This window comes from Marmota flaviventris, chromosome 18, assembly GCF_047511675.1.
Source record: "Marmota flaviventris isolate mMarFla1 chromosome 18, mMarFla1.hap1, whole genome shotgun sequence".
NCBI lineage: Eukaryota > Metazoa > Chordata > Mammalia > Rodentia > Sciuridae > Marmota > Marmota flaviventris.
The window spans coordinates 1527243-1637486 of record NC_092515.1 but is presented as its reverse complement, the minus strand read 5'-3'; the positions used below and the strand labels follow the sequence as shown (position 1 = coordinate 1637486).

The 110244-nt window shown below is 46.1% G+C and overlaps 3 protein-coding genes and 1 pseudogene across 8 annotated transcripts; 2 read left to right on the top strand and 2 right to left on the bottom strand.

The window, feature by feature from the left end:
- The first annotated feature begins 26957 nt into the window (after nt 1–26957).
- Znf667 (zinc finger protein 667) lies at nt 26958–48487 on the top strand. Of its 4 annotated transcripts, none has more exons than XM_071605139.1 (6): nt 26958–27169; nt 28078–28208; nt 30173–30264; nt 32008–32134; nt 34521–34613; nt 45428–48487. In XM_071605139.1, exons 3-6 carry the CDS (start codon nt 30232–30234, stop codon nt 47005–47007), a joined length of 1833 nt encoding a protein of 610 aa, XP_071461240.1. In that variant the 5' UTR covers nt 26958–27169; nt 28078–28208; nt 30173–30231; the 3' UTR covers nt 47008–48487. The 4 variants fall into 4 exon arrangements, with proteins under 4 accessions (XP_071461240.1, XP_071461239.1, XP_027776927.2 ...); XM_071605138.1 differs by having other exon boundaries at nt 26958–27313; XM_027921126.2 differs by lacking the exon at nt 26958–27169 and adding an exon at nt 27517–27616.
- Nucleotides 48488–59495: 11008 nt separating this feature from the next.
- Nucleotides 59496–60390, bottom strand: LOC114079776 (activating transcription factor 7-interacting protein 2 pseudogene; annotated as a pseudogene).
- Nucleotides 60391–64506: 4116 nt separating this feature from the next.
- Nucleotides 64507–81831, bottom strand: Znf583 (zinc finger protein 583). Of its 3 annotated transcripts, none has more exons than XM_034635283.2 (5): nt 81733–81831; nt 78895–78995; nt 76628–76754; nt 76110–76205; nt 64507–67539 (listed from the first exon to the last, which is right to left on the bottom strand). In XM_034635283.2, exons 2-5 carry the CDS (start codon nt 78901–78903, stop codon nt 66065–66067), a joined length of 1707 nt encoding a protein of 568 aa, XP_034491174.2. In that variant the 5' UTR covers nt 78904–78995; nt 81733–81831; the 3' UTR covers nt 64507–66064. The 3 variants fall into 3 exon arrangements, with proteins under 3 accessions (XP_034491174.2, XP_071461243.1, XP_071461244.1); XM_071605142.1 differs by having other exon boundaries at nt 76110–76184; XM_071605143.1 differs by lacking the exon at nt 64507–67539 and adding an exon at nt 73639–73848 and having other exon boundaries at nt 76110–76208.
- Nucleotides 81832–83792: 1961 nt separating this feature from the next.
- Znf582 (zinc finger protein 582) lies at nt 83793–94574 on the top strand. The gene is made up of 5 exons (XM_071605144.1): nt 83793–84150; nt 84720–84808; nt 85929–86055; nt 86809–86904; nt 92425–94574. Exons 2-5 carry the CDS (start codon nt 84800–84802, stop codon nt 93885–93887), a joined length of 1695 nt encoding a protein of 564 aa, XP_071461245.1. The 5' UTR covers nt 83793–84150; nt 84720–84799; the 3' UTR covers nt 93888–94574.
- The last annotated feature ends 15670 nt before the right edge of the window (nt 94575–110244 follow it).

Here is a 110244-nt window from a genome sequence, read left to right as displayed (position 1 = left end):
TCCCAGGCAGTGAGAGAGTGAGTGGTTTTCCTTTCCTACCTGGATGTGCTTGGGTCCCGGGAGGAAGGAAGGAGGGAAGAACTCCGGGGGCCGGACTCGGGCGTCCTGCAGAGGCTGCCCCCAGAGCTGGGAGGAGAGCCCGGAGTGTGTCCTGCAGCGTCCAGCTGCCGAGCTCCCAGAGGCCCCAGATGGGAAACACGGAAGGGGACCGAGCACATCCTTCTATTCCTAGGGAACAGAGGAGCGTGTGCCCTCCGCCGGCTTCCCCACCTGCCCCAGCGGGGACCCAAGGCTCCGGGGCTCCCTGATCTCTTTAGGAGGAGCCCGCAGGGAAGCAGGGCACCCGGGAACTCTCTCCTGGGGGGCCGGGCTGCACCCAGCAAGGCCTCCAGCCCCCTGGGGCACGGGGTGAGACCGGAGGGTGTCTCTGACTCTCTTCTCCTCTCTGCTCTGCACTTCACCGACCTTGCCGGACCCTCCCTCCCTGCCGCGCTCACGGCTCCACAGTACTGAAACGTAAGTTCACGTCTCTCCCTCTGCTTTGTCCACCTTCTTATCTCTGGCAGAGAAGTCTCTTAGCCCAGGGACTGGATAAATGACGATATGGCTTTCACCTTCCGAAAGGTGGGGCATCTTATCTGAGGGACCTCCTGGGACGAGGTCTGCAGAGGGCTGGTGGTGACCCTGAAACTGAGGGCTACCTAGGAGTCAGGTCTGTTTCTTCCCCGCCACTTCTTCCCCAAGCAGGCAGTATTTACCCACACTGTCGAAGGCACAGAGAGGTCCAGCAGCCAGACCAGGGTTGCACAGCTCCTGCCTGGCCCTGCCCCCTTCCTGCTTCTGCCCCGGGGCTGAGGGAGCCCTGGAAGGTGTAGTCTGTGTCCCGGCCTCTTTGCGGCAGGAACGTCCAGGGTCCCCATGCCCTCTGTGGCTCGTGTGACTTTTCCTGGTCCCCTGCGTGGCTGCACCACACCTTACTCACCCACTCACCCCCCTGAGAGACATCTGGGTCGCTTCTACCTCCCGGCCCACCTTCAAAGCTGTCTACACTCAGCCCAACACGCCATCTGGTCCGAGCCTCGAGCCACCTCCAAACCCCACCTTCATGCAGGAGGGGCTTCAGTCAAACCCAAGAGACCCCAGATGAAAAACAATGCTACACATCCCAGACCTGTCCCAAGTGCTGTGCTTGTCACCTCAAGAGGCCATCCTGTCCTACAAGTGAGGATGTTGCAGCAGAGAGGGAGAGTGACCTGCTCAGATCACACAGCAAGGTGCCGATGAGAGTCCAGGCAGCCTGGACCCTGCTCTCTGGTCGCTGTCTCTGCCCACCCGGCTCAATGTGCTCCTAACCGTGATCTGATAATGCTTGAAGCACCTCCTATTAGCAGGTCCCTGCCTGGTTCTTGCACTGGGAGGGTTGTTATCACCCTGTTGTTAAGGAGGGTGGAGTTCAGCGTGGGAACAGGAGGGTGTGGCCTCCTGGTGTAGCCCTGCTGCACACCCAGGGCTCTGAGGACTGGGAACTCACTCCACAGCCGAGGGCTCAGCCTCCTGGGGTCTGTGCTGCTGCCCTGCCCAGGTAGCTCCTGCCCCTGGGCCTGGGGGAGAAACAGGATCTGGCCCTTAGTGGAATGGTGGTCTGGGGGGAGGGTTTGCCGCTCTGAGGCGTCTGGATGCCTGGGGACATTTCTGCCAAACCCAGGACGTTGGCGGGAGGCAGATGGCACCTGGCTGAACCGGGCAGATGGCACCTGGCTGAACCGTGCTGAGCACCTTGTGTAGAGCGCCCACAGCCAGACTCCTCTGGCCGACTGCGACTAGTGTGGAGGCTGAAGCCGCCGAGCCTGAAGCACCGTGCCTGGGGTAGGGGCTGGCGAGGGCTGTCCCGGCCAGCGGGCGCTGCTGTCTGCCCATTTCCCTGGGGCCTGCCCACCTCACGCTGCAGACACTTGAGCAGACAGCACCCTCCAAACAGCAGAGCAGCCTGCGCAGCAACAGGGAAAGCAGACCCAGAAAGCCCCCAAGGCTCGCGGGAGACCCACGTGCGCCAGGCCGCAGCCCGTGGTCGCCTCTTACTGGAGGCCGGGTGGCAGTGGAGAGGCTGGGTGTTGAGGCCCTGGACGGGGCTGGGGCTCCGCTCTGGGATGTAAGTCAACAGCCGGGGCTTTTGTCTTCTCCCCGAGGAGCAGAGGCTCTTCTCTTGGACTCAGAGATACAGAGCAGAGGTCCTCAACAGTTTCTTCCGTAGAGCACCCGGGAGCAGACATCTTGGGCTCCCTGGTGACTGCTCAACGCTGGCGCAGCCTGCCAATTGGTCAAGGTGGACTGGCTGTGTCCACTGAGGCTTTTAAGCAAAGGGCCTCAAGTGCCGGTCTGCCGATGAAGGGACGGAGAAAGGAAGTCAGCCACACTGGGACGAGGCACGGCCCCCCCACCCGAGCCTTGAGCACACGCGCTCAGGTGGGGAAGCCAGGCTCAGGCCATCTGTGGGAGATGTCCAGAACAGGCAGACCAGAGACAGGAAGGCCAGGGAACGGGGGTGGCCAGCCTGGGCGGGATTTGGAGACCACAGCTAACCTCGGGATTCTCTTTGGGGTGGCGAAGATGTCTAAGGTGGCCCGTGTGAAGTCTGCACACACCTGTGAACGTGCTAAGCCGCTGACTGCGCGGCTGCGGTCCTGTGGTCCTGTTCAGATGGGGTTGTTATAGCAGCAGGTTCACAAGACCGTGCCACCCGCTGTGCACAGTGGGGAGGAGAGGGGTGCCCGCCAGGGCTTGCCCTCCGTGGCTGGCACCTCCCACCGGGTCTGACTGGGCTCTTCCTCCTCGTGGCCCACCTCTCGTGGACTCAACACTGTCCTGTGCCCCTGGACCACGCTGGCTTCTGGACCAAGGACAGAGATTCTGGGTGAGACTGTGGGAAGCTGGCCTTGGCCCTCCGATGTGCCAGGAGGAGCGGGTGGGCGGCCCTGACTGTGCTCCTGCTGGGGCCTCTGCAGTAGTCCCATGGGGGAGGTGGACAGTCACAGATCATCCAAGGACAGTATCAGCCGGTGTCCCGAGGGAGTGGGCGGAGAAGGGTGGTCGGGACGGAGAAAGTTCTGGAACCCAGCAGTCTCGTGGCCCGTGGGCGTGGTCTTGGTGACTCCCCCATCTGTCCTTGCCCTAGGCTTGCTGAGTCTTCAGGTGCTGAACGGTGAGTCGCCCCGTCTGGGTTTGCTCTGTGTTTGCTCCGGGCACAGAGGCACAGCACTCCCAGCTGCCCTGGGTGCAGCAGCCCGGAGGGCACGGAGGACCCTCTTGCCGCCCCCACAGCGGCAGCATGAACGCTCTCACCTTTCCAACCATCCCGCAGCCTTAGGAAGCTTAGCTACTCCACGCTGAGCCTCATGCCAGGTGCAGGGGCAGAGCAGGGAACAAACGGACAATCCCCAGCCAGAGAGGGTTGTCTAACCAACATGGTCTAACTGACCAACATGGTCTAACTGACCAACATGGTCTAACTGACTAACATGGTCTAACTGACATGGTCTAACTGACTAACATGGTCTAACTGACCAACATGGTCTAACTGACCAACATGGTCTAACTGACTAACATGGTCTAACTGACCAACATGGTCTAACTGACCAACATGGTCTAACTGACCAACATGGTCTAACTGACCAACATGGTCTAACTGACTAACATGGTCTAACTGACATGGTCTAACTGACTAACATGGTCTAACTGACTAACATGGTCTAACTGACTAACATGGTCTAACTGACATGGTCTAACTGACTAACATGGTCTAACTGACTAACATGGTCTAACTGACCAACATGGTCTAACTGACTAACATGGTCTAACTGACCAACATGGTCTAACTGACCAACATGGTCTAACTGACCAACATGGTCTAACTGACCAACATGGTCTAACTGACTAACATGGTCTAACTGACCAACATGGTCTAACTGACTAACATGGTCTAACTGACATGGTCTAACTGACTAACATGGTCTAACTGACTAACATGGTCTAACTGACTAACATGGTCTAACTGACTAACATGGTCTAACTGACATGGTCTAACTGACTAACATGGTCTAACTGACTAACATGGTCTAACTGACTAACATGGTCTAACTGACTAACATGGTCTAACTGACATGGTCTAACTGACTAACATGGTCTAACTGACTAACATGGTCTAACTGACTAACATGGTCTAACTGACATGGTCTAACTGACATAGTCTAACTGACTAACATGGTCTAACTGACATGGTCTAACTGACTAACATGGTCTAACTGACATGGTCTAACTGACTAACATGGTCTAACTGACTAACATGGTCTAACTGACTAACATGGTCTAACTGACATGGTCTAACTGACATAGTCTAACTGACTAACATGGTCTAACTGACATGGTCTAACTGACTAACATGGTCTAACTGACATGGTCTAACTGACATAGTCTAACTGACTAACATGGTCTAACTGACATGGTCTAACTGACTAACATGGTCTAACTGACTAACATGGTCTAACTGACATGGTCTAACTGACTAACATGCTCTAACTGACTAACATGGTCTAACTGACTAACATGGTCTAACTGACATGGTCTAACTGACATAGTCTAACTGACTAACATGGTCTAACTGACATGGTCTAACTGACCAACATGGTCTAACTGACATGGTCTAACTGATGTGGTCTAACTGACTAACATGGTCTAACTGACATGGTCTAACTGACATGGTCTAACTGACCAACATGGTCTAACTGACATGGTCTAACTGACTAACATGGTCTAACTGACTAACATGGTCTAACTGACTAACATGGTCTAACTGACATGGTCTAACTGACATGGTCTAACTGACTAACATGGTCTAACTGACTAACATGCTCTAACTGACTAACATGGTCTAACTGACTAACATGGTCTAACTGACATGGTCTAACTGACATGGTCTAACTGACCAACATGGTCTAACTGACTAACATGGTCTAACTGACTAACATGGTCTAACTGACATGGTCTAACTGACTAACATGGTCTAACTGACATGGTCTAACTAACATGGTCTAACTGACTAACATGGTCTAACTGACATGGTCTAACTGACTGACATGGTCTAACTAACATGGTCTAACTGACATGGTCTAACTGACTAACATGGTCTAACTAATATGGTCTAACTGACATGGTCTAACTGACTAACATGGTCTAACTGACTGACATGGCTAACTGACTAACATGGTCTAACTAACATGGTCTAACTGACATGGTCTAACTGACTAACATGGTCTAACTAATATGGTCTAACTGACATGGTCTAACTGACTAACATGGTCTAACTGACATGGTCTAACTGACTAACATGGTCTAACTGACATGGTCTAACTGACTAACATGGTCTAACTGACATGGTCTAGCTGACATGGTCTAACTGACTAACATGGTCTAACTGACTAACATGCTCTAACTGACTAACATGGTCTAACTGACTAACTAACTGACATGGTCTAACTGACCAACATGGTCTAGCTGACATGGTCTAACTGACTAACATGGTCTAACTGACTAACTAACTGACATGGTCTAACTGACATGGTCTAGCTGACATGGTCTAACTGACTAACATGGTCTAACTGACCAACATGGTCTAACTGACTAACATGGTCTAACTGACTAACTAACTGACATGGTCTAGCTGACATGGTCTAACTGACTAACATGCTCTAACTAACTAACATGGTCTAACTGACTAACTAACTAACATGGCTAGCTGACATTCCAGAGGACCCGCGTCCCCAGGAGGGCAGAGTAAGGCGGGGCGCACAGGCTTCACACAGGCCTCTGGAAGGTTGGGTTGGTGGGGAGGGACTACTAGCAAAGGGCCAGAGAACGGAGGGCGCAGGCCTGTGGGGTGTGTGGGGCGGAATCCCAGGTCGGGAGCCACATGGCAAAGGCCCTGAGGCAGGAGAGCGCCTGGCCGACAGCAAGGCCGCCACAGTGCCCTCACCTCACGGTCCCCTCACCCCACAGTCCCCAAACCCCACCGTCCCCCTCACCCCAGGGTCCCCTCACCCCACCGTCCCCCTCACCCCACAGTAACCCTCACCCCACGGTCCCCTCACCTCACAATCCCCCCTCACCCCACATTCCCCCTCACCCCACCGTCTCCCTCACCCCACGTTCCCCTCACCCCACAATAACCCTTACCCACGGTCCCCTCACCCCAAGGTCCCCTCACCCCACCGTCCCCCTCACCCCACAGTAACCCTCACCCCACGTTCCCCCTCACCCCAAGGTCCCCTCACCCCACGTTCCCCCTCACCCCACGGTCCCCTCACCTCACAATCCCCCCTCACCCCAGGGTCCCCTCACCCCAGGGTCCCCCTCACTGAGGGCTGGCGCTGTTCAGGGGTGATCTCCCTCTCCTCCCTTCCCCTCCTCCTTCTTCTTCCTCCGCAGAAGAAACCAGTGAGTGTAAGGAGGAAGGTGAGTGGCAGCCGGCACCCTGGGGGTGAGCGCCTTCCCTGGGGGTGTATGTGTGAGTGGGGGGTGAGTGTGTGAGTGGTGTGTGTGTGTGAGCGCCTTCCCTAGGGGGGTGAGTGTGTGAGTGCCTGGGGGGGGTGAGTATGTGAGTGCAGGGTGTGTGTGTGTGTGTGTGTGTGTGTGTGAACACCATCCCTGGGGGGTGAATGTGTGAGTGCGGGGGGGTGGGGGGTGGGGGGTGAGTGTGTGTGTGTTAGCGCCTTCCCTGGGGGGTATGTGAGTGCCTGGGGGGGTGAGTGTGTGAGTGCAGGCTGTGTGTGTGTGTGTGTGTGTGTGTGAGCGCCTTCCCTGGGGGTGAGTGCCTTCCCTGGGGGGTGACTGTCTTTCCTGGGGGGTGAGCACTTTCCCTGGGAGGTAAGTGTCTTTCCTGGGTGGGGGAGCGCCTTGGGGTGGGGGTGAGCGCCTTCCCTGGGAATGAGCACCTTCCCTGGGGGGTGACTGTCTTTCCTGGGGGGTGAGCACTTTCCCTGGGAGGTAAGTGTCTTTCCTGGGTGGGGTGAGCGCCTTGGGGTGGGGGTGAGCACCTTCCCTGGGTGGGGGAGCGCCTTCCCTGGGGGTTTAGCGCCTTCTCTGGGGGGTGAGCACTTTCCCTGGGGGGTGAGCGCCTTGGGGTGGGGGTGAGCACCTTCCCTGGGGGGTTAGCGCCTTCCCTGGGGGGTGAGCGCCTTGGGGTGGGGGTGAGCGGCTTCCCTGGGGGTGTCTTTCCTGGGGGGTGAGCACTTTCCCTGGGTGGGGGAGCACCTTCCCTGGGGGGTGAGCGCCTTGGGGTGGGGGTGAGCGCCTTCCCTGGGGGTGTCTTTCCTGGGGGGTGAGCACCTTCCCTGGGTGGGGGAGCGCCTTCCCTGGGGGGTTAGCGCCTTCTCTGGGGGGTGAGCACTTTCCCTGGGGGGTGAGCGCCTTCCCTGGGGGGTGAGCGCCTTGGGGTGGGGGTGAGCGCCTTCCCTGGGGGTGTCTTTCCTGGGGGGTGAGCACTTTCCCTGGGTGGGGGAGCGCCTTCCCTGGGGGGTGAGCATCTTGGGGTGGGGAGTCCGGGCAGCTGGAGGAAGGAGCCTGCATCTGGCAGCTCCTGTTCTGAGCCACTTGGTCCCATGGTCCGCATCGCTCGTGGCGGACAGTGGCACACCCGGGCACACCCAAGGTGCTTCTCCTGCTGACCACCGAGTCCCCTCTCTCTCGCTGGAGAAGTAGGGTTATGTGGATGGAAACTGAGGGAAAGTCAGAGGACAGCAGGTGGCGCCAGGTGACCCAGCCGACGGAGACAAGTGCTTTAACGCAGCCAGGGTTACTGAATTCACAAGAAATTCCTGAAAACGTCTCTTGGGGTTATGGTTCAGAGAGTATGGAATGAAATTAGGATCCAGACCCCCGCTGGGCTTGGAAGCAGCCAGGGGAATTAGTGAGCAGACCACAGGGGACCAAGGAGGGGCAGGGAGACCAGACCTGGGAAGGCAGGGCAGGCGGCCGGGGCAGTATGCAAGAGCGAATGAAGGAATATAAAGAGGGTCCCTTCCCAGAAGCCTCACGGGGCCCTTCAACTCTGAAGGCTAACATCTCCCACGGAATGTTCCAGAAAATTAAAATCGGTCACTTCCAACTCATTTTGAGGACAAAGCCACCTTGATAAAAGCTCTGAGAGAGTACCAGAGAGGAGACTTTCATTTAATCTTTCCCACAAACACAGATGAAAAATTCCAGACTAGAATTAACAAACCTAATCAGGCAAAATATTTTTTTTTTTTAAATTATGACCAAATTAAGTTTATCTCAACAATGCACAGATGGCTTAATATGTGAAGATTCTCATGTAATATCAGATTTATCATTTTAGTAGATACAGAAAAAGATGATAAAATTCAACAGTTATTCATGATAAAAAAAAAAAAAAAGTCTTGGCAAGCCAGGAATGGAAGGGAACATCCTTTTTTTAAAAAATGTCTTTATTAGCTGCTGATGGGCCTTTATTTATATAGTTACATGCGGTGCTGAGAATTAAACCCGGGGCCTCACACATGCCAGGTAAGAGCTCTGCCAAGAGCCCCAGCCCAGCCCCGGAAGGGGACATCTTGTGTGTTAAGGAGTCACCAGGAGCGTGTGACGCTGCAGCATCTAAGGTCCCTTCCCGAGATCCCAGGAGACATGTGTCCTTACCACTCCCACACTGGTGTTCTCCCAGGTGTGCGTCCCATCCAGTCACCTGGCAAGAGACAGGGGACAGAGGAACCAGGTGTGCAGAGAAAAAAGACCATGCCCCCTCCCCCCCAGGGCTGGGCTTGAGCCAGGGCCTCAGCACATGAGGCCAGGCTCCACCAGGAGGCACCTCCCCAGCCTCCTCATTTTACTTTGAGACAGGGCCTAGGTCGCTGAGGCTGGTCTCCAACTTGTGAGCCTCCTCCACCTTACAAGTAGCTGGGGTTACAGGCGTGCACCCCATGCTTGGCTGAAAACTCATTTCTTAACGTGAACCTAGAATCTGCCTTTGCATGGGAGGGCATACCTGCGGACAGGCTGCTGCTGGTGAAATTTTACAACAAAATGCCCTCCCATCCAGAACCTCTTTCCACAAAGGGAGAAGAGAGGGAACAGGTTTTTTTTTTTTTTACTGAAAAAGCATTGAGCCAGAATGCAGGGAGCGTTGACAGCCTGCAGACAGGGAGAGAAGGGACACAGCCCACAGCACAGCGGCCCTCAGGATGGAGCCAGAGGGCTAGAGGGCAGTGAGGAGCCACGTGGTCCCCACGGGAGGGCTATGTCCCCAGATCTGCATCACCCAGAGACGGGCTCAGGTCCTAGAGCTGGGGCAGGAGGCTTGAGATTCCCTACAACCTGCCCCCACTTCCAAGGGACCCAGTGACACTGTCCGAGAGGGAAGGGGCCCTCTTCCTGAGTTTCAGCAGGAGAACGCACACTCTGTGTGTGTTGGATGTGCATCTACCTGGCCAGCAGCAGTGGTCAGGGCTCCTACCTGGGGCTGCTTGGGCAGGCCTGCGGGCCTGAACCACGTGGGTTTCCCTGAATGGAACACTTGGGACACCGAGGGGAGGGAGAGAAGGCTGGGGGGGCAGGAGCACCGTGGTGGCCCCGAGGTCTGAACGAGGAAGCAGCAGGGCCAGGCGGGTGCCTCCCGGGAGGGACCTGAGGGTGCCACAGAGGCCCATGTGCGGATCCAGGCCAGTGGTGAGGGGCAGGGGTCTGATGAGGCCTGGGGACGGGGTCAGCCTGGGCCGGGTCTGGATGGGAGGCTGTGGGGACGGGGTGGAGCTCCCAAGGGCGAGGCTTTGTGGAACAGCCAGAGCCCCACCTGTCCCCTCAGTCAAGCCTGTCCTGGTGGCCAGCCTTCCCAAGAAGCTCCACGTGAAGAGGACCAACTGGAACTTCTTCAGGGGCGCCTACATGAGGCTGACCTTCCTCTTCTGTCCTACAACAGAGGGGAAGCGGGGACCGAGGGCCGCCCGGGAAGGGGCGGGCCTGCACCTCACCTGCTGCTTCTGTTTGCCTCTTCCTCTGACTGGCCCCGTCTCCCCAAGTGCTACTGCCACTACTGTAACCCAGAAGTGGACAACAGGTATGGCGGCCGGGAGGGTGGCGCAGCGCGGCGGTCTGCGGGCTCCAGTCACAGAATCACAGAATTGTGGGGGAGCCCCAAGTGACCGCCCTTCATGTTGAGTGGCCGCCAAGGTGGCCCACTAAGCCCACTGGGAGTGAAGCAGGCGTGCGGGGGGCGGGGGGCTCCTTGGGGAATGAACTCGACACCTTTTGTCTTGGGTTTTTAGAAATGTGAAAAGATACACAGAACACAGAACGTGCCCCGAGCGACATTCATCCCCACTACCTTCAGAAAAGGAGAACTACCATTTAGGAGTCCCTCCCCATGGCCCGGGCAGCCAGGAGTGCACTGTCTGTCTCTACTGGTCCACACATTCTGGACCTTTCCTGTAAGTGGACTCCCACTCTGTGTCGTGGCTGGCTTCATGCAGTTGGCCAAGCTCACCCAGGTCATGGTGTGTGTTGGCACACCATTCTTTTGTATGGCTGAATAGTATTCCATTGCGTGGATCTACCACACTCATTTATCCACTTAGAGTTGAAAGACATTAGGTCATTTCCACTTTTTTGATGGTTGAGGACAGTGCTTTCATGAACATTTGTGGACAAATTTTTGTTTGAACCTGTAAAACTCTTCTGAGTACACACCTAGGAATGGAATTGTGAGGTCAAGTGAAATTCTATGTCTAAGTTATTGGGGAACTTACCCAGTGAATTTTTATTGATCAGCTACTCTTTTTTTAAAAAATGTTTTATTTTTTAGTTGTAGTTGGACACCATACCCTTATTTTATTTATTTTTATGTGGTGCTGAGGATCGAACCCAGGCCTCACATGTGCCAGGCTAGCGCTCTACCATGAGCCCCAGCCCCAGCCCCGATCAGCTACCCTTTCATGGATGGATCCTGCACTCAGTGGTGAACAGGGTGGAGAAGAATCTTGAGTTCACAGGAAGGCATCTTGGTCCCTCGGACAGGCATGGTGTTCCTCCCTCTGCCTGCCTGGAACATTCCTCCTGAGCCTCAAGATTCACCTAGGCACCCCCTTGGGCTCAGGGGTGGACACCACTGTAGGGCAGCTGGCGGCGATGGAGGAATGATGCTCCCCACCCCCCTTGACCGTTCTTCGCAGCACGAGTCACACCTTTCTGTTTTGGTATGAGAGTGTCTGACCCTTTAGGCCAGAGGGGGACAACGTTCTTTGTGAAGGCCAGCCAGTCAAGTATTCTGGCTTGGCAAGCCATACTGTGTCCACTGCAGCCACAGCAACCACAGGCGGTACACAAACAGCTGGGCCCGGCTGTACCCATCTGCTGATGAACGCATGAACAGAATAGGGTACATGGGTACCCTGGAATACTAGTTAGCCATAAACAGGAACGCATCTCTGATACATGCCACCACATGGGTGAACCTTTGAAAAAGTTATTCTAAGTGAAAGAAGCCTGACACAAAAGACCACAGTGTACGATTCCATTTATATGAAATGTACAGAATAGACGAAGCCTGAGACAGAAAGCCAACTGCTAGTTGCCAGGGGCTGGGGCAGTAAGGGGTTCTTTTTTGGGGGGTGATGAAAATTTCTGCTATTAGTCATGATGGCATGAACATCATGAGGGTATGAACACAAGACCGAACTGCAGACTTTAAAATGGTTAAAAGGGGGAGTTTTACGTCAGGTGAATTTTGCCTCAATTATTAAAAACAGGACCTTTGTTAGAGGGGTGCAGGCGGGACCCGGCCCTCCACTCCAGAGCAGTGTGAGAGCCCCTTCTCTGGGCGATTCCTTTGGGAGCTGTGGCACCTGGGGCTCCAGGCCGCATGGGCCTGACCCTGGCTCTGTGTTGCAGTAATTCACTTGCAGGTCAGCATGGGAAAAGAAAGAAGAAGCAGAGCAAGCAAAGCAGCAGCAGAAAAAAAGTCCTTTATTGTGTACAGCAATCTTTTTATAGTCTTGTGAACAAAGAAGTCAGCCTTCCAACATCAATAAATCAGGCCTTTCAGCTAATTAAACATAGCATACAGAAGTTTTACTCTCTAATCAGAAGTGACCCGCTTCTCATGGCTAATCTATTCTCGGCCCGGAGTATGCTGAGCTCTGCTCTTTGTTAAGAACAGATAATAAAATTTTTCTCAGCGCCCTCCTAGCCCACTTGGCAGAACATCCCGTTTGCAGGCAAGTCCTCCCGAGGACAGCAGACACCTCGTTTTCAAGCAGGTCCGCTGTTACCTATCTATACCTTGACAGAATATCCTGTTTGCAGGCAGGCTCCGTCAAGGACAGTAATAGTAACGCAGTTACATCTGATTCTCTACAGCTCTGCAATGAGGGTGTAGAGTGGCTTCCGGGAGAAGTCCCTCTTCCTGGAACGGACCCTCTAGTGACAGGTGGGGACAAGCAAGCGCCCGAGTGCTCACAGGTGCTGTGACCCAGGCAGCCTTCTCCCCACTGTGGGCGACAAGAGCCCCCTGCTCTGAGCCCCTGCTGAGATGGGGAGGAGCCAGTGGGGGGGGACACCGTGGGCAGAACATAGTGAGGGGAGAGGGGCCCAGGAAGAAGGTGGCAGGGCTGAGCTGCGGAGGGCCATGCAGAGGTGCGTGGGCACCGTGGGTGGCCTGGCAGTGCACGAGGACGTGAAGACACGAGGGCACCCACAGACTGTTGCCCTCCCCTTTCTTCCCTTCCTCAGGAACGACCCCTGCTGTGCTTTCTAGTGCGCGTCCTTCTGCCCAACTCAACCTTCAGGGTCCTCCAACTCCCAGAGAATCCTCTGTCCCCTGGACGGCCAGCGTGGAGGGTGGCAGCAGCTCTGTCTGCCTCTTTGAGGCCGCGTTAGAGGATGGGCCCAGAGTAGCCGAGTGAACCTCTTGGGGGGTCTCCAGACGTTGTCGACCCCCCCCATTAAATGCACACTTGTTGAATGGCTAAGTGCTTGATTCTTCCACCCACCCAACGCAGAGCATTAACACAGGGGACAGGGGTAGGTCACCTATCATTTAATACAGGTACCAATCCTACCAGAAGGTTCTACGGAGCTTTAGCTGTACAGGTGGAGGGAGCCGGCTCAGAGGGTTCGATGCTGGCCCAAGGTCACACGGTGGCAGAGCTGGGACTGGCCTCGGCGGACCTTATTCCAGCATCCCTATTCTTTTGTGTAAAGACCTGGGGGCTGCCCCAGGAGCAGCTGTGTCCCCCGTCCAGCAGCATATTCTTGCCTGCATTTGGGGAGGCCCAGTGTCCTGGTTGAGCCGAGGCTCCGGACATGCTTTTCTTGGGCTCGATCCCAGTTCCACTTCTTATTGGATACAGCAATGTGGAGGAAGCTATTGTCTGTCTGTCTGTCTCTCTCTTTTGGTACAGGGAATGGAACCCAGGGGCGTTTAACCACCAAGCCACATCCCCAGCCAGCCCCACCCCTTTTTAATATTAATTTTTTTTAAATTTAGAGACAGGGTCTCGCCAAGTTACTTAGGGCCTTAAGTTGCTGAGGCTGGCTTTGAACTCGCCATCCTCCTGAGCTGCTGGGATTACAGGCGTGCACCACCGTGCCCCGCGGAAGTTATAACTTCTTAATGCCTTATTTTATCATCTGCAAACTAACAGCACAGAAGTCCTATCATAATAGAAGCAACATCTGGTTAGTTCATCAAGTTGGTTGAAATGGATAATGTAAACATATTTTAAGCATTTTGTTTTAAAATATGTAACTGTATGCCCACTTGCCAATCTTTTGATATAAGAATGAGGTGATCGCCGTGGCACACGCCTGTAACTAGGTGACCTCCCTAGTTTAAAGCAGCTGAGCAGGAGGCTGAGACAGGAGGACCTCGACTTCAAAGCCAGCCTCAGCAATGGCGAGGCCCTCAGCAACTCAGTGTGACCCTGTCTCTAAGTAAAATAAAAAATAGGGCTGGGGATGGGGTTCAGTGGTCTAGTGCCCCTGAGCTGAATATCCAGTACTGTAGTGGCACGCTCTTCTCCTCAGAAAACCTTACCTAAGCTTCTCCAGAAACCTTCACCATGATTGATTTTAGGACTATCAACAGCAGAGTCTCTACAAGAGTTCAATGTAGGTAAACTTCCTATTTTCCTGTTGCTCTATTACTTGGCCACTGGCCTGCAGCACTCCAGGTGCTGCTTCACAAACATTTATCCAGAAGTTTGTAAAAGTGTGTTTGCAAATGAAACGTGATTTTTAGGCCTCTGGCCTGGAGCTGGGCTTCACAGAGACGTCTACATTTTTAGGATAAGAGGAGTTACCAACTGGGCTCCATGGTAACAGCTGGCAGGGGGAGGAAAGAGGGGAGAAGAAGCTCCCCCCTTCTCAGGTGCTGTCCTTGGAGGGTTAACTTGCCCGGAACAGTGAAAGAAAAAGCTGCTTTTATGTGAACTTCTGCAGACTGTGAACTTCTGAGCCCCTCCCCTTACATGCCGGGTATTAAGTTCTGAAACTCCCTGAACTCGGGGTTCAGGGGATTGATTCCAGCAAAACCTGCACCTTCTGAAGCTGGCTGCAGCCAAATAAAACTGTTGCCTGCTTTCTTTTCTGTTCTGCCTCATCTGTCCCTACAACAGTACCAAAAAAGAAAGAAAGAAAGAAGAAAGAATGAGGTGATGTTTTGTGTTTATGAACCCATGCCCAGATTATCCCTTAAAAGGGAGCAGAAATATGGACACTTGCACTTGGTGCACTGAAACTTCTATACTCAAATGGAGAAAACTTTCATCCTTACGGCTGTCTCGCCAATCGAATCTAACTCAGGTGGCGAGGCAAATCGTACAGAGGCCAACGCACACCAGAGGTCACCACCAGCCCACCGTCCGACAGCACCCAAGAGGCCAGGGCGCCCGTTCCCCACGGACCCGCCTCCTCCCCCAGCGCACGCGCAGACGACCTGCATGTGACATCACCACGCCAGGGCGGAAAGTGTTACCGTGGTGACCGCGACGCTCTCAGAAAGCCGCAAGCGACCGTCCAGATAGCTGCCACCCGCGCCCGGCTCCCGCCTGTGCAGGGGCGGGGCCGCCGCTCGCGCCCCGCCTGCGGCCCCAGCCGACAGCGCGGAGAGGCTTGCCGTGCGAGCGTCCGCACCCGCCGCCCTGGGGGCTTCTGACCCACGAGCCCGCTGGCGGCCGGGCCTGCTCCCACACAATACCCAGAAGTCCCTGGGCCGCTCGCGCTGAGGATTGCCGTGGAGATGGCGAGACGCCGGAAGTCTGGGGAAAGAGGCGGGGCCAGGCCGGAGGCGGGACTTGGATTGGTGGAGAGGCCTCAGCTTCTGGAGCGGGCAGTGGCACCTGCGCATTGCGGGGACCCGCCGCCTTTCCGTGCCGCCTGCCGGATCGGAGAGCCTGGGTTGGCCCGCTGGGTCGCTGGCCGCGCCGGGCCTCGTTCCCGAGCGGAGAGGCCCCGCCGCGGCTTCCCGGGGTCCACGGTGTCTCCCCCCGCCTCTGTGACGCCACAGTCCCTGAGTGGGCTGAGCAAATCTGAAGCCGTTGTGAGCTCTGTGCCGCCCTGTACCCCTCTTTCTGGAAATGGTAGGCCTCTTCGTGCTCTCTGCGCCTCGGTTTCCCCTTTTGTGAAATGTTCCGCGGAGCTCAATCTCAGCGGCCTCGAGCAGGGTGCTTAGGCCCCGTGCCTCAGTTTCCCCATCTGTGAAATGAGGGTGATTGTGGAATTCGCCTCGGTAGGCTTGTTGCGAGGACTGAGGGTTCCTAAGCACAGTGGTCCTCATGTAGTGACTACTCCTGTCAGTGGCTTTGGTAACCGTCGCCCTCACTTGGGGCTGAGGATTTGGGCAAGCCACCCCTTCCCTTGGGATCTGGGAAGTTGATCTGCGAGCTGAGTATACTGGGTTTTGTGGCCGCTAAGCTTTCTTCTGAGCACGCAATGAATGGCTGTTTCCTCTCTGAGGGATGCTACAGGTTTCGTGCTAAGACACTGAGTTCCAGAAACCGCATATTGCCATGTCCAATGCTGTTTGACCCCTGTCAGTCCTCGCCTTTCAATGAGCCACGAGTTTCCTCGGGATTAAGTGATGGGAACTTGTAATTCTCGTTTCTGGTCCAGGCACTGCCCTGACTTTGCTTGAGGACCTTGGACAGGACACCACTGGGAACAACACAGGGTGCACCCCTAAACTTGGAGTTTCTTTCACTGAGGAAGCCCAGTTAGTAGTTCTAGGGCCTCCCTGCCCTCCCTCCACCTGGTGCCCTCATTGTGTTGCCCAGCATCTTGTTCCTGTCAATCTGAGGTCTGCCTGCCCCATTGCTTATAAATGCTTATCTTAAAAGTTGTGGGAAAGTTCAGGCCCTGTCCTGTTTCCCTTGTGGCATCTCTGAGCAGAAGGGACGAACTAAGCGCCCTGGCTGAGGCCCTGGAGGCAGAAGGCATGGGCCACCCTGCTGCATTTGTTCAGGGAATCTGCTCCCTTTCTAACTCTCCTCCAGTCTCTCTTGTTAGTGTGGGGGTGTGTGTCGGTAACAGCTCCAAAGTTCTCCAGTCTCTTTGGGATCCAGTTTCTCTATTATACGTCCTGTTATCACTGTCTTCTCTGTAAGTAACACTGGTGTTCCATACTATACTATAACATTTTATCTTTTAAACAAATTTGGTACATTCAGTGGTTCTTAAATTTGGCACATGTTGAAGCCACTTGAGAACTTGTAATTCTAGTTTCTGGCCAGGCACTGCCCTGACTTTGCTTGGGGACCTTGGACAAGACACCACTGGTAACAACACAGGGTGCACCCCTAAACTTGGAGTTTCTTTCCCTGAGAAAGCCCAGTTAGGCACTATGCTGGCAGGGCGAGTTGGTGGACACCTGTAATCCTAGGGGCTCTGGAGCCTGAGGCAGGAGGATTGCAAGCTCAAAGGCAGCCTCACCAAAAGCGAGGCACTAAGCAACTCAGACCCTGTCTCTAAATAAAATACAAAATAAGGCTGGGGATGTGGCTCAGTGTCAGTGTGCCCCTGAGTTCACTGTGCGGAACTCACCTCCAGAGGTTGGCTCAGATGTCTTGGTGAGAGCCTAGGGCAGTGTGATTCAAAGTTGCTCAGAGAACTCTAATGTGCAAAAGATGGAGGGGCACTGACTAGACGGCCTCCAAGTTCTGTGTGGCCCACTGTTCACCAGTTCTCTCATTCCCAAGCATGCAAAGGGTCTTTGCCTGTCCCCACCTTTTGCTGCCCTCCTCTGTTCACTGCCGGCCCATCACTGCCTCCTAAGCTAGCAGCTGGGAGAATCCATTCCCTACTTCCTCAGCTGCGGGAGCTCTGGCAGGCCTTCGCGCAGTCTTTCCTCCGTGGGCAAGCCAGCGGCCTGAGGTCGTCCTCTGTGACCCCAACACCGACTCCCACTTGAGGGCCCTATGTTATGGGCCCCCAGGTGATCCAAGGTGACCTCCCTAGTTTAAAGCAGCTGAGCAGCAGCTTTGATTCTGCTCAGCCCTGCTCACCCTGCTGGGGCACCTCACCTGTTCACAGCGGCTGCGGATTAGGACATGGACATATTCTTCAGGGTGGGAAGGGGTAGTGTTCTGATCACTGGGTCCCTAGGGTGAGTCATGTGACTTCTTCCAGTCTGTTTTACCAACTCAGAGATGGGTACAGTGATTCTTTCCACTCAGAGCTGCTGTCAGGTATAAAACAGGGTCCGTCTGTGGCACCCAGAAACCCTGAATGCTGGCTCCATCCCTCCTTGCTGTGTGAATTTTGACATATAGATGCCTCCGTAACTGTTACTTTGTCTGAACCTCAAAGCCACTCTGTTCCCCTGTTACAGATGGAGAACATGAGGCTTAAAGAAATGGATTCCCGGCCTCTGGGTTATGTGGCTTCTAAGAGGCAAGCCAGGACAGAAACCCAGGGTTCTTGGCATGAAACCCATGCTTACCCCTTCTGGTTCATTATCACCTCCAGAAACTGAAATAAGAAACTGCATTAAGGCCTCTGTCTATACAATGTCTTTGTGCCCATTGCCTTATCTGCACCTTTACTACGTATAGTGTCCCTAGCACTTGGCCCTGTCCCCAGCATGGCATGGGTGCTCTGAGTGATCATGCCCGACTGCCCCCAGTGCACAGTAGAGGAGATGATGGCCTGGTATGTCTCTGGGGAGAGTTCACAGGTTTCCACAGGATGTGCAGAAAGGGAAGACCCAGATTCAAAACAGCCCTAGTCCTGCCTAGGTCTTCCCAGAGACCAGCCCCATCATAGAGCCACTCATTACAGAAGTCACTAACCACCCTGGAGATCCCAAGGGTTTCAGGAGCTGTGTGCCCGAAAAGGAACCAAGACCAGCTGCACATTTTACCTTGTGCTTTTATGGGTGGCAGCCACCGTTGATGCCTGGATCTGCTTGAGGATCTCCAAATTGCCATAGAAGGCATCTGTTGAACGGGTCTGTCTAACTGGAGCTCACAAATCATCAAAGTAGGAAGAAAGTCATCTTTATGGTAAAGAAATTGGACTACCTTCAGGTTGGTTCTGAGTTTCCGCATGTTATCTTTAGAGGAGTAGGCCCAGTGAAGCTACCTCTTATTTAACTCAATGAGGTTTGAGTATTTTAATAATAGGAATTTTTGTTATCCACTGACCATGTAGTTAGGAAACACTATAGTACAGATGTGGGCGATCTCACATCACCCTGACCCGTGCTCCTTGGCTCCCTTTTCTACTGGCAAACACTGTACTAAATTGGTGTTTACTATTTCTGTGCCAGAGCTTATATTTTTATCACAGATATGTGTGTCTTGTTTTGCACATAGTTAAGTTTTAAATACATGGTGTCATACTATACATCTGCTAGAAGTTAGGCATTGCCATGAGACTCTCATGAGGGTACGTAAAGAAAAAATCAGGACATTTATTCAATTATTTCACCCTTTTAAATCTATTTTTTAGTTTTTTTTTTCTATGTATAAGATCTATTTGTATGGTGTGTTTGTAACTTTTCTAAGTTCTTAAGTACAGGTGTAGGTCATCTGACCTAGCCCTCCTCCCAAGGGGGCCATCTGTGGCCCAGCTGCGTCCACTCCAGGGACACTGTCCCAATGCTTGCTTTAGGCTGAGTCCTTGCTTCTGCTCCAGGGCTGGACTCTTCACCCACACGGAGACCCCACCCCAAGGCCTGCAGACAGAAAAGTTGAAAACAAATATACTACTTCTCAATAACTCTAAGTAGCTCTTGAATGCCTCGCATCGGGGTTTGCAACAACGGGGTATTCCAACGTGTCACGCCCTCCCAAGTACTGGTTGGCGTCTGTAAAGAGCCTCTGCTCCACGCGGGGCATATCCTGCTTTGTATCTCTATGTACTCATGGCTGCTTATGTGTTAAAACATGTTGAAGTCCATCCAGAGGGGTGCTTTATGCCCCGAAGGGCTGCCTTGCATCTGGACAGAGGGGTGCCGGTCGCACCTGGTCAGGGGAGCGCTTTACCTCGCTGTCACATGTGCAGCCGCTCCTGCCTTGGCACCTGAAGATCAGTCCTCTCACCGGGTTTGCACCGCTCTCCTTGGTGGGGAGTGGTGGCCGCAATCTTGGCTCCTGGGCCTCGGGAGCAGAGTTCACAGCACCCTGCAGTTCCTCCCCGTCCAGCCCCTGAGCCCACCTGCCGTGCAGCCCCCCAGGGCTGCTGTGCCCATACCTGCCTGCTGCCTGTCTGGTCAGTCCTGTGGGACTGTCTAAGGGTGAGGTCGGTGCGCTGACTGCAGAAGGAAGGTCCTGCTCTTGGTGTGGTCAGTTTCTTATAAGCGTAGATTTGTGTTTCTGCCGTTTTTGAATTTTATGGATTGTGCCTCGCTCCCTTTGTTTTTATTTTTCATTTGCCGTTTTTTGCAGGGCTGGGAATCTAAGCCAAGGCCTTGCACGTGCAAAGCACGTACCTGTCACTGAGCTATATCCACTATATCCCACTGCCCCTTCATTTTTATTTTGAGTATACACAATAACTGCATGATTCAAAAGTCAAATTTATTTAAAAAGGTGGGCAAGCGGAGGTTCATTCCGACCCCATTTCCATGGATCCATTGTACATGTAACCATCTTCATTTGTTTTTAGTGATTTTTCTGTGTTTCTTACAAAGGATGGAACAGTGCATGTGCCCATTTATGCTCTCCAGTTTGACTCAACAAATTTCCTGAAAATCATTTTCTTAACAGGTGCCAAGTTTATCCAGATCTTCTCCTGTGTGCGTGTGTTTGTGTGTTGCTCTGTGTCTTGGTTAATATTTAGTGATTATGGATTTTAAATTTTTATCATGGTACTGAGAATAAACTATTTTATGGTTCCTTAAATTTGAATTTTTATTACTGTTTGGGTATAGTCTCTTTTTGTTATTCATCTCGTATTCATGTTTTGCCTGTGAATTGCCTGCCTGTATCTCATGACCATTTTCTTCACATAGGTCATTTGTTTTATGTTTACTAATCAATAATGAGTAATTTCTATAATCAGTTTACACGTTCTCCATCACTGATAGGCGTCAGTCCCTCCTCCATCTGTTTTACTTTATCCCTACATCGCAGGCTTCTCTGATGTCGTCCCTAAAGACTACAGGGTGTTCCCTTCTGGATGAAAAAGTATCACTTGAGGACCAAGATGCAGCCCAGTAGCCCAGTGCAGAAGGCCACAAGAGAGAGGACTTTCAGGGTCCCCATGGCCCTGTCCTGGGTTCCGCGGTAACCTGAGAGGAATGCCACTCAGATGCTGTAGATACCAGCATGCTGAAGGCGGGGGGCCAGGCAGGTTCCTTGCCAAGAGAGCTCCAGTTCTGGTCCCCAGAACCAGCGGGCCAAATAGCCCAGGACACGATGGGAGGCTGACAAAACTCTGGCTGCACTAGACTATGATGTAAGCCAGGTGGGGACTGTGGTGTGGATCCTGTCGGGGAAGGGAGGAGAAATCCTCAGCCAGACCCCCCTCCCAGAAGATCGCCTGTGTGAAAGCAAAGGAGGACAGCACAGGGAGCTGTCCTAGGGCTTCCCACCTTCAGATCTTGCTTGCTGGCCTCGTAGCCTGGAAGACCATGACCACAGTGATGGTTTTGGCCAAAACAGAGGACATAGCCTCTGAACCCAGCTGCTAATTAGGTCTGTTGGAGGAGGCAGGTAGCCGGGGTAGGGCGGCTGATGCAGAGCCAGGGCAGAGGAAGCAGGGCGTGCGGAAGGTGAGAAGGGTGGCTCAGAGTCTGGTTGTCGGCTCTGAGCATGGCGGTGTTTCAGTGCCTGACAAACAACACCAGGACACAACTGCGAGGGCAGGACAGAGCCATTCGTGCCAGAGTCAGCCCAAGGGTTCATTGGGCTAAGAAGGACTCCTTTTGGATAGGCAGTATTCCCTCTTCCTTTTTGGATAGTGGCCTTCAGGCCACAGCCTGCATTGGGAACAGAAAGGGTGTCTTAGAAATAGGCACACTGGGTAAGAGCCCACTGCCCAGAGCCACCTCCACCACAGCCCTGCTTTGACTGCTCTCTTGGCTGTTTGGTTAAGAGAAAGCATCGTGTTTCAAGGAAAACAAACAGTTCACCAGCTGCACCAGTAATGCTGGGGACAAATCATCCTGGAAAAACCTCTATTGAAATGTATGAAATAACTGGATTTTTTCTCTCTGCCTCTGCCTGTGGACAAACACTTGGCTTTCAGATAGACAGATAGGCAAGCAGATCTAGATAGGTAGCTAGGCCAGTAGATTCACGCCCATCCTTGTAAACAGATGTATGAACTGACTAATGCAGAGGGAAAGCTTGAGAGGTCCTTGGTAGAATGACAGTTAACCCTGATGCTAGTGAGCACTGGCAGTTGCCACGTCACCTACCCACTCCTGGGGACTTCACACTGGTGTCATCTACTTATTCATTCTTTCATTTACTTTTCTACAAGTTTACATTGCAGCATGTTCCTGCCAGCTAAAGGAGCCTTCCTGGGCAGCCATGGTTTTTCCGGTCTCTACAGGGTGGCTACCCAGGGCCAGCTGTCCTCCAGAGGGACTTGCAGGCAGCCTATCTAAATCTTCTAAGTCTCTCTTGAGAGAGTGGCTTCTCCCCCATGTAATTCCAAGGCCTCATGCAGACATGACATGTTCACCTACACAGAGACCCAACCACGAGAATCCAGATTTGGAGGTAACAGATTGGAGGTGGCTAGACTGCACACAGACTGCACAGGCAGATTAAATCTCGGGGGCATGCTTCTCAGCCCCAGCCTTGGCCAAAAGGACAGATCTGTGTGCTCTCTACTCAGTCCTGGACCCTGACCCCCATCTGCAGAGAGGCAGGAACACAGTGTGCAACCCACCAGTTAGACGCTGGTGAGCTACTGCAGGGACAAGTGCAGTGGTGGCATCCGCTCAGGGCCTGTTCTGAGTGTAGGGCAAGGATGGTCTTGGCAACATGTTCAAGCCCCACCCCCAGGGCAGGCCGAGGACCACTCCGTGATGCCCAATAGTTCCTGCTTGGGTCAACCCCACTGGGGGAAGGAGGGCAAAGGAAGAAAGGGGATCTGTCTTTGAGGCACTGGGTCATCTCCCCAGGAGGTGGTTTTATTCCAGTGGCCCTTTAGCCAACCATGGACACCAAACCCACCAGCCCAGCCTGCAGCATCTTACTGGGCAAGATTACCAGTGGTCAAGGCCTCACAAAGAAAGTGAGAGTGAACCATCTGTCTGTGGCCTAAGCCAGTGGTACTCAGCAGGGGTAACTGTGCATTTCCAAGGGACATTTGGCACTGAAGCTTTTTATATTGTCATATTAGGTGAAGCTGCTCCTGGCACCCAGAGCCCAGAGATCTTAAACACCGTAATGTGCACAGGGAAAAAGAAAAAAAGACCCAGATTCAAAATCAATTCTGACCATTTCTAGCTGGCAACCTTGGGGGTATTACTTAAGTCCCTGTGCGTCAGTTTATACACCTGGAAAACGGAGATATTTGATGAAAAAACTCAGAAGAGGATTGAAAGAAGCAAGACCTTGAGGGCCATCTTAAATTTTTTTGTTGTTGTTCAGGGACACACAGCCCATCAGTTCTAGCATGCCGGTAGTTAATAAGAATAGTCAATGGTCAGCAATCAGAAGTGACACCCCTCGCCCCCTGGTTTTGTTCAAATGCAGAAACCACACCTGGAGATTAATGAGTAGAAATTTTAGCAGGCACCCTCAAGGCCTATGTCAAATGTAAAAGACCTGAGGCTCCCCAGTGGGAACTCCTCTAGCCAGCTCCTTTGACCCAGCAGGCAGGGAAATGGAAGGTAGAAGTGAACCCAAATAGGACTTATAGGAATGCTTGAAACTCAGGCTAAAGGACATAATAGTCTTGATACTTTTTCAATCCTTTTTAACATAGCTTTTGATCAGTGCTCAAACCCAAAACCTATATAGATCTGTAAGCCAGCACATCAAAATTGTGTCCTGCTTCCAGGGCCCTCCCACATCGCAGGGTTTCTCTCCTTACTTAAATCCTACTCTTACTCTGTTGGCTCTTCCCTTTCCTGATTGTCTGTGTATTTTATTCTTCAAGTCTGTGAGACAAGAACCAGGGAGGAAATTGGCCACGAGTTACTGGGGTTGCTGCAACACACTGCTGGCTTCATAGAGCAGGTGTTATGCCAGGTTCCTGGGACCCCACAGACCTCCAGGAGCCGAATCCGATGCAATCACACAAGAGTCTTTATTGCCAGCTCAAGCCTGGAATCACAACCGTTCCCGATGCAGCGGTCCCAGGGAGTGAGTCCCGGTCCTTTGTTCAGTGAGATTTTATAGGTTTTGGGGGGATACTGTATGCATCACAACATTACACAGCAAATCATTTCATACCGCTGGAAAATCAAACAACTACTCTTAACATTGATTAGCACATTCAATGGCAGGAACAAGATGGATAGGGGTGATTGGTTAGTACAAGAAGGGGATTCTTTTGAACTGATTGGTTTAGGTCACGAGGGGTGTACATGCTGAACTACATGGTCCCCAACTTGTTATCAATCACTGTAAACTACTGGGGGGTCACCTGGCATCACAGGTATTTTCCCTGTCTCATGCTGATTGGTGGTTGCTAGGGGGTTGCTATGGGTCCTCACCTAGCCTGACTGAGTCAGGGACACCTGGCGCCACAGACCTCTCCTGTTATTTACAGACAAACAACTCAGCAGGTTGGATATGTAATTAGGAGTGCTCTGTGGGTTTTTCCAAAGGACAAGGGTCACGCCCCCTTCCTTAGGACAGGCTTTAAGGTAGAAGCTGCTGTTATTCATTTATTCTTCAAAAAATGGAGTCACATCAGTTTCTCACAGGAAAATCCAGCTTTACTATCAGCAACCCTCACAAAGCTCCTGCTGAAGATCCCTCCTGCTGTGTGCAGCTGCTAACACTAACAGGGTATTTCAGTTGCAGAGATCAGCAGCTAGTGAAACTCCACTGGCCAACAGAAGTGAATATCCAGCATCTTAAAGCTCTGGTTTCAGTAGCAACACTAAAAGTCCCAAGAGTCATATATATTAGCTGCTCTTATTATCTTTTTTAAAATTATATTTTATTTTTTTAATATTTTTACTTTTTAATTATATTTTATTATCTTTTTATTATCACCACCAGGTTACACAAATGAGAAGCCAAAACTAGTCCCCCCGTATATAAATATATATAATTTTATATATATGTTGTAGTTGGATAGGATACCTTTATTTATTTTTATATGGTGCTGAGGATCAGACCCAGCGCCTCCCACACACTAGCAGGGAAGGCTGAGCCACAACCCCTGCCCCTCCCCGCATACATTGACTCTTAATACTGCTATGGAAATCAAGCCCAGCAAGAGACTAAGGGCTGGAGAACTCATGCTTAGTTACACAGAGGAGCTAGTGCTCTTAAGTTCTGGGCCTCAAGTTGAGGTTACATGGGGCTTTTATAGGAAACTTGACAATTTCCGTTAACCATTACAACATTGGTGGGTTTGAATTCTTGGCCTACATGACCAAAGACCACGCAGAGGGAATTTATGATAAGTGGTGTAGAAAAAAGACAGTTATCTGTCATCTGTGAGTGTTAGCCCAAAGTGGCCTTCACCACAGGCAGCAGTAATTCAAGGTAACTGAGTCTACCTCCTTAAGAGCTTTATTTCTAAGAAGTAAGTCTACCAGGTTATAGTTTAGATGGCAGTTAATTGGTCAAGCATTAAGTGATGTAGCCACATTCCTATAGAGCTCAAAAAGTCACAAAGTGTAAGAAACAAGACTGTTTGACAGGCACCTGTTCAATCTCTGGCTTTGAAAACCTGTCCCAGGGAAGTTCCTGCGCTGCATGGCCACCAGCCTCCTGGGAGTCATCCAGTGGATGGAGCTCTTGCCTGGTTTTGTGGCCGCCCTGGACTGCAGGTGTTGACCGCTGTGGCCTATATGCCCAGCCAAGCCAGTTTGAACCTGCACTACCTCAACCAGATCCTGAATGTCAAAAAGCAGAGTGTCTTATCTCATGCCTTTGAGGAACTCAGGATCATTGGGCAACCCATGCTCTCTAGACGAAACCGCCTACGAAAGACCAGCAGAGGAAACGCTGGACGCCTTGGCAGAGTTTTCTGAAGACCTTGCAGGCAAGCCCTGTACACTGGAGGACTATGTCTCTTTGGGAGTGGTGTCCTAACAGTTAAACTGGGTGGAGATCTAGGAACTTGTGTGACCAACAGGTAGACCCCAAACAAACTAATCTGGTTATCATCTCCTTCCACTGGACCCAAGCAGTGGACTGAGAAAACCCGGGTGTACTTCCACGATGGTGTGTCCCTCCACAACCCGCTGGCCGCAGAGCTAACTGAAGCCTTAAAAATAACTGGACTTACCATCCTTGGTCTATTCCAGAAAAGGCACTTAAATGGCTGCCTGCCCTCTCATAAAGACATTAACAGCTATCAGGCCAAGACCCCAGCTTCCTTCTGCAGCTGAGTGGGGGTTTTCTGTTTGTCTTCCATTCTTGCTTTTGAGGACAGCTCTGGAAAGAATGTGTCTGCCTGCAGGATTTGGTTTAATTTCTAGTTTATTTGGATTGTCTGATTTCCTGCTTCACGTGATACCCCTTATACCCGTACCTTAATAATGACTTTACAAAAAGAAAAATAAGGAAAAGTTCCCTGGGCGGGGGGTGGTGGTGGGGTGGGGTGGGGGGGTGGAGGAGAAAACCTGTCCGGGGACATTTACAATCTAATAGGTAGGGACCCATGGTTAATTTAGGTTCCCTAAAGAGAAGCTGTCAGAGGTGAGGGGGAAAAGACAACCCTTGCCTCAGGCATTGGTTCTTCATCATAATGTTCTTATAATTTCACGTAATAATCAGGTCTGGTTCCTCCAGCACCATACCTAGTTCCCAAAACTCACAGGGTCACGTGCCTGAGAATGCAAGCCCTGGGCTGTGCGCTCATCTGAACAACCACAAAAACTGCGTCTCAACACACCTGGTCGCAAAACGTGACTTTCCACGCATAAATCACGAAAACTGAGATCTAAAGAGACAGCCAATGAAGCATCTCAGGCTTTCTGTGTTGCAGCTGAAGAACTGAGTCCTGGTGCAAACGCAGGCAGACAAGTGCGGCCAGTGCCCCCGCAACACACGCACACTCTCCACCGGTGAGGACCCAAGCCAAAAGGGCCACACGTGACTCGATCTCTGTGGGGCGTGGAAGCTATCGCATAGCTCTGCGCTCGCGCAAAAACCGAATGGGTGCTGAGGAACCCGCGTCCAACAAAACCGGGACTTCTGCATGCGCGCGCAGCCACTCGTCACGCCAGCCCCACCGCCCGTCACCTCCCCCACCACGCCTGCCCCTCCCCGCTGCGCAGGCGCAGTTCACAGGAGCGCGGGCCCGGGGGCTTCTGGGAAGCATAGTCCGGGACCGCGCAGAGCAGCCTGGGCCTCCCCATCTGCGAGGGCGCGGTCTTGTCTCCTTGGCCCTCTCTCAGTCCGCTCTTGCCACACTGGACAGATGGGAATTCGCGCGGCTGGAGCCTCCTTAGCCCCGCGTCCTGGGCGAGGCCCTCCACAGTCGTGCCGCCCGGAGGCTTCTGAGAGTTACAGGCCGACAGGTCCGTGAGTAAAGCCGCCTCGAAGCCCACCAGCCAGGGGCGCGGCCTGAGGACGCCGGCCGGACGGCGAGCGGAGAGATGGCTTGGCGAGCACATCAGGGCGGGGCCTCAGCCCAGAGGCGCGTGCACGCGGCTTCCCGCCGGGTGAGGAGCGGGTTGGCTGGCGGCTTGGGCTCCGTTCACGTGAGCGCGCTGGCGTGGCTTCACGCTGAGGGGCGGGGCCGCGGGAGGCGTCGGGCGGAGGCCGTGGGTGGGGGCGGGCCTTCCCGCTCGGGGAAGCCCTGGGGGCGGGGCCGTGCGGGCCGGGGTCCCGGAGGCGATGCGCATGCGCGGGGGTTATTGCGCAGTTGTGGCGGTGGGCGCCACCAGGACGCTGGTGTGGAAGTGTCTGAGAGCTAGTGCCTCGGGTGATGGGCCTGGGACTGCGCCCGATTCTGCGACAGCGAGGTGCGTTGGGTCTAGGGTCACAGGATGATGCCACATCAAAGGTTGGTGGGTGCGAGATTCTCTGACCCGGGGTGATGGGCCCAGGATCGCTGGATTCTGCAGCAGTGCTGGGTGATGGGCCTGCGTGCTTTTCTGTTGCTCTGGTGTGTACACTTGATAATCTGATGTGGCTGTTTATCAAGTCCATGAGACCCCGCTGAGGACTGTCAGTGGTTTTACAAGTATGTGGCAGTGTGACTAGGTTTCTACCAGATCTTACTTAAAACTGTGGAATTGGAGGTCTTCCAGAGAATTGCACGACTGTGCAGTTGAGTTGGGCTACACTTGTAAACTGAGGCAGGAGCTAGTGTTTTGGTGCTCTTTCTGGCCCTTTGGAGTGGCCTAACAGGCTAGTCTCAGCCATCAGCAAGCATACTTCCCCCTGCATACCTGAAATTCTGAATTACATATTTTTTTTTCAGCGTCAAGCCACCGACAAAGCAAAAAGAAGTCCATTTGGGGGTTTCCTGAGTTGGAAGGAAACAATGGAAGGTTGTTATACTCGTTTCCTGTGGCTGCTGTAAAAAGTTGCCAATGGCTTCAAACTATACATGTAAGTATTCAATGTCTACTAATTGATCTTAGCTTTATTTGTTGCTGTTACTTTTTGCTACTGTTGTGTTCTACAGAGAGGAGTAAAGAGTTTGTTCCTCCTCTGATCTTCTCCAGGGGACAAGTTAGAGGGCTGTGGCCAGCAGAACTGTTTCTCTGTGATATGGTTTCAGCATAAAATGATTGAATTCTGCCTCTGGTTCAGCACCCAGAGGGTGGTTGGGCAGTTTCACTGGGTGTGTTTCTCAGGCCTTGGAAGCATGAACAGGAAATGCTCTGACTGGTGGCTTAGGTCAGAGGTAGAGCACTTGTCTAGCATGTGTGAGGCTCCCAACACCAGAAAAGTACAAAATCAGTAAGTGATCTGAAGAAAAAAGAGTGATGTTGGAACATAGGTTCTGTGGTTTGGAAGAGTACTGTCCTTTATAGGTGTAATAGAAGCATGTACAATGTAAACATTCCAGTAGCCTTGTTGAAAACAAGTGAAAAGAAGCAAACATGCCGTTAAAGTTCATTTTAATGACACGTTTTATTTAAGTCACTGTATCCCACACATTACCATTTAACCTGTAACAAATAGAAAAAAGTATGTGAAGTATTTCATATTCTTTTTTCATACTAATAAGTCTGTTTATTTCATAAAATTGACTGTTGGAAAAATAGAGCGATACACCAGATTGTTCTAAAAATGCTTTAAAGCTTATGGTAACTGGATTATCAGTTTTTCATTTTAATTTCATAATAGATTTTTATCTAGAGATTTTTGAATTTACTATTCAGTTGTTTCAGTAATGAATTAATTGGAATTCAAATATAGTTAATGCCTCGGTTGCATTGACCTTATTTCCATTGCTAATCATTTGTGGCTTGTGGCATTTATACTGGATGGCATACGTGTCGCTCACTTAGGCCTGACTCCTTTAGACTGGAGGGGGTATTTTGTGTTTTTCTCACTGTGATGCTGGAAGTTGAGCCTAGGGCCTTGTGCATGCCAGTCAAGCTCTACCGCTGAGCTACATCCTCAACTCAAGGAGGTGGTTTGACCATCTCCCCTGCATTCCTCCTACCCTAGTCCACACTGTTGTTCCCCCGCATAATGTTGTCCACCCTCCCCCATTGTATCACTATCTAACCAACTTCTGCTTCATCTCTTGCTTCCCTCATCCCCCAAACAAATTTATGGCCACCCCCCAACATTTTGTTAAATGTAAAGTTAGATTTTGTCGCTCCCTGCTCAGCCCCTCCCTTCTCTCCACTAATGGTATCTAGCACTTAGGATCAAATCCAAACTGCTCACCACCTTCTTGATGTTTCCCTCCTGCCCTCCTACCTCACTCTGCTTCAATATATGACCTCACTTCCTTATTCACCAAGCCAGGCCTGCTGTGTGGCCTTTACACCTGCTGTACATCTGCCCAGAAGCTCTCCTCTGTGACTTGGTAGCTCACATTCTTTCTGCATTCAGACCTCAGCTCACTGTCACCTTCTAGGAGAAGCCTTCCCTGACCACCACATCATTCTCTATTTCCGTACACTGGCCCTCTTCCCTTCATAGCAGTGACCTTGGCTGTCATTGTGCTCCATGTGGGTTGCTTTTCTCTGTTGCAAGTACAGGGGCATGGGAGCAGGTACTGTTTGTCCTAGCTTGTTGCTCTCCCCAGTGCCAGGGACAGTGCCTGGTACCTTTAGATGCTTAATACATGCGTGTCAAGTGGAAAATGAGATAATAGCACATTCCTCATTTGCCTCCCGATCAGGAGCCTGCCATGATCCTAAAAGTGGGCACTGTTGGCCATGGCCAACAGTCCCTCCCCTTGCCTGACTTTGGGAGAGGGCAGGCTTGCTGCAGATACCATGGCATCTGTGCAAACACTTGTATTTGCACGTCATGTCCAGGTGAGGGTCCAGGGGACTCTGGGACCACTCAAAAGGTCCACTTGACCCCATGACCTCTCTTCTCCCCAGCACTGCCTTCCCAGCACTCCGCCTCTCTCTGAACGTGGAGCCTGAAGGTAAGGGAAAGGATGCCTGCTGCACGGCGGAAATCCAAATCCAAGGTAAGTGGCAGTTCCTCTTTTCAGGAATAGTCCATTCTGTTTCGTAAGGTGTAGCCATTTGCTTTCCTTCCAGAGACTTCCTGCCTGTAGGAGACTCCTCATCTGTCCCTGGTGTTCTCCCAGTGATATTGGAGAATGAGAGGTGAGAGGCCCAGGAAGCGCCCAGGGCCCTGTGCCCATTCCTCAGTAGGCCCATGACTGACGGTTCAGCATCCCCAGGGGCTCTGCAGTGCTGGCAGAGTGCCTTCTCCTGAGGGGAGGACAAGAACCTGTGGTTTCTCTGGGTGGGGACAAGTGCCCACGTGAGACCTGCGGAGGCAGAGAAGATTCAACATGTGCTTCATATTCGTCCCATTGGTGGCTTTGTTTCTCCTTGTAAAACCCATATTAGCACACAGTAGAGTTCTCCAGCAAAGATCCAAGTCTGAGAGGAACCTGTGGGTGCTTTGCAGGCAGGGCCACACGGTGTACTAGCCTCCTGTGGTCAGCACTCCTCACCGTTGGACATTGGAACAGTCTTCAGGACGAGTGTGGAGCAGTTTTCTAAAACAAGCACATTTCTCTCTGTGTTGGGGACATTCATTCTTTCCTGCTTTCGTGACAAATTCAAACTTGGCCTCTCAGCATGTGTTTCTTATTGTGCAGTCTCATGGGTCAGGGTCCAGGCACAACATGGCTTAGTGGGGTTCTCTGCTTGGGTCTTCTAGAGCTGAGGTCAAGGTGTCAGCTGTATTCTGACATATGTATTCTGATATTCATGATGTTCTCTTGGCCCCCCTTTTCCATCTTTAAGCCAGCAATAACCAACAGCCAAGCCAGACTCCCTGTGTTAAGTGGTTAGTGTACCTGCAAGGAACTTTTTGTCATACATAACTTATTCACATGTTCTCTAACAGAGTCTGTGCTTAGGAGCTTGAATGGGGAGCCAAACTGCCAGGTCCTCCTGTTAAGTCAGCTGCCTTGCTGTGTGGCCTCAGATCCTTCACCTGCATAGTTACTGTGGTCCCGGGGGCAGGACCAGGACCTGTGGTTCACAGGAGCACTAGTGAGCCAGTTTAGGCAGGTGCTAAAGATGCCTTTCTTCGTGAATTCCCAGCATGTCTGAGTTGGTCCACTTTTTATTCAACATAATATTTTTTGGTTTATTTGGGTTTTTTCATACTGGAGATTGAATCCAGGGGCACTCTGCCACTGAACTACACCTCTGGTCCTTTTTATTTGATTTTAATTTTTAATTTGTTTGGGTACTGGGAATTGAACTCAGGGACACTCAACTACTGAGCCACATCTCTGTCCCTGTTGTGTATTTTATTTAGAGACAGGGTCTCACTAGCACCTTACTGTTGCTGAGGCTGGCTTTGAACTCTAGATCCTCTTGCCTCATCCTCCTGAGCCACTGGGATTACAGGTGTGTGCCTCCGTGCCCGGCTTTATTTTTTAAGTCAGGGTCTTGTTGAATTTGCCAGGCTGGCCTTGGACATGTGATCCTCCTGCCTTATCTTCTGGGATCGTAGGTGTGTGCCACCACACCTGGCATACTCTTTTAATAGTAGTTATATTAGATTGCACTGCATTTTATTTAATTTATGTAAAACACTTGCACCCTTTAGCCTCAGAACCCCCAGTGCTCCCAGCATGATTCCTGGTACCATGTGTTATCTGTGTTGGGATGAGGCTACCATTTTCTCCAGCTTTGTGGAAGCACAAGTTCATGGTGAATGGACATTCGATTTTTCATTTCAGGCACCAGTGACTTTTGGGGACTTGGCTATCTACTTCTCCCAGGAGGAGTGGGAATGGCTAAGCCCCATTCAGAAGGATTTGTATGAAGATGTCATGTTGGAAAACTACACGAACCTGGTCTCACTGGGTAAGGCCCTTCTCTCCATAATCCAGAACAAGCCTCTTAAGGGACATTTGTCAATTAGGGTCTAGTTAGCGAAATGGATGCTAATCCAGTTGTGGTACTTATTTGTTTGTGTTGGTTTTTTTCTTTTCTTTTTATTTTTTAACAGGTTTATTATATCATTCACTTAAAATATAGTTTGTCTATATGAACTACATAATTGAGTGTTTTTGTTGTATTAACAGAGTTGTACAGCCATCACAACCAATTTTTTTTTTCTTTCTCTCATTTCTTTATCTGTCTATCTATCTATCTATCTAGCTATTTATTCATTCATTGGTACTGGGGATTGAGCCCAGGGGCACTTAATTACTGAACTACATCCCCAGACTTTTTTTTTTTTTGCTAGTGGGGATTGAAGTCAGGGACACCTAACCACTGAGCCACATCCCCAGCCCTATTTTGTATTTTACTTAGAGACAGGGTCTCACTGAGTTGCTTAGTGCTTCACCATTGCTGAGGCTGGCTTTGAACTTGCAATCCTCCTGCCTTAGCCTCCCGAGCTACTTGGATTACAGGTGTGCACCACTGCACCTGGCATTTTTTTGTTTTGTTTTGTTTTAAAATTTTTTTGTAGTAGTAGATGGATAGAATGCCTTTATTTTATTCGTTTCATTTTTATGTGGTGCTAAGGATCGAACCCAGTGCCTCATACATGGAAGGCAAGTGCTTTGCCTTTTTTTTTTTTGGAGACAGGGTCTTGCTAATTTGCTTAGTGCCTCACTAAGTTGCTGATGCTTCCCATCCTCCTTCCTCACCTTCCTGAACTACTGGGATTACAGGCATATGCCACCTGCCTGGCCACACAGTGAATTTTAGAATGTTTTCATTGCCCCCCGAAGAAAACCAATACCCATTAGAATCACTCTTCTTTCCCTGCTCACCTGATTTACCAGGTTAGATGACTGCCACTCTTCCTCCTATCTCTATGAACTTGCCTGTTCTGGGGCTTGCATACAAATGGAATCTAAAGTATGTAGTCTCTTTGACTTAGCATAGTTTTTGAGGTGCGTCTATATTATAGCATGTATCAGAACCCCATTCCTGTTCATTGCCACGTAGTGTTTCATTGTGTGGATAGACCACATCTCGTTCGTTCGTTCACTCATGAGCTCCTGGGTGTTTGGGTCATTTCCACCCTGCTGTGAAACATTCATATGCTGTGAACATTCATATGCAAGCACAGGGGTTCATATTCTGAGGAGAAGGGGAGTTGCACTGCCTGTTTGGTTTTTACTTCTGAGGGAGCCAGAGGCGGCTAGTTCTGGGAGTGCAGGGACAAAAAGAAAACCAGAGATGGAAGTCAGCAGAGCCCCTTTGGTGGACACTGAGTGGAAGCAGCTGCTAAAGTCCAACCCTAGTGTGACAAAGCCGAGCATAGAAGGGTAGAGCTTGGAGCTGAGAGACAGTAGCCTACTAACCCGTCTTTGAGCATCTGACCTCCTTGTTCAGGAAAATAATTGGTTTTGTGGAGTTAGAATGGAGCACTCTATTGGCTATAACTGAGTGTGCATCCTCCTGGTATAAGACTTTAAAAACCAAACAATTTCTCCAACTGTCACTCACCACTCAGCACAGAACAGTCTGATGCCCCACGTGTTTGGAGTTTTCACCACACACCCCGCGATTCTCATGCCTGGCTGACAGTCCAGCTCTGGCACTACCTGGAGATGCCTCAAACCCACAGCCTGGGGGCTTCATCTCATAAGACTGCCTCATCTGGCAACTCAGGCCTCTGGGATTTCTGACCAACCCAACTGTAAATTTGGGGTTCCCGTGAGTCCCCCCCTCAGGTTTTACCCCAGAACTCAAGAAAGCACATTACTGAGGCTTTACCAGTTAAATATCAAGATATGTCAGGATGCAGATGAAGAGCAGGTGAAGAGATGCAGGGGGCAAGGTGAGGGGAAGAGGTGTGGAGCTTCTGCTCCCTCTCTGGTGGTCCACCTCCACAGGTAAGCAACAGGAAGCTCTCCCAACCTGTCTTTTTGGGCCTCGTCGAGGCTTCATATGTGGTCCTGATTGATGAGCTCATTGGCCATCAGTGATCTCTGTCCAGCCCCTGTCCTTCTCCAGAGTTCTGGGGTGAGATGAAAGTCCCATCCCTCTGATCACATACTGGGATCCTCTGACCCTTGTGGAGGCTCCCAGGAGTATGGCCACCAGTTATTTTCTAGGGTTGAGGGTTTATGTGTCTTACAAGTCACAGTATCACAGTGCCCATTCTCCAGCTGCCCTCCGTGTCCTGTGTGCCCCACTGGGCTGGTACACCCTCACCCCATTGACACAGGGCTTGGCTCTGACTGTGGTGCCGACAGTGAGGTCAGTTCCATGCTTGTCCTATGTGCAGGTCTTTCCTCTCGAAGGCCAAATGTCATTGCCTTACTGGAGAAAGGGAAAGCACCCTGGATGGTGGAGCCTCCAAGACGACGCCAGGGCCCAGGTGAGTGACCAAGGACAGGGCCTACTTCTTACAGTTCAAGCTACTGTACCAGATGCTGGGTGGTTCATGAACAACAAAAACTCATCTCTCACAGTTGGAAGTTCAAAATGAAGGCACTGGCAGGTGGTGCCTGGGGAAGGCCTGCTTCCTGGTCATACACGACCGCCTTCTGTGTCCTCTGCAGCTGGAGCAGAGAGGAAGCTTTCTGCTTTCTCTTTTAGTAGGACTCCACCTGATTACCTCCCAGAGGTGCCACCTCCGGATGACGTCCCCTTGGGGGAGAGGATTTAGACAGACAAGTCTGGGGCAGACCTGCGTTTGGTCTGCTGTCGGCATTTGCTCTGCTGTCATGTAGGCACATTCTGCATGAGAGCCAGGCAGTCCTGAGGGGCAAGCTCTTGAAGTCCCTGGAGTCCACTTCACATGTCCATACCCAGGCCTGTGCAGAGAGGCCAGCCCAGATTCCTCCTTGGCTTCTCCTCAGTCATCGAGTTTCTCCTTGGACGTGGGACACCTGTGCCAGGAGTAGGGATCAGCAGGGTGGTGTAAGCCAGGCGAAGAGGCCACCCGCTGAGGCATGGAGCTTTGGAGACTTCTGGTTTCTTAGGGTATGAATTAAAAGAAGCCAGATGGCAGCACAGGGAACAGTAGGGCTCATGTTTTGACATTAAAAGAAGAAATTTCCTTTATCAAAATACTGTTTTTTAAATTACATAAAGTTCAGAGAAAGGAAAAGATGAAAAAAACAGCTACATGTAGTTATTGGTAACTATACTTATTTTTTGAAAATTATCATTGTCATAAAATTCATATATTTCTGCTGTTTTCACAAGTTTTAGTTGAAATATTCATTTCTATTCATTCCATTTTCTATTTAGATTCTAATTTCACATTAATGTCAACGTGAGTGTGTGATGTGTGTATGTGTGTGCACACGCTATGTGCACTTTTGCCCTTTTTTGCTGTAGGACTGAGTCACAGGAACGGGATTGCTGGGTCAAAGGGTAGGATCACTTTTCAGACTAAATATTTCTGAATTGTGTTATAGATTTGTCAGCTTCCTAGCCCCCAGTAAAAACTCTGGGCACTAACTCTAGGTATTTTTCTTGTGGACATCATTTCCTGTGTTTGGTCGGCCGTAGTTTATTGCTTGTGAATCCATAGGAAGCTTGTGCTTCATTTCCACTGGACCTTGCCCCATTAACCCACTCCCTTTGCTGATTCTGCTCTGTACTCTTTCACTGTAATGGATCCCAGCCGTTGGTCTAACAGATCAGCACCATGGACAGAAACAAAGCACAGTGTCATTTTGATTTTTCATACTCACAATACTGGATATTCTCATTAAAAACTTTTCTCGGCTGAGGTTGTGGCTCAGCGGTAGAGCACTCGCTTAGCACGTGTAAGGCCCTGGGTTCGATCCTCAGCACATAAAAATAAATAAATAAACGTATTGTGTCCAACTACAACTAAAAAATAAATATTAAAAAAAACCCCACCTGTTCTCTTGGCTTATGAAGAACTTACTGTGTGCAGGTCCTAGGCAAAGGGCCATAGTCCCCGCAACATTTGTAGGTCCCTCTGCATTCCTGGGCAACAGATGAGGATTTGAGTCTTGAGTTAAATAATTTGTCCAGGGTCTCTCATCGGGCAGACAGTGGGGCAAGGCCTGGAGCTCTGGCAGTGTTTCTTGACCCCCATATAGAGCTGCTCAATATCCACACTCTCCTACCCCGTAGACCATACTGTTTTTCTTATGTACTTGCTGGCATTTGTTTTCTGATTAACTTATTCTCTTGTAAATTGTCTCCTCATGATCTCTTTCTTTTTTTTCCTTTTTTTGTAGTTGTAGGTGGACAGTGTGTCTTTATTTTGTTTGTTTTTATGTGGTGCCTCACATATGCTAGGCAAGTGCTCTGCCTCTGAGCTATAGCCCCAGCCCCTGATCTGTGTCCTTCTTATAGTGATTTTATGGTTCTTGCAAAGAATGTCAGCTTGTATAGGGAGCTTTATTATTAAAAATACATTAACCATTATATTTTACTGTTACTTTTATAGAGCTTTATGGTTATTCATAGTAGTCGGGTTCATCCAGTTAGCTCATACATCATGGAAATTGATTTCAGTTCATGCTACAGCCCTTCTCTCCCCCTTTCCCTCCAGCCCTCCCTCCCCTCTCCCCTTCTCCCTCTTCTTTTCTACTAGACTTCCTTTCACTTGTCCTTTAATTTGTATTTGATTGGTTCTTTATGTAATCTTATCTTCTCCCTTTCTTTATTTTACTTCTGCTTCCACATATGAGAGAAAACATTTGACCTTTGAGTCTCTGAGTTTGGCTAATTTCACTTAGCATGATAGTCTCCAGTTCCACTCATTTCCCAGCAAATTCCACTCTTTTTTTTTTTTTTTTCATAATTCTTTTTAATGGCTGAGTAGAACTCCGTGTGTGTGTGTGTGTGTGTGTGTGTGATCACAAATTCTGAATCCATTCATCTGTTGATGGGCATCTGGGTTGATTTCATAGTTTAGCTCTTGTGAATTGTGCTGCTATAAACATTGATGTGGCTGTGTTGTTTTAGTATGCTCATTTTAGATATTTTAGGGAAACACCAAGGAGTGGGATAGCTGGGTCATCTGGTGCTGCCATCCCTAGTTTTTTTTTAAACAAATCTACAAACTGCTTTCCAGAGTAGTTGGACTAAGCAGCAGTCCCAACAATGTACAAGTCTTCCTTTGTCCCCACAGCCTCTCCAGCATTTATTGTATGTCTTCTTGATCATTGACATTCTGACTGGAGTGAGATGAAATCTTAGTGTAGTTTTGATTTACATTTCCCTAATTGCTAGAGGTATTGAACATGTTTTTTGTGTATTTACTGGCATTTTGTGTTTCTTATTTTGAGAAGTTTCTGTTTGGTTCTTTTGCCTATTTGTTGATTGGGTTGTTTGGGTATTTTTGGTGTTAAGTTTTTTGAGTTCTTTGTGTATTTTGGATATTTAATCTCCTATTGGAGGAGTAGCAGGCCAAGATTTTCTCCCATTTGCAAGCTCTCTCATCATGCTCTTAATTCTTTCCTTAGCTGTGCAGAAGCTTTTTATTTTGAGAGTATCCCACTTATTTTTTTTTCTTAATATTTTTTAGTTGTCAGTGGTCTTTTATTATATGTGGTGCTGAGGATCCAACCCAGGGCCTCCACAGGCCAGGCAAGTGCTCTACCACTGAGCCACAACCCCAGTCCGATAGTATCCCACTTACTGATTGTTGGTTTTGTTTCTTGTGTTTTGGGCCTTGTTCAGGAAGTCTGTGCCAGCACCTACACGATGGAGGGCAGACCCTGTGTTTTCCTCAAGCAGTTGTATAGGTGTCCAAAAGCTCCCTGTGGTTACCATGCTCTGTCCCTCCCAATTCACAGCAAATCATTACTTATACTCAACCATATGTGGAAACTGTCACAAAATTTGCAAGATTTAAAACAACAAGAAAAAAGAAAAAATAACTCTCCACAAAGTATGTAAACTGAAACACCATGCTTTGAGAGAATTATCTTAGAAAAGAAAAAATGGTTATAACAGTTTTACTTACCTTTTAACTTATGCTGGATCTCCAATTTTCCTAGCCTTATATTTAAAATGTAAGTTTCAGGACCTACAAGATTTACTAGGCTTATGAAAAACCAGTTAAGACAAAAGGAAAAAAGTGTCTCTTTTAAATCCAAGCTGCTTGGCTGGCTATCTTATCTGTTTTCAGCCAGCTTTCTTAACTAGTTCCTCCCTAATGTTACAACACGGAAAGTAAAAGTAGAAACATTCTAAATGTACAAGCTTTCTTTTTGAAAATGGTGAAACACTACATGAGAATCCACTCTGCCACCTTCCTTGCCTCTGCACCTTGTCTCTGTCTCCTCTTTTATTATTATTCTTTTCATACAGATTCTAGTGTAATTCCTAAGTGTCTGATCCATTTTTAGTTGCATTTTGTGCAGGTGAAAGATAGAGGTCTAATTTCATTTTTCTATATATAGCAGTCCAGTTTTCCCAGCACCATTTGATAAAAGGCTATCTTTTCTCCAAGATGTGTTTTAACACTTTTTCAATATCAGACAGCTGTAGGTTTGTGGGTCTGTCTGCCTCTTCTGTGCTGTTCCACTGATCTTCCCGACTGTCTTGTGTAGTACATGCTGTTTTTGTCATTGCAACTCTGTAGTATGATTTAGATCACATGTTACGATGCCTTCTACTTCTGCTTCTTCTGTGATGTCATCCTCTACTTTTCTACTTCTGCTTTTCTTGCTTAGTATTACTTTGGATATTCTGAGTCTCTTATTCTCCCAAATGGATTTAAGAAATTTTTCCTTTCTAATTCTGTGAGGAATATCATTGGTATTTTTATGGGGATTGCATTGGATCTGTATATTGCTTTTGATAATATGGCTGTTTTGACAATATTAATTCTGCCTATCCAAAAACATGGGATGTTTTTCCATCTTCTAAGGTCTTCAATTTGTTTCTTCAGTGTTCTATAATTTTCATTTTCATTGTAGAGCTCTTTTACCTCCTTGGTTAGGTTAATTCCCAAGTTGTGGTGGTTTTTTTTTGGGGGGGGGAGGGGGTGTGGATCCTGTACATATGGGATCATATCACCAGCAAACAGAGATAGTTTGACTTCTTTTCCTGTTTGCATCCCTTTGATTTCCTTTCCTTGCCTGATTGCTCTGGCTAAGGTTTTGAGGACTATATAGAATAGGAGTGATGAGAGTGGACAGCCTTGTTTTGTTCCTGAATTTAGTGTAAATAGTTTTAGTTTTTTTTCCATTTAGTATGATGTGGGCTTTGGGTTTGTCATAAGGCCCTTATGATGTTGAGGTAAGTTTCTTCGAGCTGTAGCTTCTCCAGCATTTTTAACATGGATTTTATCAAAGGACTTTTCTGCATCTACTGAGATGATCATGTGATTTGAATTCTGTTTCAGTGATGGATCACATTCATTGATTTGTGTGATTTCTATATCTTTATGGTTCAATTTGGGCAGGTTATATGTGTCTAGAAATTTGTCCCTGTCTTGCAGATTTTCCAGTGTATTGGAGTGTAAATTTTCAGAATAGGATCTGATAATCATCTAAATTTCAGAGGGGTCTGTGTTGATATTTCTTCTTTTATCTCCAATCTGTCTTTTTAAAGAACCAACTCTATGTTATATTTATCCTGTATATTGTTTTCTTATTTTTAATTTCATTGATTTCAATAATTTTTGATCATAATTATTTTCTGCCTTCTACTGGTTTGGGGGGTTAGTTTGTTGTTCTTTTTCTAAGGCCTTGAGGTGGGAGCATCAGCTAATTTATTTGGGATCTCTAATATTTTATTATAGGCTGAGAAGGTAAATTTAGCTGTTTTGGGGTGGAATATTCAATAGATGTCCTTTGGGTCCCTTTAATTTATCTTTGTTGATTTGTTGTTGTTTTGATGACCTATCTATTGGTGATAAGGTATTGAAATCCTCCAGTATAATTGTGTTGTGGTCTGTGTAGGACTTAATGTCATGGAGTAATTTTTCCATGTAAGGGTGCATTGACAGATGTTTACAATGGTTATATCTTGTCGAATTATTTCCTTTAGTAGGATGGAATGGCCTTCTTTGTGTCTTCTGATTAATTTTTGCTTGAAATGTACTTTGTCAGATATGAGAATAACTACTCCTGCTTGTTTTCTTGGACCATGTGCCTGGAATATTTTTTGCAATCCTTTTCTCTTCAGCGGGTGTGTGTCTTTGCCTATAATACGGGTCTCTTTTAAACAGCGTATAATTGGATTTTGTTTTTTTAATCCATTCTATTAATCTGTGTCTTTTCACTGGGGAGTTGAGACCATTAGCATTCAGTGTTAGTGTGGATATGTGTTTGTGGTTTCCTGCCATTTTAAATTTTTTTTTGCTGTATTTTAGCCATTCTTGATTCTCACTTAGTGGCTTTTTATTCTATTGTTTGTCCTCTGTTTGAGGGCTTTGGAAATTATCTTTTAGTTCCTCTGTGTGAAGTTTATCTTTGGATGTTCTTTGTAGTGCTGGTTTGGTATTCATGAATTGTTTTAGTTTATTCTTATTGTGGCATGTTTTAATTTCCCCCTTAAAATTGAAACTGAGTTTTGCTGGGTATAGTAACCTTGGCTGGCAGGTCTTTTCTTTTAGAGTTTGGAGCAGCTCATTCCAAGCCCTCCTTTATTTTAGGGTATGAGCAGAGAAGTCAGAAATGGATCTTATTGATTTGCCTCTAAATGTGACCTGATATTTCTCTCTGCAGCTTTTAATATTCTTTCCTTGTTTTCCATTTTAGGGATTTTGATTATATGTCTCCACAAACTTCTCATTTGGCTGGGTCTATTTGGGGTCCTGTAAGCCTCCTGTTTGTGGTTGTCTATCTTGTTTCTGATATGTGATTGGTTTTCTATAACTATCTCATTGAAAATGTTCTCTGTGCCTCTAGTTTGTATCTCCATGTTCTTTTCTATCCCAGTGATTCTCAGGTTTAGTCTCTTAAAGTTGTCCCAGTTTTCTGGTCATATTCTGTTCATTTTTTTCTTTATCATTTTTGGACTCAAGATCATATACCCTGTCCTCAGTGGCTAAAGTTCTATGTTCAAGGGCTGAGGTTCTGTTTTCTACGCCATCTGTTAGTGATGCCTTCAAATGAGATTATAATTTGATTGATTTTGTGTTTAATTTCTGAGAGGTCTGCATGGTTTCTTTGCACTATCTCTATTTCTGTATTAAACATTTCCCTGTAATTGTTCTCTTAATTTCTTCCTTAGATCTTCTTTTAGTTCATTGAACATTTTAATAATTAGTTTTTAATAGTCTTCCTCTGGGTTTTCATCTGCCTCACTGTCAGTGAGATCCTTTGTTGGGGGGATGTTGGATTTTGGGGGGACATTTGTTTGTCTGATTTCTCATGTTTTCAGAGGTCTTGGTCTTGTGCATCAATTTAAATGCATTCCTCTACCTCTTTTTTTGCGTGTGTCCTTTTGTGTGTAGTATCTTATTTGTTCTGGGGCTTCTTCCTGTTTTTTGATGTATGAGTAGATGCCAAGGGGTGGGACCTGAGTTCCCTCTCTGGTTCTTCCTCCTTGAGTTTTATTGTTGGTTTGGGCCTTTTGTCTCTTCATTTCTTGAGTTGGTGTAGTGTCAGGGAATGTTTAGCAGCAATGTCTCCTCACAATATGGGAGAAAAAATAAACAATAGTTACAACTATTAGAAACAACAGATAGTAAGCAGTGTTAAATACCCAGTTCCTATTATGAGTCTTAAACATTAATTGCCACCAATGAACAGGATTGGTGGGTTCAGCAGTTGTCAGCAGTGAAAACAATAACCATGAACGCTAGCCACAGCTTTAAAGGAAACAGCAGGTGTGAGCTATTTCACCATAGTGGCAGTGATTGTTTTAGCTTTAATGGTGGGGGCAGGGGTATATAAACTATTTAGTTCTGAATGATGTAGAAATGCAGTTAACTGGGGTGGAAAGGAAATGTGTTAGCACATTAGAGAAGACTTCACAATTTCAGAAAATGAACAGAGAAAATTCAGAATAGCATAGCAGGTGATATTATGTAGTGGGAGTGGAGAAAATCAAAGCCTGTATTGGGAGAGAGAATGTTAGAATTTGGTGAATAGCAAAAGATAAGATATAAGAGAAATAAACTGAATAGACTGAATATTTTACTTTGATTTTGTATTATTTTCATGTGTTTATTTCTCTTATATCTTGTGAAGTCTTCTCTAATGTGCTAATAAGTAACACTGCTTACTATAGAACCCTCACAAGACAAAAGCTAGAAAAAGATAATTACATTTTTAAAATGCTGAATATGAGAGAAAACATGACAAATAACTGTAATCTATCTGTCCCTGAAAGAGGACAGCAGAATTCACCCGCTCATAGACACACAAATTCACACACGGGAGGAATAATAAAAAAATAATTTAAAAAAATACATGTGTATTTTAAAAAAAGAAAGAAAAATATCCAGTGTCTTAGTTGTAGACCAAAGTGACCTCCACCGAAATGGTCAAAATATTTGACCAGCATGGGTGGTCAGTGTCTGTTCAGTAGTCTTTCTCGTCCATTTTTCCTGAGTCAAGTACTGGTAGAACGGATGCAGGACCTTAACCCACGCTGTGGCTCTCTGAGCTGCCTGTGCACCTAGGATTGAAGCTGTGTGCCTTCCTCTATCCTGATAATTTCTAGATTTGGTATTTCAGGTTATCCCATAATTTTTGGAGGTTCTGTTCATGGATTCTTACCATCTTCACTGTGTGGTCAACTTTTTTAAGATTATACATTTTGTCTTCATTGCGTGAGGTTCTGTCTTCCAAATGATCTAGTCTGTTGGTGATGCTTCTGTAATTTTGTAGTGTCCCTGCAGGTTACCAATACCTCATCTTTAAGGGGGAGATCAATATTTAGAGCACTCAAGGTGAACAGTATGCATCCTTAAACCATATAGGTTCTATTTAGACAGTTATAGTTTTTTCACAATAAACATAAACGATGAATTTGATTAATATCTATAATGAAATAGGAGGTTTTCGTAAGGGTCTGCAGTTTCTGATGGTAGAGAGCAGGGGCGGGTGGGAGGTGAGAATAGAGAGGTGTTAGCTCACAAGAAGAGTGAAGGAGGATCAAGAGAAGCAGGCTAGCAGGGGTGCCTCTGGTGTAACCAAGCCCGCAGGGACCTTGGTGATGGTCTTCCAGATTCTGGCTGTTGTTTTTAGATTGTAGTGAGCATGTCCCTCGTTGGTGGCAGTGGCAGTGTCAAGCCTTCCAGGCCCCTAGCCGTTGTCCTAAGATGGAAGCTTCCCTGACTAAAGATGATGGTGGTGGCAGTGGAGGTGTCCCAAGATTGAGGTGATTGCTTTCAGAGATGGGGCTGAGACGGTAGTTCATGCATTGGCCAGCAGCGCTGTGATGTGTAGTGCTGCAGCAGGCTGCTACCTCCAGGCCCTGTCCATTGTCCCAAGGTGGAGGCTAACACCTTGGAGGGGTTGTGCAGGTAGCTGCAGTGTCCCAAGATGGCAGCAGGTGGGAAAGCCATGCGTTGGTAGACGGGGCTACAGCATGGTCACTCTCCTCCACATGTACGTGTTCACTCCCAGGTTTATATGCTCACATTGACCTAATGTACTGGGGTGAATTCTGGTATGTGCTGTGGTTTAAGGGACTTCTAGATACACAGCAGAGAGATGAGCTGAGGTGATGTTTGTGTCCACACAAAAAAAGTGAGGTCTTGAATGAGGGATGTGCAGAGAAGGAGAGGAAGACAGCAGGGTGTGGGGCAGGACGGACTCAAGCGTAAGACCTGGGTTTCCACTTGGCTGAGGCCCCAGCCTTGCTGTGAAGGTTTCCCTGGCCTCCCTTTCTTGATTCCCCATTTGCATGATTATTTTAAAGTACATCTCCTAATGGGAACTACAATGGTAGTTACTACCAGATATCAAATAGCCACAGGTCCACAGAATTCTTCTCTAGAACCCTTTTAGGAGATTGTTGTCGGGGATTTTAGCCCCCGTCTCCTCCTGACCAGTGGGAGACCCATGAGGTGGGTAAGTGTACACATTTGCAAGAGTATAACAGTAATAGATGTAGAGTTTCTCACAATGATATAGTTAAACGACACTCTTCAGTAAGTTCAAGTTCCATTTAACACATGACTGTTATAGGAATATAACACGAGCCACATATTTAATCAGTTTTTCTACTACCTACATTAAAATAACTTTAAAAACAGGCAAAATTATTTTGTTAACCCAGTGTATTTAAAATACTGCAATGTATGATCACTGTTTTTACAGTGAGATATTTTACTGCCCTTTTTTTGTACTACATCTTCACAATCTGGAGTGTATTTCACACAGCACGTCCCACATCAGACCAGGCACGTGTTGTGGAGCTCAGTAGACCCATATGCCTTGTGGGTGCTGTATTGGACAGCTCTAAACCTGTGTTGTGTTTATTGTTCCCTATAATTTCAGGTTTATAGTCAGTCTGCCGTAAAATCATTTTAAATTATCTGGACTTTTGTGTCCTACTCCATTTCATCTATTTTGCCAGATAAGAGGTTCATTTTTATTTAGTCTAATCTTTTACCTTTTTTCCTACTTCTCTGAGTTTAAAGTTTTCACTCTTGTAAAATCTAAATACTGAATTCTAATTGCTACTAGGTTTGCAGTCTTTAAATATTTGATTTCTGCATTTTGAGGGATTTATAATTTTACAAATGTATAATTTATAATATAAGATTCAATCATTTTAAAGAACATAATTCAGTGACTTTTTAAAAAATGTATTTTCCACATTGTGTAACCATCTCCACAATTCTGATTCAGAACATTTTCATCACCCTACTAAGATCCCTTTTGCCAAGTTACAGATTATACAGATAATCCTGATTTGACACTGCCAGACCCAGACAACTAATGGTCTTGTCTCTGTAGATTTGCCTTTTATAGACATTTCATAAAACAAAACTATATTTATTTGTCCAGTGACAGCCTGTGGGGTTGAATGTGGTATGTGGTACAAATTTGTCCTCTAAATAAAACTTTGATTTATTTATTTTCTCATCACAAACTCTCCTGAAATATTAAATATTTCTTTAAAATCTTTCATATGATAATTCAAACCCCAAGAAGACACTAAAAAGTTATTGTTCTGTTTTTCATAGTTATTCTGATCAGTAATGATAATGATTGCATGCATATTGTAGAAGATTGATTTTTCAAGCACAGGAAAACAACCAATCAATTTTTTGGTATCTTTCAGACTCCAGGTCTAAGTGTGAGGTGAAGAAATTACCACCAAATCAGTGCAACAAATCTGGGCAAAGCAGCTGTCAGAAACCAGTTTCTACAAAACAAAAGGTTCCAACAGGGAGCAGGGGCTACAGCAAAAGTTCATTCCTAAGCAAACCCAAGAAAGGTAATTCAGGGAAGAAAGCCTTAAAATGCGATTACTGTGCTAAAACCTTTAGTCAAAGCATCTCTCTTAAACTGCATCAGAACTCACATACTGGAGAGAGACCTTATGAATGTGGTAATTGTAGAAAAGCTTTCAGACAGATCTCATCTCTCATTCTTCATCAGAGAGTTCACAATGGGAAGAAAAGCCATGAATGTGATAAATGTGGGGAAAGTTTCAATAACAAAATAGCCTTTATTCTACATAGAAAAATTCATAATGGAAAGGAAATGTCTAATTGTGGGAAGGGTTTGAGTTCATGTCCATCTCTCAGTGTACATCACAACATCCAAATTGTGGAGAGAGTCTACCAGTGCAGAAAATGTAGGAAAGCCTTTAGTCGGAATTCATCCCTTTTAGTTCATAAGAGAATTCACAGTACAAAGAAAATACATAAATGCAATAGATGTGGGAGAGGCTTCAAAAAGAAACCAGCCCTTGTTACACATGAAAAAATTCATATTGGAGAGAAACCTCATAAAAGTGTGAAGGCCTTAAGTCAGAGTGTGATGCAGAGAAGTCACCATTTAGAGAATGCCTTTAAATGTGGAAAATGTGGGAAATCCTTTAGTAGGATTTCACCCCTTCTGCTTCATCAGAAAATTCATGCTTCAGGTAAACCCTATAAATGTGACAAATGTGAGAAGGACTTTAGGCGCCTTTCAACCCTTATTCTGCATCGAAGGGTTCACAGCGGAAAGAAGCTGTACAGATGCAATAAATGTGAGAAGGTCTGTAATCGGCATTCATCCCTCATTCAACATCAGAAAATTCATAAACGGAAAAAGAAGCTCTTTGAGTGTAAGGAATGTGGAAAGATGTTTTCTGGAACTGCAAACCTTAAAATACATCAGAACATTCATTCTGAAGAGAAACCTTTCAAGTGCAATAAATGTAGTAAAGTTTTTGGTCGCCAGTCATTCCTTATTGAACATCAGAGGATTCATACTGGAGAAAAGCCCTATCAGTGTGAGGAATGTGGGAAAGCGTTCAGCCACCGAATATCCCTAACTCGACACAAGAGGATTCATACTGAAGACAGACCTTATGAATGTGACCAGTGTGGGAAGGCCTTCAGCCAGAGTGCACATCTTGCCCAGCACGAGAGAATCCACACTGGAGAGAAGCCGTACACCTGCAAGACATGTGGGAAGGCCTTCAGTCAGCGCACCTCCCTCATCCTCCATGAAAGAAGTCATACCGGAGAGAAACCCTACGAGTGCAATGAGTGTGGGAAGGCGTTTAGCAGTGGCTCAGACCTCATTCGACATCAGAGAAGTCATTCTTCGGAGAAACCCTATGAATGTAGCAAGTGTGGGAAGGCGTATAGTCGGAGCTCGTCCCTGATTCGACATCAAAACACTCATTCTGAGGAAAAGGCCTAATGTTTTAAATCTGTAAAAGCTAAGAATGAGGTTATCAAAGAAGCAGTCACAGGCATGGGGGAAATGTACAGATCTTCCTTAGGGGTTGGGGTTGTGTCCTGAGAAACTCCCCAAGGTTGAAAATATAGTGAATAACACACTTGAAGTACCAAACATCAGAGCTTTGCAACACAGCCCAGTGCAGAGTACCGATCATTCATCATTGCACGGGTGACAGGGAGCTGTGCCCACTACTGCCGCCCAGCACCATGAAAGAGCATCATACTGCCTGCTGCTAGCCTAGGAAAAGATCACATCCTGAAGTACAGTTTCTACAGAACATATTGCTTCTGCACCATCATAAAGCCAAAACTCACAGGTTAAGCCTTTGTATATTGAGGTCTGTCTGTACCTGTCTCTCATATAAATTGTGTCTATATGGGGTGATGTGATGATGTATCCCACTTTGAAAGCCAAAGAACAAAAGTCACTGGTGACTTTTGACCTCTGGATTTGAAACTAACTGAGGCAAGCTCAGGAGAAAGATAAGTCTTTTGAGGATGAAGGCTATTTTTCTTTGATGTTTTATTTTCTAGTGTAGTTTTGAAGAGACTTCACTGGCCACATGCCACACAATGGAATTGTGAAGTCTGGTTTTGTAGATGGGGCGTTGAGCCTGATTTGAGTTCACATGTGTTTGAGTCAGTTCCTCAGAACCAAAACTGTCCCATAAAAAGGAGTTCCTGGCAAAATAGGATGCTGCTTTCACCTGACAGTCTTTAGGGGGATAAAGATAGCACCTGTGATGGTGTGCAGCAGCAGTGTTCACCATACTGTCTTCATGGATTTGAAGACATGGTGTGAAAATTGAACATGGCCAAGACAGGCTAATGGGGAAGAACCATGAGGTGGTAACAAAATGAGGAACTTCAGAGCAGGGAGAAAATTTATATTTGAAAATAAATTGTTTATATTTATATGACTATATATTGGTATTTTCATGTAATACCGATGTGTAATAAGTGACTTGTGAAATGTGTTACAGACTAAATGTGTGTGTCACCCAAAAAATCACATGCTGAAGCCCTCACCCTCAATGTGTGGTATTTGGAAATGGGGCATCTGGGAAGTATTTAGGATTACATGAGGACAAGGCTTCATGATGGGTCATTGCCCTTAGAAGAAGAGATGCCAGAGAGCTTACTCTCTGCACCATGCAAGAACATAGGAAGGCAGATGTCTGCAACCAAGGAGACAACCCTCCCTGGAACCTGACCTGGTAGACATTCTGATCTCAGATTTCCAGCCTCTGGAACTGAGAAGTTAATTCTGTTGTTTAAGTCCCCCGTCTGTGGTGTTTTATTATGTCAGCTCAAGTGGACCAAAACACTGGGGAACCTCTAGGTATATATACTGGGCTCTTTTCATTTCAGCTGTTTGCCTGTTTCCAGTGTGTGTAAAACATGTCAGAAATAAAGTCAGAGCTCTGTTTTGTGATTAATTATATAGTCAGGCTTTTCTGTTTGTGTTTTCCTTCTGCAAAAAAATCTACTTTTATGAATACTTGTATCTTATTAATACAACTTTGTGGAATGTGGGATCACATGGGTTAGGTTATTTTGACTTTGACAAGTGAAAACAACAACCAGAATTGTGAGGAGTGAACATGTATGCAGCATAACAAAACAACTAAGTTTCCCGTTTAAATTCGACCTTTCAAATATGAAAAGTAAGCATTAAAAATAAATCTCCACTTGGAGTAAACGGGTGAGTAAGGCCTGGGGGAGGCGACAGGAAGCATCTTTTCTCCTCCTGCTTCTGCACACGTGTCCCTCCTCTCCACTTGTTCTTCTCCCAGGCTGCCATATGAGTGGTTCCTGATGGAGGGTGGTGTACCTAGAGTGGGGAGGAGTGAGAGGTGACCTGCCCCAGTCGCCCCTTCCTTCAGTCTCACTGCCTGTTGGCCTTCTTGCCCTTCTGGGAAACTGCAAGAGTGCATCGGGATGGCAGTACATTCACTCAGAAGCCGACCTGGAATGGGTTATGAAAACTGCTTATTGTAGCTGCCTTATTGCTGACCCCATCAGAAATCCTCACTTGATCTTGTTAGGCCTATTCTCACAGCTCTTTAGTCCAGGAAGGCATTTCTGAGGGCGCCACATAGGCAGTGTGACTTAAGGCCTACCTACCTGTGCTCCCAACTACTAGGAACTCAGTTATTTTCTAAAGGATCAAAACCTTCATTATTTAATTTTTTAGTAATATACATAAGTTTTAGAAGTACATTCACCCTCAAGAAAATCAATATTCGTTTGCTTTAATCCCTAAAACTTTTAAAATCCTGATAAAATTTGTTTTATTCACTTGCCTGGTATAGAAGAGGCAATTTTGACAGTATTTTTCTTTTTCTTTTTTTAAAATATTATTGTAGTTGTAGATGGACAATACCTATATTTTATTTTTATGTGGTGCTGAGGATTGAACCCAGTGGCCCACACGTGTGAGGTAAGCACTCTGCCACTGAGCTGCAACCCCAGCCCAGTATTTTCCTTTTAAGCTGTGCCTATGGACTTTCCATAATCCTTCAGTGACATCATGTCTGCACATTTGTGTGTCGCTGTCCTGGAAACAATTACTCCTAAACCCAGGGATGTATGAGCTGGCTAGACATTGTTCCTGCCCACAGGCACCTGCTGTTGACCAGAGAATACAGGATGTGAGAAAAGGGAAGTGTGTGCCAGGTGTCAGGTAGAGGGTGATGATCTCCACGATGGCGGGGGGCATGTAGGCCGACTGCTTCTAGAGATGGTGATGGTATTAAAGGAGGAACAAGGGGGGAGGCCAGGAGAAAAGTATTCATGCATAAATAATGCAGGAGAAGTGGAGTGTTGGGGATGCTGCAAACTCCATCACTTAGTACCCCACAGGTGAGTGGTAAGCACTTAATAAAATATTTCACTGAAAATATTTTAGTAGAACTGGACTGTCTCTGAGCATGCCTTAACCTGAAGAGGACCTGGATGCTGAGGTAAACACTTGGGAACCAGCCCTCACCCCAAACTAAGAGTCACGAGTGGTGAACTTTAGGTAACTAGCCACAGCAAACCTGAAGACTTGCCTGACACGGAAGGCTTAACAGAAACGTGGCCTTTTGAGAACCTCTTTCTATTACCCTACCCAAGATACTGGACTTCCAGAAAAAAACAGTACAGGGCACAAAAAATGCAAGGAAATACACCTCCCCATCAGGACAGGAGGCCATCCTTAGAAGTACTGATGGAATTGAAGTAACAGTGACATGTTAAATGTTCTAGCAGAAAAAGTGCACAATGGGCAGATATAGATGGGCAATTGAAGTTGAGATAATCAAATGGAAATGCAAAGAATGAAAATAATAAATGACAGTGTCTTCAGCAAGTTCATCAATATAATTGAAACTCTGATAAAGAATGAATAAACCTGAAAGTAAGAAATATGTATATGTCTCCATACTGAAACACAAAGTGTTGCTGGTGTCAAAAGCACCCAACAGCTGCGGGGACATATCTTTTAGTCCAACAAAATAATTGAAATTCCAGAAGGCATATGGAATATGGGGCAGGAGAAACTCCAGAAATGAGGCTAGGAAGTTTCCAAAGTTAATGATCCCAGAATGCCAATGTGAAGCTCGGAGAACACCAAGAAACAAGTACCAAAAGCAGAGACACCAAGGCAAATCATATTCAAACTGCTGGGAAAATCTGACAAAGTCCACTCTGGGGCTGGGCTCAATGGTAGAGCTCTTGCCTAGCATGCGTGAGCCTCTGGGTTTGATTCTCAGTACCGCATATAAATACATAAATAAATAAATATCCATAGACAACTAAAAAATATATATTAAAAAATCCCACTTAGTACATGCAGAACACACATTCTTTTTTAAGTGCTCACTAAATATTTGCAAGATAGCATTAAACATTTAATAAATGCTAGAAAATTATTACAAAGTATGTTTTTTTGTAACAAATAAGCAATAATATCATGAAGAATGCTAAGCATAAATTACAAATTCCATCTCTTTAATAGTCTGAACTGTTCTGATTATCATGAGTAACCTTTAGTAGTTTGATTCTTTCCAAAAGTTCTCCCATTTTACCTGTTATGAAATTTATTTCTGGAAAGGCCATCGTGTGTGTGTGTGTGTGTGTGTGTGTGTCTGTGTCTGTGTATATGGGTGTGTGTTTGCCTGTGTCTGTATATGTGTCTGTGTGTGTGTGTACACATATTTTGCCATTCCTGTTATGGCTAGAATTTGTCATGTCACCTCTGCTGCTCCATCTATCGGTAGCATATTTTCTCCCTTTTTTTCTTGGTCAGTCTGAATGAAAGTTTATTGGATTCATTGACGTTCTCATAGAACCAGCTCCTTAAGTTTTCTGTTCTTTGACTTCCATCCTGTTAGTGCGAGATGCCCAGAAGCAATGCAGTTGTCTGGGGACATCCTAGTACTTGTCTTGTGTTCCCGTTTCTCAGGGGTCAATCTTCCCTTGCGTGATGTCCATTTCAAACTGGATTCTGAACCTCTGCTGCTGCAGTTGCTGGCGGGTGTCCTCTGCAGCAGTGGCAGTCTTTGCTGCAGGGTGCCCTCAGCCAGCAGGACCACACTATGAAGCAGTGCAATGGAGCAGAATCTAGGCAGTGTCGCAGCTCTTGGTGGCAGGCAGATGCCCTCTTGGCATTGCAGCAGACCCAGCCACACCAGTGATTTCTTTCCAGGTTCTTGTGAATCCAAGAATGAAACCCACAGACAATGGAAGGCAAGGGTTAAAAGAGGATTTAAGTGAGAAGAAAAACAGTTCTTGCCAGGTGAGAGGGGACCTAAGGGTAGATTGTCATCCAGGTGTGCTAGTCTAGGAGTTAATATACTACAAGGTCAGGTCACTGGCCAGTCTGTGCTAAATAGGTGTTAGAAGAGTGCCATGGCTGCTGTCTACATCTAAGCTAAACATGCGGGATGTGGGGAAGCTCTCAGATCAGTCTGGGACTTCCCAACTGGTAGTGCCCTCTTTGTCCTTGAGTCTGTAGCCTTCGCTCAGGTCACACCTGCTCTATCCTTTCCACCATGAGAGGACCGATGGTTGGCTGAATGTTCCCACAGGTTAATCTCATGGGGTGGCCTGTACATTTGGAGCAGCCTGTATGGTGATTGCGCTACCTGCCTGTTTTACTGTCTGTCCTTCTATGCACAATGTCCTGAACACCAACACTCCATATGTTTTGTTCAGTATTTTAAAAGACATTTTAGATAGGTTAAACCAATCCCTATAACTCTTTCTTTGCTAGTTTAGTTCTTAGATAAGCATTTAGAGAGGAAAGTAGAATTCATTTAACATTCCTGTACATACATATTTTTATTTTAAAATAATCTTTTTAACTGTAGATGGACATAATACCTTTATTTATTTTTATGTGGTGCCTCACATGTGCTAGGCCAGTGCCCCACCACTGATTCGCATCCCCAGCCCCCGTATGCTTTTGTTTGTTTTGCATCAGTGAGTGAATCAGGGATGCTTAACAACTGAGCACACCCAGGATTTTTTTTTTTTTGGACAGGATCTTGCTAAGTTGCTTACAGTCTCACTAAGTTGCTGAGGCTGGCCTCAAATTTGCAATCTTCCTGCCTCAGCCTCCTAAGCCAGTGGGATTATAGGTGTGTGTCACCACTCCTGGCTTGTACATATGCTTTTGAAAAGCTTTACCCAATATTCTGGAAGACAAATGGAGCAAAGGTAGCCATGCCTTAATAATGTTGGCCACTTGTCTTTCCTAACCAAAGCAGTGTCCATTTGGAGTGAAGCAGAAGGGCCCTCAGAGCAATTCTGTGGGCCTTCGTTCAGCGCTGCCTTCTTATTGCCACCCAGTGAACAGAGCAGCGAGGTTGTTCATGATTTCTTTGTGTAGATTTTTCCATTATGATGCTTTCATCTGACAGCAGAAAGTACCAAAGATGCTGGATGCACTTTTAGTGTGTCCCAAATCATCGTTTTTGCACACCTTTTTTCTCTTTTGGTGCTGGGCATTGAACCCAGGTCCTGTGTAGAGCAAGACCTCTTCCCTGAGCTCCGTGCCCAGCCCTGCATTACATCAGGGTGCTTAGGATTGACTCCAGGGCTGCTGTGTGCTGAGTAAGCACTCCACCACTGAACACATCCCCAGGCCCCAGCGGTATGAAGTGGTGCCCCTCGTAAGTGATTTTTTTTTTCTTTTCATTTTGTTGAGTTTGGGAAATTGTCTGTAAATTTGAGTCTCTAACATTCGACAGAATCCGTGAAAGGATGGACTTTCTTTAAACGTTATTTTGAGACAGAGTCTCACTAAGTTGTTCAGGCTGGATTCCAGCTCATGGTGTTACTGCTGTTTACCGGTGACGAGTCCTTGCTTCCCGAATGCTGAAGTATAACAGCAGAGAAGCACTCTGAGGCAAGTGAAGAGTGAAAAGTAGAAGTTTTATTAAAGGACAGCAGAAAAGACTTCTCCCGGTGGAAAAGGAGATCCAAAAGGCAGAATCTGTGGAAGGGGGAGGTCTTCCCTTTTTTATAGCTAAGGTCTTCTTTCAGCTTCCCACACTCCTATCCTTTGTTTCTTGTTACCTTGCTGTGAAAGAATGCAGGTGGGAAGGCCAAAAGGAGGGAGATAGGTGGGCTGGAGGAGTAATCTGGGCAGAAGGGCCTGGGGCAGCATTTCCCTGTTTGCTGGGAGCTGTTTCATTAACAATTGCTTAGAATGGGCTCTGGGCCTTGGAGACATTAACATTTCAATTTCCCCAAGTGCTGCTCTGGTTTCCTGGACTCCATTCTCTATAATGGCCTCCATTTTATTTATCTTATTCAACATAGACCCGATTTACCTAACTACACTAACTACCTAACTGTAAATCTGGCTTCAATGGCTCTCCCCTTCAACCTCCCGAGTAGCTGGACTTTTGTTATTTTAATTAAGAGAGTTCTTCCTGATGAGTTACTTATCAAGGGGGTGTTTCAGATTAGCAGGAAGTTGTTTTTGCCTAGAGATTTTCAAACCTTAAGGCAGATCATCTGGGGAATTTATAAAAAGGCAGATTCTGCATAGCAGGTCGGTTTAGGACTCACAATTCTGGAATTGTCACAGACCCTCAGGACACTACCGGGACAGCACTTGGAATTACAAGGAATTAGCTTTTACTGTACAGTCCTCTCATCTCCTTGGTCACATAGTAAGGCACCTTTTCAAAACCCATGGCAGTTTAACTTGCCCTTACTACAGGGTCTAAGGCAACACCCTTATCAAACTTGTCAATACTGCTACGGCAAAAGACACGAATGTTCACCCCACGTGAAGTGAATGGTAGTGGGTGATACACTCATCCAGGGTCAGGCTTTCCCTTTCCACCCAGCTGCCACTCAGCGTTTTTTTTTTTTAACCAATCTTTTATTGTTCTATTTCTCAATGTCGTAGTTATTAGCTAGCCACAGATCTGTCTCCCTAAGGCCCTGAATTCCACTTCTCAAGTCCATCCATGGGCTCCATTTTGTGGGTGCTTGTACTTTACCTCAGTGTGCCCTCGGGGGAGGTGCCAGGAGACCTGTCCTTCAGAGACCTTGGTGTTACCTTCTCTTAGGAGTGATGGCAGCCTCGAGATTCGCAAAGGGTAGCATTTAGGGAATCCCAATTTAAAGCCTGAAGTCTAAGGTGCACAACTTCACAACTGAAATCGTGTGGTTGGACAGTGTTTTTGTGTACATAGCACACAACGTTTAACAAATTTTATACACACACACACACACTCACATACACAAACACAACCACACATTGGGGAAACCTCCAGGCTAATTCCCCAAATGACTAACAGCCAAAAGAAATAAAGAGGAGGGGCACAAATTCATAGTCCAGAGAATTGAAAAAGGATTTTTATGGAACCTAGGTGGAGATGAACCTAGCCTGTAGCTAAGGTGACCACAGGAGGTCACAAATGCTGACTGTCTGTAAAGGAGTGGTGGCTACTTGTATCCCAGGGCTCCTGAGAGAAGCAGTGGCTCCGGTGGCCAAGTGGCCGTGCACAGCACAGTGCAGCAACGTGGGCCCACCAGCGTGTGTGTCCGAGAATACAGACATGGATAGCACAAGCTCCGGGAAAATCGGGAATCAGTAGAGCTAGGAGCCACTGAGGGTCCCCACACCAAAGTGCTCACAGTAGGAACTGGCTCTGTAAAATGGCAACAGTGTTGGAGAAACACTGAACCAACACTCAAGTCTGTAGAAAAGAAACAGTATAAAACATGCTTTTTTAAAAAACAATGTTACTTTTTTTTTTTTTTTAAGAATTTTAATATTTATTTATTAGTTTTCTGCGGACACAACATCTTTGTTTGTATATGGTGCTGAGGATCAAACCCAGGCCGCACGCATGCCAAGCGAGCGTGCTACCGCTTGAGCCACATCCCTAGCCCACAATGTTACTTTTTTAAAGTTGTAGATGGACATAATACTTTTGTTTTTTTATTTTTATGTGGGGCTGATAAACCCAGCTTAATTCCCTCTTAAGATTGGGAGCTATCTTGTCACAAAGACATAAAAAGTTAATTTCGGCTTTACTGTAAATTACTGCGATTTCTAAACTTGCTTGCAACGCCTGCCCGTGCCTTGAACTCACCCACGCCTGGTTTTCCCTGACCAGATAACAACCCTCTCTGAAACTTTAGTGGTGCCTCATAAATTCCGATGTTGGAATCTAAATTTACTCCCTAAGTGCTGAACCATTTAGACCATTAACCTACTACCTGCCTTTGTATTATGCTTGTCAAAATCCTGTTATCTGTAAGTTCTCAAAACACCCCTCTTTTGCAACTTTCTGTGCTATAAAACTGTGCTCCTAGAGAGCCGGAGTGCTGTCTTCTACCCCACGGGTTTTGGGAGGGACAGCCCTGGCCGGTTGGAATTACAAGCTTGCTTTAATTTGATTTAAATTGGAATCGGTGGTCTTTTTTTTGCTTCGTGGCTTAACAGTGCTAAGGATTGAATCCAGTGCCTCACATGTGCCAGGCAAATGCTTTACCACTGAGCCACAAGCTCAGCCCCTAAAACATAACTTTTGGGGATTTTTCTTTTAGGTAAGGTTTTCAGAAAACCCATGGGTAGATTTTTTTTCACAGAATGACCCAGCAGGCATGGGGGCGACACCTGTGATCCCAGTGGCTTGGGAGGTTGAGACAGAGGATCATCATTTCAAAGCTACCCTCAGCAATTGAGGCCCTAAGCAATTTACCGAGACTCGGTCTCAAAATGAAATTTTTTTAAAAGGCAGGGGAGCTGGGAATGTAGTTCAGAGGTCAAGCACCCTGGGTTCAATCCCTGGTGCCAAAAAACACACACATTCAAAACCAGCGTGATCTATATCACCCCAAATGTCTTGCCTGGACAATAAATACTTGTTGTAGCCAAAAAGGGAGATAAAGCAGTTATTCTTTTAACTTCTCCATTTTTGTTGCAGATCAACTTATTGTCCGAGTTCTCAGGGCACAGGAAGAGATGGCAGCTTTCTGCAGGGTGCGCGCTGGGCTCTTGCCTGGGGGGGGGGCATGTCTCCACTTCTGCCCTCCAGTTTAGGGAGGGGCTGCAGGTGCTCAAAGAAATTGAGATCCTTGACTCCTGTTCTGCCATTGGGTTTTTTTCGAGTTTAAGACATTTTTCAAAGGTGACTCCAGAGTGGATGCTGGCGTTTCTGTGTGGCAGTGAATAAACCTTTTATTTCATATTTTTTACATTTATTTATTTTGCATTTCATTTTTTGTTTCTTCTGCTAGAATGGAACTCCACAAGGGCAAGAAGCTGTGACAGTTATTGCTGCATCCACACCAAGAGCTGGTCCATCGCAGGTGTTTAGTAAGTGATCTAATAGCAAGGCTTGACTCATCTCTTTTTTTGTGTGTGGCAGGCACTGGGGGTTGACCTCAGAGGCACTGGGACACTGAGTCACATCCCCAGCCCCATTTCATATTTAGAGACAGAGGCTCACTTTTGCTGAGGCTGGCTTTGAACTTGTGATCCTCCTGCCTCAGCCTCCTGAGCTGCTGGGATTACAGGAGTGTGCCACCGCACCCGGCTCATCTCTTTTCTTTATAGCCACATTGGGTCCAATATTTGTGAGTGAGATTTACTTTTAAAATACACAAGGGCCTGACCACTTCTCACTATTGCTACTGTTAAGCCCCCAACCCATCTTTCTTAGAGTATCCCAGTAGCCTCTTACCTGTTTTCCCTGTTGCATATCAGCCTTGGCCTACTGGAATCTACTCTTCATTGCATATGGTAGTTAGATGGTCTCTTTCAAGCATAAATCAGAACATGTTCCTTGGGCACACAAATCTCTCCGATGCCTCTCCACAACAGACCATGGTCTGCAGAAGGCCCTGCCGCATCCTGGTCCTTGTTCCCTACCATTCTTTCTCTCACTCATGCTTTCTGGCTACCATGGCCTCTTGCTTGCTGTGGTTGGATAGTCACTTTTTCTCTGGACTCGGTGCTTTATCCAGCCTTAAACACTGCCTGGCAAACTTCCCCTTAGGACGTTACGCCAGCTCTCTGTAGAAGCATCACATTTTTGCGAGGCCTTCCTTGACCAGTGGCCTGTCACTTCCTACCATTCCACAAGCTGTGCCTGTTCTAACTTACTTTCTCCATGGCACCACTTCTTCTTCTCTCTCTTTTTTTTAAAATATTTTTTTTTTAGTTGTAGATGGACACAACATCTTTATTTTTATTTGCTTATTATTTTTTTTTTTATGTGGTGCTGGGGACCGAATCCAGGGCCTCAGGTATGCGAGACAAACACTCTACAAAGCTACAACCCCAGCCTTGGCACTTCTTATTAGAAGTAAAATGTATTTGGTTATTTGTTCATTGACTCGTTTCTTCCTGAGACAGTCAACCGCAAGAAGGCAGGGATCTTTGAGCCGATTTGCCTTGCATTCCCAAGGTTCAGAAGTACCTGGCTTAGAGTGCTGCTCAGTAGACATTTGTTGAATGAACAAATGGAAGGCCCTTCCTGAGGTAGCACCGAATCCTTACTGGTGCTTGCACTGTATACAGGAGAAAGGAGGTGCCGTTGCATTCTAGGAAGCAATGATGACTTTTTTTCTTTTTAGATTTATTGATTCATTAGTTCTAACCAGTTATACATAACCGTAGAAAGCTCCTTGATTCATCATACACAAATAAAGCAGAATTTTTCACTTCTCTGGTTGTGCATGAAGTAGTCATACAATTGGTGCAATCATACATGTACCAAGAGTAATGATGTCTGTCTCATTCCACTGCCTTTTGAAGGAATAATAATAAAGAAGAGACAGAGACAAGGTGCAGAGGCAGGAAAGTGGCAGAGTGGCTGAAAGACCTTTATTTATATCAACAGGTTGCATTAGGTCATTAGTACCACAACCACATTATTGTTCAGAGTGTCAGTAAGGTTGCTTGTTCTGCAGTTACATTTCATAGTTATAGTATGCAATGTCAGGAGCTTTGTGCAGTTCTCTGAAGTTACTGTTAGGTGGGCAGCTCCAGGAGCACTGGAGCTTGGTGAAACACTGTAGCTATCTAGCAAGCAGGTCCCTTTATTCCCAGGAGCTATGTCCCTAAGACTAAGGTGAAGCTGATAGGACTCTAGCATGCACAGCATTGCCATAGCAACTGGGCATCCTATGCCTTGGCACAAACTTTCCCAGGTACCCAGCATGCCACAGCCCTGAAGTCATCAGGGACCCCAATCCCAAACACACAACTCCTACAGTCTTTCCCACCCCTTTAGCCCCTCCCCACTAGACCTCTTTTTATAGAAACTTTTTTTTTTTAGTTTTTAATGGACCTTTATTTTTATTTATTTATTTATTTATTTATTTATTTATTTATATGCGGTGCCAGCAGCCAAACCCAGTGTCTCACAAATGCTAGGCAGGTGCTCTACCCCTGAGCTACAACTCCAGCCTGAATGGACCTCTTCTGTCAAATCAGAAAGAAAATCAAGCTGCTTCTTCTCTATAGCCCAAATTCAGTTATGGCATTAAATTGGAATTATTAGAATTTCCTGATGTATTTTTTCTAATATCTGTCGGATTTTATATAATTGGAGTTGTCAAATTAGGGCTTTCTACAGAAATCAGCATGTCATCATCATCATTGTTTCTTTCAAAAACAAACTTAACCCAAAATGGTGACAAATTAATCTTTTCACTTGCTTTCACTGAGGGGTTAGAAGGTTCACAGTTCATAGAAATCACTCCCCCTCCCCTTTTTTTTTTGTACTAGGGATGAACACAAGGGGCTTTACCACTGAGCCTCATCCCTAACCCATCTTATTTTTTGAGAAAGGGTCTGGTTATATTGCTAAGGCTGGTGTTTTGAAATCGTGATCCTCTTCTTCAGCCTCTCAAGCTGTTGGGATCACAGGCGTGTCCCACCACTCCCAGCAGAAGTCCCCACATCGTTCAGACAATTAACTCTTATTTCTTACCCAAACTCATGGTTTCTAGATTTGCAATCTTACTGGCTGTGTTACTGGATAAGAATCTGGTTCCACACAGTTTTGAGGTAATATTGCTGTTCTCATATGTCTTTGAAGTCTGGCTATTTTTGTAAGGGGTTCGTCAGCTATTGCTTCAATTTTATTCCGGTTCCTGTTTTCCCCATGTGTTCATTCAGTTCTTTATCAAATAGCTTGTAATTTGTGTATAGAGATCACATTGAATCAAATGCCTGACCTGTTCCAGTGCTGCTGTTCAATTTTCCAAAGCTACACAAATATTTTCATTAGTTGGCTCTGAAGTTTTCATGCACCTAACATTTTGTTTTCTGAAAGCATCATCTTCTTTTGATTCATACTATCCATGTCAAGTAATGACTGCCACTTTGAGTCTGTGATTTTACAGTTTGAAATGCTGGAGTGACAGGTTCTACTGTTTTCTCTTTTCAGAATATTAGTAGTAGTTGGAAGAATGAGCTGAATTCACCAAGTAAGGTGTTTTCTCCACAGCTAAAAAACATTAGTCTAGATTTAAAATGTTATTTTGCCTTTTATCAAGTGACTCTGGCGTTTGCTTCTAAATTGGAAATCATCTTGTCAATACTCTTATCATTTAAGGTGTTTTTAACTACACCAGTCAATATAGTGGGTAGGCAGAAAATGGATTTTAGATCACAATTCTCTTCTGGTTCGAAACCAGTTTCTGTTACTTTTGTCTGATATTCAAGATTAGTTTCAGAAGTGTTCTGTGAATCTTCTGCCTTTTGTATAAACAATTTGCTGGGAGACTCTGTTGTTTTTCTTAGCTTTTGGAATGAATGACACACAACTTGTACATCAATGTATTCCAGTTGATATTGGAATCTACGATTCATTGTTGGTTCATTAGATCCTCAGGAACCACTCCACTGTGAGAATACTGCATCAGGTACAGTCCACTGGGCCTCAGAAGTCTCAGAATGTCCCCAGTTGCTAGTCTGACCCCAGTATTTTTCTTTTGCGGGAGCTTTTGATACCTTCCGTTGACTTCTACCTGGCCTTGCCGTCTTGCATATCCTTACAACACAGATGTTCAGGTGGGTTGGGTGTGGCATCTGCAATCCCAGCAACGTGGGCAGCTCAGGCAGGAGGATCCAAGTTAGAGGCCTGCCTGGGCAACTGAACAGGCTGGTTCAGTGGGTGCAGTCCATAGTTGTCTGGCTCCACTGTCTCTGGGCTGGAACCAAAGCAGAGCATCACCGCCACCTGCCAGCTCCCAGCCAGGGCTGCACGTGTCTCTGTGAACGGTCAATCCAGCAGTCCAACCTTTCTGCACACGCACTTGACTCCGTGCTGTGGATCCAGTGGTTCACCCAGAGCAGGCCCAAAGCCTAGGCTGGGAGAGACCACCTCCCCTGCACCCCCAGGATCGACATGGAAGTGGTATTTGAGTCACATTTCCATCAGTGTTGACTATGCTTGCTGTTTCTGAATCTGTCAACTTTACATGCTCTTTATCAGTCTTATGAAAATTAGGGACTGAACTCACCCCACCAAGAGAGTTATACTTTAGCTTAAAATATAGCTAGCCTATATTTCTTATTTATCAACATAAGACTTCTTGAATTCTTGGTCTACCAGTAATTTGGTCTGATTATTCTCTTTGCTAGTTAGAGTGTGACCCTCCTCATCCCCCACTCTTCTGTTTGAGAGCTACTGTTTTTTTTAAGCTAGTTCTGCTGTTTTCTTCCTTACCCTTCCACAGTTTGGTGGAGGCAAACTTTTTTTTTTTTTTTTTTTTTGTACCAGGGATTGAACTCAGGGGCACTCAACACATCCCCAGCCCTATTTTGTATTTTATTTAGAGACAGAGTCTCACTGAGTTGCTTAGTGCCTCACCCTTGCTGAGGCTGGCTTTGAACTTGTGATTCTCCTGCCTCAGCCTCCTGAGTCACTGGGATTAAAGGCTTGCACTGTGCCCACAGAGGCAAACTTTTAATACCCTAAAAAAAAAGCATTTGGTTGTGGGCTGGGGTATGGCTCAGTGGTAGAGCACATGCCTAGCATGTGTGAGGCACTGGGTTCAATCCCCAGCACCATATAAAACTAAAACAAAATAATGCTATTGTGTCCATCTACAACTAAAACTATTTTTATAAAAAATATATATTTTGTGTTAATTGCCTGTCCAAAAATATCAGTACCTGGCCTCATGCTTTCAGTTATTATTGGATGGGTATTTCTAAGATTATAGTAATTTTACTTTATAACTTGGCAGGTGTTTTTCTGTATTCTGCCATTGATTTGAGAGAGAAAACTAGCTTAATTCTGTTTTTTTTTTTTAAATTTTTGTTTTTAGGAAACAGACATTTTTGAAAGCTTTCACAATGTTCTCATATTCAGTATTCTGTGATTTCACAAATGTATTTCTGGATTTCCCCACTATTGTTGTTTTTGCAGTTAATCCTGTCCACTATTCAGTAAGCTATTCCAAGCTGAACATGAATGACTTGCTTCAGCCTAGAAATATTCTCAATTATTTGTGATATATTCTTCTTAAATTCTGTTGATTTTTAAAAAATCATAGTCAGATGTGGACCTTTTAAATTTCCATGTCCATTTTCATATTTTTCTGTCTCTTTATGTATTTGGAGATTTTCCTTAATTTTCTTTCACAACTTGATTATTACAGCAGTAATTCTTTTATTCTTGGGGGTTCTGTATTATTATTCCTTTTAAAAATAGTTTCCTATTTTAAAAATGCAACATCTCTTCATATCTCAGATTATACTGGAATTCTCACTTTCCTCCCTTACGACACAACTTGACCTTCTGGATTTAGTGCTGTCTTTTGGCTATTTTCATGCAGATGGTTCTCACCACATGTGATGACCCCTGACCACCTGCACACATTCTAGAGCTCCATGGTGTGGTCACCCTGTGTAAATGGAAGGGGACTCTGGATGTTCTCCTGTTGCTGAATGGCATGGGTTAGCAGGCCCTCCATGTGCACAGGGAGGGGTGCAAGCCACGGAGAGGCTCCCACATATCAAAGAGGAGGCCTTCCCTTAGGTTGCTACTCTTCACTCGCAAGCTGCTGAAGTTATTTGTAAATTCAGTTTCTTTACTGGTAATTTTTTTTGTCACCTTCTTGTTTAAAACTTACAACTACATCCTGAGTTCAATTTCCATCACTATGAGAAAAAATTTTTTTTCCAACAATACAGATAACACTAAATTTCTGTGAGCAGAACATCCTAGTCCCTTCCCCAGAAGGAACACTGAGCAGTTAGATCTGTTCAGAACTTTTCCTAAGCAGTTTTTACTTACATAAATCCCTTACTTTTTTTTCTCCAGTACCAAATATAAACCCAGGGGTGACCTAGTAGTGAACTACATCCCCACCCCTTTTTATTTTTAATTATTTTGAATAAGGTCTCACTAAGTTGCTGAGGCTGGCCTCCAACTTGTGATTCTCCTGTCTCCCAAGTTGTTGGAATTACAAGTGTTTGCCATTGCACCTGGCTAGAAACATACTTTTAAATATATAATACATATGAATTCTGCAATTTTTAGTCTTTTAATCAAATCCCTACCAATATCGTCAGTCCATTCTTTTTAACTGCTGGATAGAACTTGCAGTTGTGAATGCATTGATGGAAACTTAAGATTGTTTCCTAGGGTCCACGAGCCCGAGCCCAGAGCAGGGAGCAGTGAGCATTCAAAAGGCTGCCTCCACTGTAGCCGGGGTGACAGTACTCACTCCACACCACCGACAGTGCGTGATAGTGTACTTTAAACTTGCAACTTAATGCTGGTGAGGCTGAGCAGGGACCCTGATTTACAAGCCTGCATTCTCTTGTCCACTCGCATCCTTTGCCAGAACTCAGGGGATCCTTTAGCAAACTAGTGGACATTTCCAGACCTCAGAATCCTGACATTCCGGCACTCCAGGGAGCAGCTATCTCCTCTGGATGTCAGGAACTCTTTCACCCCTTTTGCCTTTTGCAGAAACACTGACAATCTTGCTTGACCTTCTTTTCTTTTGTTTGGCAGTTTTTATGCTGACCAATTGGCTAAAGGGGATTTGGAGGGAAGACCAAGTCGAGTGCTATTTTTATTGCTTTTCCTAATGACAGTTTTTTAAAATATATATTTTTAGCTGTCAATGGACCTTTATTTATATGTGGTGCTGAGAATCAAACCCAGTGTCTCTCACATGCTAGGTAAGCACTCTACCACTGAGCCATGACTCCAGCCCCCCATTGACAATTTTGATACTGGCAAATTGCTTCCCAGAAACCTGTACAAATTCACACTACATCCCAGAGCAGTGCACAGCAGGTTCTCCTTTCCTCTGATTGCACCATGCAAAATTTTATCAATGTACTGAAAAATGGTTCTTCAAATTGTATTTCTGGCCAGTGAGATTCAGTACTTATCACACACTTATCACTTGATAAATCTTCATATTCTTTGCTGTTGGAGGGAGAAGTGTGTTCTCCCAATCTGGGGTTTAAAAACTTTTTACTTTGTTTATACCATCTTTTAAAAATTTTATTTGTTCTTTTTAGTTATATACGACAGTAGAATGTTATACTATCTTTGGCCATATAAAGACTTTTATGAAATTCTTAGCAAACCTGAATCTTCATGTGCAAGGGAAGGGAGGTTTGTGATCTCACATATTTAGGGAGATTGTCCTCATTCAGTGATTTTACATTGTCCTCTAGTGTTTGTTCCACATTTAGGTAACTATTTAAAGCAACTTTCATGTACAGGAGGAGAGGATTTGTGTGTGTGGCTTTGAACTTGTGATCCTCCTGTCTCAGCCTCCAGAGCTGCTGGGATTACAGGTGTGTGCCACCATCCCCAGCTGGGGAGTAGTTCTGAACAGAGCAGAATCAACTTTTCCCAAGTACTGAAACAACTGTTGTCAAATATGACTTTTATTATGCATTTTCTTTATATGTGTGTCTTTATGAATGTATATGTCTATTCATACACACAATCATTCACACAGAGAGACACATACTTCAAGCCGTGAAAAATTCTCAGGATTTTGTTAGGTTTAAATAATCTATATATTAATTTGTGGGCTACTGATATCTATATCATGCTGAAAATTCCCATAGAGGTGGATAAATGTCTACTCAAGTCTTCATTTCCATCCTCCATTCATCTCGTATGTTCAGATGTGAGCTGGTTACTGTGTTGCTGCACACTCAAAGCCTTCAGGAGTCAGGAGGAGTATAAACAGTGCAGCAGGGTAGATATGAGGGAATGGCGAGTGGTTTGAATTTTGGAGAACTAGAAATAACATTGTCATAAAGGTATTAGGTTCAGTTAAAACTCAATGCACATTAAACCAATGTTTGTGGACAGCCAGTTGGAATATCCATCTATAGTTCTACTTTACCTTCTCCTTTAGTTTTGGAGTTTTAGAACTGTAACAGCTTCTTTAGTTTAAATGACATAAGTTTGAGACCATTCATCCACCTGGAATTAGGAAAGCAGGTCAAACTTTATTCTCTATCTTCACTGGTTACGGATGAAGTTTTATATAGTTTTAAAAATTTGTTGTTTTGTTTATATGTAAATGAGGAACACATCTCAGTTCTCTTTTAAATCTTTTCTCTATCTCTTTTTTTTTAATCTTTTCTTTTTTTGGAACTGGGAATCAAACCCAGGGCTTTGTGAATGAGAGGCAGATGCTTTGCTGCTGAACTAAATCCCAGCCCTCAGTTCTCTTTTGAAAAGTGATTTTGTATAAAATCTAGCTTCTGAGAACTCTTGAATTTCTAATGAAGTTGTCCTTGTTACCAGTGGTCATGTATCCACATCTCTGCATTCTGAAGTAAAGCCACGGTACCCTGCAGCAGAGACGCTAATGAGAATTGCAGTAGATCTCACCACCTACACTGCTGCTCCTAAGGAAAGGTCTCATAACCGCTCGGCCGACACTCTCGGTCGACTTTCTTATGGTGAAGTCGAACAGCTCTTTGTATGCCATGGTCTTTAATTCTACATTAACATTTGAGTTATTATCATGCTAGGCACTCTGCTGAGCAATTTACATGCATTATTTAATTTTCTCATTAAGTTTTGAGGTAGTACCATTATTATTCCTATGAGACTTAAGTTTACAAAGGATGAACTGCTTCCTCAAAATTAGGGCTAGAAAATGGAAGAGTCAGGATTGGACACCAGATCTACTGGATGTTGGAATAAGTACTTAATTCTGAATAAATATTCAGGAAAAGAGAGGGTTTGGGAAGGTAGTCTGGAATAAGGTATTGGCTGTGGGAGGGCAGGAGGCTTTTTAGGTTATTTTGAGAAATGTGATGAGAATGATGGAATGTCACTGAGGGATTTTAATGAGGCAGAAATGATGTGACCTACACCTCTTTTTTTAAAAAATACAAGTTTGGCTGAAATGCTGATGATGGACAGAGGTAATGGTGCTCCTTGTAAACCAACCAGAAGCCATTTCCATATGCAATAGATTAATACGTATTGGATAAGGGTGATATGATGGAAATGCATTAAATGGGTCAGCTTTTGTACATATTAGGAGATCAAACCTACAGGTCTTGTCAACTGATTAGATGTAGAGGGTGAGGAAGAGGAAAGGGTCAAGAATGTCTCCATAGTATGGATTTTCTCATGATGAGAAAGGTGTGCACGCTGCCTGAAAGATTTCCTGCAATCTTTACATTCATAGGGTCTCTCTCCAGTATGAATTCTCTGGTGTAGAGTAAGAGATCCACTATAGCTAAAGGCTTTCCCACAAATATTACATTCATAAGGCTTTTCTCCAGTATGAATTCTCTGATGCTGAGCAAGGCCTGCATTCTGGCTAAATGTTTTCCTACATTCCTTGCACATATAAGGTTTTTCTCCAGTATGACTTCTCTGGTGTTGTGCAAGGGAGGAACTATTGCTAAAGGCCTTCCCACATTCCACACATTCATAGGGCTTCTCTCCAGTGTGAACCCTCTGGTGCTGATCCAGGTATGCAATCTGGCTAAAGGCTTTCCTGCATACTTTGCATTCATAGGGCTTCTCTCCAGTGTGAACCCTCTGGTGCTGAGCCAGGTGTGCATACTGGCTGAAGGCCTTCCTGCATTCCTTACATTCATAGGGTCTCTCTCCTGTATGAATCCTCTGATGTACAATTAGGTATCCACGATGGCTAAAGGCCTTCCCACACACGTGACATACATAAGGTTTCTCTCCTGTGTGAATCCTCTGATGTTGAGCAAGAAATGAACCATTACTAAAGGCCTTTCCACACTCAATACATTCAAAAGGTCTCTCTCCAGTGTGAACCCTCTGGTGCTGAGTCAGGTGGGCGATCTGGCTGAAGGCCTTTTTACATTCCTGACACTGATAAGGCCTCTCTCCAGTGTGAACCCTCTGGTGCTGAGCCAAGTGTGCGTTCTGGCTGAAGGCCTTCCTACATTCTTTACATTCAAAAGGCTTCTCCCCAGTATGTATTCTTTTATGTTGAGCTAGGTTTGCACTCTGGCTGAAGGTTTTCCCACATTCCACACATGCATAGGGTTTCTCTCCAGTATGAATTCTCTGATGGAGAGTAAGTGATGAGCTCTGATTGAAGACCTTCTCACATTCGTTACATTTCAGAAGTTTCTTTTCTACATACACCTTCTTATGTTTCATTTCAACAGATTTTTTCCGATAACATCTCTTTTGTGGTTCACACTTATGCACTCTTTCTTTGGTGGGGAATCTCTGATGTATATCTAGTCTTGCATCCAGACTGAATGTTTCCCAAGATTTATTACACTCATTACTTTGATCTTCAGGGAGGATTTCTTTATTAGTGATGGTAAGTTGATCAGAATGTAACTCCTGACTTCCAAACTTGTTCTTAAACCAGTCCTCACTTACACAGTGTTTCCAACTGGGGCACACAAGGCTATGAGAGAGATGGCTTCTTCCCAATGTCACTGCTTTGGCGGATTCTTGATAAACATCTTGCTTTGATGAAAAGTCACTGTTTTTAAATAGATACTCCCAATCTAAAATATATCAATAAAACAAACATATTTTGTATTTTTTTCATTATAAGAAATTTCTAAAACAAAAATGGGAAAATGAAATGCTAAAGTATTTCAAAATTTATGTCTCAATGCATTCTAAGACTTATAAAGTACAAACAACGAGAGCTTAAGAAAGGTGATTCAGGAAATAAAATAATCATATATAACCAGTAAGGTGATATTAGAAGAGCAAAACACTGAAGAGGTCATTGAAAATCACAATTGCTGTTTTATATCTAAGTTAATATTATAGTCTTCATCTTTCCTCTATTGCTGCAGTTTATTCTGCATTCAATCTAAGTTGGTTATCTTTAAAAAGTAGATTTTAAAAACTAAATGCAGTCTTGCCTGCCTGTAATCCCAGCAACTCAGGAGGCTGAGGACCACAAATTCAAAGCCACAAGACCCTGTCTCAAAATAAAAAAAAAAAAAAAAAAAATAAGAAGGCCTGAGGATGGGGGTGGTGTATCTCAGTAGTAGAGTGCCCCCTGTGTTCAATTCCAGTAACAACAATAACAAAAAGCACCAAGTGTAAAATGTCAAGAATATAGCTAATAAGCCTCCATGGATCCCCCAAAACTAAAGACACACCAGAAGCCTTAGGATGCACATGAAACTGCTTGTTCATCAAGCTATATGTGTGAACTTTTGCAATTAGAGAAAGGTCTTTCTGAGCATAATTTTCTATATGCTAAATTCCAACTAAACATACATTTTCTTTCAATTGATCCTTGAAGCTAAGATTCCTTTACATAAAACAAAAATTTTGTATCAAGCTACTTGCTTTTATTAACAGCCCAGGCCTTAATCTGCCTTCTCCTTTCCAGTGATTTCTTACCAGCGTACATTAAAATCAAAATCCCTAGCCTGGTCTATAATCCCGTGGGGCCTGTTCTCTGATCCCTTCCACCTGTCCTTCTCCTGCCTACTGGGCTTCAGCTAGTGGGTATTCCCACGTGAAAGTGCCTGCCCCGAATACTTTCTTCCCTCCCTCAGTGGGCTGCACTCGGTCTGCTCACACATTACCTCTCTAGGTGACCTTCCTTGACCTCCCAATATAAATTACTACACACTTAGCACTATCTGTTCTTTGTCTTGCACTTCATAGCACTTAACTTAGTTCGCATTATCATACATGTTAATTTAATCTCTGTCATCACGAGAATGGACACTTGTATATGCAGGAACCATCCTTTCCTATTTCTTGAATACCCATTGCCTAGAATAGGCCAGGATTAGGATTGTGAATCAATAATACTTGAAATGCCACATTAATTTGTCCTTTCATTTGAATGATCTGCTTGCACAAATGAAGTAAATGACTGAAATACTACTAGAAAACTGGATATATCACAGTAGATAAGGAAGTGTGGTAGAAAACTATCAAGACAACAGATCTGAATTGCAGCTGATTACTCCTGCTGCCTTTCCTCAATGCTCTTGCAGACTCCTACCCTGTAGCTAAATAATCACACACCAACTCATGAATGTCCCCTAGAAAGTCAACATGAAGAGGCAGTCCTAAAGACTCAATCTAGGCAAACTCAGGATTAAATTCATAAAACTGTAATAAGAAAGTAAAAATAAAAGTAGTATGATTTTTAATATTAATTCTCAATGGACTGATAAGTGAAGGATCTATATTATATTCATTACAGCCATACAACTCTCAGATTTTAGAATATATCAGAATTACCTACAGAACTTGTTAAAATATAGATTGCTGAACCTCAGGAGGCTGAGACAGGAGAATCACAAGTCAAAGGCCAACCCTGGCAACTTAGTGAGACCCCTCCCTCAAAATAAAAAAAATAATAATAGTTCACTAAATGCCTACACACATAAATAGAGTTGGGATGCAGCTTATAGTAGTGCACCCCTGCGTCCAATCCCCAGTACCACAAATAGAAAAAACATGCAGATCGCTGGGCTCCATGCACAGAGTTTCTGAGTAGGTCTGGGAAGAGAGCTGAATATCCAAATTTCTAATGAGTTCCCAGGTGACGCTGCTCATCTCAAGATCATATTTTTGAGTACTACTGCCCAACAGCAGCCACTGAAAACATAATGTAAAAAGGGTACACCTAAAACGCCAGGAAATAAATTAACATTCTAAAACATATTCAAATAAGCTAAAAGAAGAGGAAAACAGAAGAATAAAAGAGCAAAGGAAAAAAAAATGATAATGGCAGACCAAAATCAAGCTATCTAAATAATTACAGGTTGAGTATCTCTTATGGTCAGAACCAGAAGTACTTTGGATATTAGGGTTTTTTTTTGCATTTTTGAAAAAAAAAAAAATATATATATATATATATATATATATATATATATATATAAAAGTAAACATCTTAGGGATGGGACCTAAGTGGAAACACAAAACTAATTTACATTTCATATAAACTTTCATGTAGCTTGAATGTAATTTTATACAATATTTTAAATAATTTTGTGGATAAAACAAGTCTCATGGTGTGGAATTTTGCACAAATGGCATGTCAGCATTCAAAAGTTTCAGATTTGGGGGAATTTCAGATTTCTGGATTGGGGATGTTCAACCTGCATACTAAATATTAATGGATTTCCTAACCAGTTAAAGGGTAGCATGCTGTCCACAGTAACATGCTGTCCACAGTAACATGCAAACAGTAAGTACAGGCCAGAGTGCCTCTGTTCATACAGATAAAACAGACTTCAAAGGAGAGTATCACCAAAAACAAGGAGGGATATATCACAATGATAAATGATCAAGTCATCAGGAAATTATAATTATTAATGTGTATGCATCTAATGCATAGCCACATATACCTTAAAACAAAATTTGACAATATTAAGTACTAAAGGATACTGTATAATCATAGTAAGTGATTTCAATATGTTATATCCAGCAATTGATAAAACTAGATAAAAATTAGTAGATACATAGAAGATAATGTCTGGATTAACTAACTTGATGTAATTTATATTAACAGAACACTATGCACATCAACTGTACAGCAAGTATTGATGGCATGTTCAATAAGATAGATGGAATGTTGGTTCATAAGCCAAGTCTTAGTAAACAGTATGTTCTTTAACCTCAACAGAATTAAATTAAAAATGAATAAATAATGATGTCTAGTAAAATTCACACATCTGTGAAATTATATAGAAACAATTCATTTCTATATAATTCATGAGTCAAAGAGTTTAATAAAAGAAATCAAAAAATATCTTATATTGACCAATAATGATAATATAACACACGGAAATTTGTAAGATGTAGCTAAAACAGTACTTAAAGGAAACTCTTTTAAGATACTTATAGTAGAAAAAAAAACTAAAAGTATAAATATCAACAATCTAGGTGAGAAGAAAAACCAGAATAAACCCAAGGAAAATAGAAAAAAAAAAAAAAAGCTAACTAGAGAAAATAACAAAATAGAAAACAATTGACAGAGAAGTAAAACCAAAAGTAGGTTCACTGAAAAGATCACTGATTAGGGAGAAAAAAAAAATAAAGAATAGAAGTCAGAAAAATCAGAGCTTTAAAGAGGAGTCTGGTGTGATAGAATGCACTTGGAATCCTAGCCATGCAGGAGGCCAAGGCAGGAGGCCCACAGTTTCAAGGCCAGCCTCAGCCACTTAGAAAGACCCTGAATCAGAATAAAAATACAATGGGCTGGGGATGCAGCTGAATGGTAGAGCACCCCTGCATTTAATTCCCAGTACCACAGACAAAACACAAAACAACAACAACAACAAAAACTGAAAAGAATTATCATATACCTTATAGACATTAAGAAGAAAATATTATGAACAACATATACATAAACTGGACAACTCAGATAAACTGTATAAATCCCTTGAAAGATATACCCTACTAGAGTTGATTCAAGAAGAATTATATAACAAAAATAACCCTTATATCCATTAAGTCTATTCATGCATAAAAATATTCCACATAAACAGCATTCCAGGCATAGATGTCTTAACTAATGAGTTCCACCAGTGTAGGGGAAAACCAATACTATTATACCCAACTCTTTCATAAAATAGGAGACGATAAAATACTTCCCAACATGTTTCCATAATGCCAGCATTATCTTGGTAAGGAAATTACAAAAGGATAAATCCATGTAGCATATGAACATAAATGTAAAATATTTAGTCAAACTTTGCCAAATCAAATGCAGGACAATATGAAAAGCATAATCTTAACCAAGTAGAGTTTTATCCCTGGAAAGCAAATTGGTTTAATATTTGAAAATCATCAATGCAATTCATCATATTAATACAGAATAAAGATGAAAAACTGCATGATCATGTTTAGAATGAGTATTTGACCCATTATAAAAAATTTTAGGGGCTGGGGCTAGAGGTCAGTGGTAGAACACTTGCCTAGCATGTGTGAGGCACTGGGTTCAATTCTCAGCACCACATATAAATAAATGAATAACATAAAGATCCATCAATATCTAAAAAATATATTTTAAAAGGAATTGCTTCGAATTCATCAAGATTATCTAAGGAAAGAACTATAACTTACATCAAGGGAATAGGGATAGAATACATTTCCTTTCAAGAATGGCACAACATAAATATATCTGTTCTTACCACTTGTATTCAACATTGTATAGGAGATGCTAGCCATTGCAATACATCAAGAAAAAGAAATGATCAGAAAGTAAGAAATAAAACTGTGTATGCAGATGTTATAAGTGTGTTTTCGAAAAATCCTCAGAAATATATAAAAGAACTCCTAGAATCCTATATGAAACTCTTTAAGATACTTATAGTAGAAAGTAGTTAATATAAAAACACTTTACATTCTTTGCATACAAGCAGAACACTATTGGAAAACAGAATTTTTAAAAATTATATTTATAGTGATACCCCAAAACCATAAAAGATTCTGGAAAAAATTTAAAAAGCTATACAACATCACTACACTAAATACTATAAAATAATCCTATGAGAAATTAAAGTATACTAAATGGCTTATTAAAACACACTCATGGGGGCTGAAGTTGTGGCTCAGTAGTAGAGCTCTTGCTTAGCATGTGTGAGGCATTAGGTTCGATCTCCAGCACCACATAAAAATAAATAAATAAAGGTATTGTCTCCATCTACAACTAAAAAAATATTTAAAAAAAAAACATATTCATGATTAGAAGAATCAAAAAAAATTTTTTTTCAGGGAGGGATTACCTGGGATTGAACTCAGGGGCACTTGACCACTGAGCCACATCCCCAGCCCTATTTTGTATTTTATTTAGAGACAGGGTCTCACTGAGTTGCTTATTGCCTTGCCACTGCTGAGGCTGTGAATTCATGATCTTCCCGCCCCAGCCTCCTGAGCTGCTGGGATTATAGGCATGCGCAACCGCACCTAGCTAAGAATGTTGTTAAGGTGTCACTTCTCTCTCAATGGGTACATGGATTCAACATAATCCCAACCAAAACCCAACCTTGTTGAAGAGAAATTCTAAACTTCATTCTAAAATGCAAATGACTTACAATAGTCAAAGTGATTTAACAAATGGCACAATCTGAAATCAAAATTAATCATAATGCTACAGCAATCAAGGCAATGTGGTTCTGGTGAAAGGATAAATGTATAAATTTCCAGGTGCAGTGGTACCTGCCTGAAATCCCAGTGGTTGGGAGACTGACACAGGAGGATCTCAAGTTCAAGACCAGCCTCAGCAACCTAACGAGACCCTAAGAAACTCAGTGAGACCCCGTCTCAAAACAAAATAAAAAGCTGGGAATGTAGCTCAATGGTAAATTGTCCCCAGGTTAATCCCCAGTACAAATAAAACAGAACAGAACAAAACTACAATACCACCATTATAATGACTTAGATTAAAAATAATACTGATAATAACAATATTTTTTGAGGGCATAAAGCAAACAAAATGCTTATATATTGCTAGAGGTTATGTACAATGGACAGTCCCTCTGGGAATCTTTGGCAGTTTCTTATGAAGTTAAACGTATAATTATCATATGACCTAGTTTAGATATTTACTCAAGAGAAATGAAAAGAACTGTCTACCCAATGTTCTTCACATGACAGCTTCATAGCAGCTTTATTTATAATAGCCCAAACTGGAAACAACACAGGTGGGTGATCTGTTTATCCATTCACAATGGATGCTATCAATGTAAAACTCCTCACCAATCAAAGGATCAACGTGGGACTGGGGTTGTGGATCAGTGGTAAAGCGCTTGCCTCGAGTGTGAGGCACTGGGTTCAATCTTCAGCACCAGGTAAAAACAAACAGACGCTGTGTCCACCTACAACTAAAAAGATAATAACCACAAAAAAGGAGCCACATATTCATACATGAACAATGTGGGCAGATTTCAAGATCATCATGCCAAGTGAGAGATGCTGGACAGAACCTAAGCCACAGTAGATGATTTCATTTAGTTTGGCTGCAACCTAATCTAATGTGACAAAGAAAATATCAGTATTCACTTGGAACTGGAGATGGAGAAAAGGGTGGACTGCACAGAGCTAGATGTAATCTTTTTTTCTTTTTCCTTTTTTTTTTTTGTGGTAAAAGGGATGAATCGGGGGTCTTGGACATGCTCTACTCAGCTATTCCTCCACCCCATAAGTAGTCTTTTGGTATCTAAATACTATGTGGCTTGATTGTGGTGAAGATTTAAGGATATATGCAAATATCAGAACTACTTAAGTTGTATAATTTATGTAGATACAATTTACTGTTTATAAATATCCTTAATATTAATAGGATCTGATAAAATACAATAGAACAAGTAGATCAAAATATATTAAAACCAGAAAATTATTTTTTAAACAATTCTTCAGTGAAAGGGAACTTTAAAATTGTAGATTATTTGGGAAATGGCAATAACAAAACTTTTAAATGTCAAAGTCTATAGGAGAGAGTTCTAGAAAAAGATTTAAAATACATAGCTCTTAATAATTTCATTACTGAATAAAAGAAAATGAAATTAACATATTAAGCTCTCATTTCAGCAACATAGAGAACAAAATAAATAAGAAAATTAGAAGGAAAAAGTCAGTAAGGGAAGAAAAGCAAAAGAACAAAGAACTGAAAAAGAGAAGAGCAGTAACACTAAAAAGAGAAATCCATTAGCTGGGTCTTGAAAAAGAAAACTGATTTATGAGTGGCAACCTAATAAATTAAAAAAAAACAAAAAAACAATGACTATATAAAATAAGAAACTTGCCAGGCGTGGTGGCACATGCCTGCAATCCTAGCAATTCAATAGGCTGAGGCAGAGAGATCAAAAGTTCAAGGTCAGCCTCAGCAACTTAGACCAAGTCTAAAAAAAAAAAAAAAAGGCAGGGGGTGGGGCTGGGGCTGGGGATCTGGCTCAATGGTAGACTGCCCCAGTACTATCAAAGGAAAGACTAAAGAGACTGGGAGAGCGCTCGCCTAGCATGTGCAAGGCCCTGGGTTCAATCCTCAGCACCACATATGAATAAATAAATAAAATAAAGCTTAAAAAAAAAAAAGATTACTTTGATCAAAATCATGGGAAAAAAATCTGATAATGAAAAGGATAGTTATGTAACCAAAGACAAATCTACAGAGTCAATTTACTACAAAGGACCCTGAGAAAGTTGTCAAAGATCTGCTTTTGATAAGACTTTAAGTCTTTACCTCTCAAACTCTCAAGACAGGTGATCTCATTCATTCACACTGACATCTTTAAATTAGATTTTTTTTTTGAACCTCTGTCTTCCAATCCAGTTGCATGTTGCATTTCTACACTTGGAAACCTTCATATGTCATGAGAATAAATCTATTTCCCCAGCAAAATTCCTCATCTTTCCTCCTACCGAGATATTTTCTTATGATTGTTTCTATTAAGTGCTATCACCTTCCAGTTACTTAGACTTGAAAATAAAACTAGAGCTGGGTATGGTGGCCAATACCTGTAATCCCAGAGGCTCGGGAGGCTGAGGCAGGAGGATCACAAGTTCAAAGCCAGCCTCAGCAAAAGCGAGGTACTAAGCAACTCAGTGAGACCCTATTCCTAAATAAAATACAAAATAGGCCGCAGATGTGTCTCAGTGGTCGAGTACCCTTGAGTTCAATCCCTGGTATGCCAATTAAAAAAAAAAAAATAGAAATGCTTTATTTTTTATTTTTTTTTTTTTATGGTTTATAAAACTCTTTAATAATCACAAGAATTTAGCAAGGTGTTGTGCTCAAAACAGAAACTCAGTGAAATAATAAGTGAATAAAAAATGAATCAATCCTTCAATCAAAGGAATAAATATCTGGAAAGGAACAAAGTCTGGATTTAAACAAATAGAATGAATAACTAGTGCAAAACTAGACAAGGACAAGGAGACACTGACATTTGGACCCACAGATCAGGAAAATGAGTCATCGGAGAAGGTAATAATTTGTGAGAAGATATACAAAAACAATAAATCAAGGCGCTATGCTAAAAATATTACTTCTCAGGCCTCTGCCTTGAATAGAGCCCCCAGGAAGCATCCATTCTGAGCTGGAGCTACACTCCCTAGCAGTGTGCCTCCTAGTTCTCTCACTCACCAGGGCATGTTCCTCTTGTTCCTTCCTTCTTCACAATCCAGGGCTCTTTTCCTTGCTCCAATAATGAGATCACATCTGGCTTAGAAAAAGAAATCCCTGCTTACAAGAGATAAAAGAGGAATTAGCCACACCTGTAAATTAGTCAAGTTTCTTGGTCATGGGGGGGGTGGTGGTGGCGCATCATAGGAAGAAGATAAAGAAGTGGTAAAATATTCTGAAAAATGGGGAAGATGAAATTGCAGGACCACACTAATGAAGACACCAATTCTACAAAACTCCACCTATTTGGGGGAGCATAAGAAAAAAGACTTTTATATGGGGTCTTGCTATGCTGGCCAGGCTGGCCCTGCTGGGCTCTAGCAACTCTCCTGTCACAGCCTCTGAGGTAGATGAGACTACAGGCACACACCAGGGCACCCCGCTCAAGAAAGAATCGTTCAGGAGGCACACTGGAGGCTCTCCAAACACTGGAACGCAAACCTGCATAGAAATTTTGAATTATAAGGAGTCCTCCTTACCCAGTGATACCAGGCTCCTATAGTTCTCCAACATGACCTTCCTGTACAAAGTCCTCTGAGTGGGGTTCAGCCATTCCCACTCCTCTTGAGTGAAACTTACAGACACATCCCCAAATGTCACCAAATCCTGAAATGACACAAACACATATTTGTTCAATTAGTGTTTAAATCCTACTATGGGCCTAAGTGAAAGAGTTAAATTGTCTACGGTTTTGGATATAATATTGCATATAGAAAAATCTTCTGACAGTGTACTAAGTTCAGAGAAATTCGTGTCAAATAACTGGTAGATGACTTTTCTGCTTGCTTTGATGGAAAGTATACAATTTCAGAGAGAATAGCTATTGGGATGGAAAAGATCTACCATACATACATACACACACAAAATTGGGCTGATGGAAAACTGTAATCAATCAAGAATAAACTAATAGGTTATTCATACTAAATGTCAGGGCATTTCCCAATCTGGGGGAACCAGGATACACTAGGGAAGTAAACAAGATGTTATATAATAAGTAATGGGTGAATATTATTTAAAGTAGTCACTAAAAGGTTATAAAGTTGATAGCACTTAATAAGATAATAAGGGGAAAATGCTTGATTTATCAGAAGGCAAAAAAGGAGAAATAAAGGAACCAAGAAAAAATGGTATAAATGGAAAACAAACAGAAAAATGGTAGGTTTAGACACACATTCATGAGTAATAACATTAAATGAAAATGTACTAAACACTAATTAAAAGACCAAGATTACCATATTGGATTTTAAAAAAACAACTATACGCTATTTGTAAGAGTCATACTTTAAATATAATCTCTGTTGGCAGAGATTCTCAAAAGGTATGCATTAAAATAACACTGAGAGACAGGCACAGTGGTGCATGCCTTTAATTCCAGTGACTCAGGAGGCTGAGGCAGGAGGATCATGAGTTCAAAGCCAAGCTCAGCAAAAGCGAGGTGCTGAGCAACTCAGTGAGACCCTATCTCTAAATAAAATACAAAACAGGGCTGGGGATGTGGCTCAGTGGTTGAGTACTCCTGAATCAATCCCCAGTACCAAAAAAAAAAAAAAAAAAAAAAAAAAAATCACACTGGGGTGATCATGGTAGACCATGCCTACAATCCCATGACACAGGAGGCTGAGGCAGAAGGCTGCAAGTTCTATTGGTAGTGTTGCTGTAGATTATTTCTCACTCACCAGGGCATGTTCCTCTTGCAGGCCAAATCTGGCCTGCATTTCTCATACAACCATTCTCTGTATTTTAATCTTGTTTTTTAATGTTTACCCTACAAAATCTCTAAGTGTAAGGAAGAATGTTCTTTTCTAAGTGAATAATCCATCCTTTCTCCACTGATTTAAAACTATACCAGTACATTATCATATAATAAGCAAACTAGTAGATGTTAAATTCTACATAGACAATGTCTATTTTTATTTTCCACAGCACTTAGTTCACAGTCTTTAGTAACTACATGTTCAGTGAATGAGTAAATATTTTCCATTCTTATGGAATTCTTATATTTGTTTCTGGACATTATCTACTGATCTTTTCATGTTTCTTCTAGTTCCAATTCCATAGGCTATTACAATTTTCATTATTATAGATCTTTTCCATTTTTTTAAAAATGTAGCTTCAAGTGCTTCCCCCATAACTCTCTTTTTTTAAAAAAAGTATCAATTTTCCACATTAATTCCACTAATCTTAACTGGATGGCCTAGAATATCATAGCTGCAGCCTCCTGTGAACTCAGGATGTCCCTAAAATGAGAATTTACTATTCCCATAAAATTCTACCCTTCAAAATCCACCAAAGTACCTACAAAAAGCCCTGCCTCAGCTGATCCACACTCTTATGCTCAAGATACAATACATCTCACTCCTCAAAATCACCTCAAATAATGTGCTCAGTGGAGGTGCGGAATGTTCCTTGAATAAAGATGAAAATACAAATTAGGGGAAAATAAGGAAGTTCATGGCTTTTCGGGGACTTCCTTTTTTTCTGGAATGAAAGATATAAGGAGCAAGTCACTCATAAATGAGATTTTTTAAACTTGTTTTTTAATTTTTATTTTTGTTTATTTTTTAAATTTTCATGTGGTGCCAGGGATCGAACCCAGTACCTCACACATGCTAGGCAAGAGCTCTACCACTGAGTCCAACACCGGCCCCATAAATGAGATTTTGTTAGGCTGGGGCATTCTGGCAGAAAAGTTAAATGTTCGTATAACCTGAAGAATAAGATGGTGTTTTAGAGAAATGCTTCTTACCTTTGACATGGCTTTAAGACTTCTTAAGAGTTTATGAGTTCTTCTGTCCTCCTCCGTCAAATTCCTCTCTGGAAGAGGGGCAGGGTCCTGAGAAAATAGAGCTGGAGAGGGAAAAAGAAACCATAGAGTGCCAGATTAGCTCAGCAGCTCCCAAGGTGACCAGCCTAGAAACAATCTTTCCTTCCCTCTCTTCCTCCCGCAACTGAAGCTTTCAGTGTCACTGAATTGAGACATTTATCTAAACTGACAATTCTTTTTCAAAAGAATTCTGAACTTACAATTTACAATTATATCTCAAGAATACAATGTACAATTTGTGCATAAATTATCTACTCATTTTAAATTATAAACAATAACTGGGGCTGAGGCTCAGTGATAGAGCACCTTGCACATGTGAGGTACTGCGTTTGATCCTCAGCACCACACAAAAATAAATAAATAAAGATACTGTGTCCATCTACAACTAAAAAAATATTTCAAAAATAAAAGGACAATAACAGCAACTACAGAATGGCATTATCAAGGAAGGATTTTCCACTCTTTTCATTCATGAAGGCTTTTCATCAGTGGAATTACAGAGGTTGACTCCGGAGGCTGAGGCAAGAGTATCAAGTCTGAGGCCAGCCTCAGCAACTTAGTAGGACCCTGTCTAAAAAAATAAAATCCAAAAAATACCCAAAGTGTCATGGTAATAATTAAGCCAAACTGGAAATGAGGTCTTAATTTTTAGTCTTTCTACCATTTGATGATGTTGAAAGGAAATATGTCCCAACCTTTTAAAAAGAATTAAGAGAGAAAGCCACCAAGTGAATGCATTAGGGAAAGCACTTTATACAGAGTGGGCATCAGAGGGGTCATGTGGTCTGAAGACATTAGACAAGAGTCAGGACAACCTGCTTTGGGTCCTGGCTGATAACAAATGCACCTAAAAACCAAGCTCTTAACTTCTCTGAGCATTTCCTGAGAAAGGGTCGATAGAGGTAAGAGACAAGGCTCTTGGTGGACAGTCACTGGAACCTCTTAACCCTGAGTTCTTTTCCACTAGAGCTCACTAACTTGAAGAATAAAGCAATAAGCAGCAGCATCGAGGCTGGAGGTATAGCTCAGTGGTAGAGTGCTTGTCTAGCATCTGGCATCCCTGAGTTCCATCTCTAGCACTGCAGGGGAAAAAACAAACAAACTAAAACAACAACAACAAAACAGAACAAAGCAGCATAGTGAGTATAAGAAGCTGTAGCTGGGCACCGTGGCCCACACCTGCAATCCCAGCTAACCAGGAAGCTAAGGCCGTAGGATCCCAAGTTTCAATCTAACCTGGGCAATTTAGCAAATTGTGTCTCAAAATAAAACACAAAGAAGGCTGGGGACGCAGTAAAGTGGTAGAGCACTTGCCCAGTATATGGGGTGGAGAGGGCCCTGGGCCTGGGATCAGAAGGCTTAAATTCAAACACCCAGTCCACCACACCCAGCTACACCCAGTCCAACTCTGTTCAGTCTCACATGATCCCACAGTGACAGTCTTACACAGTCAGACTCCAAGGGTCATACCATCTGACACAGTCATAATCCCAGTTACAGGACCTCTGATACAGGGTGGCAGGGGTTCACTGTCACACAGTGTCATGTGCTCTACTGTCACAGTCCAGATCACAGTGTTATGTTGTCACATGGTGACAGACATTCTATCTCAGTCTCATACACCCCCCCATACTGACACCGTCTCATACTGTCACAGTGTTACACACATGCTCTCAGCCTCACAGCAGTGTTCAGGGAGTCACGGGCCCCATCTCACATGATGGGGTGGTCTCATACTGTCATAGAGAGCTTCAGACACATTTTCATTCTCTCACATTGTTACAGGGTGGCACAACCAACACACACTGTCACACACTGTCCAGGCTCCCTTGCATAGATTTGTAGATCTCATACTGTTACACAATGTCACAACTTCACTTCCAGTCTTACATGGTGTCATGGGCCCCCTAATACTTGGTGGCACAATGTCACACTATCATACTCTGAAAGCCTCAGCTGTGAGCACAGCCTGTGCATGTGGGCGTGGTGTCACCTGTCACACAATGTCACTCTCGTCTCAGTGGCAAGCACAGCCTGTGCACACTTGTGTGGTGTCACACTATCACACACAGTGTCACATTCTCACAGCCTCACATGCCAGCATGGCCCATGCACATTGGCACAGTGTTACACTGTCACACAGTGTGTCAGTCTCAGCTGCGAGCATGGCCCATACACGCTGTTACACTGTCACAGTGTCACACTCAGTCTCAGTTGTGAGCTGGGCCAGCACACACTATCACAGTATCACACTCAATCTCAGCCATGAGCACAGCCCATGCACGCTGTCACAGTGTCACACTCTCAGTCTGAGCCGTGAACACAGCCCATGCACTCTATCACGCTGTCACATACAGTGTCACACTCTGAGTCTCAGCTGCGAGCACAGCCCATGCACTCTGTCACACAGTGTCACACTCTCAAGTCTCAGCTGGGAGCACAGCCCATGCACTCTGTCACACAGTCTCAGCCGCGAACACAGCCCATGCACTCTGTCACACACAGTGTCACACTCTCAGTCTCAGCTGCGAGCACAGCCCATGCACTGTCACGTTGTCACACACAGTGTCACAGTCTCAGCATCGAGGACGGCCGTGCACGTGGGCGCGATGTCATACTGTCACCCCCACAGTCTCAGCCTCAAGCACGGCCCGCGGGCGCGGTGTCATACTGTCATACACAGTGTAACACTCTCAGTCTCGGGCGCGGTGTCCCTGGTCGCGCCCTCCCACGCCGTCCCCCGGCCCCTGCTCTGCTCACCGCCTCCTCGCTCGGGCGCGCGCGGGCGGGCCGGGGCTGAAACTCCGCCGACCGCCGCGCTCACAAAGGCGCCCCGCGCCGGCGCAGGCGGCCGCGACCGCGGGGGCCGCCGGGAGTGGAGTGCGGCGCGGAGCGCGCTGGGAGGCTGAAGGGACGCCAGCCACAGGCTCCGCCCCCGGGGGCCGCGGAGCCTCAGCCCCCTGCCCGCCCAGACGCCAGGACTGGGGCAGGCAGAGTGCGCAGGCGCGACTCGCGGTCGGACGAGTGCGCATGCGCAGCCGGAGTCTGGTCACTACATCCCGGAGCGCCTGCCGCCTACGGCCGCTGTGTGGCGTCTGGGAGAATCCACTAGGGTAAAGGGACGGCCTTATGAGGACCGAGCCAGGTGTTGACGTCGTCCCCTTTTTCTGATCTTCTACCTTTTGGGAAATGTCCAACGAACTCGTCTCTCCGTCCTTCTCACCAGAGTCACCAACGACGCACGGCCTGAGCGGAGCAACTTAGAAGTTGAGGAAGGACAAGTCCGGTGTGTCCCAAAGGCCTCAGTTGAGGCCTCAGGAAAGGGCACGTGGGATCTGGGGCAGGTCGGAGACAGTCAGGCACCAGTAGCCGTTAGTTGCAGGTGGACACAGTACCTTTTTATTTTATTCATTTGTTGTCATGCGGTGCTGAGAATTGAACCCAGGGCCTCACGGGCTAGGCAAGCCCACCACTGAGCCCCAACCCCACCCAGGACCACCCATGAAGAAACAGAGTGGCAATGAAACAGAAATACTCTTGGGTTCTGTTTTCTGCCCTGTCACCCCGCACAGGGAGCTGAGCAGAGGCCTCACTTGCTGGGCAAGTGCTCTGCTCCTGAGCTATACCCCCATCCCCTGGCCAGGTTTCCGAGGCTACCCTCCGTGTTCCTCCTGCCTGAGCCTCCTCAGTTGCTGAAATCACAGGCACGCACAACTGCGCTGGGCCCGATCGTTTTTTGTACTGTCAAATCTGTCGAGGTATCTGATAAGGATTTGAATCCAGAATTTGCAAAGACACACCTTGCTAATAAAAACAGAAATAGTACAATTTCCAAGTGAACAACGGATGTGAGCCGCCTTTTCCCTAAAGAAGATATATATCTGGTTCACGAGTCCTTGAAAGTCCCCTCTTCGGTCAGTGGGGCAGGACACATCTAAACCACGGTGGCACCTTCCTGCCCAGCACGAGCGCTAGAATCGAGGACAACCTGTGGGCAGGAACGGAGAGGCGGGCCTCTGCAGGCCATCCCTGCTCGTAGGAGGCACAGCTGTGCTTGGGCGTCGCGGTGGTCTGGTCACTTGCGGCTGTAGTTTCCCATAAAATGGGAGGGTGAGCCTTTCCGTACCCAGGGGACGGGAAACTCAGTAACCCTTTGAGATCAAGTCTGGGGGAGGCAGGTCCGCAGGCGCTCCCTCCGTTCCCTCGCACCACTTTGCACGCTCGGGGAGCAGCGCACGACGCCTCCCGAGCAGGAGCCCACGCGCACGCACGTCCCCGCAGGTCGGTCCTCTCGAAACGCGCGAGATCCGCCTCGCCTCCCCGAAATCGCGTTCCCCGGAAGGGGCCGCGGCGCCCGCGCGTGCGCATCGCTTAGCTTCCGGTCGGCGCCGCGGGTTGCGCCGTGAGAGGCGGGGCGCCTCCTCTCCAGGCGGCAGGTGAGGGAGTGGCGCGCCACTTCTTCCCGCGAGCCCGCGCGTCTCGCGCAGCGTGTGTTTAACCCGGAAGACGACTTGCTTCGTGGGGGCCTCCCAAGAGTTTCAAGACCCCGAAGCCCTGGGCGCCCCGCCGTGGGAGCCGAGGCTGCACGGGCAGCGCGTCAGGGGTCGCGGTGGCTCCCTCGGAGGGGAGGCGACGCGCGAGGCCCCGGCGGCCCGGGCGGGCGTCGGCAGCAGGGCGCTTGCTGCCTCGGCGCCCGCACGACGCCCGCCTCCGGCTGCACTGCGGCGCCCGTGCGAAGCCCTGCTCGGTGCTGACCTCGAGAGGGTCGAGCGAGGCCGAGGGTGTTCTGCGGGCGCTGAGCCCGTGAGCGTTTGCGAGGCTTGACTTCTTGTTGCTGCATTTCCCACATCGTGCAGAGGATCCTGAGTTGGATATCTTGTTAGTGATGTCCAGCATTATTTTGGTTGTGCCAAAACTGATTCAGCCACTGGCCTACTTGTAGCCCTGACTCCTTATGTGCTGCGTATTCTTCTGCAGAGCTTGTGTGTGCAAATGTGCACACTACTTTGTGTCTATGGAGGGCTACATTTATGTGCTGATATGGAGCCCTGGGCGTGTGCCATTTAATTTATCTGCCTCTCCACTCCATTTCTTGACTCGAGGTAGACCCTAAAGTGGTGTCCACAAAGCCTATTGAACTGCGGGCTTTTTGATTGTGGAAGTTGGGCAAAGAGCCAGGTAGGCTTTTTTTGTACTGGGGATTGAACATGGGGCACGTTACCCTTCTTATGTTTCTATTTTGAAATAGGGTCTCACTCAGTTGCTTAGGGCCTCCCTAAGTTACAGAGTCTGGCCTTGAACTTGCAGTCCTCCTGCCTCAGCCTCTCAAGCCACAGGTAGACTTTTGAAGATGTTAAATTTGATGCATGAGAGACCAAAATGGCATAATCCTGGGGAAACTTTATTTGGGGCTGGGGCTATGCATATTATTATACAAATCCTCTATATTACTCTACCTAAGAGGAATTTTCCTTGTACTTGAGGTACAATGTGGGTCTCAGTCACTGGAATAAGTGTGAGCATCCTTGTGTTAGATGTGTGTCAGCAACAAGGCAGAACCTCTGGGTATTTAAGGGAAATCAGAGAGAGAGGACCCTTGATTCCTGCCTCCTTGGTTGGGTTGAGTGACAGCCACAGTTTGTCCTCACTCTGTTTTGAGGGTGGTTGGGGACAAGCAGGTGAGGGCTTGTAACCTCCTCTTCTGGGAGCTGTGAGGCATGCCTACCCTCTGTTCTTTCCTTCCCCAGCTCCACCATCTCAGGAGACTGCACTTCCTCAAGAGAGGAACCTGGAGGAGGACCTACCACCTTTTGAAATTCTGAAAGTCATGTCCCTCGTGAGTTTTAAAATCATGTAAATATTTGTTTTCCTTATCCTGAAACTTCCCATCTGGGTTCCATTAGTTAATTTAGTTCTCAGAGGTCTCCATTATTAGGGACTGAAAGGCCCAGACAGCTAATTCCTGTCCTATTGCCTGCCCCCACAAATGCCCATGGGTCCATTCTACATAGCATCACATGTGTCCTGACAGTTCAGCCTTCTGCTAGGAGGACAGATGGAGCAAAAATACACTTTGGTTTATGAAATGAGAGCACCCTTTGTCAGAACTGAGGTGAAAAGAATGGAAATGACATTTGGGGATGTAGAAAAGCAGGGAGCTAGTGCTGGTTGGTCTCCATGTGAGTGTGTATGTAGTGTCCTTCTTTGGAAGAAATAATTGAGGCTTAGCTGAGAATCTGAGATTGAATGCCAGAGTTAAGATCTAATTTGAGGCTGCACAGAGCATTTGATTCTGGGTCGTTCTTCAATAAAAGAGAGAGAAGCGCAGAACTAAGGATGTGGCTGATAGCAAGTGTAGACTGTCAGCCTGGTGGGTGGTCAGATCACGTAAGAGCTTCGAGATTTGGGATCAGTTCTGGGTCCACAGTAACTGAGTGTGCCATTCTTTTCATTTTAAGAAAATTGGATAGTCACTAACAGTCATCCTTGTGTTCGTTGTTTTTCTCATGAAGAAAATGCTCACGATATATTCTGATATGATGAATTTAGGTTTCTGAGAAATTCTTGATGTAGGTGAACATCCTGTTTTTAGATAAAAACATTTTTATAAAAACTTTTGAACAATAATTAGGTGAAAGCCCATCAGGTATCTTTTTTTGTTGTCCCATCAAGGTAAAAACTGTAGGTCTTACCTTAATGGTGTCAAGCAGAGCAGGCAGCCTGTTTTAGCACACTATTGCACAGAATAAAGAAAACTCCATTTAGCTTTTTCATTTTCATCCCAGACATGCACCAGAGCTTTGGCTTGCTGTTTTAGTCTTGCCCACTTCCTCTGTCCCCGCCCCAGCTTTTTCATTCACCAGAACAACCCCTTCCTGCAAAGACTTCCAGTTTTTCTCATCCCACTGTGAAAACATCTTGAAATATACATGTATCATTTATTCCTCTTGTTCCAGGGGTCAGAATTTTTCAGGGATGTGGCTGTAGTCTTCTCACAAGAAGAATGGGAATGGCTGGAGCCGACTCAGAGGGATTTGTACAGAGATGTGATGTTGGAGACTTACCGCAACCTGGTCTCACTGGGTAAGGTGACCTGGTCTTACCAGGGGTCCACGGCCAGTGTCTCATTGGAGGGTTCTTCCTGCCCAGGGGAATCTAAGCCACCCTAAAACTTAAAATCTCAAATTATTAGTGAATAATAAAACACAGATACTCAGAAATGTATTCACGAATCGTGAAGCTCCTGGTCTAGTCCACGTGGGCTCTGGAACTAGACAAAGACAAGATGGATCTGGTGGTTTATTGAAGGGGGTCCATCAAAGGCAGGGGTAAGGTCTCAGGGGCAGAGTCTTGCTTCTTAATGTCTTGTAGTCAGGAGGTTGATTGACATCTGGCAGGTCACATCCATCTCAGGTACTGTGTGGGCCACAGCAGAGTGGGCTAGAGATTCACATTGACCCTGAGCAGCTGACCAGAGAAAATGTCCATTGGTCATTCCCAGACACCAGATGTCTCTATCCACTAGGCTTCCACGCATGGTGACCCACATGCCACATGGCTGGCTCCTGACACGGTCTGTCAGCTTGGATCTTACTCTAGGGCGTTTCTGTCCCCCCCTGGTCGGTTTCTGGGTGTCGGTGAGTTCTGTGAGTGTTGGTCATTTGGGGAGTGACTAAAGGGCATCCCACTAGCTGAATCGATTTCAAGTAATCATTAAGTCGTCTTCTAGCTTTCTTTTTGCCACTGCCTCTCCTGTGCAATGACCCAGCCCTGAGTCTGAGTTCTGGCCGTCCCATCTCCACTATAACTGCGTGGTCTTTTTCTTCTCTTTGCCAGGTCTTGCCATATCCAAACCTGATGTGATCTCCTTCCTGGAGCAAGGCAAAGAGCCCTGGATGGAGGAGAGGGTGGTGTCAGGAAGCCTGTGTACAGGTGAGTGAGGCATCAGTGGAGAGAGGGCAGAGCTGCATCAAGGAGGTGGCCCTTGGCATTAGAAAGTCTTCCCTTCAAGTTGCCAGATTCAGAGGTCAGGTCTCGCATACAGGTCCTTGATCTTTCCTTCCTGAAACATTTATTTATCGTCTTGTATTTAGTGATTGAGTGAATACAAGTGTTACACTTCCTAAGAAAGTATTTTCTTTTTGGAAAGAGATGTATGTCCTTTAACCACTTTTCTAAAGGGATCTGTGTCAGCTCTTTATTTTGGAGAACAATCAACAAGTGTTTTTGAGCTTGTGTCATGCACCACAGTGTATACTGGTGAGGGGGCCACACCGTGTCCCCGCCTTCGTGGAGCTTAACTGCCAGAAGAAATAGACATGAACACATGCACGCAAGCACATGCACAAACACGGAAAAAAGAAAAGGTCATCTGGGCCGCACAGCAGGGCAGCTGGTCCAAGGAGGAGGCGTTTTCGCTGAGATGCGGCCTCTGATGGCCCCTGGTAACCACCAGCTATGTGTGTGAAAGCTGAGTCAGGGAAGCCCTGGGTGCCTCTGAGACAGATGGCCAGGGTGGCTGGAGTCGAGCAAGGCATGGAGCATGGAGAGAGGAAGGTGCACCTTGGTGTGAGCCGGGGACTGCCAGGGGTCTTGCCCATGTGGAGGATCCAAGCCATGATGTGTGGGGCCCACCTGAGAATGTGTAGGTAGCATGTTCCTCACAAGTTTTTTGTTTGTTTGTTTTTTTGTGTGGTACTTTAGCACTGAAACACATCCCCAACCCTTTTTATTTTTTATTTTGAGATGGGCTCTTACTCAGTTGCGTAGGACCTCACTAAGTTGCTGAGGTTGGCTTGAACTTGCAGTCCTTCTGCCTCAGCCTCCCAAGTGTCTGGGATTACAGGTGTGCACCACTGTGTTCACCTTGTGTTTCTTTTTTCTTTAGCTTTTCAATATTTTTACTTGTAGGTGGACATAATACTTTTATTTATTTTTAATGTGGTGCTGAGGATTGAACCCAGTGCCTCACACGTGCCTGGTAAGTGCTCCCCAGCTCCTCATGTTTCTTTTCATTGGTACCAGGAATTGAACTCAGGGGCCCTCAACCACTCAGCCACATCCACAGCCCAATTTTGTACTTTTTTTTTAATATTTATTTTTTAGTTGTACACAATACCTTTATTTTGTTTACTTATTTTCATGTGGTGCTGAGGATCGAACCCAGGGCCTTGCATGTGCTAGACGAGCACTCTAACACTGAGTTACAACCCCAGCCCTGTATTTTTTTTAATATATTTTTTTAGTTGTGGATAGACCTTTATCTTATTTATTTACATGCAGTGCTGAGAACCAAACCCAGTGCCTCATGTATGCCAGGCAAGTGCACTACCGCTGAACCACAGCCCCAACCCCCTATTTTATATTTCATTTAGAGACAGGGTCTCAATTGCTTAGCACCTCCCTTTTGCTTTGAATTCACGACCCTCCTGTCTCAGCCTCCTGAGCAGATGGGATTACAGGCATGCTCTACTGCACCCAGCTCATGGTTCCTAAAGTCACAAAAAACACAACGTTTAGATTAACAAGAAATACGAAGGCATGATGGAGAAGAGATTTGAGTGAGCAGAATGTTGGAACCTTGTTTTAAATATTTTCCTATATTAAGTATCCTAATTTAAATCATTCAGAAATTTGTGTATTTTTAGGAATGTTAGAGTCAGGGCCAATAATGGAGGAGGAAAAAGCTAAACTAATATATTTTCAACTAAGAAGTGCTAGTGATAGCAACAATCTCTAATTTAAAATAAATCTAAAAATAACGAAATAGCTGTCTAGTGTTTTTTTGTTTGTATTTGTTTTTTAAGACAGGGTCTCTATAGGTTGCTCAGGGCCTCAATACACTGTCTTGGCTGTCCTCAAACTTGGGATCTTCCTGCCTCAGCCTCCAGAACAGCTGGGATCATAGGTGTGTGCCACCGCACCTGGCTGCCGTTCATTTTTTTAACAGTCCAAACTGCTCTTTCTGATGTAATCAAGTTGCTCCATAAAGTCGTTAGCATTTTTTATAAGACAAAAGGCAGGTAAATAACCTTAGTCTGGCCCCGTCTCAGCGTTCCAGATCTCCTGTTGGTGTGCCTCCTCTAGTAGAGTCAGTTCTATGGCTCACGCGTGTTGGTAAGGCAAGGCTTTGGTGGCACAGCTTGCTCAGATGCATTTAAAAGCACTGGGTGTGGACTGGGGATGTGACTCAGTGGTGGACCACTTGCCTCACATGCTCAGGGGCCTGAAATCAAAGTGTCCGTAGTCCTCAGATTTGGACTTTGAAATTGAGGGAAGTGTCTCCTGTGAGCCAGGGGACTCACGAGTCCATCTGCTACTCTGTTAAGTAGGTCTTTCAGCAGCTACTACTACATGATGCTTAGGTCTTGATCCGTTTTGTTTTGTTATAACAAAATACACGAAGCTGGCTCACTTATAAATAAAATAGGTTTATGTGGCTCATGGTGACTAAAAGGTCCCAGCATCATTGTGCTGGTGTCTGGTGAGGTCCTCCTGGCTGTGGATCATAGCATGGTAGAAAAGTGAAACGGTTACATGAAGAAGGGCCAAGCATATATGGCGGCCTCACATAAAGCGGCTCCCTCTCAGAACTGGTCTATTGACATGAGGCCTACCCTGCTCCCGGGTGGCAGCCGTTAGCCCCTTCGGAGGGTGGTGTTCTGTGTTCTAATCACCTCCCGTTGGGCCCTCCTCTTAGAGGTCCCACCACCGCAGTGCCATCTCATGGGGACCATGTCCAAACCATGGTGCTGGGTGTGACAAATAGTTGACAGTCCAGGTTCGTCATGAATAAACTACCAAAGACAGTTGCCTTCTAGCTGTCTTCACTTGTCACAAGCCTGGAGAAGGTGCCAGCACAGTGTGTACTAATATAACTAAGAGTCAACACTTCACTGTTATCCCCAACAATTAATAGTTTGTCTTTACTTATCTCCATTTGAATTTGATGTACTCACAATTGAAATGTTTAATTATGCAAAACTCAAGTACTTGTTAGAAGTGAAAACCAAAATATTGTATTGCTGACTGTTCATAAGATTTTTAGATATTTTTTTCATTGGTTGTTCAAAACAGTGAGTACTAATGCCCAAATAGCTCCCTGTGCTGTTCCAGATCTCATCAGGAAAGATGAAAACACAGAAGAACTCACTTTTTTGGAGGGTGGGGTACTGGGGATTGAACACAGGGTGCTTAACCACTGAGCCACAGCCACCCGCCACCCCCCGCTTTTTTGTATTTATATTTTATTTAGACACAGGATCTCGCCGAGTGCATAGGCCTTGCTGAGTTGCTGAGGCTGGTTCTGAGCTCAGAGCTTCCTGCCTCAGCCTTCTGAGCCCCGGGATAAGACCTCACTATATTATTGCTGTTTCACATTCACAAGGAGTTAAGTAGACACAGAGGTTAGAAATCAGGATGATAGTACTTTCTTTGGATAGTAATATAATCAGAGATGTTTATATTTAGAAGACTGGGAAAATGCTCATGGAGTCAACACTACACTCTGCCATTGATGGATAAAATCTGACCATTTAAGGCAGATGTGATAGATTGGCACACAGAGAAAGGCGTGTTTTTAAAGGCTTTTCCTTGGGAGTAGCCAAGGTTTTTTCCACATAGTTAAAAAAGAGCAGTAAGGTACTGTGACTTTGCTCCTCCAACAGTGGCCACGGGGCATAGCTGGCTGTCCCACACCATTTTCCTCTGTCCACTGGCCAGCTTTACTTCCGAGGTCTGCTGCCATCCTTTGGTGCCCTTTCCTTTCTTCCTTTCTTTGGTGGAATGTCCTCACCACTGAATAGGGCCGTACAGGGGGACATCGTGAGTGACTGTTTGGAATCTGTCTCGCCAGATGCATTACTGGCCACAGTAGAGGCTTGACCTTCCTCCTGCACAGCTGGTGCCTGGAGGTGTGTCTTTACCCTGCCTCGTTGCACTGTCTCTTCATGGAGTTGTGTGGATGTACTATGGTTGTAGCACAAGGTCTCGAAGTGACAGCAGCCACATCATTTTCACAAAACCTCATGATCTTTCACAGTCTTCCTCACCTTCTGCTGTAGAAGCAACCTTTATATTCCAATAGTTTTTGCTTAATACTTTAACAACAAAATGAGCAAAACCGATATGCCCACCATACAAGGCAAACACGTACCCGTGAAGTCCTCCCAGGCCATATGCTGAGAACACTTCATGGCCTGTACAAAAGCACCCATCTGCTTTCCCCTGTGGTTCCTTGACATCAAGCTGACAGTGAGTCTTTTTTAGCCAAATGGGGTTGGTAGCTGTAATAGTAACCACCTCAACTGAAATCTCGGGCCTGTGAACTCTGGATCTAATACACCATTCACTTTTTGCTTGTAATTTGAATAAGCAGCAAAATATGTAGTTCTGGAAGGGACCCACCCTTCATCAGTTGTGCCTGATCATCTTAAAACAGGGCGCTTCTTGTTCCTAAGTCACCGTAGGCAGTGGAAAGGTCCAGGAGAGGCTGCTCAGTTGTTGGTGGCTTTGCCGTGGTGGTCAGCTAAACTTCAGTGACAGAAAACGCCACAGAAGCCGCAGCAGCCCTGTCAGCACGGCCTCTGGGTGCCGAGGCAGGACAGGGCGAGCCCCACTTAGTCTTACTTTTTGAAATTGTGATAAAATACACATAACAAAAATTACCATGATAACCATTAAGTATACAATTCAGTAGTGATCATATCCACTACTGTGCAACTGTCGCCACTTTGAACTTTTTATATCTTGTGAAATCTCCATGATTTTGAAAAATACTGAGGATGATGTATATTCAACAAATGTATCTGTTTTAAGTGTGATATTAATGAGTGTGACCATCACACAGTCAAGGCAGGACATTGGCATGACCTGAAGGCTCCCTGGGCTCTCTCATGCTCCTCCCACATGCTCCTTCATGCTCCAGGCAACAGTCATTTCTGGGTCATGTCAGATCATATCTGTCTCTTCTAGTGTCTCATGGAAGCTTCTTTTTCTTTGCTGGTACTGGGGCTTGAACCTTGAATCCAGGATGCTCCTTTGAGCTGCATCCCCAGTCCTTTTTATATATTTTTTATATTTAGAGGGTGTCTTGGTAAGTTGCTGAGGCTGGCATTGAACTTACAATCCTCCTACCTCAGCCTCCCAAGCCTTTGGAATTATAGGTGCAGGCCACCACACCCAGCCATAAAGACTATTTTTTTAAAAAAGTGATTCAGAGGTGATTGAGATATACACTAACATGTTTAGAACTACTCTTATCATCTCTCTGATTACCACCCTCGTTTCATTTATGGTATTTGTTTTTCTTTCTCTGTTCTACTTGGCCACCTTTTAATTGCTCTGCCACACTCAAGAGCTTATAAGTATTATTTTGAGCCTAACCTTTCCAGTTTTTACTAAATTTCCTTCTAGAAAAGAAAAATAAAACATAACTGTTTTTTTCTTTTTTAGTCTTGAAATCCAGATATGAAACCAAAGTGTCACCTCCAGAGCAGCATGTTCATGAAGTCAAGTCGCCCCGGTGGGAGATAATGGAAAGACTTGCAAGTTATGGTCTCAGGTGCTCGGGTTTGCCTGGCAACTGGGATTGCGAAACTCAGTTTGACAGACAACCAGGAGGTCCAGACAGGCACTTCAGTCGAATGTTAATCAGTCATGAAAAAATACCCACTTTGAACCCGCAAACATCCCTCATTTTTTACCAGAACATTCACACTGGAGGAAAGCCACATGGATATAATAAGTGTAGAAATGACTTCTGGCAGGAGGAATTCCTTATTAATCATCCAGGAATTCATTCTAACGAGAAACCCTATAAATGTAAGGAATGTGGGAAGGCCTTTAAATATGGCTCACGACTCATTCAGCATGAGAATATTCATTCTGGCAAGAAACCCTATGAATGTAAGCAATGTGGAAAAGCCTTCAATTCTGGTTCCAATTTCATACAGCACCAGAGAGTTCATACTGGCGAGAAGCCCTATGAATGTAGGGACTGTGCGAAGGCCTTCAGTCGGAGTTCGCAGTTGATTGAACACCAACGGATTCACACTGGTGAGAAACCCTACCAGTGTAAGGAGTGTGGCAAGGCCTTCAATCGGATCTCACATCTCAAAGTGCATTACAGGACTCATACTGGGGAAAAACCCTATGCATGTAAGGAGTGTGGGAAGACTTTCAGCCATCGGTCTCAGTTGATTCAGCATCAGACTGTTCATACTGGCAAGAAACTCTACGAATGTAAGGAATGTGGGAAAGCCTTTAATCAGGGATCAACTCTCATTCGCCATCAGAGAATTCATACGGGGGAGAAGCCCTATGAATGTAAGGTGTGTGGGAAGGCCTTTAGAGTGAGCTCCCAGCTTAGGCAACATCAGAGAATCCACACTGGAGAGAAGCCCTACCAGTGCAAGGTGTGTGGTAGGGCCTTCAAACGGGTGTCACACCTCACCGTCCATCACAGGACTCACACGGGCGAGAAGCCGTATGACTGTACGCAGTGTGGGAAGGCCTTCAGTCACTGCTCCCAGCTGGTTCAGCACCAGGCCTCTCATGCTGAGGGAAAGCCCCGGGAACACGAAGGATGGGGGACGACCCTTGCTCGAAGTGCCACTGCGCTTCAACACTCCAGGCTGCGGAGTGGAGAAACACGCACGGATTTATCGAGTGCAGAAGAGGCCGCCGTCGGCACATACCCATTGTTGATCATCAGGGAGTTTGTGTTGGCCAGCAGCCATGTGAATGGAAGTCAGGGGAAAGCCCAGCAGCTCAGGCCAGCCACAGCTGCCAGCTCCCGCACCTTACAGAAAGGCCTGAGGGGGAAGGGGGTGGGAAGGCCTTCGCTCAGAGCTTGTCTTTCATCTGAGGTTGTAAGCTCTACGGAAACATTTGTGGATATAAAGGAATGTGCTTAGACCACTATTTATCAGGCGGGGAAGGTTGGGGAATATTTATCTCTGACACATTCAGAATCATATTTTCTAACTTCCGCTTACTAATTTCAATAAGAGTCAAGTTTTAGTTTTCTTGGGGGTGGGTGAAGAACTGACTGAATTACTCCTGGATTACTCCCCGGGAAGTACATCATGCAGGTACCATAAAGGGTGACGAGCAGGTCGTTCACACCAAGGGGTCAGACGGCCCATGCTCTCCTGAGCACTGCGTGCACACAAGCCGGGGAGCCAAGCTCAGACACACCACGGGTACTGGTCAGCCTACAGAGACCCAGGCCGCACAGCAGTGGACAGAGTGGTGCCAGGGCAGGTGGTCATCTCCTGGTCATCACCATTTCTCTGTGTCCCTATTTCAGGAAGAGTCTGTTTGGGAGAGTCTCTTAATTTCCCCATGGGCAGCTTGTTTTGGGTCGTATTTTGTGACTTCTGTCACAGGCAGGTGTCATTTGCCTGCCCAGAAGCTGTGGCAGCTCACCTTATTGGCAGCATCGTCTCTTGCTTAGGATGTGAAAATGTCAGATTCTCATTTTCCAACCTCCTGTGCCACTCAGAGTGACCAGTGTGTCCCACTGTGAGTGGGGCTTTTGGGGAGCAGTTCGCTCCTTCCCTGTGCACTTCCCATTGTTGGACATCTTCACGTGGGAAGGTGAGACTGCAGCTGTCGTGGAGCCAAGAGGAGGAAAAAGGACCTGGAGAAGCCGACTCAGAGCCCGGAGACCCCAGGTTGGGGCAGCCTGATGCCTCTGTGCGAGAAATAAACCTTCACTGCCCATGTTTTAGTTGGGTCTTTTGTAAATTTGCATCCAAAAGCATTCCAAATGATATAACTTCAAAAATATTTAATTTTTTTTTACGATTGATAAGTGTGGCCTGAAAATGTCAGCTTTGATTGTCTTTTTTCATGGCTAAATATAGGGCTGGTTTTTAAATATGTTCCATGAACTTCAAAAAATGTATGCATTCTACATTTTTGGATATAATTTTTGAAATAAATCTGTTAAAGCCAGTGGGTTTTAATGATAAAATTCTCTATATTCTTATATAACTTGATATATTGGATCAGAATTTCCTAAAATTGACTTTTTTAAAAAAAAACAAAGTCCCGAAATTCCTGAGACTTTTGCTTTTTGTTGTTTGGGCTGTAAGGACGTTACTAATCCTCTACGTGCATGTTACACCTTTCTTTTTTTAAAATATTTTTTTCATTGTAGGTGGACACAATACCTTTATTTTAATTTTTACGTGGTGCTGAGGATCAAGCCCAGTGCCTTCCACATGTGAGGCAGGCGCTCTGCCACTGAGCCCCAGCCCCAGACCGAATGCCACACCTTTCATCTTTATGTGGTGCCCACCTCTGCCAAGTACAGCTGCTGCCTGTTCTGTCAGGTCTCACTGGACAGCCCTGCTCGTCCATTTGTTGTTTGACGCCTTTGCGCCACTGGAATGTTGCAACAGACTGGCCACAAGACTATGTTTACTGTCGGGCTTTTTAGATAGAAAGTTTGCTCCTACGTGGCCGAGTAATTCTTTGACTATTTATTTTCAGGTTTTGTATACTAATTTTAATGCCTTATCTCTGTGTGGTGTGCTTCTCCCTGTTACAGGCTGGGCCTTCTGGAGGCTGAGGTAGGGCAAAGGCCCCCTTCAGACCCGGATTCTTGCAATCCAGTCAGATTTCAGACGTGTGGCTCAGAGTAACAGGCATGAGTTTATAGAAGGGATAGGAAAAGGGGAAGGGGACACTCTCAAGGGAGAAAGTAGGTCCTCAGGGAGGAGAGGGACAACGTGCCCCTCCTGTGCTCTAGTTTTATTGGGGATCCCAGAGAAGTTTCCAGAGAGTCCTGCCCAGGTCCACCTCTTGACTTTTGACTGGACAGCGTGACATCAGACTTTGAAGACCTCACTGCCATGACAACTCTTGGTCACTTTGGCCTGTGCTGACCAGTTCTAATTGGATTTTTTTTTTGTTTTTGTTACCAGGGATTGAACCCAGGGGTGCTTAACCACCAAGCCACATCCACAGCCCCCTTTTTTTGTGGGGGGTGGAGGGTACTGGGGATTGAGTTCTCAGGGGCACTCAGCCACTGAGCCACATCCCCCTATTTTGCATTTTATTTAGAGACACGTCTCAGTGAGTTGCTTAGTGCCTCACTTTTGCTGAGGCTGGCTTTGAACTTGGGTCCTCCTGCCCAGCCTCCTGAGCCTCTGTTGTCATCATACCCAGCCCTAAACCACACATTCTTACAGATTTTACAGTTAGGAGGAATTATACTCATTTCCCTGAATTTTAAATCTGGCCTGTGAAAGGGACACAAAAGGTTCCCCCTTCAGGGTGGCTTGGGTTCCTCTTATGGACATTATTTCAGGCCTGTATTTTTCCTACAGTTAACAGTTTGTTGAGGGATGTGACATATCCTGTCCACTCAAGACCATCAGGGCTGCAGGCAAATTGCTTCTTAGAAAAGAAAACGTGGGGGTCAGCACAGTGCGCCCCTTGCCTTAACCTATGTTCCTGCCACTCCAGCTCTTCTGTCCCCTATCATGCCATACACTTGTTGTCAGCCCCTATCCCTTAACTTATTAGAAAACACACTTGAGGCAGGGATGTAGCAAAGTGGTAGAGAATTGCCTTCCATGCACATGGCCCTTGTATTAATTCCCAGGACAAAAAAAAATGACCTTACCAGTGGGGCATGGTGGCCACACCTGTAACCCAGCAACTCCAAAGCCTGAGCAGGAGGACCCCCAAGTTCAAGGCCAACCTCAGCAAAAAACTCGAAAAGGGGGTGTAGCTCACTGGTCGATCCCAGGGAAAAAAAACACCCTGATTTTTCAAAATGAAAAGTGAATCTTAGGTTTAATGGAACAGTTCAGCTTTATTCCTTTGCTTCACCTGGTATGTGCTAATATGCTACCTGGGTCTTACGCTGGCTGGCGGTTCCCTTTCTCTTGCTAAATTAGAGCTCTCAGCATGCTTAGGATGGAGGCCGTCTCCCCATTCTTGGTCATTATTTGGGCAGAAGGAGATCACTTTATACTTCCTAACCACTATGAAGTTTGCCTCTCCCATGAAGAGGCCACCCCTGATTGTTCTTTCCTCCCTTCGAAGCCCGTTCTTTATCCTTTCTTTCTAATAACCAAATACAAGTTTGATGTTTGTATTACCACCAGCCTCACCTGGACTTGCACTCAAGTATAAGTATGCTCAAGAGTGCCAGTCACTGCTGGCCACTGCTTTGCATGGTTTTCTCCTGTCCAGAATTGACATTTTATTTCCAATGCCATTGAGACTTCTCTTGGGTGTTTATATTATCTCAGTGAAGGATGGCATATTCTGAATTCTCGCATGTTTAAGAGTTTCTTACACCTTCATAAGTTGTTTTTTAGGTTGGCTGAACATTTTTAGGGCTTTAATGATCTGTGGCCCTCATTTCAATGAGTGATGGCTTCTTGTCTTTCAGAAGAGGGACCGGGCATCAGATTGAATCTCATGGTTTGTGTGGATGTGTTCATTTCCTGTTGCTGCTGTAATAAGTTGTCACACTTATCATCTGGAGGTCAGAATCTCAAATAGGTCTCCCTGGACTGGAGCCAAGTTGCTGGGGGACCCATGTTCTCTTCTGGACACTAATAAGGGAATCGCTTCCTTGCTCTTCCCAGCTTCCAGAGCTTCCGGGCTCCTTAGCTGGAGGCTTTCTTCCGCCCTCAGAGTAAGCAATAACCAGACCAGTCCTCATGCTGTGTCACTGTCTCTGACATGGCACCCTCTGCCTCCCTCTTCCACCGAGGAGGAGCTCTTAATTACATTGGGTGCATCTGCATAATCCAGAATAATCTAACCTCAACAGATCAAAAATCGTAATTCTGTGTGCAATTTGATCCCCCTTGATCTGTAACATATTTACAAATCCCTGGGCTAATCAAGATGTGAACTTTGGAGAACCACAATCCTGGTAAGAAACTGGGAACTTGTCAAGAATGTCTGCCCTTGGAATTCAGAATATCAAGCATTTAGCTTCATGCCGTCTTTCAGCCTGAGGAAAATTTTTTTCCTAAATGTTTAATCAGTACTGAACTGTGGTGTTTTACTTCTATTTTAAAAATTTAACATTTGAATATATGTGTATATGTATATACACACAATTGTGACTTAAAAACTTGAAGTTGTAAGAAAGATACGCAGTGGAAGTCCTTCCTATGCTTTGCCCCTTCTGGTTGTACCCACGGAAGGCTGTCTCCCTGGGCCTGGGCCTGGGAGCCTGAGAGAGACTCTGCCTACCTCCTCTCTTCTTATATCTAATCATAATTCCTCAAAATAGCCTCAGTCAGGTTTCATTTTCTGTATAGAAGAAAAATTTAAATGAAGATGTAGAAAAAAGTGTGTTGTCAGACAATGCAGAGCTGGGATAGGAGTGGTCGGGTTGTCATTTGCACAGGTTTGTGTGACTCGGACTCCCCTCTGTCAGCAAGGGTGCCTGCAGGGAAGAGCACTTTCCTTTAGCCTCAGTCCGGGGGCTTCCTGCCACCGGGCCATCGCACCATCCTGCCATCGCAGAAGTGCGGGGAGCCTCGGGCTCGGGCCTGGCTCTGTCGCACCCTGCCCCGGCGCCCGTGGAACTTGGGGAGAGCCCGGCCGCGCCCCAGGCCAGCGCTGCAGCTGGACGCCAGCGCCCGGCGCGGGCGGCTCCTCCCCGCGGGCAGGAAGAAAAGGGACAACTGGACAGAGCCGAGGCACACGCCAACACGCGTGGAAACTCGTCTTCACCGTCCAGGAGTGTGGGCCGACTTTGAATTCTTCCCGTGGTAATGCCGAGTTTTCCCGGTGCAGGCCACGTCTCTGCTCCCCCAGACTTCCCCGCCGGGAGGCGCCGGTTCCTGGGGCCGCGCAGTGGTGGTCCCGCTGTGAGCGGGGAGGTCAGCCCCGAAGACCCCGCCTGGGTGCCACAGACCACCGAGCAGAAGCCCTGTCCGCGTCCTGCGACCTCTGCTCCACGCGGGCACCCCCGCTGACCCCTGTCCCCACGCTAAGCCAGGCATTCACCGACGCGGTGGGTGTCGGTGTCACTGAGCACGTGGGCGCACTTCCGGCCACCCCGGGCGGGGGTCTCCCTGGGGGGGTGTCTCAGCCATCGCAGGCGGGAAGCGGACCGTCAGAGGGGCCTAGCCGCATCGAATGCCCACTCTGCGTTTTAGCCTTGAGGGACCGGGCTTGTTTGGGGACCGGGTCACATCGCTGGGCCATGGCGGGGCTCGGCGGCCGGCAGCGCAGGTGGAGGAAGGAGCTCCCTAGGAGGAGCTCCTGGTCTCAGCCAGTCGGCGCTTCTCAGGGGGCCTCCTCCCCAACTCTTTCCTCAAGGGTCTAAAAGAAAAAAGGGCGCCCCTTTCCCAGGAGACCTCAAACTGCACTACTTACCAGTGTGTCTGTCACCTCGTGCCGAATGTCCCCAAATCAAAACTGCCAAAGAAAAGATCATCGCTGAGCCTTTGCTTCTGTGCCAGCAGGACAGACTGCTCCTACCAAGTCGATCTGCAATACAGAACTCCCCTCCATCTGGATCCCAGCTACTGGGGAGACTGAGGCAGGAGGATGACAATTGGAGGCCAGGTTTGACAACTTAGTGAGACCCTGTCTAAGAATAAGAAATACAAGTGAAAAGGCTGGGCCCGCAGCTCAGTGGTAGGGCGCCCCTGGGCTCTACCTCCTGGGGAGTACCAGGAGAAGAGGGGGTAAAGACTTGGAGGGCCTCTGATTTTGCCAGGGAGCAAGTAACTACTAATTAATGATTTGCAGCCTAAAATTGCTGCCCAGACTAGGTCCCAAATCTCATTTTTTATTACCGGACTTTCCCCCATACTTCCTACAGTGCAGTATTTGAAAGAAGGCAAAGACTTTGTGACAGGTGACTATCACCAACGGTAAGAGATAGGTACTCCTACACTGAGCACTGTGATTTTTTCCCCTTAAATTTGTTCTAGGCACATGTTAAAGCCTTTCTAAAATCTCCATGGCCAGGTTACAGAAGGATGATACTAACGTACCAACCCAGCTAAGATGGGGCACTGCAGAACCTCAGAACCCAGTGGCCCTCAGACACCACCACTTCTTTATCATCATGGCCTCAAGTACACTTTATGGCCTTAGGTTACCTTCCTTGGTGCTGCATTTTGTTCGGCCACTTATGTAATATTAATCCTAAATGAAATGTCGGTTCTGTCCTGATTTTGAACTGAAAGGGCCTCATGCTGCCATCGTCTCTGCTGCGTAACTTCAGCAGAGCACCTCCACATCAACTCCGTTCCTGGTTGATGAACCAGGGGTTGGTTCAAACCTTTTGCCCTTTCAAAACATCGGCCAAATCTTCTCCATGTCCTGGGCACATCTGTGAATTGGCCCGAGCCAGGGTCCAGCAGTGGACATCTGGATCGGGCAGCCTCACTTCGGCCCAGCTCAAGTTGCCGTTGTGTAACAGGGGCCCTCTTCATGCCTGGAACATAGCCCTTTCCACTGCAGTTTATTTATTTCCCTTGCTCTTGTCCCTCGTCCCCTCCCTAACTACAGCAAAAGCAAGATCACTCTTCTTGTCATTATAGGCCGAGCTGTCCTTCACTCACAGACCACAGGAACAAAGGAGTCCAGGCTGGAGGCTGGCACCCAAAGCTCTAAGAAATGGCTCTCTGCTCAACTCAGCGTTGGTGGTGTTCAATCTGTGGAACACAAACCCGAGCCCAACTCCTGCAGGTAACAGCATGCTGTTGTGCTAGACTGAAAGGACTTCCTGGCCAAGCTCATATTAGGGCATCGGTGACGAGAAAACTGGGACCCTCAGACATGGGACCCACTCAGGGAGCCACTGGTTCCAGTGACTCAGAAGTTGGAGGTGGACCACTTATGGTCCACAACTCCCTGCTCCAGAGAGATATTTACGTCCCACCATGAGACCCCACAGGAATGGAGGAACTGGAGTCAGAGTTCAGGCAGAAAATAAAAGACAGTGTCCCTGCCTAGGGCTTTGCTGTGGGACCCTGGAGCAGACAGCACAACAGGGGTCCTTGCTTTGTGTCAGTGGCTCTATTCCAGGGCTGCTAACAAGCACGGGGTCCTCATACCAGAGAAGGGCAGTCGGTGGTCAGGCAGTTAGGGCACTGGACCCACGTAGGCCTTATTCCAGTGTAAAGACCACCTGTGTGTGTGGGTGGGAATGGAAGGCAGGGGTGCCCACAGAGGAGGGTTGCAGGAAGGATTAAAACTCAGGCTAAAAGACGCTGCCAGCATTCTTGACACTTCTTCCAAACCTGTATAACATAGATTTTGATAAACGTGCATACTCAAAAACTGTGTGATCCTCCAAGCTACCACACCAAACAGGTTTTTCCTGAGATCAGTTCCCCTCCCACATAGTAGTTCTGTCTTCTCACTTAAGTCCTACTCTGTTTACTCTTGCCTTCCATTACTGTCGGTGGATTTTATTCTTCAGGTTTGCAAGAACCCAGAAGGAAATTGGTGAGGCCTGCGGCTTGGACAAACTCCGTCTGCCAGCAGGATCAGGGACTCTAGTTCCATCTCAAAACTAGGTTTCACTGGTGTCACTGTTATCCCTGTTAGTAGGGCAGCACACTGATGGCAGATCTAACGGAGACACATGCAGGGGAAAACGGGAGTCTGAGAATCCAGCCCAAACTGGAAGGACCTCTCTTGGTCTCCTGTAGATAGATGTGGGTAGACTTGGGCAGCAGGAGTAGATGAAAGGAAAATAGGAAACAACCTAATACCACCCTTGTGTGGTTAGGGAGCAATTGCCCAAGGACAAGAGGCTTCAACTGCCATTACCTCTCAATAAGGAAGACAAAAGGGGAGACCTCAGAAATGTAGAATGGATTCCTGCTCCAAAAAGGGACCGAGACAAGTGTCCCCTGTTAGAAGATGCAAGGATAAGCGAGCCACGGCCTCTCTGAGGAGTCGGAGCCTTTGGGTATGGGATGACTAGATAAAGGTCAAGTTCAGGGCCTGAGCCTTGTCCCTGGACTAGAGGCCATATATAGAATTGGTAATGATTGTCTTCAAGAAATACGTAATGTGACCGCGTTGGTGGACACAGGAGCTACCTGTGCGTGGATATAAGGTAATGCTGACAAATTCTCGGGCAGGTTAATCGATGTTGACGTAGGGTTGGCGGAGGACAGTGAGAGTCCAGGTGATAAGGTGGACTGTGGCGTGACGCCTGCCACCACCCCTATGCAGTGTTCATGGCCTCCATTCCTGGATATATAATAGATGTTGAGATCTTGTGGGGTAAATGGTTACAGAGTATCACAGGGGAGTTGAAAACTTGTGGAGACGACTCTGCGTCTTATTGAAAAGCATTTTTCAAAAGGTGTTTCTTTTCAAATAAATGACACTGCACCAAACTGCCCACAGTCCGCAGGTATGGACGAGTCAAGGCTGCTTCTAGCAGAGGGAACTCAGTGCCAGCAAATTAAAGGTCAGAGCAGGAGGTGCCGGCTGGGTGGTGGCACCTCACTCTCAGTCTGCACGGGCACTTGAGGCGAGTGCTGGTGTGGCCGTGCTCGTAAGTGACAACCTCAAGACTGGGTGCCAATAATATCTTTTTTCTGTATCTCCAAATTCTGTCTCAACTCCATCTGCAGGAAGGTAAGTTGTAAGCGGGCAAGGAAGTGTTGCTTTTCTTATTTGCTTCAACTTCCAACACAACCAAACGGAATAAATCCACGGCCTTTAGAACCAGAATGGTTCCACCCTGGCGAGGCGCAGGCGGTGTTCGATCCCAGCAGTCTGGTCCTGAGACGCCGACTTATTCATCGCCTCCCAAGTGTGCAAGTGTGAGTGTCCGTGAAGAGTAGGGCAGGAGAAGTCCTGGTATGTGAGTGAGAGGTCGGTGGGAGCTCGAGTGTGCAGGGCAGTGTGCAGGGTGCTGGGGCAGGATGGGACGGGACTGTGCACTGGCAGAGGAGAGGTGAGGAAACTGGTGTGTGCTTTGTGTGTGTGAGGAAGCAATAGGAGCGTGGAAGACCAGGCCGTGTGTGTTCATGAGAGACTGGAATGTGTGAGAAACTGATGTGTCCTTGAAGGAAACCGTGGGGTGTGAGACCCAGAAAGGTCAGAAAGAGACTGTGTGGCCCATGTGTCACTTGAGGCTGTACAAGGTAACCCCTGAAGTAGCTGAGAATGTGCCTGTGAAGGTGCTGGGTGGCTGAGGTTGTGTGAGGGAATGACCCTGGGTGTGTGTGAGAAGTCTGAGAGCCTCCGTGTGGGGTCACCAGGAGTGGATGTGTGGGTTTGTATGCAGACGTATAAGAGCCTCCGTGTGGGGTCACCAGGTGGGGTTCTCTGGGTTGGTGTGTAGTCGCCTGAGAGCCTCCGTGTGGGGTCACCAGGTGTGGCCCTCTGGGTTTGTGTGCAGACATCTGAGAGCCTCCGTGTGGGGTCGCTGGGTGTGGCTCTGTGGGTTTGTGTGCAGACGTCTGAGAGGTGTGGAGTCTCCAGGTGTGCCTCTGTGAGATTGTGTGCAGAAGTCTGAGAGCTTCTGTGTGGGGTCGCCAGGTGTGGTTCTGTGGGTTTGAGTGCAGACTTGTGACAACCTCAATGTGGGGTCGCCAGGTGTGTCTTTCTGGCTTTGTGTGCAGACATGTGACAACCTCCATGTGGGGTCACCGGGTGTGGCTCTGTGGGATTGTGTGCAGATGTCTGAGAGCCTCCATGTGTGGTCGCCAGGTGTGGCTCTCTGGTGTCAGTGGGCGATGCTGTTTCCTCCCACAGCTACAGGAGTGTGATGGTGGGAAACCATGGTAACCTGGTGTCTCTGGGTGAGGCTGACCCTTCCCACAGGTAAGGAGTGGGATGCTGGAGAACTATAGAAACCTGGTGTCACTGGGTGAGACTGTCCGCTCTCACAGCTACAGGACTGTGATAGTGGCGAGCCATAGGAACCTGGTGTCACACTTGGTGAGGCTGTCCCCTCCAACAGCTACAGGGGTGTGATGCTGGAGAACTAGAGGAACCTGATGTCACTGGGTGACGCTGTCCCTTCCCACAGGGACAAAAGTGTGATGCTGGAGAACTAGAGGAACCTGGTATCATTTTATGAGGCTGTAACCTCCGTCAACTACAGGAGTGTGATGCTAGAGAACTGAAGGAACCTGGAGACACTGGGTGACGTTGACCATCACTCAGTTACAGGAGTGTGATGGAGAACTACAGGAACCTGGTGTCACGGGGTGAGGCTTTCCCCTCCCAGAGCTATGGAGTATGATGGTGGAGAACCATAGGAACCTGGTCTCACTGGGAGAGGCTGTTCGCTCCCACAGGTACAGGAGTTTGATGCTGGAGAACTATAGGAACCTGGTGTCACTAAATGAGGCTGTCCCCTCCCACATTACAAAAGCGTGATGCTGGAAAACTATAGGAAACTGATGTCACTGGGTGAGGCTGTTTCTTTTCAGAGCTACAATAGTGTGATGCTGGAGAACTAGAGAAACCTGGTGTCATTGGTGAGACTGTTCCCTCCCACAGCTACAGGGGTTTTATAGTTGAAAGTATAGGAACCTGGTGTCAGTGGGTGAGGCTGTCAACTCCCACAGCTACAGGAGTGTGATGTGGAGAACTACAGAAACCTGGTGTTACTGGGTGAGGCTGTCCCCTTTCACAGCTACACGGGTGTGATGCTGGAGAACTACAGGAATCTGTGTCACTAGGTGAGGCTGTCACCTTTCACAACTATAGGAGTATGATGCTGGAGAATTAGAGAAACGTAGTGTCACTGGTTGAGTCTATCCACCCCCACAGCTACAGGAGTGTAATGCTGGGGAACCACAGAAACCTGGTGTCACTTGGTGAGGCTGTCTCCTTCCACAGCTACAGGAGTGTGATGGTGCAGAACAATAGGAACCTGATGTCACTGAGTGAGGCTGTCCCTTCCCATAAGTACTGTAGTATGATGCTCAGAACTACAGGAACCTGGTGTCACTGGGTGTGTCTGTCCCCTCCCACATGTATAGGAATTGATGTTGGAGAACTATAGAGATCTGGTGTCACTGGGTGAGGCTTTCTTCTCCCACAGCTACAGGAGTGTGATGGTGTGGAACTAGAGGAATTTTGTGTCACTGTTTGAGGCTCTTTCCTCCCACAGCTACAAGAGTGTGATGGTGGAGAACTATAGTAACCTGATAACTGGATGAGGCTGTTTCCTCCCACAGCTACAGGAGTGGGATTGTAGAGAACTAGAGGAACCTGGTATCACTGGGTGAGGCTGACCCCTCCCACAGCTACAGTAGTGTGATTGTGGAGAACTACAGGAACTTGATGTCAGTGGGTGAGGCTATCCGTTCCCACAGCTACAGTGTGTGATGGTGGAGAACTACAGGAATCTGGTATCAATGGGTGAGGCTGTCCCCTCCCACAGGTACCACAGTGTGATGCTGGAGAACTACAGGAACCTGGTGTCACTAGGTGAGGCTGTTTTCTCCCACAACAATAGGAGTATGATTCTGGAGAACTAGAGGATTCTGGCTTCACTGGGTCAGGCTGTCCTCTCCCATCATTATTGGAGTGAGAGGGTGGAGAACCATAGGAACCTGGTGTCTGTCAGTCAGGCTGTCCCCTCTTACAACTACAGGGGTGTGATGGTGGAAAACTACAGGAACCTGGTGTCACGGAATGAGGCTGTTTCCTCCCAGAGCTACAGGTGTGTGATGCTGGAGAACTACAGAAACCTGATATCAGTGGGTGAGGTTGTCCCCACCTACAGATAACAGAGTGTGATTGTGGAGAACTACAGGAACCTGGTATCCCTTGGTTAGGCTGTCCTTTTCCATATCTACAGGAATGTTATGCTGGAGAACCATAAGAACCTGGTGTCACTGGGTGAGTCTGTCCCCTCCCACTCCCTCCTAAAGGAATGTGATGCTGGTGAAATACAGAAACTGGTGTCACTTGTTGAGGGTGTCCCCTCTAGAAGCTACATGAGTGTGATGCTGGAGAACTATAGGAACCTGATATCATTGGGTGAGGCTGTCCCCTCCCAGAGAAACAAGAGTGTGATGCTGATAACTATAAGAACTTGGTGTCACTGGGTGAGGCTCTGTCCTTCCACAGTGACAGGAGTGTGATGCTGGAGAACTAGAGGAACCTGGTGTCACTGGGTGAGGCTGTCCCTTCCCATACTGAAGGAGCATGATGCTGGAGAACTATAGGGACCTGATGTCACTGGGTGAGGCTGATCCCTCCCACACCTACAGGAGTGTGAGGGTGGAGAACTATAATAACCTGATATCACTGGGTGGGGGTGTTCTGTTCTACAGCTAGAGGAGTGTGACAATGGAGAACTACAGGAACCTGTTGTCACTGGGTGAGGCTGTCCCCACTCACAGCTACGGGAGTGTGATTCTGGAGAACTCGAGAAACCTGGTGTCACTGTGTGAGGCTGTCTGCCTTCACAGGTATAGGAGTTTGATGGTGGAGAACCATAGGAACCTGGTGTCATTGGTGAGGCTGTCCCCTCCAAGAGCTACAGGAGTGTGATTGTGGAGAACTACAAGAAACTGGTGTCCCTTGGTGAGGCTGTGCCCTCCCACAGGTACAGGAGTGTGATCCTGGAAAACTAGAGATATCTGAAATCACTGGGGGAGTCTGTCTTCTCCCTCAGCTACAGAAGTGTCATTCTGGAGAACTACAGGAACCAGATGTCACTGGGTAAGACTGTCCCCTCCCACAGCAACAGGAGTGTGATGCTGGAAAACTACAGGCACCGGATGGTACTGGGTGAGGCGATACCCTCCCACAGCTAACGGGACTGTGATGGTGTAGAAGTACAGGAACCTGGTGGCACTGGGTGAGGCTGTCTTCTCCAACAGCTACAGGAGTGTGATGCTAAGGAACTGCAGGAACCAGGTGTCACTGGGTGATACTGTCCCCTCCCACAGCTACAGGAGTGTGATGGTGGAGAATGATAGGAACCTAGTATCACTGGGTGAGGCTGTTCATTTTCAAAGCTACTGGAGTGTGATGCTGGAGTACTAGAGTAATGTGGTATCACTGGGTGAGGCTGTCTTCCCACAGCTATAGGAGTCTAATGCTGGAGATCTATAGGAACCTGGTGTCACCTGGTGAGGCTGTGTGCTCCCAAAGCTACAGGTGTATTATGCTGGAGAAAATAGGAACCTGGTGTTACTGAGTGAGGTCGTCCCCTTCCACAGCTTCAGAAGTGTGATGCTGGAGAACTAAATGAACCTGGTGTCCCTGGGTGAGGCTGTCCTCTCACACAGTACAGGACAGTGATGCTACAGAACTAGAGGCACCTGGTGGTACTCAGTGAGACTGTCCCCTCCCACAGGTACAGGAGTTTGAAGCTGAAGAAGTACAGGACCCTGGAGTCACTTGGTGAGGCTGTCCACTCCCTCAGGTATAACAGTGTGATGGTGGAGAACTACAGGAACCGGTGTCATGGGTGAGGCTGTCCCCTCTCACATATACAGGAGTGTGATGGTGGAGAACCATAGGAACCTGGTGTCACTGGGTGAGGCTGTCCCCTCTCACAGCTATAGGAGTGTGATGGTGGAGAACTATAGGAACTTGATATGAATGGGTGAGGCTGTCCCCTCCCACAACTACAGGAGTGTGATGGTGGAGAAATATAGAACTGGTGTAATTGGGTCAGGCTGTTACCTCCCATAGTTACAGGAGTGTGATGTTGGAGAACTACATGAACCTGGTGCCACTGGGTGGGGCTGTTTCCTCCCACAGCTACAGGAGTGTGATGGTTGAGATCCATAGGAACCTGGTGTCAAGAATGAAACTGTCCCCTCCACAACTACAGAGTATAATGGTGGAGAACTAGAGTAACATGGTGTCACTGGGTGAGGCTGTTTCCTTTTATAGCTACAGGAGTGTGGTGTTGGAGAAATATATTAACCTGGTGTCACTGGTTGGGGCTGTCCCTTCCCACAGCTACAGGAGTGTGATGGTGAAGAAATATAGGAATCTGGAGTCACAGGGTGAGGCTGTCCCCTTCCACAGCTACACAGGTGTCTTGCTGAACTACTTGAGGAACTTGGTGTCATTGGTTGTGCCTCTCCCCTCCCTCAGCTACAGGAGTGTGATGCAGGAGAACTAAAAGTCCGTAGTGTCATGAGTGAGACTATCAACTCCCAGAGTTACAGGAGTGTGATGGTGGAGAAATATAGGAAACTGATGTCCCTGGGTGAGGCTTTCCCTCCCTCAGCTACAGGAGTGACATTCTGGAGAACCAGAGGAACCTTGTGTCACTGGGTGAGGCTGTATTTCTCCCATAACTACAGGAGTGTGATGCTGGAAAACTAGAGGAAAATGGTATCACTGAATGACGCTGTCCCCTTTCCGAGCTACAGGACTGTGATGGTGGAGAACTAGAGGAACCTGGTGTCACTGGGTGAGGCTGTCCCCTCCCACAGCTACAGGAGTGTGATGCTGGAGAACCATAGGAACCTGGTGTCACTGGGTGTGGCTATCCCCTCCCACAGCTACAGGAGTGTTATGGTGGAGATCTATAGGGACTGGGTGTACCTGGGTGAGTCTCTTTCCTCTCATAGTTACAGAAGTGTGTGCTGGAGAATTGTAGGAACCTGGTGTCAGTAGGTAAGGCTGACCCCTCCTACACATACAGGAGTGTGATGGTGGAGAACTATAGGCACTTGGAGTCACTTGGTGAGCCTGTTTTCTCCCACAGCAACAGGAGTTTGATGGTGGAGAACATTAGTTAACTGGTGTACCTGGGTGAGGCTGTTTTCTCCCATAGCTACAGGAGTGTGATGCTGAAGAAGTACAGGAATCTGGTGTCCATGGGTGCCTCTGTCCCCTCCCATAGCTACAGGACTGTGATGGTGCAGAACTAGAGGAACCTGGAGTCACTGGGTGAGACTGTCCCATCCCACAGCCACAGCAGTGTTATGGTGGAGAACTATAGGGACCTGGTGTGACTGGGTGAGGCTGTTTTCTCCCATAAGTACAGGAGTGTGATGCTGGAGAACTACAGGAACATGGTGTCACTGGGTGACTATCCCTGCCCACAACTACAGGAGTTTGATTGTGAAGAACTATAGGGCCCTGGTCCACCTGTGTGAGTGTGTTTCCTCCCACAGCTACAGGAGTGTGAGGCTGGGGAACCATAGGATCCTGGTACCACTGGGTAAGGCTGTCCACTCCCACAGCTAGAGAATTGTGATGCTGGAGAACTAGAGGAAACCTGGAGTCACTATATGAGGCTGTCCCCTCCCACGGCCTCAGGAGTGTAATGCTGAAGATCTACTGGAACTTGGTCTCTCTGCGTGAGGCTGTTTCCTCCTAAAGCTACAGGAGTGTGATGGTGGATTTATAGGGACCTGGAGTCACGGGGTGAGGCTGTCCCCTCCCACAGTTACAGGAGTGTGATGGTGGAGAACTATAGGAACCTGGTGTACCTGGGTGAGACTGTCCCCTTTCACAGCCACAGGAATGTGATGGTGGAGAACTGGCGTCACTGGGTGAGGCTGTCCCCTCCCACAGCTTCAAAGTTTGATGCTGGAGAACCATAGGTAACTGGTGTCACTGGGTGAGGCTGTCCCCTTCAACAGCTAAAGGAGTGTGATGGAGGAGAACTAGAAGAACCTGGAGTCACTGGGTGAGTCTGTCACCTCCCACAGCTCCAGGAGAGTGATGGTGGAGAACTAGAGGAACCTGGGGTAACTGGGTGAGGCTGCCTCCTTCCACAGCTACAGGAATGTGATGCTAGAGAACTACAGAATCTTGGTGTTACTTGGTGAGGTTGTCCCCACCCACAGCTAACAGAGTGTGAATGTGGAGAACTAAGGAACTTGGTGTCATTTGGTTAGGCTGTCTTTTCGCACAGCTACAGGAGTGTGATGATGGAGGACTATAGGAATCTGGTGTCACTGGGTGAGTCTGTATCCTCCCACAGCTACAGGCATGTGATGGTGAGCACTATAGGAACATGGTGTCACTGGGTGAGGCTGTCCTCTCCACATCTACAGGAGTGTGATGCTGTATGACTATAAGAACCTGGTGTCAGTGGGGAGTCTGTCCCCTCCCAAAGCTAAAGGAGTGTGATGGTGGAGATCGACAAGAACCTGGTGTCACTGGTTGAGGCTGTCCCCTCCCCCAGGTACAGTAATGTGATGCTGGACAACTATAGAAACCTGGTGTCATTGGGTGAGTCTATCTCCTCCCACAGCCACAGGAGTGTGATAGTGGAGGACTATAGGAACGTGATGTCACTGGGTGAGGCTGTCCTCTCCCAGAGCAACAGGAGTGCAATGGTGAGCACTACAGGAA

Excerpts from the sequence above, each read along its gene's own strand:
- Znf667 (XM_071605137.1), top strand. The coding sequence starts at position 31,900 with ATGATTCCTGGTACCATGTGTTATCTGTGTTGGGATGAGGCTACCATT. Across the intron at positions 32,135-34,520 it reads CACGAACCTGGTCTCACTGG|GTCTTTCCTCTCGAAGGCCA; the intron begins GTAAGGCCCTTC and ends TCCTATGTGCAG. Across the intron at positions 34,614-45,427 it reads AAGACGACGCCAGGGCCCAG|ACTCCAGGTCTAAGTGTGAG; the intron begins GTGAGTGACCAA and ends GGTATCTTTCAG.
- Znf583 (XM_034635283.2), bottom strand. Across the intron at positions 76,206-76,627 it reads TAGGAGCCTGGTATCACTGG|GGATTTCTTTTTCTAAGCCA; the intron begins GTAAGGAGGACT and ends TCTTGTAAGCAG. Across the intron at positions 67,540-76,109 it reads AACAAGAGGAACATGCCCTG|ATTGGGAGTATCTATTTAAA; the intron begins GTGAGTGAGAGA and ends GATATATTTTAG.
- Znf582 (XM_071605144.1), top strand. Across the intron at positions 86,056-86,808 it reads CCGCAACCTGGTCTCACTGG|GTCTTGCCATATCCAAACCT; the intron begins GTAAGGTGACCT and ends TCTCTTTGCCAG. Across the intron at positions 86,905-92,424 it reads GTCAGGAAGCCTGTGTACAG|TCTTGAAATCCAGATATGAA; the intron begins GTGAGTGAGGCA and ends TTTCTTTTTTAG.